The sequence below is a fragment of the Castor canadensis genome, chromosome 12 (assembly GCF_047511655.1).
Source record: "Castor canadensis chromosome 12, mCasCan1.hap1v2, whole genome shotgun sequence".
NCBI classification, from domain to species: domain Eukaryota; kingdom Metazoa; phylum Chordata; class Mammalia; order Rodentia; family Castoridae; genus Castor; species Castor canadensis.
Window position 1 is genome coordinate 14899923 of NC_133397.1, and position 144179 is coordinate 15044101.

General features: G+C 40.0%; 1 protein-coding gene across 12 annotated transcripts; it reads left to right on the forward strand.

Moving 5' to 3' along the window:
- Positions 1-20780: 20780 nt before the first annotated feature.
- Kcns3 (potassium voltage-gated channel modifier subfamily S member 3) lies at positions 20781-62759 on the forward strand. Of its 12 annotated transcripts, XM_074049214.1 has the most exons (7): positions 20781-20950; positions 21048-21250; positions 21729-21827; positions 22629-22665; positions 26846-26940; positions 42048-42234; positions 59804-62759. In XM_074049214.1, exon 7 carries the CDS (start codon positions 59860-59862, stop codon positions 61333-61335), a length of 1476 nt encoding a protein of 491 aa, XP_073905315.1. In that variant the 5' UTR covers positions 20781-20950; positions 21048-21250; positions 21729-21827; positions 22629-22665; positions 26846-26940; positions 42048-42234; positions 59804-59859; the 3' UTR covers positions 61336-62759. The 12 variants fall into 12 exon arrangements, with proteins under 12 accessions (XP_073905315.1, XP_073905320.1, XP_073905324.1 ...); XM_074049219.1 differs by lacking the exon at positions 21729-21827; XM_074049215.1 differs by lacking the exon at positions 20781-20950 and having other exon boundaries at positions 20964-21250.
- Positions 62760-144179: the final 81420 nt, after the last annotated feature.

Here is a 144179-nt window from a genome sequence, read left to right on the forward strand (position 1 = left end):
TTCTCAGGTTTGGTCTTTTGATGGAGTCAGTGAGTTCTTGCATTTTCTTTTTACAGGTCTTGAGTTTTCTGACTAATAGTTCTTCAATTTTTACTTTAATTTCCATTTCATCTTCAAGTTCTGAGATTCTGTCTTCTGCTTGTTCTAGTCTGCTGAAGTGGCCTTCAATTGTGTTTTGTATTTCTGTTTCATTCTTTTTTCTGAGGTTTTCCATATCATGGGTCACTTCCTCTTTCATATTGTCAATTTTTGTCCTTAATTCATTGATCTCTCTATTTATGGTAGTGTTTGTTTCACTTTGGTATTTATTTAGGGCTCCTATGAGTTCATTTATTTGTTTTTGTGTCTTTTCATATTCTTTATTTTTGTTGTCTTGGTATTTCTTGAGTGCCTCCTGTATGTTTTGGTTGACCATGTCTACTAATATCTCCATTAAATTCTCATTGATTACTTGCAAGATTTCTTCTTTCAGCATATTCTTGTGGGCTTCATTGGGTTCCTTGGCATAGTTTATCTTTGTTTTGTTGGAATCTGGAACTGGGTATCCATTTTCTTCATTTCCCTTTGAATCCTGTATTAATGTATTTTTAGGGGGAGAATGGTTTCCATCCCTTTTTCATCTTCCCACCATGCCACTTGGTGCTGCTTCTGTCCATGTTCTGTGTGTAATTTAGTATTAGCTCACTTACAATAGTATAACTAACAATACAAAGAAAGAAAAAATAAGAGAGAACCAAAGAAATCAACAGGGTGAGGTGGTAGACAAACAAATAGGGAATAAAACAAACAAACACATTAAAAAAAATTCCAGGTTCAGGAACAGTAGAATTCCAGTCTTAGTAGATCTGGTGTTACTCTTTCAGCATCCAATCCTGGTGTTGGTATTTAAGCAGAAGTTCTGTCTTAGTCTCTTCGCATGGTTGGGGAGACTTGCCAGTTTTTTTTCCTGTCTTTCAGTGGCAGCTGCTTAGTCAGTTCTTCCCTCAGTGAGGGTGTGACTTGTTCTCAGTTTCCAGAGATCAGCTCTGTGGCCCACTAGCCATCCTACTTTGGAGTTGTGTTTTCACTGTGTTGGTTTATTGGGGACTTGTTTCTTTGCCTTGCACCCTTTTTCTGGAGCAAGGTCAGAGATCTGTCAGCTGGCTCTCTGCTGTCAGTGTGTTATGTTGGTTTGCTGACTGTTTTTCAATTTTGCAACATTGTCTGACTTTGGATGTTGCTCACTGGCTCAGGAGATGAGCTTTGTGGTACGCTATCTGCCTTATTTCAGGCAGTGGATCACCACTGCCCGTCTGCCTTTCCAGTCTTTTTTTACTGAAAGTTCATGAGGAGATCAGCTCCTTGCCTTCCCTTCTTCTCCAGTGTGCTCAGAGCTCCCCACCCCCTCTGCTGCTTGTTCCTTTTTCAGTTCCTTGTTTATTATTCATTTTTTTTGCAGGGTGGGGGTCAGTCTGTTCAGGGGGCTATGCTGGGTTATCCCAGGGGTAGCTGTGGGAATACTGCGTGCCACTTATTTGCTCACCTGTTGGTCTGTGTCTCCCAAGCAGGTTTGGAGCTGGCATCTGGCAGTGTGGGAGCCCTCCTGTTTTTACAATTATGTGGTGATATCTGTTTTCAACCTCACATTTGAGCCATAGAGTAGCTGAGTGAGCTGTCTGGAAGTGATAGGCTCAGTATTCTTGCTTTATAGGGTGCCTTGTACCCTGTGCACTGCAGAGAAAGGGGATAAGTTTCTGAATCCTGCAAAGGTACTTAAGGAGTGCTGTAAGTGGGACAATGGCCAAATGAAGAGGTATGAGTCCTGTAAGGGAACAAAATGCATTTATCCAGGAGCAGCAGGCACAGTGAGCTTGTAGACATCAGTGGTAAGTGAAGATATAGAATGAATATCAAGCAGTGTGAAGCCCATCCTAATAGAGTCCAGGGTGAGCAGAGAGAAGCCCATTGTGGAGACTTCAGTTCACTTATCTCCATTGTTGGGGTGACACATAGCCCTTCTTGGATATTACATAGTTCAGGGGACAGAAGAGAGCAGAAGGAGATCTCTAGCTTATAGAATTTAACTTTAGAAATCACTAGATTTATTTAGAATTTCCAAGATTGTTTTTGCTGCTGAAATCCAATGGCAGAGAAATAAAAGGCAATTAAAAATCTCCACCTCTGCATCTGTGTCCTTGAAATTCACATTCAATAGTTTCAATTCTTTACTTCTTTCATTCTGGAACTAATGATCAGAAATCATTTGTTGACTGGGATAAAAAAAATGAAAGAGTGAAAATGTAGCTCTTCTTGTTAGGTAGGTAGTAGTTAGCTATGAGTGATGGGTGAAACAGGATAGAAAGATGAGGAGACAGGGAAATTATTTTAATAAATATTAAAAGGGCTATATACAGACATTAGAGTGAGGAAGTAAAAGCTAAAATCCAGAGCAGCTATCTCCCTCTTACTTCCTGTTAGGTGCTACTTTATAAGAAGAGGGAGACTTGAAGGGGCTATCTTTGTGCACCTTGATTGGTAGAGGGAAAGGCATGTCTGGGAAGAAGTTATAAAACATACCTGTTGTCCCTGTGTTTTGGGTGGGCCTACATGACATTTCTGTTTTAGCACCCATCTTAGTCACACAGATCCACTTTCTTAAGATTAGACGTTGCTAGATATGACCACTGTGTGTATTCCTCCTGCTTAGAAAGTATGACTACAGATAAGGACCAACATTTTGAGTCTTTCCTCCCATTTCCTGCATGGGGAGCAGGAAATGTTTCTCTCTATTCCCTACCATTTCTCCCCACTTTTATTCTATCATACTAAATTCCTTTCCTCATAAACTTTACTATTGCTTTCACTACATTTTCACGTATTGCCTGAATTCTTCTCTTTCTGGATGCAAGAATCGAGGTATATTCCAATGCTGTCTTTCTGCTAGCATTCTGACTGTGGTGGGGGAGAGCTATTTGGAAGCCACACTGCTAGCCCTCTGGCCTAGGGGATGCTGCTTGTCATCAGATGACGTACTTGCTGACTCTGCCCTGGGATGGTTTATACAATAATGAGAATTTATTTGAACCAGATTACTCACAAGTCAGTATTTCATTATGAGAGTGGAAGGGTATGACTTGAAGTTTATTTAGGATTTATATTGATGATCTTCATTATCCAACTCAAAATTTATTTTGTTTATGAGAAATTCTTTTTTATATACAGAATAGAGGCATAGTTTCAAAGGGCCAGCAAGGAAAGTAGAATATAAGTCACATTTATTACTGCTGAGTATGCTTAGCTGGGCACTGAAACGCCAAGACAAACTTGTAAGTCAGTATTAGCATCATCTCAATTTTGTAACTGTGAAATTTTAACTTTGGTTAGTTATCTTAACATTCAACAGACTCTCATAGATTGATTGAATGAATTAATGAGTGAAAGTTGAATTGCATGCATAAGCCGTACCTGGTAGAGCCTAGAAATGACTCTGAAGCCTATGGCATTCCCCTATGCCTGAAAAAGCATGCTGTAATTGTAAATTCACTTCTGAGAAGTATCTTAGTCTGCTTGACTACTACAATAAAATAAATAGTCAATCTATAAATAACAAACACTTATTTTTCACAGTTCTGGAGGCTGGAAAGTTCTAGATCAAGGCCCTAATAAGTCCAGTGTCTGTTTCCAAGATGGTGTCTTCTATGACATGTTCTAATATGATAGAAGGGCAGAAGAAAGGGAGCCCTTTTATAAAGGCCCACTCATGGGGGCAAATATACAATTCTTAATTAATACATTCTTAATACTGTCTTAATACTTTCAAAATATTCTCATGATGACTATTAACTTTCAATACCTGAATTTTGGAGGACACATTCAAACCATATCATTTATTTTGTGTTTTTATTTTTTAAATGACCAGATTTTATTCTCAAGTACTTTGTATGGAGGTGATAGTAGGCAGTGTTTACCAATGTAGTGTTTATTTACACAAATAAAAGTTGGCATCATTTCATCAAGTCCTTAACTTTATTTGAGTCCTGAAAATTTAAAGCATAGAATTACTGATTTAAACTAGGCTTGTGTTCAGTAAGTGTCTGTTTTACACCTTGTTTTGGAAGATGTTTTTCCTGTGGATTTCATTGTGTCCACTAACGAATTATAGCTAAAGACTTTGGTGCATTAATTGCATCCATAAGGTTTTTCTCTAATGTGATATCTCTGATGTTTCTTCAAGGATAAATCATGCCTATATGTTTTCCTGTTGTGGTTGAATTCATATTCTTCCACTGATGTATGGTTACTGCCTAAAGTCTTTTCCATGCTCTTTACATGTGTAGGATCTCTTTCCAATATTGGTTCTCTGGTGTGTGTTAGATATACTTTCCTGGTTTGAATATAGTATATCCACCATTGCCTCATGTGGCTCAATCCTGAGTTGATGATATTATTGGGGAGGGCCTGAAAACATTAGGAGGTGGGGCCTCACTTAAAGGAAATAGGTCACTGAATGCACCTTCTCAGGGGGCAAAATCTTGTCTCAGGTGTCCTTATCTCTCACTCTGCTCTGTGTCTGCCAAGAGTTGAGTAGCCTCTGCTACATTCTCCCACAGCCATGATGTTCTGCCTCACCATCATCCCAGAGTCAATGAAACCAAGGACTCTGGACTGAAACTTCTGAATCGATGAGCTTAAAATAAATCTTTCCTCCTTAAATTGTTTATGACTGGCATTTTGTCATAGTGTTGCAAAATCTGACTAATACAGAAAACTGATGCTGGGATTGGGGCCATTGCTGTGACAAAACCTGACCATATGATTCTTAAGTCTTAGGAAATAGTTTGTGGGAGGAATTTGGAATAGTTTGGAGAAGCAGGCTAGAAGCTGTAAAAAGCCTAGAATGCTATAAGAGAGTTTACTGGGCAATTCTGATGGGAGCTCAGAAGATCAGAATGTGAATGGAAATGCAGATAGTAAAGCTTGTGCTCATGACTTTTCAGATAGGAACAAAAACCCTATTGGGAATTGGACTAGAGGTCATTTTGCGTTACATTCTGGAAAAGAACTTGTTTACATTTTGTCTGCATCCTAAAACTGCAGGAGGCTGAATTTAAAGGTAACAGACTAGTTAATATGGCAGAGAAAGTTTTGAGGCAGTTCAGTATTCAGGCTGTGGCATGGGTTTAATAGTTGCTTTTAGCCAGGTTTACAGTGAGAACTGGGAGCAAAAACAGAGAAATGAGACATGAAAAACTTGCAGTTCAGTCAGAAAAGCCAATATAAAGTTAAGGCCAAGAAAGTCATGGTTTCTGAAGAGATTAGCACCATTGAAAAGAAGCTGAGTACTTTGCACTTGGACAATTGCTTAAAAAATGACTTGAGAACATTTCAGGAATTGGTCAGACCTCATTCATTATGAGCAAACTCATTTGTAAAACTTTCCTTTGAGAAGAGAGCACCTTTGAGGTGCACTGCTCACACAGAGCCACACAGGAAGTTGTTTCCCCAGGATTCATTTCACTGTGCTCAGTTGTTTAAGCATTCAGAGGCCAAAGAGGAATGACTACTGCTCAGACGAGTGTCAAACCTTGGAATTATCCATGTGATGCTGATTTTACAAGCAAGCAAAATGTAAGAGCTATAGGGATGTGGAAGCTTCCACCCAGATTTCAAAGGAAGTCTTAGAGGTCAGGCAATGTGTGATAGGATTGGAGTCTCTGTGGGAAGTCCCCAAGAGGGTGATGTGTGAAGCTGTTAGGATGAAGCTGAAGATGCAATTACAACTCCAGGGGTTTTGAGATGTCAGGAACATGAAATATCTGCCAAGGAAAGTCAAAGGTAGTAATCAGAGCCAATCCAGGGGAGAGACTAATTGAGCTGCAGCTGGCAAGGCTGTAGAGGCAAGGTTGCTCAAGTCCTAGTGAATGCATATTATATCATTGTATGCCCTGGATTCTGGACATGGAGGTCAGGATTTAGCGTTTTCACTCTTACTTTAGTCTGATCTTTCCTTTCCATGTCCTTATTCCTCCTTTTTGGAATGGAAATGTTTACTAAGTGCCATTGTATATTGGAAATAGATAGCTTGGTTTTTTTATTTATTATTTTTATAACGGTCCACTGTTAAGAGTTTCTCTGTAATATCTAAGGAAACTCTAGACTTGAACTTTTGAAAATGTTGGATCTGTTTAAAAGTTTGGAGATGGGAAGATGGACCAAATACATTTTACATTATGAGATGGCCATGGTCCTTTCAGGGCCAGGAGTGGAATGTTATGTTTGATTATGAAATGTCCTCCATAGGCTTATGGGGCTTAGTGGCACTATTTTGGGCAGTAGTGGAAACTTTAGTAAGTGGGTCCTAGATGGAAGAAGGAGGTCCCTTGGGGGAATATCCTTTAGAGCTATGTCTTGTCTCAGGCTCCCTTTCACTGTCCACCATGAGGTGAGTAGCCTCTGCCATATGCTCCTGCCACTATGACATTCTGGCTCACCATGGGCCCAAAATCAATGGAGCCAAAGACTATGGCTAGAAACCTCTGAAATCATAAGCTTAAAATAAATCATTCCCTTAAATAGTTTATGTTAGGTATTTTGTCATGGAGATAGAAATTCTGACTAATACTTTATGACTCTTTACAATTGAAGGCAGAAGAAGAAAAGGAAGGGCCTGTGAGGTCTCAGGAAGACTTGAAGGCAGACAAGATGGAACTAGAAGGACTATGATTCCTATGGCCTCCATCTTCTCAGTAAGCAGGTAGACAGATTATATCTGCTACTGTTGAGTCCTGGGGATTGAGTTGGGATGGATTAAGAGTGGAAGAGACTTGGATTGGATTTCATGGGAAATGTGGAATAAATTAGAATTGAATAAAAAGTTTGCTGACCTTCCGTTGGGACTCTTAATCATTTGTGAGGGGAATTACCCAACTCACAAGTTCTGCCCAGAGGTTATTATTTCCAAATTGAGGGTGGGAAAACTGAGAATTCCCCAAAGTTCTACAGGCAGTAAGTGGCATTCTAGGTTGACATCAAGTGTTATAATTGTCCTTACATTTTTTGGAGAGTTGGCTCTCGGTATTTATTTCCCAACTGAGTATTTGTTAGAATGCATACTTCTCAAGAGAAGAGACTATGCCTCATTATTTTTCCTTAGCATGGTGTCCTAGCAGGTTCTCAAAGGACTGGATCAGAGCCAGAGGCTGTTCTCAAGGAGGTATCAAAATATATAAGCAAAAACTGAACCCATTAATAAACTCATCTAGATGAGTATCTAGAAGGAGAAGGAGAGAGGCGCTTATTCTTTCTCATGGAAGTATCTACCATGAAGGCGAGGCCTCGTGGTATTCAAATCACCCCAGAATTCTCCTTCTGATCCTGCAGCTCAAGTGTAGGAGGGGATCTTTCTCTTCCTGGTTTCCACCAATGCTTCTCACAAAGATCAACTACCAAGCTTTCTTGTTCTTTCTTATTATGACTTTACCCACTTCTAGCTTTATACACAAAGTTATTGGAAATGATAACTTAGAAAAGTTTAGAGCTCTGATAAAGGGAAAATTTGAGGCCTTCACGGTTGCAGGGAAACCACTAGAGTGTGACAGTGGGTATGGATATGAGGATGTGATGCACATGTATGGCCTCCTTTGAGTACTCTTAACATTCTTACAGGTCCATGTGTGTATGTGGCTTAATGATGGCTTGATTTATGATTTTTTATTTTATGATGATGAAAAAGCATATTCATACAACCATACTGCTTTTAACTTTGAGTACTATAGTCAACAAATTACAAGTGATAGTCCACATTTCTTTATAAAATACGTTTTGTGCTTGATGATTTTTGCCCAACTGAAGGCTAGTAAGTGTTCTGAGCATGTTTAAGTTAGGCTAGGCTAAGCTATGATGTTCAGCTGGTGAGTTTTATTAAATCCTTCTTCAGCTTATGATAGTTTTTAATTATGATATAAGCCCATTGTAAATCAAGGAGTAGCTACACATGCATATTAATGAAGACACATGTGGTCCCAAGTCCTGTACAGCTGATTTATTGTTCTAGAAATTTACCTGCTATTTCAAAAGACAGTAGAATTTTCCAGACTTCTCAATCTAAAATGATCTGAGCCCATTCATTGATTAGATCTCCTAAAGGCAGTTTTGAGAATACTGTCATTGCTTAACACCACATAGTCCTTGGAATTCCAGAACTTAAACATTCTTAAAAATCGTAGCTTTGAAAAAAATCTCGTGAGACCTTTAGGAGCTAAAGAAAATAGTGACTATGTGTAACACTTATTAATGTTAAATATTGGTTGTGTCATTCAAGATTGGGATCAATTGTATTAATGCACACACACACAGACTCTCAAATAGGTTAGATGATTTTCCTCAGGTAAATGACAATGTACAACATTGACATATAGCTTGGTGAAGGAAGAGGGCCCCAGATTCCTTTAGCTTACACTCTGATATCCCTAGGTGTACCCTTTCTTCTCATGACTCAAAATGGCCTTTTTGGAAACATCACAGAACATAGGTGCTTCCATCTGAGTCTATAAGTTGGTATGATCACATTAGTTGTAGGAGAGCCTGGGAAATATAAGGAGTTTAGTCACATGACTATCTTGTAAACATTGGACTTTTGTTATTAAGATATGAAGAGTGGAAATTCAGTGACAAGTGGTAGTCCCTGTCACATTTCACAGTGCTCTTATCTCTCAATTCTATAGTTCTGTGAGGCCATCAGAACACCCTGCCTAGTGAGGAAGTGAGGAATCTTGAGTTCTTTCAAGGAGGAGCTTGTTGGTCTTTTTGATGCAGTTTCTTTAGCTGCCTTCCTTAGCGTGGTATCTGGCATATTAGCAAATCCTCATTTTACAAGTCAGAAAACAGTCAAAGGGAGATTAGGTGACTTATGATGCAAATTAATGTTAGAATTAAGAAGAGAGTCACTCTGCTACCACCATGCCTGGTTACTTATCACTCTGTAGCTGCCATGAATTCCAGAGACTCAGCATCTTCTTCAGGGCACTCTGGGAGGAAAGCAGTCATTATATTGTACCTTCATCTCTTAGATCCTGGGAATGTAGTAATGTAGTCTATCTGAACGGTCATCATTTCAGTTAGGAATGACAACATTTCTCATTGTACCAAAAAAGAGAGAACTTTTTTTCTATGTGTGCTTCCCCTTTGGCAAAGAAAACATAGTCAGCCTGAGGTAGGTTTTTTTTTTCAAAAGCATTTAGGAAAGCTCCTAGTGTATTCCTACTCAGGCTCCAGTGGTGGCTGGCCTTCTGGCTGTTACTAGCATCCTGCCTTAACCAAACTTATTTGCTTTACCCTTGATTGGCATGAGTTTCTATCTGTGTTTAGTGCTTCATGTACTTCGTTGCCTTTAGCTTTACAAGTCTTTGAGATAGGCAACTGTTCTGACCACTTCCTACCCTACTCACCTCATTGGTAAAGTAGGTTTCCCCTTCCCTAAATAGTACTAGATGGCCTAATGCAGGACACTAGACATTGGACAGAAAAATACTGACAGCAGTTTGTTACTCACATACACTCACAAGCCTGGGGAGGAGGATGCTTCATGCTATGCCAGGCTACATGGGGTGGCGCTCAGGAGCAGAATGAATCAACAGGCACTGTGGGAGGCAGGTTTTATGTTAACAAGAAGGTAGGGTGCTCTCTGTCACCCTTGGGAGATCTGATTAGCTTTTTGAGTAGTTTTGTGGGCTGGCAGGCAGGTGAAACCCATTAGGTTGAGGACAAGATGGGATGTAGCTAGTCCAGCAGAGAAGGGAACTAGCTAGGTGGGAAAGCTTTCCTGTTCAGTGGTGGGGGCGGGCAGAGCAGAGGTGGAGAGCGCAGAGTAGCTCACAGACAAGTCTCTGGGTTCCTGTGAGGCTAAATGTATCAGTGCAACACATGAAATGGAATGTAGTGTCATTGTCTCTGTATTACATGGGTAGAACTAAGACAAAGAAATGGCCAAGGTGACAAAGCTAGTGTGATGTAAACAAGCATAAAATATTGCTCTGTAACACATCATCTTATTTGAACCCAATTTCCATCCTGTTGGTGGAGCATTATGCAAATAAGGAGGCTGAGTGTCAGAGAGAGAGAGGTATATGCTCAGAATCACATAGCTAGAGAGGGACAGAACCAAGTGAAAACTCAGAGTGCTCTTCACCTGTTTGGATACCTGTCACTGGTGTTGGCCCAGTCAGGAAAGGGGTCACAGACTGCAGGCTCCCACATCTCTGGGCAAGTTGGAGAAGGACCTGATCTTGGTAATGTTGGTTGAAATACCAGTGGGGCTCTGTAATTCTGGAATTCCTTAAAGGAGGAGATTGGACTGAACTCTTCAGGCAAGATTTTGTTTTGATTGTTCTATGGAGAAATAAGGACCAAGACAATCATTAAGAATGTACATATCTAGCCTGGCACAGTGGTTCATGCCTATAATCCCAGTTACTCAGGAGGTGGAGATTGGGGGGGATCATAGTTTGAGGCTAGCCCAAGCAAAAAGTTAGAGAGACCCCATTTCAATCAATAACAGGGTGTGGTGGCACATGCCTGTCATCCTAGCTACATGGGATGCATTGGCAAGTATAAACAGGAGGATCACGATCCATGCCAGCCCAGGCAAATATGTGAGACCCTATTCCAAAAATTACTAAAGTGAAAGGACTGGGGGCATAGCTCAAATAGTAGCATATATGCCTGGCATGCAAAAAGCCCCGAGTTCAACCCTAAGTACCACACATGCTCTCACACACACACACGATGTGCACATCCATGGGTGACAATTGAGATATTTAACAACTGTTGTCAGTTTTAGCTACTAAGTTGCTGGCTGATGAAAATCTCTGGGGAGTCCTGAGAAAGAATCTGGAGCAATGGGAAGGATACCCAGGAAGGTCAGGAACATGGCTATTTATTGACCAATATGGAAGCATTTCAATATTTCCACAGTAGCCATGCCTTTAACCTATGACTGACAATCCTATGGCGGATTGTATACAACCCTCAAATTCTCCCCAGGCTGGTACGGTGATACATGCAGAGGTGTTTATTCCAGTGCTGCTTGTGGGAGTGGGGATTTGGGGCATTTGGAGCATTTATCACTGGGAAGGGGATGGGCAGCACATGGATGATGAATGCGTAATAAAGAAAGCTGAGCAGAGGCACACAGAGGAATATGGATGGAGGTTAAAACTCCACACCATGTTGAGTGGACTACAAGAGAGGATTGTGATAAAGGACACATTCTCATCTACATAAACTGAAAGTGTATATATTAAAAATAGCCATAGACATTTGACAAGGACACATGGAAAAATAAAGCTATGCATAAGTGCACCAGGATGGTTACCTAAGGAGGGTGGGATGGGCAGGCAAGTGTGCAACGACTTACCAGTTACTGCTTTCAGATAGCAGAGTGCTGGCTGCCCACTTTGCTCCCCCAGAAAGGCCTTGAATCCTTCCTCACTAACCCCCATGTTTTTGATGGTACTGGGAGTGCTCATGCTTGCTAAGCAAGTATGTGACTGCTTGAGTCATACCCCATCTCTTCTGGTATTTTTTGGACAGAGTCTTGTTCTTTTTCCTCAGGCTAGCCTTGAACTGAATCTCCTGATTTCTGCCTCCCCAGTAACTGAGATTACAGATGTATACCACCAAATCCACTCTTTTTTTTTAAATCCTGCAATTTTCAACTTTATTTATATCTTTTTTTGTGGGGGAAGGGGTACTGAATCAAATCTTGGTATGTCAGAATGTCTTCCTCATTATTATGGTAAGAAATGATTGCTTTTGGGGCTAGGGATGAAGTTCAATGGTAAAGCACTTGCTTAGTATGTGTGAGGCTTTGGGTTCCACCCTCAGCACCACAAATACATTTTTTAAAAGATATTTTAACAGGAAATGGAAGAAGAGAAATTATATAAAATAGACTGACATTTAAAGAAATCGACTCTACAGGCCTTTTATCTTAAGAACCTAGCATTTTAGTCACTGAGCTTCTAGCTGTCCCAATGCTGGACCCCTGGCCTTGGACTCTCTTTCTTGCCCCAAACAGGTTTCTGACTCTGACTATATCCCACTCCTCTACCCAAGGAGAGCATTCAGGTGAGGACTGATGGCTACCTCTTGCCTCTTACTGAGGTGGATCCAAAGGGCTTCACTGCCCCTTTTCTTTCTTTCAGAAGATCAGATAAAACCAAACAACATGATGTGCACCTCTCCTCTGTGTGGTATTTACAGTTTTAAATGGGCCTTTTGAAATTAGATAGGAGGACATAAGCATCTGTGTTGGGAGTGATGGGAACAGCAGTTGGGCATTTTGAGAACCCTTCACATCTCAGTGATAGACACTCATTATTTCCTACTCTTCCCCAACCCTTGGATTACACCAGACCTGTTGTTTTATTAATACCTCCATAAAACAAGGAGGCACTGACTGTAGCAACCTAGCATATTTTGGAATCCAAGGGGATGGGGAAGAGGAGGCTTCATAAGCCAACACCTAGGTCTGAGGGGAATATCCATGGAGTTCAGCTGTGAGTGTTAGAAAAGCTCAAATAACAATGGCTTAAATAAGGGACAAGTTTATTTCCCTCATATGAATGGAAGAAGATCAGGAATTTTAAGGTGACCCAGGCCCCTTCTACCTACTTGCTCTACTATCCTTATTATGTGGCTTCTATTTGTGGGTCCAGATCCACCTGTCTTCTCTGTACTCCAGAGAGCAGGAAGACAAAAAGGAGAAGGGCAGGGATAGATACTTCCCCCTTCCTTTGAGGATACTTCCAGAAACTTAATGTACCACTTCCAGTGATATCCCATTGGAAATAACTAGGTCTTACATCCTCTCCTAGTTTATGGGAGGCTAGGACACCTAAATTTTATCCTGACTCACTTCCCTGCTTTGCCCTAGACTGATGGTGTTCCTGGAATGCTGGACTTTCAGTTTCAATACTGGAATAGTTCCAGACAAACGCATAAGACTTGATCACTCTAATACTTAGGTAACAATTAGAGATACTGATTGAAAAAGCAGAAAATCCCATAGTGATATGTTAAGCAGTCTTTGGAATGGAGATACCCTTCACTCTTCTAGTTGGGAGTAAAGGCTAAGTCATAAGTTAGAATCCACAAATGAAGGGCTACTAAATGAGTACAGAACTTCCCTAAGGGAAAAACCATGAGTGTGCTATCTCTGGTGTTTGCTGTCTCTCAGTTTGCTTTTCGGCATCCTCCCATGTAGTGTCAGGAACTCCATCCATCCATCATCCATCCATACATCCATCCATTGACCTATTTACTCATACATGTAATCATCCAATCATTTACCTTTCCATTTTAAAACAATCTAATAAGCATCCATAATGGGTTCTGAAGACATCGAGATGAATGACACCACATGGTTCCTGCCCTCAAGGAACTCACAGTTTATTGCAGGAGACTCAATCCAAACAAGTGATGAATATTAGTATAGGAGTATTACTGTAATTGGAGCTTTGTACAGAGTATAACAAAAACCAATAGAGGAAGCAACTAAATTTGGTTCATGAGTGTATTAATTACTTTTCTCACCATTGTGACAAAACACATGACATAAATAATTTAAGGAGGAGATTATTTATTTTAGCTTATGGTTTCAGAGGTTATAGTCCATAGCCTTTGGCTCCACTGATTCTGGGCTCAAAATGAGGCAGAAATTCTTGGGAGTGAGAGTGTGTGGAGGAGGCTTATCACCTCATGGTGGACCAGAAACAGACAGAGAGGAATGGATGGAAGACCCAGATATAACCATCAAAGATGTGCTCACAGTAACCTATTTCCTCCAGCTAGGATCTGTCTCCTAATTTTCACTACCTTCCAAAATAGTTCCACAAGATGAGGACCAAGCAATCAACACAGAAGTCTATGGGGACATTTAATATTCAAACCATAACATTCCACCCCTGGCCTCCAATGGCTCATGGCCATCTCATAAGGCAAAATGCATTTAGTCCATCTCCCAGAGTCCCCAAAGTCTTCACAGTTTCAACATTGTGCAAAAGTTAAAGTTCAAAGTTTCTTCTGAGACTCACGACAAACCCTTAGCTGTGAGCTCCTATAAAATAAAAAAGAAAGTTACACACTTCCAAGATACAATATAGCCCTTCATTTGTGGGCTGGATTTATCATCTAGTTCATTTCTAACTAGAAGAGTGAAGGGTTATCTCCATGGCAGAGGCTTCTCAACACACCCCCATGGGATTTTCTGTTTTCTCAATCAGTATCTCTTACTGTTATCTGAGTACTAGGGTGACCAACTCTTATGAGCTTGTCTGGAACTATTCCAGTATTAAAACTGAAAGTCCAGCATCCCAGGAACACCCTCAGTCTAGGGCAAACCAGGACAGTTGACCATTCTTCTAGCTGCATTGCTGCTGAGAATGGAATCTATGTGTTCCAGCCTCCCATGAGCTATGGAAGGGCATATGACTTAGGTATTTCCAGTGGTTCGTCAGTGGAAGTGGAATATTCAGCTTCTGGGAATGGGAATAGCGTGGAGTAAATATTACCGTTCCAAACTGGAGGGAAAGGAGAATACCAAAGAAGAATCAGATCAAAGAGACCCAGCAGGGCAGCTACTAACTCCTGTGGATCCATGTCCAGCGTCTGCGGTATGTGGTGTCAGTGGGCTTGGGTGGCCTGTCCCATGGCCTTGACAGCTGCAGTCCACATGGTCTCTCTCATGCTGGCTCCACTTGTTACCAGTGGTTTTCTTTGGCAAACGCTCCATGTTCCTGGCATCTCCAACATCCTGGGGTTTCCACTATACATTAAGCATCACATTGACAGCTCCACACATCACACATCTTCTCAGGGTCTACCTGTAGGGACTCTTATCCTGTCAAACATTGCTTGGCTTCCTAAATTTTCCTGCAGAATCTGGCTGGAAGCCTCCATGACCCCATAACTCTTACATTCTGCATGCCTGAAAAACAAGTATCACATGGACAATGCCAAGGTCTGTCACCAGCCTGAGCAGTAAGCTGGGCCACCTTGGACCATGATTGCATTGGCCTCTGAGTGCCTGGGGAGCTAAGCATGGTGAAATAAATTCTGGGGAAATGATTTTCTAGGTGGTCCTCCATGTGCAGGATACCCTTGAAATGCTCTTTTCAAGGGGAATTCTTTCAAATAACTTTTCTCTTTCATATCCTTGAGACTGATGGGCAGAGCCAGCCAATTCCTGAGATGTTCTCAAGGCATCTTTCCTATTGTCCTAGTGTCTTCTTTTTATTTATTTATTTATTTTTGGTTGTACTAGGGTTTGAATTAAGGGCTTTATGCTTGTTAGGCAGGTGGTCTACTGCTTGAGCCATGCCTATAACCCTTTTTTTTCTGTTTACTTTGGAGATAGGGTATCACTTTTTTGCTCAGGCCACCTCAATCCTCCTATTTTAAGTTTTCCATTGTCACTGTCCCTGGGATGACAGGCACTCACCACCAGGCCCGCCAAGTCCCACTGAGATGGGGTCTGGCAAACATTTTTGCCCAGGCTGACCTGGAACCATGATCTTCCTTGATCTTAGCCTTGCACATAACTTGGGATAACAGAAGTGCTCTGTTGCACCCAACTATTGATTGAGATGCAGTCTCATGAACTTTTTGCCCAGGCTGGTCTCGAACCAACCTCAGCCTCCAATGTGACTAGGATTACAGGCATGAGACACTAGCACTTGGCTTTTTTAAATGGTGCTAATCTTTTCAGAAAGCAGGACTTTCTTGTCCTAACCTTACAGGCTTTTCTGACCAAATTGCAAGTTTTCAAGTGCTACTGTTCTACTTTTTACTCCCAGTTTTCATTGTAAACCTGGATAAAAACAGATAGTAAAATGCATGCGATAGCTTGAACACTAGCTTGCCTTGAAATTTCCTGTTAGACCAGTCTGTCACCTTTAAACTCAGCCTATCACAAAGTCTCAGGACACAGACAAAATGTAAACAAGTTCTTTGCCAGAATATAACAGAATGGTCTCTAGTCTTATTCCCAATAGAGTCCTTGTTTCTATCTGAAACCTCACTACCACAGTCTTTACTGTTTGCATTTCTACTGGCATTCTGAGCTCCCACTATAATTGTCCATTAAGAAGTTCTGCTTATGGCATTCTAGGCTTCTCTAGCTCATACTTCCAAATTTCTCCTACAAGTAATTTCAAAATATTTTAAAACCATACAGTCAGATTTAGCAATGACCTCCTCCTCTGGCACCAATTTTTTGTATTACTTTTCTTATTACTGCCACAAAATATTTGACATAAACAACTTAAGAGGGGAAATTTTTATTTTATCTCATTGTTTGAGAGGTTTCAGTTCATAGTCCTTGGCTCCATTGATTCTGAGTTTGTGGTCAGAAAGAAAGAACATTGTGGTGGCAGCCTAGATCTCAATACACTCATGTTGAGGAGGCTCATGGTGAACGTGAAATAAAGAGAAAGGAATGGACTGTGGACCAGGTATCCAAAGACACAGTCCAAGTGACGTACCTTCTCCAGCTAGGATCCATCTCTAAAGTTTCCACCACCCCCAAAATAGTGCCACCAGCTGGTACAAAGCATTTGGCACTTGAGCCTTTAAGTTATATTTCATATTCAAATCATAACAGTGAGTGAGAGAGAGCCTCACAGTATGGGTAACATCAGGCTTGATATTCGAGGTGAAGTAGTAGTTTCTAAGTGGTGAAGTGAAGCCTTAAGGAGCAGGGCACAGGCATGGGTAAGGCTCAGACAGCATGCAGTGATCAGGGTGGAGAGATGGGTCAGTTCTATTAATGTAAGGCAGTTGCTGGCTGTTGGGGGATGGGGTGGAAGTGGGGATGAGTAAGGCAGAGAGAAAAGTGTGAAGAGCTTGAAATGTGGTGAGAAGTCAAGTTGTGGCCAGATTCTGAAGTCTGTAAGGCCATCCCTTGGGGGCATTAGACTAACCTGTGTGGTGAGTATTCACCAAGGAGTGCAGTATGCTTGCCCAAAGCCTTTTCACTAGCTGCAGGTGCTCTGTGGGACTCACTGTGGGTGATTGGTGAGGGTCCTTGGAAGACATCTCCAAGTACTTGAGAGTGCTCCTTTGTGCCTGGATACTTTGGCCATCTCTATCACATGTTCTTTTTAAAATAATTTATAAGCTGTCTCCCTTTATCTACAGAAATATAAAGCTTTTAGCGCTGGCAAGGATCTTAGAGATCATATGTCAAACCCAGATGGACGGCTGGGGAGGAATTACCCCTGAGCTCACCAGGGACAGAGGTAAATTGGAACTGAAGTCTTTGGATTTTAGGACTGTAAATCTTTAAGGTATGTTTAATAAAAAATAATACTAAAGGGCAGTAAAATAAGAAAACCATATTTTAATGAAAGACGCATGATCATTGTTGAAATAATCTAGAATAAGAGCATTCTAATTAAGAAATAAATTTCAGGGGCTGGTAGAGTGGCTCAAGTGGTAGAGTGCCTGCCTAGCAAGCATAAGGCCCTGACTTTAAGCCCCAATACCACAAAAAATGTATACAAATTTAGTTCTGAATTTCTTGGCATCCAAGCAAAGAGAGAAATATAGTGGTTAATATGTTTTCTTTTTCCTGGCATAGAAACAAAGGATTTAAGTCTCTACCAGGAGCTGCTGAAACTGAGTGGATCTTAACCTAAGGACTAGTCACTCAGTACACAAACATACAGATCTTACAGAAGGTCCTGAAAATGTAGTTTTTGAGGAGCTCGTTAACTAGTAGAAGACATGCAGTTAAAATCCCATGTGGTGACTCTATGAAAGGGGGAAGCAGAAGGGCTGAGGCAGTATGGAAAGGAGACACATAACCCACAATGGGAGGGGGGACTTCCCAGAGGGTCCTAATTATCAACTGGGTTAATTATTTGTTGAGGAAAGAATGACTTGGTTGGGAATGGTACTCTGAGCACAGGGAGCTCCAATGTGAATGCAGTAGACTTGAAAAAGTCTGGTGGGCTTGGGGAGTTGCAGGTGTTTTCATGTGCTCAGATTAGCTGAAGAGACATTTGGGGTACAGAGGAGAAGGGGGAGAGTAAGAGGCACCAAACAAATGTTGACCACTATTACTAATGCCTTCTCACTCTCCAACCTCTTGCTGGACATGAGGACATCTTCATTTTACCTGTAGACATGTCCCAATGTAAGAGACAAATCAGTTCCTCCCTTGCCTTCAGGGGTAGTGTCAAGCTAGTTTTATATTATTTGGTCTTTGGGGAGCATTTGGGTGGGAAGAGGGAAGGGAGTGAATATATTTTAGGAGGGAAAGAGAGAGCGATACAAGCTGGAGGTTGCAGTGTCCAGAACAAGGGAGACATGGAGACCTGGAAGATATACTGAACACATCCTGAATGGGCTTAAGATATTTCCATTGACTCTTGAGAGCCTTCTTAAGCCCAGGAAGGACTGAACACTATTGTCATCTGGTGATTTGCCCTTTACAGGATAATGCGTGACTCACCTACTTGCTTTCCTATGGGTGTGATAGGTTCAGAAGGGAGGAGATGTCATATTATGCTGCAGGAAGATATCTTGATGGGGTAAAAGATGGTGTGTATTTGTGTGGGGGAAGAGGCAACTGGGTTAGGGCGTACCCTAGTACAGAGGTAACTGAGGTCAGGGGAGGTAGATATACACATATAAGTGTGTGTGTGTGTGTGTGTGTGTGTGTGTGTGTGTGTGTGTGTGTGTGTGTAGGAGTGAATTCACCACTTTGACTGGTCTAGCTGAGGTCAACATGCAGTATTAAACATTTAGCTAGTAGACATGCATTCCTGTTTATTTCTTTTGCTTCACCTGATCACCCTGTGAGGGAGGAGCGTTCCTTGTAGGTGACAAACCAGAACTGAAAGACTAGGTGGCTCCCCACAGGGTTCACAGGAATGAACATCACAGCTCTTCTGATCTGTGCCCTACACACAACATGCCCACTGTGAGGCTCACTCTCTGTGCCAGGCTCACCCAGATACCCCAGAGACCTTTCCTGATTGCCTGTATGTGTGTGTGCTTTCCCTCCTGTTCACACTGTGCCACCCATACCCTGTGAGAGGGACTCACTGCTGAGGTATCTGCACTGCAGATGCCTTCTGCAGGGCTGAGATTCTCATCATCTATCCTCATGCAAACAGGTGTGGGCTTTTGGGATAAACTTAGTGATTTTGAAATGATTAAGTAGCTAACTGCTGGGAGAGATCTGGGAGCATTCTTCTAAGATGCTGATAAAAAACACTTTTGGAATAAATTTAGATCTTAGGTTAAAGATGATGAGTTCTATATGAAAAGTACATTCTTCAGCTCCTTGCAAAAAGCAGTGCTTTGGATTCTCTTTCATTGGAGAGGGGGCAGGCTTGGGAGGACCAAAGGACCAAGATATTACTGACACAGGGTCCAAAACATATGCTGTATGACCACTCGTAACCTGACCTTGCCTTCCAGGAGCCAAATGAAAATGCTGGAGTTCAGTGGTCCCCAGGCTTCCGAGGGAAGACCGCCTTATGCTTTGGTTGCAGCCCTCTCCCCTGGGTCAAACTTCCCTTTAAGGTACAGGTTTCACCTCATCTTTGAATTCTAGAATACATGTAGGCATTGCCCGTTTCCCCCCGACTTCCAACGTGGGTTTCGATAGAACAAAGAACAATTAGAAATCCCACAGATACTATAGGGTACTTCCACCAGGACAGAAAAGTGCCTTTTATCTTTTCTGTACATCCCTTTGTCCCCACACTTAAATATGTATGGCCTTGCTACACTTGTCTGGTCAGCAGGTGCTGGTTGGGGAGCTGGGTTGGGGGCAGCTGGCACAGTGTGTGATGTTGGTTGGGAACCTAGGGAACGCTGGGCGCCTACAGCTTGGAGCAGCTGGCTCTGAAGAATTATTGCATGTCTGCACAACTTAAAAATCTGCAGTTTGGGGGCGGGAGGGAGAGTGCGGGGGTGGGTCTACAAGCATCCCATTCCTCTTCCGGGCTGTTGGTTGAGTGTTGTTGCTCAGTGCAGAGAGGCCAGCGATGGCTGGCTCGCTGCCCTTGCGGAGGTCCTTGCTTGTTCTGCAACCTGGGCTGCAGGCATCTCCCTGTGACTCCCTCTTCTATTCGTCCTTCGGAAAGGGAGCCCGATTCCTTTCCCTTCCAAATATGAGATGCATATGCTTGGTGCATATGTCCAGTCATCTCTTCTGACTTGGTAAGTCGAGGAATGGAACAAACCATGATGTTCTGCACTGTGCATGAGTCTTCAGGCAGCGGGCGGAGGCAAACATTGGCAGAACTGGGGCTGTTTCCTCCTTCGCACTTTGTTTTAAAACAAGTTGGGGCTTCGTGACTTCCCAAGAAAATCCCGGCAAATTTGCAAAGTGTTCCTTGGGCTGCGACTTTGGAGACGCGTTTGCCGGTGCCACCTGAGCCGCTGGGGTGGTCCTCTTTCTTCCCCTCAGCCGTAGTGCTTTCAGCCCCGGCGGCGTGTAGGAGGGAGGTGTGCTTGCTTCCACCGGGACAGGGCCCGCAGCTCAGGGGTGACGCTGCATTTGGGTTTGAGCGTGGGTGCGCGTCCAGCACCGCTGTGTCTCAGTTCCACCATCCGCAGGTCTCGCGGTCTGACCCCAGCAGTCCGCAGCCGCCCGTGCGGGTGAGCCATGCCCTGGGGTGGGGAGTCCATGCTAAGGGCTGGACGCCAGCAAGCAGGCGGAGCCCAGACCAATGGGGCGGTGACTGAGCGGAGGGCCCCGCCCGGCCCCGCCCGCCTTTCCTAGGCGCAGCGCTCCAGCCCGGCGGGACAGACGGACAAACTGACCGTGAGGGCCACCCGCTCTCCTCGCCGCTAAGGCGGCGGGCGCGGGGCCGCGCCGCGAGGCCTGATCCCTGCAACGCGGGTGGCTGGCGTCGCAGAGCGGAGCGAGCCAGATGCTCCCGGACTCCAGCAGGTACCTGCTTGCATCCGCACCTCCCTGTGCGCTCCGGAGACTTCTCCGTGAGACCCCTCAACTTTATTGCATCTTCCCCCACCTTTTGCTGCTCCAGCCCCGGGTGGTTCAGATCGCGGGTGCACAACCTCACAGGTGTATGCCCGCAAGGGACTTTGCATCCTTTTGGGCGCCTGGCTTCTTTCGCCCTCCACCTCCAGTCCCCGGAGTGCGTCGTCGCTGGAGCCCCAAGACGCCGCCTGTTGCGCGAGCTACGGACAGCCCAAACCGTGTTGGGTCCTTTTGAAAGCCGCGGGGAAGGTATCTGGGATCAGCTTTTTTGGCAAGAGGTGGAGTGGAGGAGCGAGTGGAGGCGGGAGAATGGATGAGGCGCGGGAGAGTGGATGAGCAGGGGAAAGGCGGCACCTCGCGTAGGGGCATCCCCGGGGCGTTTCCTTAGATGGGAAGCCCTTCCTTCCCTTTCGCGAGAGGAGGCGCTTTCCTGACAAATGTAAGTGCTTCCCTGACCGCCTGCTCCGCCTTCTTCTCTGTCATTTCTCTCCTCCCCTTTGCCCTGCAGCGGTGTAAGACGCCCCGCCACAGTTGCTGGGAAGAGCGCATCCAGGGCCCTTGTCCTGGTGCAGCGCTGTGCCCAGGGACAGCAGGCGCGCCCTGGGTGGGGACGGCTGGGGCTTGCAGGGCCGGCGAGGAGCCCTCAGACTCTCCGGGTTTGGGTCTGTGGAAGGGGTGCGAGTGGGTGCCGTGGGATGAGGAACTTCTTTTTCCCGTGTCCCTCTAGGTGACTGTCTGACCTCCGGGGGCTCCTGGACTGGCGAGCAAGCCATACTCGCCGGCAGGGGCCGCGGCGAGCTGTGCTGGAAGCCTTTCGCATTGCAGAGTTTGTCTCTCCCCGCCTCCCCACGTCCCCCCCCCCCACCGCGTCCCCCTGCACCTCTCCCTTCTAGTCTGATTTGGGAAAGGAGCACCTTTTGCATCCTTGTCTCCGCCCCTCCCCGCTCTCCCTGGCCTGGGGAGACCGAGCCCGTAATTCAAGCGGCCCTTGTCAAGGGCAGAGGACTGCAGAGAACTACCTCCACCCGCTAGAATGACCCCAGGGGCCTTGATTTGGAGTCAGGGCGTTAAGAGCCAGGAAGGGGACTTCCTGCCGAGGAGGAGATTTGTGGTTTTATCAAGCTGTTGGTTTTTATCTTTCACTTTACTGTCTAAAGAGAATGAGGCAGGTGAGGAAAAACAGATCAGAAACCTTCCTGTTCGTTTTCATATATTTGCCTAAGCGATTTGCATAACCACTCATTTAGAAGTCTGTATGTTACTCCTATTCGGTCCCCTTCTTAGACTACTTGCAAATATCTGCCTAGGTAAGCAGGAAGCGAGAATTTACCAGAGCATCTGCCCCCTTGCTAAGGTATGGGCCCCATGGCTTTGTTTCACCAGAGCTAAAAGACAGCGGCAGTGGTTCTGTGTTTGAACTCCTTACCAGAGTAGTGAACTCCTTGATGAGGCAGGTTTATTAAGTGTGTATTCAAAACTAGCTCATCGAAGGCCAGCCCAGGGCTGTGCTCTGGGGATGGACAGCGATGACAATTTCTGTCTCCAGTTTAGTCCTACTCTTTTTTCTTTCTCACCAGATTCCTTCCTTCTCCAGTTCAAGGTTCAACTATTCATTTTGTCATTTCAGGACTAGAAATTGTCCTTGCTGGGAAAGGAAGGAGAAGGTAATTCTGAAATGTTTAAGAACTCTGAGTCCAAAGTCTGTTTTGATGTTCTGAGGAGATTGGTGGAATCTGTTTTAACTGAATCTAGTATCTAAGCCACTATTTTCTAACTAAAGTCATTGATGAAAACTGCCAAGCTATGTGTTTGCAGAGGAGAGCAAGTTGGGAGGTCAGAAGCAGTCTTTGCTTTGTTCAGAAATATTAAAATATTAAAAATCCAGTACACTGAAATTTAGGTTTGCCACCTAAGCCCCCACTAAGGTGCCACTTCTTCCTCCTCCTCCTCCTCCTCCCCTTCCTCTTCCTTCTTGCAAGGACAGGATGAGGCCTCCAGCCCCCTCCTGTATGTGATGACTTCTGTCTTTCGCTGTAATCCTTCACAGTCACTCCATCCCTCTGTTTTTCTACAGATCTCAATCTGCCCAAGTTTGGCACTTGGAGTTGGAATGTGTATGAGCTTTGAGAAAGAAGGCTTTTCTTCCTCTACCTCCTTTAAAAATAGATCATTTTTGTTGGTTGTGTACTAGGCAGATACTCTGTTAAGTGCTTTTCCTGGTATTATCTCATTTAATCTTTACAACTCCATGAAGTGAGGCATGAATTCCTCACTGCAGTATTGATGTGGGAGCCTGCAGTAAATTCTGAGTCTGATGGAGATCAATAGGAAAGGTAGACCTATCTCACCTAGGGAGGGACAGCTATTCAGGGTAGGTACAAGCAGAGAGGGCAAAGAGGAAGTTATTTATTTATTTCTTATCCCTGTGGATCAGATGCCAGGATGGTGGATCTTCCAGGGTGTCACTGGTGTAAAATATCCACAGGAAGAAATCAGACCAAGACCTGGAGACCTGAGTTCCAGCACTGATTTGTACCTTTTTTTTTTTTTTTTTCTGTACTGGGGTTTGAATTCAAGGCTTTGTGCTTGCCAGGTGCTCTACCAGTTGAGACCCTCAGCTCTTTTTACTCTGATTAGGTTTTGGAGATAGGGTTTCACTTTTTCCTCAGGCTGACCTGGACTGCCATCCTATTTGCACTTCTCACAATCACTGGGATGACAGAAGGGTACCACCACACCCAGCTTTTTTCTGTTGAGATGGAGGCCTTACACTTTTTCCCAGACTGGCCTGGAACTATGATCCTCCTGATCTCAGCCTCCTACTTAACTTAGACTGACAGGTTCACCCACCTATTGGTTGAGATGGTGTCTCACTAGCTTTTTTTCCTGGGTTTGCCTCAAACTGCAATCTTCCCAATCCCAGTCTCCCAAGTAACTAGGATTACAGGCATGAATTACAGTTCCCAGGGATTTGTACTTCTTTATGGCTCCTTAATATAGGTCACTTTGCTTCTCTGGGCCTTGTCTGTTTGGCTACAAGGATGTAGATTTCTAATGTTTATTGTTACCTTGTACATGGCACTAAAAGCTAAAGGCTTTTATGTCTATTAACTCATTTCATCCTGATGATAATCACAGGAAGTGGATTTTTATTATTATCCTATTTTAGATAAGGAATGAGAGACAAACTGTGTAACTTGTGCAAGGCCAATGAGCTAAAAAATGTGAAGCTGGGACTCTATCCCTTGTCCCCTGGCAATCTGCCCATAGAGCTACCAGAAAACTCTCCTTGCTGAGTCCTATCCATCCCACCTTGTGCTATTTGCTTAGTAGGATCACAGACTAAGTTTATTGAACAGTGACAGGTAAACATGGCCTGCAGTTATCAAGTGACTTTCAGGTTCTGTGTTTCAGCCTTAAAAGGAACCTTGATGACTGTATTAGAAAATTGTTTTCTTTGCCTTTGCCAAAACAGTCTGCTTTCCAATGGAATTCTGACCAGCTGGTTAGAAAGAAAGAAAGAAAGAAAGAAAGAAAGAAAGAAAGAAAGAACCTACAGATTATGGGCTGGGTAAACATTATGATTATTTCTAGAAAACGTGTTTAGCAATATGAGAAATGCAGAAAAACAATGGAACACTTTCCCCCTGAGACAAATCCATAAAAAAAAAAAAGCCAACCAATAACCAATTCACATGAACTTAACTGTGTGAGTGCCATGCTTAGTGCTTTAGGCACTGAGGGCAGCTAGAATCTGAGATGTGGTCTCCAAGCTTGAACTTACAGCAGATCTGGAGACTCAAGATTGATTAGTACAAGACACAACAAGGTATAATTCCCAGTTGCAGTCATTAATGACCACCACATTTCTATAACTTACTATCATTTGCAGGACCTTTCACGGAGGTTAGCTCATTTCACTTCTTGTAGTTACTGAGTGTAATAAGCCATAGACAAGGCAGAGGGTAGGGAAATAAGGCAAAGTGAGCATTCAACTTGGACATAGGCAGGTGTCTTCTGACGACAAGTCCAGCATCTTTCTGCCTCAATTCTGTTTTTTGGTCTAGAGGACAGTGAGCTATGCAGAGTCTTTGAAAGTGGCTGAGTTTAAATTTTATTTAGAAGCTGGCTTTTGCATGCTGGCCTTGACCACTTAAGGTGTTTAGTCAGGGTAGAGAAAGGTAAATAAGTAGGAGAGATGGAAAGAGTGCTTTCTGTTCTTATTTTACTTTTTTAGGGACTGGAGTGAATAGCAGGTGTGATGAACACAGTAACAATGTTTAGAATGTAGGTCAAGTGTTGAAGTTGATTTAGAACTTGTATCTTTTACTACTATATCTCTTGATCATCTCTTGAAACTTTGTAGCACATGCACATTATAAAAGTAAACTCTCTTTAATAACTTAAAATAATTACTGAACGAGGTTATAGTATTTTTCTTTGTTGGCAAATGGTTCTCACTTTCTTTGGAATCCTGCAGAGTCTTAGACCATGATTTGCTTGGAGGAGATACTATATAAATATTGTCTTTAATTCACAGTGTTGAATGATAAAGGCTTAAAATCTTTTTGCTTTTATCCAACAATGTTACAATTAAGCATTCAATGTTTACAGCAGTGGGTTTGCTAATGTTCCAAATGAATGAAATATCCTGCTGTCAACTGAGAACCTACAGGACATTAGTCAAAGTTTTTGGTTAATTTATATGGTTATATATCGATTCTCTTTACATGTTTAAATAGATACTAATATGCATTGAACAAGTGTTTGAATACTTACTGGTGGTCTGTACTATGCTAGGAACTGGGTACTATGGTAAAGGAAACAGATAAAGCAGGGGAAGATATAAGGTGGAGACAAGTGTGAGCAGTGTCAGTATTCTAAGGGAGTTCATTGGAGAGAGTGGCAAGGGCCCACCCTTTAGATGGAAGAATCAGGGAAGAACTTTTGAAGAAGGGATGTTTCATTGAGAGAGATGGATGAAGTTCATTAAGGTAAGGTTGTGCAAGAGAATTCCAGGAAGAAATGAGCATTGAGCGTTGGGGTAAGGCTGACAGAATGAGGGTGGGATGTTTGGGGGGAAGTTGGAGAGTAGGTCGGGGCTAGAACATGCTGGACCCTTTAGGTCAAGTTCAGGGTCTTATGTACATCCAGAGGAACGTGGGGAGAAAGTAATGGATGTGCAATAGGGAAGTGCTGCGAGCCTATTTATGCTTATAGTAGTTGTCTCTTACCTGTGGTTTTGTTCTCCACAGCTAACCCATGGTCAATCACTATTCAAAAAATTAAATGGAAATTCCAGAAACACATAATTTATGAGGTTTAAATTGGATGTCATTCTCAGTAGCATGCTGAAATCTCAAGCTGTCTCACTCCATCCACCCAGGACTTGAATCATCCCTTTGTCCAGTGTGTCCATGCCAAATTCGCTACCTGCCCTTAGTCAATTAGTAGCTCTCTTTTGGTTATTAGATCAACTATACAGGTATTGGAGTGCTTGTGTCCAATTGACTCTTATTTTACCTAAAAATAGCCCCAAAGTACAGTGCAATTCAGATCTGCTGGCATTCAAATCTACTAAAGAGAAGCTGTGAAGTACTTCCTTTCAGTGAAAAGATAAAGGTACAATGAAATATTGAGAGAGAGAGAGAGAGAGAGAGAGAGAGAGAGAACACACTTATGTAACTTTATAACTTTCATTGCTTATATTATTATAATTGTTCTGTTTTGTTATTATTGCTAATATCTTACTATGCCTAATTATAAATTAAAGTTTATTACAGGTATTGTATGTGTAGGAAAAAATATAGTTCACATTGAGTTTGATACTGTCTATACTTTTAGGTACCCACTGGAGCTCTTGGAACATATTCCCCAAGGATAGGGAGGACTACTTTATACAAGACCACCTGTGAAGACTGTGAAGACTAGATTAAGAGGTACAAGCACAGGACTTGGAAACCTAGTTTGGAAGTGTTTTGCAGAGATGGAATCCAGAACCTGCTCAGACTGGGTTGAAATGAATGGGAGGTGAGGAGGTGGAGATCATATGCATGTAACTTGGTTATGAAAGGAGCAGGGAGACATGGTAGGTATGATTTGTGTCTTTTGTCTGTGTAGAGGGTGACTGGTGAGTTTTAGTAAATTGACATCACTACATGTAGAGATATCTGGTACTAGCTCTTTCAGATAATGAAATATTCAAGTCTTCACTCTGGCTCTGTTTCTAATTGTTGGGTAACTTTGGGCTTATCGCTTGTCCTTTCCTGTGTTTTTTCCTACATCCTGGTGATTTTATGACTTTTAAAAATATACAATCTTATTGCAAATATTCCTTTTAAATGGTATCATTTTCGTGTGTTAATTCAGATCACTTACATAAATTGAATTAGTGGAACTCTGAATAGGCATGTAGGAACACTTGTGGTAGGATTTGGGTCAGATGCTCTTTGATATCACTGGTAAGATGCTTTCAAATTGGCTTAAATGGAGAGACATTGGTAGAAGTCAGGAGGTAAGGATCCATCAGCCCCTGCAATGTAAACAGAGGACAGACCCAGTGGGGAGCCCTGGGTAGAGTTGTTGGGCACATTCTCTGACTCCATGGAAAAGTTCCTTATTCATTCTTCCCAGTATGTGGGACATTTGCTGTGTACTCATCATGTCTTCTGAGAACCTATAGATTAATTTCTGTCTGTAAAGAATGAGAATATAGATAGGGCCACAGAACATAAAGATCAGTGAAGTCATTTGGTGCCTCTAGAAAACTTCTTAGGTTCTCTAGAAGAAAAGCACCAACAGGATAGGCATATATGTAGAAAGAGATTTATTATGAGGAATTGGCTCATACAATTATGGAGGCAAATGTGCAGGGTGAGCTGGCAGCCTAGAAGTCCAGGAGAGCCAATTCTTTGGTTCAAGTCTGGAGACAGCCTACTGTACAACTAGAAAGAGCTGATGTTCCAGTAAGATCTGAAGGCAATCCCTTAGAGAATTCTCTTGTTCAGAGGAGACCAATCTTTATACTATTCAGACTTTTAACTGATTGGATAAGACCCACCCATATGATGAATAGCAATGGCTTTATTCAAAGTCTACCAATTTAAATGTTCATCTCATCCAAGATCACATAGAAACAACCAAAACTGCACTTGACTAAACATTTGGCACCCCATGACCCAGCTAAATTTGAACATAAAATGAACTGTTACACCAGGTTTAGCTGAGTATTCTGACCTAAAGGTCAATAATGAATGTCATAGTCAGCCTGATGAAAGACTTAAAGAAAGACTATGGAGCCATCCATTTATAGTTGTGGGGAATGAGAGTAAAATAAGGCCATATAATTGAAGGTTACTCCAAAGATCAGTTAGTCACTTGCTGCCTCAGGAACACTCCTTTTGGTAATTCTGACTAAATCCTGGCAAATCTTTTGCGTGTGGAGATAAAACAATGCCAACAGATTGAATTTCTGGGCTTGAATATGCTTAAGTCTTTTTACTTTCCTTCTGCTATCGATGGGCTTGGCTTTCCCAAGCCCTGATTGATGGGCCAAGGTGAACGTAAAAGCATTTTCTATGATTTACTTGAGGTGAAAAATATAATTGGCCAAAGAGATTGGAGATCTTGGTGGTTAAAGGTTGTGGTTTGTAAATTTGGATTGAGAGGATGCCTGGTTTCTGCATTCTTGTCTTTGAGGTCAGTAAATTATACCTTCTGGGCAGTATTTTTCTTGTGGCTTTTTACGATCCTAGATTTTTAAGTGTGGTGACTTCACGAGGCCACTAACATATGACCCTTTCTTTCCTCTCACTGTTCATTAGATTTAACCTGGCTCAGAATCAGCCCCGAGGCTGAGGCTATGTTTCAGAGTTGAGTTTTCTTGGCAAAGCTTGTCTCCTGTAGACTAAGAGACCAACGGGAGTGCCATGTATGACACTGCCTATCTTTCTATCTATATCTATTTGTCTGACAATCTGTCCATTCATCCAACCATCCATCCATCCATTCTTTACCCATCTATCTATCTATGTCTGTCTTTACTAATGTATAAAGATGCCAGTGTTCCATACCCTCTCATCATCTCAAAACCTACAAAGTAGGCCACCTCGAGATGGGAAAATAGGAGTCTCATAAAAGTTCATTAAAATGCCCAAGAACTTTGCCCTTTAAACAGATTGCACAGATTTCTGGATCTAATTAGAGAGTGATTATCAATATAATACACCTTTTTGGTGATGAGCACCAAGTTTTCTTCTCTCATCTTCTCTACATTTAAATTTTGGCATTGGTTGCCCACTTCCCCTACTCATCTAGCATCTTTTACATGGGGTTTTGAAATGAAGAGTATAGGATATGCAGTTATGGAATATGGCCGTAAACCCTCATGGGTTACTTTCTTTTACCAGTCATGTCTGTCACCCACATAAACAGAATTAAGAACACTCTGTATACACTTCTCCATTTGTCAGTTAGTGGGAGAAGTTTAGAAATAGTTCCCATGCAGACATTGTTAGACACTGGGACTAGGTTTTGGATTGCCCCAAGAAAGAAGATGTACTTACACAAAAAGTGGACAGTGACATGGTTTTCAGTGCAGGAACATGAATACTGAACAGGATTGCATACTTGCTCTGCACACTCATACACACAAATGTACACTTTCAAAGAGGGAGAGTGCTCGTTAGTATAGACTACTTGGTTGATTTGAAACAAATAGACAAATCAGAAGAGTACCATAGTAATTTTTCCAAGTTTATATAACAAACAACAACAATCTCCCAAGTACTGTTTATATCATTCTATTGGAAGCTTCTTCAGAAAGTACCAATTGGGTGAGGAAGTATTTTGAATTTCCTGCTTTACAGTAACTTGAGTAGGAAACTAACAGACATTATCAGGTAAAGAAAGACACGTTTTACTCCAGAGTGTCTGGAGCTTGGTTTTTCAAGCACACGTTCTTATTTACTGTGGGTGAGAACTTTCTGGTAGCATGACGAAGGGAAGTCTGCACCTGCCCAGGGATGGTGTGTCAGACTGTCTTCCAAAGCATGGCCCCAAAATGTCGATGCTTTTGTGGGTCTTGCTGGACTATTTTCAGAGGATTCTGATTCTTCCTTCCATGCCTGTTGTACCTAGTTCCTCCTCATTTGGGGATCTTGGAAACTCAGAGAGAGGTGGGTGTATTTAAGAAAGGGGTTGGAGAAAAAAGAGGTGTGAGAATTAATTTTAGTAAGTCAAATTGAAAACTTCTTAAAAAACTTGTACTGCCTGGGGATCTCATTATTTCATAATTTTTTCATATTCATGAAGTATAGAATTAGTCACAGCAGATAGTTCTGGGCAAAGAATTTAAAAAAATCCCCCCAGGATGGCTTCCAGGAACTGTATGTGGATGTTTTGAAGCATAAACATATTTTTCTACTTTCCAAATAATGGACTAGATGCTATATAAGCCATAATATTTATTTTATTATATCTTTAAAAAAGTTAAGTGAAACTTGTTATTTTTCCTTCATGAAATAAATAGTCAATGTGCCAGCTTGTTACAGCAAAAGACACTTGGGTCTTTGAGAACTTTGTTGTACATATGCTGAGGATTTATGATTTGGCAAAAGCACTGTTTCTTCTAGCAGCCATAAACACTGTTCTGAAATCCTTTGGGAATGCCATAACATGTTGGGTGCTCAGACTGGGAACAGAGAAACAATAGCTTATGTTGTGGTTTGCATGTGCCTCCCCAAAATTCATGGCTTGAAATTTGGTTGTAATTGTAATGATGTAGTGTGGGAAATATGACTCAAATTGCTATTGATGGTATTTGGAGGTAGGGCTTTAGGGAGTTAATCAGGATTAGATGAGGTCATGTGGCTGAGAATCCCATAATGCTATTAGATTTATAAGAAGAGGAAGAGAGACCTGAGCTAGACAATTGCTCTGTCTCACCGTGTGGTAACCTCCACCATGTTGTCCTGCAACAAGAAGGTCCTCACCAGGTACTCTTCAAAGCTCTTGGAGCGCCCTGCCTCCAGAAATGTGAGCTAACCAATCTCTATTCTTTGCATATTACCTGGTCTAAAACAGTTTAGTTAGGCATTCTCATCACAGAGTCCTGCAGTCCCCAGGAAAGGCAATCTGGTATGACAGCATCTCCCAAGTAGCCTTCACCAACCACTCCATGTTGTGCGTTAAAATCCTTGTCTTTTCAAAGTGGAATATTCATTTAGTCATATTTCTGCCAGACATCTCCCATTTGTCTGCTGTGAATCAGACTCTGAAATCACTGTATGTTGAAGATATTGTTAATTAGTGGGATTCTGCAAGCATAAAGGAGAGGTACATATTTGCATTATGTGTGTGGGTGTGTGTGTATTGGGAAGAGAGTGCATTGAAAGTGCCTTGAAGAGGTGACATTTCTTTAATTTCTTAAGGATAGAACTTGAATGAATTGGAAAAGATGAGAAAAGAAGACACTAATCAGAAGGAACAGCCTCACTGGGGTTTGGGAAGGAGAGTGCATGGGATGGGTATGGCTGGGGATGGTAAATAGTTTGATGGGGCCCAGGCAGAGGAGTATGACATATATTGGTAGATGGTGAGGCCAGACATCAGGAAGGGGTATTCTAGCTTGATGCCTAAGAGTTTGGACTTTGTCCTGAAAATGCTGTGGAGCTTTTGAAGGTGACCATAGAGAATTGCCACATTCTGATTTACGGTTTAGAAAAGTCCCTCTGGCCATCTGTGGAGAGGGAACAGACATGAGAAGTGGAGGCAAGTTGATGTCACTGGCTTATCTATTCGTATAATTTGGGGGGCTCTGAAGAGGGGTCTCACTCATAATGACTATAATTTCTTGGACTTCTATTTTCTTTTCTTTTTGGTGGGCAGGAATAGAGAATTCTTTGGGAAGGTTGAGTGAAATTTTTGCCCACACATTTGTTTCCTCTTCTTGAGCTCATCCAGTTTCCTTGGGATAACTATCCTTTCCTATTTGAATATTGTCTTGCTGGGATGATAATTACTGAGGAGTTTCCTTCTGCCGGTTCCTTGTCTCTGCTCCAATACACCCTATCAGATGGGCAGGTGACATTGGCCTAACCAATCATATGCTCTGTCAATTGAGTGACTTCCAGTCATTTCAGAAGGGTGCTGGCACCTGCCTATCCCAGGTGTGGTCTTCTCTTTGATTCTAGAGCTTCACTTAGCCTTCTGAAAACTTGCATTATTACCTCAACCAGTTGCTGTTCCTTGTGTTCAAAGAACCTAATAGATTTAGGAAATGTCTGAGGGCCTGACTTCACACCAGAATCTAATGACTAATCTCATAGCCTTTCCTTCTGGCTTAAAGGGGAACAAGGAGTGAACACAAGAAACTGAGCCAGGGATGTCCTCAAAGGGCAGAGGAAACTAGGCCCCTGCAGACCAGATCTGCTGCCTCACAGTAGGATGGTCCTGCTCCTATCTCTCTCTGGAGCAGGTCAAGTTAAATCCAATAAGTGAGAGAAGTTCTTACATACTTAGGATTCCAGTTCTTATTAGATGACACTTAGGGCTGTTGCATTATTTAGTGATAAAAAGTCTTGCAGGCCAAAGGAGCCGTTAGAAGATTTAAACCTAGTGTGTGTGGGACAAAACATAATCCAAACTGCCTTTAGAGGTAATTGTTGGCTTAATCTTAAGGGGAATATGGGGGTAGACAATGGAAATAAGCAAGGGAGACAGTGGTGAACCAGTGGAACCATATAGAGCAACTGAACTAACTGAAACAGAGGCAGGCAGGCTAGTGAAAGGAAGAGATGTGAGAAACTTGGGGATGTGCTTTGCTAATTCTTGGTGCTCCCTGGGCATCAGCCACTCTGTGTAGTGAGGGAAAAGGAGGAGTCTGGGATGATCATCAGGTGTCTGGCTTGAGAAGCAGGTCAGTAAGAACAGAGGATGAAGGGAAGATCTTGATATGTTTATTTTGCAGTTCTCCATGAGATCTTCATATAGACATGTCCAGTAGGCACTTGTAGGAGTCCAGAATGTAGGAGGGAGGTCTGGGTTGGAGAGACATATCTGGGCTCTGAGGCTGGGTGGGGTTTGATGACATCAGCCAGGGAGAGAGCAGCAGGACAGGAGGAACCATGCCGGGTGAGGAGAGGTGTGGAGGTGACACACTCTGAAGGCATGGAGATTGTATCCAGGCTATGGATTTCTTTAATTTGGTTTACAATACTAAAGCACACAAAACTAATAGTTTCAGACATCTAAAGGAATAGGGAAAGCATCTATAAAAATAAAATTCTTGGGCTTTTTGACAAACTGGGTGATCTGACCACCCAATGCCTACGAGTACCGAGTACAACAGCTGGTGTGTCCTTTCAGCTGACCGATGCTCTCCATCTTGTCACAGCAGCCATGTGTCCTCCTCCTTCTCTCCAGCGTGGCCCTTGAAGATATTTAATTTGTAGCCCCAGATTTAGAGTTTGGTCAGAGGAAGTGTAGTTTCATAGAAAGTAAAAATGTGTAGTCTGACAGGTGGGAGGAGCAAGTGAAAGTGATGTTACTGAATTGTAGGGGTGGGCAAGGTTGATGATGGTGATAAATGTAACAGTCAGTAGGGCCACCCACAGATTGGGAAGCATCTGTAAGGTTTGTCCACCTGGAGGTGTCCTTAGCAAAAACACCTGTGAATGCTAGGGTAAGAATGGTGGGAGAAGAAGGAAGTGCGAGTGTAGAAAATAACCTCAAGTAGCTATATTGCAATGAGACATTTGGGGGAAGTTTTATTTTGTGTTAATTTTTAGTTTGAGGGAAACTTGAGAATATATCAGAATGTATGATGTGTAAATGCTACTCTATTTGTTTTTAACTTGCATTTGATAAGAACTACAATCTAGTTGGCAGATTATCCCAAAAGAAGTTGTTATTAAAACGAAACCCTCCAGGATAAAATGGGAGGAGTGTTTTCTCTATGTGTCTGTGAAGGCAGACCCGCCCACATTGGATCTTCCCAGAGAGAAATGTGCTTTGCAGTTTACTGTGGTGAGCAGAAGTGCCTCTAATTGTGTAATTTTACATTTTATCAGCTGCAGGTTGAGTTGAGCAGTGACCACCTGGTGATTTATCACCTGCATTTACTCATGAGGATGTCTACTGTCCATTTCCTCTCATTACTTGCCAGACAGGGAGCTCCACTCTGGCTGCAAAATGGCCAGTGTGTTTTTATTGGTTTTATGCCATGTCCCATTTTTTTCATTTCATTTTTGTATTTGTTTTATGATATACTTGATCCAAGAATGTGTGTGTGTGTGTGTGTGTGTGTGTGTGTTTTAGAACTGATGTATCTTTCTTTGATAAAAACTCTCTTCATTCAGGAGGAAAAATGTTTTTGTCATCTGCAAAAATGATAAATAAGGTACTTTTCTTCTTGAAATTGTGTCTACAATTTCAAAAGCACATTAGTTGTGATTTTTCTTTTCTCTCAGTTAATTGTAAGACAGACTTTGAAAGGTGGCATAGGATGGCAGCATCCAGTAGCTAAGCAGTGTAACAAATGTCAATCAAAAAATTCATTAATTAATTCATGGAATAATTTGTAAGGACTTACTGTGTGTTAGATGAGATTCTAGACACTTGGAATACAGTGGTGTATAAGACAGAAAAAAATCCTTGCATGCATGAAGTTCATATTGGAGTGAGAAAAAAATTAAATAGGATAAAGGAAATAGAAAATACATATCTCTAACATATTTTAGGCAGTGATACATGCCAAGGCGTAAAAATGACACAAAGAGGGATATAGGAGTTTGAGAAGGTAGTGACATTTTAGATAGGCCATGGAAGGTCTCATTGAGGACACATCATTTAAGTAAAGACCTGAAGGAAGTGAAGAAGAAAGCCATGCAATTACCTGGGGAGAGAGCATTCCAGGCAGAGAGATCCGCCAGTGCAAAGGCCATGAGGAAGGAATGTGACTCCCTCTCATGATTAAGGATAATCAGGGAGAGCACTACGCCACATAGGAGTGACAGCAGGGAGAGCAGGGAGAGCTGAGATCAGACAAGGAAAGTGGGGGAGGGAGCCACTGGAAGGTTGACACAGGAGTGATAAAATGGAACTTACATATTACAGGATTCTGGTGCCATGTCTGGGGAAGCCTATGGACCACTTTTCAGAATAGTACTTTTAAACTAAAAAAAAAAGAAAAAGTAAAAGCCCCATGAGATAAAGGAATCTGAGCAATACAATACAGTTATCAATATATGTGCTTCTTTATTAATTCATTAAGTGAGACCTAGCAGCAGGTCTGTAACGACTGAGTCCACACACTGGAGCGTAAGGGGGGTTGTGAGGCACTGCAGCAACTCTGCACAGCATGGAATTTGACTTCTACTGCGAGGTGCTAATACCACCACCCTGGACTGCCGCCTGCATTTTTCAATGGAATGAGAATTGCTCAGTTTCATTGAAGATTAGTGAAAGTTAAGTCTTTTCCCCCAATCTAAGTCCAAGGATCTTGTGTGCTGGAGCTCCCTGCTGGCTACTTCAGATCCCTGGAATTCCCATTGGATGGTGCACCTAAGTTCAGCTTCCACTCTTGTAGCCATTCTAGGAACAGCAGTAAGATTAAAACCTACAGATTTTAATATTTTTTGGACTGGTTCTACATGGCCTGTGTTTCAGCAGAGGCTCAGTATGGTGACACGCAATCGACTCCTCCTTCCTAATGACACCCCTTATCTTAGCTGAAGAAGGTGTGGATAGTACAGGAGTGTGCTTTATATATTTTCTTACTGATTTATTCAGTTTTGAGGCCCTGGGGATCAGTATGAAGGCCTTGCCACATATTAGGCAAATGCTGTGTCACGTGAGCCCCAGCCCTATTTGTATGTTGTTTTGAGATAGGCTCTCTCTACCTTTGCTCAGCCTGGTCTTGAACTAGGGTTTTTTTCTGCCTATTCTTCTTGAGTAGCTAGGATTACAGGTATGCACCACTGTGCCCAGCTCTTTATATATTATTTCTAAGAGGAAAAGATCTATATAAATATCTCCAGGTCCTACGGTTCCATCCTTAGACACATGCCACTCTTTCCTGCTCTCTGTAGTTACCGCAGGCTTTCTCGTCCCTTTGTGTGTATTTTTTCCTGTCCTGGAAAGCAGCCTTCTTATCCTTGTCTGCCTCTTCTATTTGTTCATTCCTGACCTGACCTTCAAGGCCGGGCTGCAATGCTGTTGTTCATGTAGGGTCCCTACAGCCCTGTTCTGAGGGACTCAGAGTGCAATAAAAACACTCCTTCTAGGAGCATGGAGGGGGTTACATGGGTCCAGACATGGAAGCGCTTAGATCAGGACCCCCTCAGTATCCAGAAGAGGTTACTACGCTTGTCTTTACATGTGTGTGATGGCCACAGAGTGCTCTATTGCGTGTCTGCCTCCATGCTATTTAACCATTTCCCTACTGATGGACATTTAGGTTGCCTTTGACCTTGTACTTTTTATGACCAATGAATGATGCACTGAATAGTCCTGTGCACACCTCTTTGAACTCTTGTCTAGTTTATTTCTTCACAGTTCATTTGGAAATGTGAAAGTAGCATTTCTTGACGCACATTTCCCTTATGTTTCTGGGGAAGTGTTTCTTGAACAGTTTATACTGCTATTATCATGGCACCACACATTTTTTTCCTGCACCCTCCAAGGTGGCTTCCTTTCAGTTCTCTCTTTATCAGAGTGTCAGTGACTGCATCAGCCAGTCATAGCACAGGGAGAAAGGAGGCTGGAGTAGGGTCTGAGGCCCCCAAGTGGAATGACTGATCTGCCCCATTTCCTGGGGCAGCCTGAGCCTCTGTCATAAGCCAGGCACACTGCACAGGGTTGACTACAAGACTCTAGGATGTTTCCTTCCTGGGGGCTCAAGAATGGTGGCAGTCACATGAGGACACCCAGAGTGACCTGAGAGTCCTGTCAGCAATCAGGGATGATCTGGTTTAGGGCTGTGTGGTGCTTCCTGTTAGTGCGACACTCTTCCCCAGAGCAGCTCTGGCCTAGCTGCCTCTCCTTTCTTCTCTGCAGTGTCTTGGGAGGTGACTCAGCAGTGTGCCTGCTGCTCCCCTGGCCCCCAGGGGACGTTGTCTAGAAACACAGAACCCCAGGACAAGAAGGTGGTATTTAGTTACCCATGCTTTAAGCCTTGGGGATTTCTGGAGATGGTATTACATTCACTCATTCCGAACAGTCAAGAGAAAAATAATTTATATTCACCTTTCAAATGTAATTTAGAGACTTAGCTTTAGGAAGCATGTACTAGTTTTCACATTGAAAACCAGAACTTCTATAATTTTATTTTTAATCCTTGAATCTATCAGACTCTTAAGAAATTTTCATTTTCTTCCTGGGATAGATCAGAATGAAAAAAAAATCATGTTAATTCAAGGATTTCTCATATTAACTTAAGGTACTTATTGAAATTCGATAATTTAAAAAAAAGCACACAGTTCACGGATATTCATAGGAACCCACTGTCTGAATCAACTGGAATATGTTGTATTATTCTGATTGCTTTGGATGATACTTAAATATCAGTATAATTTTCCTAGCACAGTAAATCCAATTATGGCAGCCTGATTGTGATATTTTAATATTATTTAAGAGAAACACTGGATGACAATTCTCATTAGTTAAGCAAGGTAGAGGCAGGGTAGAATTTCATCTTCCATTATTATTGCTATAATTTCATTACTCTCGGGTTTTATTGAAAGTTGGTCTGTGATTGATGAATATAGGTGAGACTACATGACTGACATATATTTGCATTTTCCTGGGACATCAGTGAGTTTCCACAAGATTGGAGCTTTGGCCAGGACTGGTATATTCATCAGGATTAGTATTTATTGCAGAAAGCAAGCTGTCTATTTGAAGCTATATTAGTGTATGTTCATAGCATTCTTTCTGTGAGCAAAGATGTTAGGAAATTCCAGAGAGATTCTTCAGAGCAAATCACTTATCTTTACACTCAACCCACATGAAATATGCTTAGAGTTTCAGTGAAAGGTTAAATTTGCTTTTTTCTTTCTTCATTTTTAAGGTTTTGGTTGTCTGGTACCATGACATGGAATGCTACGACAGGATTCTAAAGCAATGAGTGTTGGGGGGGCATCCTGGTCCCATCAGTAGATTGTTCTAGTACTAGAACAATCTGTCATTAGAAGTTTTCTGACCTTTCAGCTTCCAAATGGGTGTCTGAAATTCTCTCATTATTCTTGTATAGCACTGGCTCTCAGCTGGGGATGATTTTCATCCCCCAAGGGACACTTGGCAGTGTCTGGAGACATTTCTGATTGTTATAACCTTGGCATCTGGTAGGTGGAGGCTGGCAATACTGTTAAACATCCTGCAGGCTTACCACAGCCGGCACAAGAAAGTTCTTGACTTGGCCCCACAATGCAAACTGTGCCAAAGCTGAGAAATCCTGATGAAGTTTGCAAGGTCAGGATGTCTCCAGGGAAGTTGGCTAGGCCAGGAAGGTTCATAAAAGTGCCATTTCCCTAGTAACTTCATTGTAGTTCAGGGTCAGAAACTTGCTCTTAGGTATCTCAGAGCAGACCAAATTCTAGGAGGTTGATTTGCATTGAAATTCACAGGAAACTGTAAATAAACCTCTTCCAACCTTATTAAATCCCTCTCAAAGACAGAGTTAGTAGACAGAGTGGATGCTTGTGTTGGTTGTGTAGCTTGCAGCTCCCTGTCAGCAAGCTGCATGGTGGGGATCCAAGTCACCAGGAAGTGTCTTCTGGAGCTTGGAGTTACAACACAAGAATGCTTTGGGGGTACTTAAAGGTACTTGAAACTGAAGTTTTGACACTTCAACTCCACTCTTGAGATGTCCCACCATGCCACCGTTGAGGCGAGACACACCGAATCTTCACGATGAGCCTCTTCTCCTTTACGTAGTGCTGGGATGGGTCTTGGCAACTATCTTGTGTCTTTTTTCACCTTCTTCCTCTGCTTCCACTCTTGACCAACTGCCTTTCGTTATCCATGTTGATTCTTTTAATTAATTTACTCTTTAGTCTTTTTTGGCTTAAGGGAGAGGAATTTCAACAAAATATGTGAAGTAGCATTGTATGACAGGGATAATTAATATGAAGATTGTTATTAGGACATTGTCCTGAACTGGAGTCTTTCTTAGTCTAGTGGGTGGCACTGATTTGACCACATTTCAGAATGCGGCATGATGGGAACATACAGTATTCTGTGCAGATACAGAGGACACAGGACTATCTTGCAATGTCACGTGGAGTATCTACTTTGATCTATCAGGCATGTATATTATAGTTTTTTTTGAGGATGACCTATACCTCTGGGAAAGGGGAAGGGGGTCGTTATCATACCTGTAGACTTCCTGCTGTCCATTTGTGTTTTCTGGCTTCTATTCTGAGACTGGATATCAAGTCTCTGGATAATGAGAGTTCAATATGCCACTTATTCTTCACTTTTCTTTCTCCATAAGAGACAGTCATTTCATGTGTTTTTTTGAATGCTGTTCTCAACCCATCAACAAATTCAGCCAGCTAGAAGGACATGCAAGGATATTGCACAGTTATTGTCAAGAGGGGAATTCTGCAGAGGGTGGCAATCCTTGAGTGAGCTTGATGTGTTTTAACAGTATCCTGCTGAATCACTCAGTAACATCAGAAACCTATTAAGTGCTAAATCACAACCAATATTCTCTTCTTTTGAACAGGTCGCCCCTGATCACGTTGGTAGGGAACTAGAGAAATGGAAATGTTGGTTGGGATTGTTAAACAGGGAGGGGGAATATTTTTGATGTACATATTTTTCTTCCCCAAAGCCTGTTTGTTGGTTGGGTCATGTTCTGGCCAGTTGTCATCCTTTCTTGACCTTCCACAATGACTAAAAGAGATCTTTATTTTCATACTAACTAAAATTGAACAACCTCATCCAATTTTAAGTCCTGGTCCTGGCACATAGATGTGGAACGTTTGACGAATAGTTTATTTAAGCCTCAATGTCCTACTTATACAGTGAGAACGATAGTACTTACTTATCATGTGCAGCGGTTGAAGAGGTAGGTGCAAAACTGATAGCATTGTGCATTGCATGTTGCAGGGACTAAGGAAATGCAAGTCATCCCTTTGTGTTGAAACATCTCCTGAGGATCTGAATGCCCTTACGGGGTATGAATTGATGCAACTTCTCAGTAAGAAGTATCCACTGGTGTTACATCCTTTTTTGAAATTAAGTTTTATTTTGATAAGAACCAGTGATAGACAATAGAATAAAGCATAAGAATTCGGAATTTTGGTGGCAGGGAGAGAGAAAGGGACAGTCTGAGATGTCACTCTCCATGAGACATTGCCTGAAGGCCCATAGGTACCAGTTACTGTAAAAAGGATGCATCCTCTGTCCTGGGAGCTAGCTCCCACCTTTCTGTGGAAAGCCAGTGCAGTGACCTTCTAGCTAGTGGTTGAGGATTCTTGAAGTGGTGAATAGCCTAAGTACCTTGTTATTTTCTTCCTTCAATAATTAACGTAGTGATATCAGTGCTGTTTGCTGTTAATTAATTATCTCCCAGCCAAATTAATCTTACCTTCCCTTGAAGGTGCTACAGTTGGAAAAGCTTCAGCTAGGGGAGATGATATGTGTGTACTGTATATTCTTTTTAAGAAGGCACAGCGGCATCATTGGGATGGAAATATCTAAGGCTGACCCAATCACATGCTACAGGGAGGCTCTGAAGGAGGAGAAAGGGGTGTGGGGGTGGGGAGGGAGTGGAGGAGGGAAGCAGGAGATTTCAACTCCTGAAATGATTTTATTTATTCCTGTTGAGATTTCTCTGCCTCTTCTGCCAAGAGTTCCATCTCAGAAGCTCAGTTTGTGGAGCTGCATTTTGCTTCTGGATCTTTCTTCATTATCATGTCTACCAGAGATAAAAATTTATACCTCTGCAATGCAGGAATGTGCTGAGGGTTTGCCCTGCCCCTGTTGGGATGGACTTAGAAACTGTTTCTCATTGGCTCTCCCTCCATTGCCCTCTCCATAATATCAGGACACCCTTACTTGCTTACATGTTTTATGGTTACTGAACTCTTGGGCTAAGGGCAAGTACCACATATTGTTTGTGATCCCAGTGTCTAGGGGCAGATCTCAAACCAGAATGAGTGTTTGTTTAATGAATGATATAGCCAGAGGCATTCTTTTGCATCTTTAGCTCAGAATTAATATTTGTTCCTTCTTCTGTTTCTTTCCCCACCTTTTGAACCTGGTGTTGATTGGAAAACATGGAAATCAACGGGTGGATGCTTAGATGCTAGTACAAATCTATGGGAATTCATCAACATGAGACATTTACCTGGTTGGGAATCAGAATGTTTTTGTTTTTTAAAATTTATTCAGAGAAACTGAAATTTGTCCTTTTGTTTGTTTTGGCACAACTTTAGTCCCTGTGCTAGCACACACACACACACACACACACACACATACACACACATGCCCACGAATTATTGAGAGGTCTCTGCATTAGTACCTGCAGTCATGTATGATCTGTGAAATATAACAATGGACCAATAAAGAAAAAAATTAAATTTTGTCAGCCTTTGAAATCTATTGATTTCAAATTACAGCAGCAGAATTAATTCTATTATAGCACTAACCCCCAGAAGTTGGTTTTAGAAATGGATTAAAATGTGTTCATTTAGATGCTTACACATATATCCTCAATGAATTGGCTGGACGAATAACACTCCTGTAAGAAACTGTGTGGAGGTAAATAAACTAGTGCTTAGTATATTTAGGACGTTTCATTGGCCTGTGTCAGTGTGGGATGCCCCAAGTGTTCCACTACAGTCAAGTTCTGAGAGTTCTTAAACCTATTCATATGTTGGACTGGAGTGATGGTTCCACAGTGGGAAAGGACCACTGCCTTCCTGAGAGTTCCATGGGGCCATAAAGCTTGGGTGCTCAGAGCACTGAGTCCATGATAAGATGTCTGGGCTATGCTGCTTCCTTGGATTTCCAACTTGACTGATGGTTTCTTCTGCAGGTAAGAGTGATTTTCCAGCCATTGCTCTGGCTTGCATAACCAGAGAACAGGATTATTCTCTTCTTCTGGCCATTACCTATGTACGTGCCACATTCCAGCGAGGGAAGAAGGGTGGAGCTTCTTGGATGACCATGGATGTTCCACCGTGCAGGATGAGGGCAGAGTGTGTAATATCGCCATCACAAGGGTAAGAGTTACCTTTCTATGTCGCTTTTCTCTAAAACCTATTGTAGAGCAGAGGAAGAGGAGAATGAACCTCACAATGTAGTGACAAAAATGAAGGTTAGATACCGAGAGGCTGTTCTCAATGTAAAATCCATTGAGCAATTGATATGGGCAGTGAAAGGAGAAAGAGTTAGGTCTGGAAGGGTAACATTAGAGTGAAAACACAGGCCAACTTTAAAAGATTGTGTGATGGACATTCCCTCCCCCTCTCTTTTTTGACATCTATAGTTCAAACTTGACAAAATAACAGTACTGCTGTTGTGACAATATGTCTGGCTTAAAATTAATGCCATGGATCTGGAGTCTGGTTCAGGTCACACACTGGGTCGCATATTGAAGTACGTATCCAGAAGCAAATTTTGTTGGACCCACATGATGTTTACAACATGGTGGATCAGTTATAATGAAACTTAAGATATCCTGCATAAAAATCAGGATTTCCATATTCTCCTGGAACACTGAATAACACATCTATACTAGGTCTCTGCTCCCAAAAAGGATTATGGTGCTGTGTAGCCTCTACTTCTTAGACAAGCACGGATAGTTCGCCAAATTCCCCAACCAGCACTTTATTTGCTTAACATTTTTATTTGTTCATTGGAGGCATTGAATTTTGCCATGCTGCTCTAGATCTTTCTGCTAGTCCTTTGACAATGGCAGAGATGACTTTTGTTAATTCCTCCAGGTAAAGAGTGAATATCCTTTACCAGACTCTGAGCAGTAATTAGTATAAGGGTCAGGGTGATAGGACAACAGAGGATTGTTTCTGTGGAGCATTTGGAGTGGGCAACCACCTGACTTGTGTGGAGTAAGAAGTGTAGAAGACATTATAATACCTCTTAAGAGATGCTGATATAAAGATATATGCAAAGGGCAGTGGGAGAAGGTGAGTAGGGCAGGGGAGATAGAGAAGGGAGAATGATTAACTTGGCTTCAGTGCATTCAAATTCTCAAAAACTCCCTCCCCTGAGTACCAGAGTTGTACTGTTACAGACATTTGTATGTGCATTTCACCACGTGACATGGCTTAGTTGAAGAAATGTGGGTATCTAGCAGGCTTAGAGGCTTCTCTTGAGGCAAAGTCCATATTTTCTCAAGATGTTTTACTTTTTCGTAATCTACATGTTTAATGCAATTCCCATCAAAATTCCAATGACATTCATTAAAGAGATTGAAAAATCTACTGTTAAATTTATATGGAAACACAAGAGGCCACGAATAGCCAAGGCAATACTCAGTCAAAAGAACAATGCAGGAGGTATCACAATACCTGACTTCAAACTATATTACAAAGCAATAATAATAAAAACAGCATGGTACTGGCACAAAAACAGACATGAAGACCAGTGGAACAGAATAGAGGATCCAGATATGAAGCCACACAACTATAAGCAACTTATCTTTGACAAAGGAGCTAAAAATATACGATGGAGAAATAGCAGCCTCTTCAACAAAAACTGCTGGGAAAACTGGTTAGCAGTCTGCAAAAAACTGAAACTAGATCCATGTATATCACCCTATACCAAGATTAACTCAAAATGGATCAAGGATCTTAATATCAGACCCCAAACTCTTAAGTTGATACAAGAAAGAGTAGGAAATACTCTGGAGTTAGTAGGTATAGGTAAGAACTTTCTCAATGAAACCCCAGCAGCACAGCAACTAAGAGATAGCATAGATAAATGGGACCTCATAAAACTAAAAAGCTTCTGTTCATCAAAAGAAATGGTCTCTAAACTGAAGAGAACACCCACAGAGTGGGAGAAAATATTTGCCAACTATACATCAGACAAAGGACTGATAACCAGAATATACAGGGAACTTAAAAAACTAAATTCTCCCAAAACTAATGAACCAATAAAGAAATGGGCAGGTGAACTAAACAGAACTTTCTCAAAAGAAGAAATTCAAATGGCCAGAAAACACATGAAAAAATGCTCACCATCTCTAGCAATAAAGGAAATGCAAATTAAAACCACACTAAGATTCCACCTCACCCCTGTTAGAATAGCCATCATCAGCAACACCACCAACAACAGGTGTTGGCGAGGATGCGGGGAAAAAGGAACCCTCTTACACTGTTGGTGGGAATGTAGACTAGTACAACCACTCTGGAAAAAAATTTGGAGGCTACTTAAAAAGCTGGACATCGATCTACCATTTGATCCAGCAATACCACTCTTGGGGATATACCCAAAAGACTGTTACTCCAGAGGCACCTGCACATCCATGTTTATTGCGGCACTATTCACAATAGCCAAGTTATGGAAACAGCCAAGATGCCCCACCACTGACGAATGGATTAAGAAAATGTGGTATCTATACACAATGGAATTTTATGCAGCCATGAAGAAGAACGAAATGTTATCATTTGCTGGTAAATGGATGGAATTGGAGAACATCATTCTGAGTGAGGTTAGCCTGGCTCAAAAGACCAAAAATCGTATGTTCTCCCTCATATGTGGACATTAGATCAAGGGCAAACACAACAAGGGGATTGGACTATGAGCACATGATAAAAGCGAGAGCACACAAGGGAGGGGTGAGGATAGGTAAGACACCTAAAAAACTAGCTAGCATTTGTTGCCCTTAATGCAGAGAAACTAAAGCAGATACCTTAAAGCAACTGAGGCCAATAGGAAAAGGGGACCAGGAACTAGAGAAAAGGTTAGATTAAAAAGAATTAACCTAGAAGGTAACACCCACGCACAGGAAATCAATGTGAGTCAATGCCCTGTATAGCTATCCTTATCTCAACCAGCAAAACCCCTTGTTCCTTCCTATTATTGCTTATACTCTCTCTACAACAAAATTAGAGATAAGGGCAAAATAGTTTCTGCTGGGTATTGAGGGGGGGAGCGGGAGGGGGTGGAGGGGGTGGTAAGGGAGGGGGTGGGGGCAGGGGGGAGAAATAAACCAAGCCTTGTATGCACATATGAATAATAAAAAAAAAAAAAAAAAAGATGTTTTACTTTTTCTCAATAGGGCAGCTTTCTGGCTGTGTGGCTCAGTGATTTAACTCAGCTTTCTGCACAGCCCTCTGCTTGGAAATGAGTTATGTGAAGTATAGAGATCCCTGGATTTTCCATAGAGGAGCAATGGCACTAAATAGAGATCCAGTGGGAATGGGCACAACTCTAATATAACCATAGCAGTTGGAAAGAGCAAGAGAGGAGAGGAGAATGGGATAGGAAGGGAGAAGGAAAAAAATGATATAAAGTCTTATATGTATCTTATGATTTATGTTTCCAAAAGACTTTCACATGTGCTATTTTTTTTTCTCAATGTAGGTTTGGCCTTTCCTTTTACAGGTCTTCCTACCCAAAGTCATATAGCTGGGAAGAGGGAGCTCAAGCACAAGTTTTCTGAGCCCTGCCTTTCGCTCTGTTTGCTAGTTGCCTCTCCAGTTCAGTATGAATAAGGGGACATGGTGGATTCATTTTGTTTAGTTCAACATTTAAACATTGGGTTCAGGTTATAAATGCTTTGAAATAAGGTGACCTGGGAATCCAGAGACTATGCTATATGTGTGTGGCCCATGCTGGGAGAGCATACCAGATGCAGAACAGGCCTGGGAGGGAGTTTCCTTGCCTGTCTAACTGGGCAGTTTACAACAAGTCTTCCTCAGTGGGTAGGGCTGACCACTTGGAAAGTTCCTGGAGGCAATGGCTCTGTGTAGTCTAGGAGCCTTGGGATGGTCAGGCAGTGCTGTCCCATAGAAACAAATCTGGAAGGCTCTTTGAGGTTTCCCATGTTCTACTTTCTGGCTGTGGGTACGGCTTTCTAAGATGTCTCACAAATAGTTATTTGTTTCTCAGAATTGAACTACTTAGCTGCTATAAAAACACTGATGAATTTCAGGCCCACTAGCATCTCAATTTCCAAATCCACAGGCAGGGTGCACAGTGTCATTGGCATTGAGGCTTGTCCCCTGCTCTTCTGGAGCCCATCACTGATTTCTGATTTTCTTTTCTTTACATGTTACCCATACCAGGATGCAGGGAGGTTGCTGTGAGAGAAGGTCATCCCAAGGGGAGGCTTCTGTGTGAGGGTGCTGAGGAGGAGACACTGGTGTGGATTCGACTGAGTTTAGATTTTAAATTCTGTTTACGCTTGCTTGATTTTATTTGGAATTTTCTGACATGGTGTTAAATTAATATGTTTTCTATTACTACAACAAAATACTTGAGGCCAAGTAATTGATGAAGAAAAATAGTTGTGTAGCTCACAGTTTGGGAGGTTGAGAGTTTAACAAATGTTCAGTCTGTGATCAGAAGACTTCCAAATTCTTGTCCTGTGGGGAAGAAGCCATGTCAGGACACATGAGTGTAAATGGAATTTATTAAAAGTTAGGGAAGGAAAATACAAAGGGAAGCATGGTGAGGCTCAGGTGGAAGCCAAAAGCTGAGAGAGTGTATTTCTGCTCGTCAGGTGTTTTTAAAACCTACAATAACCTATGGGAAGGTGAAAACAATGACATTCCCATTCAATAATTAATGATTGGGGAGGAGCATGGGCAGTTCCTGGCCAGGTGAGGGTGGTTCCTGAGCCAAAGCATGGTTAATCTAAGATGCAATATTTTTTATGAGTCCCTAATTTAGCCTGCCTTACAAACAGCATGGTGCGAGCTCTGGTAAGTACCCACCTGGAATCATCACATTATGGTGGATGGCATCATAGTGGAGAGAGCATATGGTGAGACAGGAAGCCAGAGAGAACGATTCAGGACTCAGGCTTTGTCTTTTATAACAACTCCCTCTCACCCAGGATTCCTCAAGAGCCACTTTAATCCCTTCTGAGGGCAGTGCCTGCAATGATATAAACAATTCTCATTAGATTCCACCTCTTAAAGGTCCCACCACTTCTTAACATTGCTACATTGGAGAGCAAGCTTCCAACACATAAACCTTTGGGGGTCACAGAACATCTAAAGCATAGCACATAGCATGATCAGAAATTGAATTCATCATGATCTACTCTTTTTAAAAACCTAAATGATTTTTCTTTGCATTTGATAGAATAAAATGAAATGCTTAGAAGAGTGTTCCAAAAAGATGGTAGAATTAAAGCTTGGAATGGCCTATTTTTTCCTTTGAAATTACCAATATATATACATTTTTTGGACAAGTGGAAGGTCAAAGGAATTTAGGTTTTTATTTACTTTTGTGGAATTGATTTTAAAGGCAGTTCTATCCAACAAGAAAAAACTGCTTATACTTTTGTTACTTCTCTGAGCAAATCAAGCATTTTCAAAGATAACTATGCATATGTGTATGTGTGTCAGCTTTGAAATAACAGTTTTAATGTAAGTTTCCTAGCATGAAGTATAGAGAGCAGGAAGAGGACTGAGGAGAATAAGAGGTTAATGAGTTTGGAAAGGTTTTACAGGGTGCCCCTTATAGAGAAATGAATCACTGTAGCTTTTCATTTAAGCTGCAGTGAATATCTTGGATTTGTGACATCTTTTTCTTTCTTTCAATCTTGCAAACACCAAGAGGCACAAGGTGGCCAAATAGCATATATAATGTTATCACTATGAATGATTTAGGCAGGAGTATTGACACAGTGAGTCTTAGCTCTTTTACAGAATGAACATGAAAACAGCAGTTGCCCCTTCTATTTTGTGGCTAAGTGATTTTGAATACACAGAAGTGTCTCACCTGAGGCCCCCTGATCCTCAGTATGTTTATATCAACACCCCTACAGAAGGAGTAGCATTCTTTAGTGAGACCGGCAGACAAAATTTGCAAGTCAGAATATCCGCCAGTCCCAACTTCTACTTTGGCAATATTTGAGCACTCATATTTGATACATGGTGGAAAGAGTCTGGCTCATAAAAGCTTGGTGATGCTGGTTGAGCTCTGGGCCTCAGGTTTCCCCATCTGTAATACAGGATAAGGATCTACCGCTTAGGGCTGCTGGGGAATTATAGGAGATGATTCATCTATTCAGTTATACTTTCTCATTGCCTTGCCTACTAGGGGCCAGCTATAGCACCAATTGCCAGGGATAAATAGCGTAACAGAAAGGACATTACCTCAGTGCATGGCCTGGAAAAGATGTTTAGTAACTGTTTCTTGAGTTGTTTTAATGCAGAATTTTAATACATACGAAGATAGAGAGAATGATATATTAAATGCCTGTGCCCATCTCCTGGCTGCAGCAACAATTGACTCATAGCCACCACCTGTATGGTCAGTGTTCTTGCTTTCCTAAAAAGTTATTAGAACTGAATCTCAAATGTTGTACAATTTTGTGCATAAATATTTTCACATATATTTCCAAAAGATAAGAACTCCTTTTAAAGAACATTACTATAAATACTATAAGGACATTGAAAACTTAATCATTCATTTGTATTATCAAATCTAGTTGGTGTTCTAATGTCGCTGGTAGGTTTATACACACAAGTGCGCGCGCACATACACACACACACACACACACACACACACACACACACGTAGCATTTGGCTTGCAAAGAATCAGGATTCATACGTAGCCTATAGCCTGATTCTGTTTGCTCTATCTCTTCTTTGATTGATGTCATTTATCCTGTATGGTTTCTTATGGTCTGAATTTTGTGATTGCATCCCTGTGGAATCATTAAGCACATTCCTCTGAAATCTCTTATTTGATTTTAACTGGAAGTTAGGTTTAGAGTCTTAGTCAAACCCTGATTTTTTTTGATCACAGCACTACAGAATTATTTATGTGCCTTCATCAGGAGACACATTCTGTTTTGTCTCCTCTTGTTACATTAGGCATGGTCAGGGGGTCAAAATTTGTAACTTTGATCTACCTCCTGGGAAATTCCTCATCACTTGTTATTTGGATTTTAACAACCATGGTTGACCATTGTCTAGATTTATGAGTTGTGAAGTGGTCGGATGTTAATTGTATTATTCCTTCTTCATTCATTAGTGGAAACACTTTTAAATAACAGTTTTATAGAGATATATTTCACAAACAATAAAATCTACCTTTTCAAAATGTATAATCTTGTGGTTTTTAGTACTTTCATAAGTTATATTTTTATCATTCTTCAAAGAAACCCATACCCATTAGCAGTCCCGATTCTCTCCTCCCTCTTCCCCTAGCAGCTGCTAATCTTTTCTTGTCTCTGTGGGTTTTCCCACTGTGGACAATTCACATATCGTCATGTGAACATAATGACATTTCAGTCAATGATGGAATGTCACAGTATTTTATTATTTTATTGCCTTGATTAACGTCTGCATGTTAAATCAACCTTCCATTCCTGAAATAAATCCCAGTAGTCATGGTATATAATCCTTTTTATATGTTGCTGGATTTGGTTTGCTAATGTTTTGTTGAGGATTTTTGCATCTGTATTCATAAGGGATTTTGGTCTGTAGTTTTCTTGTCATATCTTTATCTACCGCTTAGGGCTGCTGGGGAATTATAGGAGATGATTCATCTATTCAGTTATACTTTCTCATTGCCTTGCCTACTAGGGGCCAGCTATAGCACCAATTGCCAGGGATAAATAGCGTAACAGAAAGGACATTACCTCAGTGCATGGCCTGGAAAAGATGTTTAGTAACTGTTTCTTGAGTTGTTTTAATGCAGAATTTTAATACATACGAAGATAGAGAGAATGATATATTAAATGCCTGTGCCCATCTCCTGGCTGCAGCAACAATTGACTCATAGCCACCACCTGTATGGTCAGTGTTCTTGCTTTCCTAAAAAGTTATTAGAACTGAATCTCAAATGTTGTACAATTTTGTGCATAAATATTTTCACATATATTTCCAAAAGATAAGAACTCCTTTTAAAGAACATTACTATAAATACTATAAGGACATTGAAAACTTAACCATTCATTTGTATTATCAAATCTAGTTGGTGTTCTAATGTCGCTGGTAGGTTTATACACACAAGTGCGCGCGCACATACACACACACACACACACACACACACACACACACACACGTAGCATTTGGCTTGCAAAGAATCAGGATTCATACGTAGCCTATAGCCTGATTCTGTTTGCTCTATCTCTTCTTTGATTGATGTCATTTATCCTGTATGGTTTCTTATGGTCTGAATTTTGTGATTGCATCCCTGTGGAATCATTAAGCACATTCCTCTGAAATCTCTTATTTGATTTTAACTGGAAGTTAGGTTTAGAGTCTTAGTCAAACCCTGATTTTTTTTGATCACAGCACTACAGAATTATTTATGTGCCTTCATCAGGAGACACATTCTGTTTTGTCTCCTCTTGTTACATTAGGCATGGTCAGGGGGTCAAAATTTGTAACTTTGATCTACCTCCTGGGAAATTCCTCATCACTTGTTATTTGGATTTTAACAACCATGGTTGACCATTGTCTAGATTTATGAGTTGTGAAGTGGTCGGATGTTAATTGTATTATTCCTTCTTCATTCATTAGTGGAAACACTTTTAAATAACAGTTTTATAGAGATATATTTCACAAACAATAAAATCTACCTTTTCAAAATGTATAATCTTGTGGTTTTTAGTACTTTCATAAGTTATATTTTTATCATTCTTCAAAGAAACCCATACCCATTAGCAGTCCCGATTCTCTCCTCCCTCTTCCCCTAGCAGCTGCTAATCTTTTCTTGTCTCTGTGGGTTTTCCCACTGTGGACAATTCACATATCGTCATGTGAACATAATGACATTTCAGTCAATGATGGAATGTCACAGTATTTTATTATTTTATTGCCTTGATTAACGTCTGCATGTTAAATCAACCTTCCATTCCTGAAATAAATCCCAGTAGTCATGGTATATAATCCTTTTTATATGTTGCTGGATTTGGTTTGCTAATGTTTTGTTGAGGATTTTTGCATCTGTATTCATAAGGGATTTTGGTCTGTAGTTTTCTTGTCATATCTTTATCTAGTTTTGGTATTAGAGTAATGCTGGGTTCTAGAATGAGTTAGGAAGTATGCCTTTTCTTCTAGTTTAGTTTTTATGAGCTCATGAAGGATTAGAGTCAGTTCTTTAAATGTGTTACAGAATTCACTAATGAATATTGTTTATACCTGAGTTTTTCACATGAATTTTTTTAAATTCAAAAATCAGTATCTTTACTCATTGTGAGTTTATTAAGATTTTCTTTGTTTTCTTGAATCAGTTTCTGTAGGCTGGTTATCTAGTCTGTGGGTACACAGTGTTCATAGTATTCCCTTATAACTCTTTCCATTTTTGTACAGTTAATAGAGATATACCCTCTTTCATTAGTGATTTTGGTAATTGGGATCTTCTGTCATTCTTTCTTGGTTAATGTGGCTAAAGATTTTTATCAATTTTGTTAACTTTTTTTAAATGATGAACTTTTGGCTTTGTTGATTTTATTTTGACTCTTATTTTCTATTTCACTTATTTTAGTATTTATTATTCTGCCATTGAATTTAATTTGGGTTTTTGTTTTCTCTCTTTGAGGTAATGGGGATTTGAACTCAAGGCCCATGTTTGCTAGGCAGATGCTCTACTTTTGGAGCTATATCCCTAATCCTTTTTTGCTTTGATTATTTTTCACATTGGGTCTTGTGTTTTTGCCTATGGCTGGTCTTGAACTGGGATCTTCCAACTCTTGCCTCTTGTGTAACTGGGATGACAAGCATGAGAAACACTGTGCCTAGATCATATGTTGAGATGGAATCTCACAAATGTTTTACCCAGGCCTTGAACTGTGATCCTCCCAATTTCTACCTCCTGAGTAGCTGGGATTATAGGCATGAGTCACCAAGCCTAGCCCAGGTTTTTAAGGAAAGTTATCAATTTGAGATCTGTCCTTTTTTTAATAGAGGTATATAAAGCTATTAAATTTTGTCTAAACAGTTTCAGCAGTACCTTGTAAGTTTGTTATGTTGAATTTTTCTCTTAGCTCATCTCAAAATATTTTTAAAAATTTCTCTTTGATTCACTGGCTATTTAGAAGTATTGATAATTTCTACATCTAAAAACTTCCCCATATTGATGTATAAGTTCATTCTGCTGTGGTTAGTGTACTATTTCAATACTTTTAGCTGTAGTTTGGATCTTCAATATCCCTGTAAGGCCCGTGTGTTGCATGAGTTGAAGACTTGGGTCTCCGCCCATGACACTTTAGGAGGTGGGACATGGTGGATGGAAGATAGGTCATGGGGGGGGGTGCCCTTAAAGGAGATATTAGGATCTTTTTGGCTCCTCTTCTTCTTGGCTCATTCCTTCCTGGCTGCCATGATGTGATCAGGGCTCTTCTGCCATGCCATCTCACTGTGCTGTATTGTGCAACCACACACCCAAAACAACAGGGCCTAGTGACAATGGATTGGAACCCCCGAAAGTGTGAACTTGATCATTTTGGGAACATTGTCAAGGTGATGGAAAGCTGACTATCCTACTCTTAAATTATTATGGCTTATTTTATAACCTATCATCATCTGCATGGGACAGTTTTCCATGTATGTTTGAGAAGAACGTGTATCCTGTTGTTGCTGAGTAGAGTGTTCTGGAATTGCCTGTTAGATCTTGTTGGTTTATAATATTCAGTCATCTATTTTCTTGCTAGGCCTTCTGTTACATGCATTTTTGAAAGTGGGATACTGCAGTTTCCAGCTTTTTGTTGAATTCTTTTTCTTCCTTATATTTTGTTAGTTTTTACATCATGCATTTTTCTTGGCTCTTTTGCTAGGTACATACATTTGTTTACAATTCTTATTCCTTCTTAATGGATTGGTCCTTTTATTATTATAAAACATCCTTGGTCTCTGGTAACAATTTTTGTCTTAAAATTTATTTTGTGTGATATTCACTATAATCACTCCAACTCTCAGTTATTGTTTTCATTCTTTACTTTCAACTTACTTGTTTTTGACTCTAATTATTTTCTACTGTACCCTTTTAAATATTTCCATTGGTATGTTTTTTGAATTATTAGGATATTTTTATAAAGAAAATTTTCTCTCATTAACTTACATGGTTTTCCTAAAGTATAATTCATGCATGAAGGCAGAATAAATGCTTGATTTTTCTCTTTATCTGTCACAGAGTAATGAGTTGATACTCTGCCACCCTCTGAAGGTGACTAATATATTCTTTTCTTTTTTTAAAAATTAGTGTTATGATCTCAGGAATTTTAACATATTTGATGTGTTTCAGTCTATTACAGATTTATGTTTTCCTTTTGAGGGACATAATTCCTCTCTTTGGCCAGTGGAAGACTCTTTAAATTAGCTTTCAGTCCTTTTGACTTTCTCTTGTTCACTTTAATAGCTTCTTTAATTTCTGGTATAGCAAGGTGTTTCAGGCTTGTCTTGTGCATTCTTGGCCCAGACCTGGGAAGGGCTATCCACACAAGGATCCCTGGCTCTTATTTATTTATTTGTGTATTTTTTGGCAGTATTGGGGTTCATACTCAGGGCTTTGTGCTTGCTAAGCAGGTATTTCCTCTGATCACAGCCTTTTGCATAGCTTAGGATGACAGGAATCCTCTACCACACCCAGCTTTGGGATGAGATGGGGTCTCACAAACCATTTGCCCTAGTTACGTGGAATTGTGACCCTCCCTATTTCAGCCTCCAAAGTAGCTAGGACTAAAGGTGTGAGTCACCAGTGCCCAGCTTCCCTGGCTCTTTTTTTAGTGAGAAATTATACTTAGTTGTCTCATCTTGGCCAAACTCAGGATGCTCATTGTTCCTGAGTTGGTGTCTTCAGGATGCCCTTAAAATATATGGAGACGAGTTCATGTGCAGGAGGTTTCTTGGTTTCCTTGGGATCAACACCTGAGGAGAAGTAAGACTTGGTGAAAGGAAGGGGTGAGCTGTGATGAGGTTCCAACCTCAGCTGACTCTGTGAGGAGCTGTGGAGCTGGGGTGTTCCTCTTAAAAGCATGCTGGGTCGTTTTATATCTCTTTTGGACAAATCATTGGATATGGGTTGTCCTGGGGAAGGAGTGTGATCTTTGGCTGAGGAGGATTCCCAAAAAAGGATATAACTGAGAGCCCTTAGCTGTCAGCACTCACAGCAGGTGTGAGAGGGAATGCCTCAGCTTTGATTGGAAGATGTATGTGTTGCACCAAGCAGCACTCACTATCCTTGTCATTTGTTGCAGGTCTTTTCAGTGGTCAGGCCTAGAAAATAAGACTGTTTCTCAGCAAAAAGTAGATCATATATTCATAATGTTATTTAGTTTTTTCTTTATTTCTTAATTTTTTTTTTTTGGTCTTACTGAGGTTTGTATTCAGGACCTCACTTTTGCTAGACAGGTGCTCTACCACTTGAGCCATGTCCCATCTCCTTTTTGCTTTAATTATTTCTTAGATAGGGTCTTGTGGTTTTTTTTTTTTTTTTTTTTTGCCTGGGTCCAGTCTGGACTGCAGTCTTCCTACTTATGTCTCCTGTGTGTGCTACTATATCCAGCTTGTTTGTTGAAATGCATTCTCACCAACTTTTTGCTCTGGCTGACCTTGATCCAAGATCCTCCTGATTTCTGCCTCCCATATTGCTGGGATGAAGTGTGTACCACTTTGTCCAGTCAATTTCTTTGACTTATTTGTTTCTTTTATTTTGTACCCAAAGTCTTGGGATACCTAATGACGTTAACATGACAGTCTATTTGCTTTATCCTACGTGTGTGTAAAAGTCTCAGAATAACTATACCATTATGATTATGAAACTTGTGCTAAGATTTCTATAAATTTTTATCTCCTAGGTATATACCAGTAAGGATATAAAGTTAGATTATTTTTTTAAATATCTTGAAATAATTCATCTCTCTGAGTTTAAGGCAACAACTTGATACATAGTAAAGTTTTAATTTTTATGAAATATCTCTTTTACTTTAATTCAATTTTGTTTCATAATTATGTAAAACTTTTATATTTCCCAACTTAAGCGGCCAACACTGTCCCTTATAGCCTTTCCTTTTTCTCTCCATTTGGAAAAACATTTAATTATTTTTTGATTTATGGTACCAATGTTTATTTTTTATATAAGCATATAAATGTATATGCATATATATGTGTATATGCAAATGTATGCTTATATGTACATGTTTATGTATATATATATATATATATAGTCATAATTCCTCCTTCTTAGCTAAATTATAACATGTTATCAACACTTTTCTGTAACTTCCTTTTCTCTTTCTAAATAAAACATTCTAGAAATCATTCCATCACACACATATTTATAGAGCGAGGTAGACCATACTTGTTTTTAGCCAATCATTTCATCAATGGACATTTGGGTTGCTTCCAATTTGCAAGTGTTTCCAGTTTTTGCTTGTCTGTCTTTGGGAAATATTTCCAGAGAAGAGATTGCTGGGTCAAAGGGTAAATGCCTGTGCAGCTTTGCTAAATTTTGCCAAAATCCCTTCCCTGGGAGTTTTCTGCTTTATTTTACATTCCTGTCGTAATGTGGGGAGTGTCTAATTCTCCCAGAGAGAACATTGAATAGAATATGTACCTCTACTTTCAGAGTTTTTCCAATTTGATACACTAGGTGTAATGCTTCATATAATTTTCACGTGCATTTATTTTCTCATGAGCAAGGATGAATTTTTTTCCCTGACTTTGGACCCAATTGCATATTTTTTGTAAGCTGTTCATTCCTGTCTCTTGTTCATTTTTCCATATTGTCATTATTTTTCTTCCTTTTTTCTGAAACTCTTTATGTATTAAGTGTATTAAACCTCTTGTCTATGATATACATGGCAAATATTTTTTCTGTATTCCCTTTTTCTAAAAGTTGGTATGGCACTTTTTTCCACAAAAAATTACTTTTGTGTAATCAAACTTCTTTTATTTTTTCTGTATTTTGAGTCATAATTAGACAAGTTTTTTTCGTCATTTCTGTCTTTAAATGAATTGGCCCATATTTTCATTTAGCAGATGTGTGGCTCACCACATGTCTATTTCTTTACACACAAATTGTATATACACACTCATCCCTTGGTATCCATGAGGCATTGGTTTTAGAACCCCTAAAGAAGATATCAAAGTCTTCAGTTGCTTAAGTCTCTATAATAAAGAGGGGCAGTATTTTCATAAAACCTATGTGTGCACTTCTGCAGTGCTTAATCTCTGGGTTACTTATAATACTTACTACAGTGTCAATACTTGTTTCTCTGTATTGTTTAGTTAATGATTACAATAGAAAACAATTTATACATGTTCAGATGTACAGTTTTGTTTTCTTTTTGTTAATGATACAGTGCTTCGTGTTTGCTAGGCAGGTGCTCTACAGCTTGAGCCAGACCTCCAGCATCCAAATGTTTTTGATTTGTGGTTGGTTGAGTCCTTGGATGTGGAACTCCTGGGCATGGAGGCATGTGTGTGTACCTTTTTTTATATGTGTATATATTTATATGTGTATATATATGCTATATTATATGTAAAGTATATTATATATAGCTGCACCTCTGATGTATTAAATGTTTCCCCAAAGTAGTAAATGAATGTTAAATAAATCCTTGCCTGAATGTAGGACCCTGGGCAGTAATGATGCCCAGTATTTGACCTTGAACATGTGAACTAGAATGCTGTCGATTGAAGAGCACTGAGCTGGGCATGGAGCCCTGGCTTGGGTCTCTGCCTCAAACCCTTACCAGCTGTATGACGCCCACTCATCTCTTCTGATCCTGCTTCCTCATTTGCCAGGTGCAAGGGTGAGGAGAAAATAGTGTTAGGATGGTTTGTAATTGACAAAAAACTGTCTACATGTAGGGATGCCTACTATAGTTTGTAATGGTGGGAGCTCTATCTTCCCTGTCCCCAGATGACTGCTGGGACAGATACAGTCAAGAAAACAAACACTGAGAGATACTTTCCTTCCTCCATCTTCTGAAAGCCCCATAAGAAGAGACCCCAGGTTTTACAATGTGTGTTGTTCTTATGATTATACTTTGTGGAATGGATACATCTCATAATGGGCTTTTCTTCACTGATGCAGAGTAAATAAAAGGAAGACAGAGTGAGAAGACTGATATTACAGGGAGTAGCCATTTTCTTTAGAGCTGTCACTGTGGTGAGATTGGAAAATGGACCACACACTCTCTGGTTAGGAGACCTACATATGCCCAGAGTGTCATGAAGCAGACCCTGACATTCCATCACTGTGAGCTTCCAGGACAACCAAGATGAAAAATAATCCTCCAGAAGATAACTTCCATTAAAGTCTTAGCAACGGCTTAGCTAAACTCGCTCCTTGGAACATTTTACTACTCCATTTGCCATGAGCACATGCTGGCTTTCAGAGACCCGGGGTTACATAAATATTTGGACCAAGAAGATACCTAATTAAAAATAGAAAGCAGAGAGTGGGGGAAATTGAGTTTTTGGAAGAGGCCATCAAATCATTTGGAGGTATATGAAGTCTTGCTTTGTCTCTGATTTTATGGGACACATTCAGTGTGGCGTCTTGGGAACAAAAACCCTTGTATTCTTTATAACTATGGACTTCCTCATGGGGGGATGGCATAGGCTGTATTTTAAGGGTGTGACCTCTGGTGTGCCCTTTTCAGATCAGAAATCTTGTCTCTCACTCAAAGCCTTGGTTTTTCATAGCATAAGGGGACTTCCTGCCTCTTCTAATGGTGTAACTGTTCACTCAGTTGTGCAGATGAGAACACAGCCTCCTTAACCCTCTGCATCTTTGTTCTCTTTCTTTCCAATCAGCTATAAAGTCTCAGCAATTGTGCTTTACAGATTTCTCTTGAACTGGTCACTTTCTCTTTATACAACCCCCACTGCATGAGTTTGGGTCCTTACCTCCTCTCACCTGTCATACTGCATCTCCTACTCTCCTTGGTTCCAGCCTTTCTGCTTGAGATCTTCCACGCTGCTGTCAGTGGAGTCATCATTTTTATTATGTTTTTAGTTTATAAAGGAAGGGGTTTTTATTTATAAAGTTTTGCTCACAGTTCTAGAGGGTGAGAAGTATAAAAGGCATGGGGCAGCCAATGGGTGAGGGCATTGTGCTATGTCATGACACAAAAGGCAGAAGGGCGTACCTCAGTGGGGTCTTAGTAAGTCACAGTCACAAATGCAACAATGCTCACTTATTGATTAAGGCCCTTTAGCTGTCTTTATGAAGATAAAATCCACATTCTTCAGACTGATGTATATGGCAGCCTCTTCACCATTAGTCTTCTGTCTGCCTCTGATGTCCTCTGCTGAGAACACCCTTTGTCTTTCTGTTTGGTCAGCTCTGTCTGTGCCTTTATCATTCAAGCTGCACATGACCTCTGCTTCAAAGTCTTTCCTGCAGGAGTCTCTGCACTTTTCTCAAGAATCTCAAATATGTTCCATTTACCCATGGTATGGCACTTTCCAGACTGGATTATTGGATTAGAATAAGGGAGAAAACATGGGTAGGGAGAGTTTTTGTAGTGGAGAGTACATGAGTTTTGGAGTTAATTCAACCTGGTTTTAAAAGCTTGCCTCCAACATTTACCTATTGTGTGATCTTGTACTCAACCTCTCTGAATAACCATTTTCCCACATACTTCCCTTATCATGTTGGAAAGATTAAAAGACATGCGTGGGTCAGGCACCTAAGAGTATCTGGTAGAAACTTAGAACTTGATAGTCTCCTGTTCTTTTTAGCTGTACCATCTGCTCTGAGGAAGTGTATTGGGCGTTGGTCAGAACCTGACTTCTCCCTGAGAAATGGATCTGGTACCTCCTGGTTAGTGAACTAAAAGCAGGCTGTGTGCTCAGCCAGTGTAGACTATCAATGGAGAAGTAGTCATTGATTAGGGTTGTATGGGAGGTTGTCTAGAGAGAGGAAGATGGGGGAGGAATGTGTTTGGGTTGGGAAACTGATAGTGCAATTAACTTAAAAAGTTTTTCCCGTCAGTTTTTTTTCCATGTGTCATCCCTGAAACACTATCCTGCCAAGTGTAATGGTATCTCCAAGGTATAGGGTACTTAAAAATAGGGAGATAATTATATCCTCTTGATTATCCACATCCAAACATAAGAAACGGAGCTCTCTTAAAGGAATAAGTCATCAGAGTATGAAGAGAAACTCACATCCTTTAAAAGAGCTGAGTGGAGCCTCCCATGGGTAGGTGGGGGTCAAGTGCAGAGAGGAGGAAACTGCTCTTTCTGTAGGTCTGAGCCTGGGTATGGGGAAGAATGGGCTATGAGCCTGGCAGCAGCTGGCCTGTTACATCAGAACTGAGCATTCCCCAACATGGAAAGCCTCATGATTGAGACTGTGCAGATGCTTACTGTGTAAGTGATTAAAGCGAACTGTTGTTTGGGGGACAAGGGCAGAAGGTGAAGTTTGAATGCTTAACAAATAGAGAAATAAGATTTAGGGCTCATAAAAATTATATTGCAGTCTTTCCCTTTTCCTAACAAACCAGATCTTTAAACTCAAGTTTTTGACTTTCTTGTTATTAAAATGTATAATTGTATATTGTTTTATTGCATTTCCTGCTTTGCTTTTAACATAGCCCATCATCCTGGAAAGGGCAGATTAAAAATAAGCTCAGCAAGCCAGGATGACACCCGTGTAACACCATCTTCTGCTCCTTCCAGGCGCAGTGTGATCTTCCTCCCGCTTCCTGGCCAGAACTCTGCCTGCTGTATCCATCATGGTGTTTGGTGAGTTTTTCCATCGCCCTGGACAAGACAAAGAACTTGTCAACTTGAACGTGGGGGGCTTTAAGCAGACTGTTGACCAGAGCACGCTCCTGCGATTCCCTCATACCAGACTGGGGAAACTGCTAACTTGCCACTCTGAAGAGGCCATTCTGGAGCTGTGCGATGATTACAGTGTGGCTGATAAAGAGTACTATTTCGATCGGAACCCCTCCCTCTTCAGATATGTTTTGAATTTTTATTACACGGGGAAGCTGCATGTCATGGAGGAGCTGTGTGTGTTCTCCTTCTGCCAGGAGATCGAGTACTGGGGCATCAATGAGCTCTTCATTGACTCCTGTTGTAGCGGTCGCTACCAGGAGCGCAAGGAGGAAAGCCATGAGAAGGACTGGGACCAGAAGAGCAATGACGTGAGTACTGACTCCTCCTTTGAAGAGTCTTCTCTGTTTGAGAAAGAGCTGGAGAAGTTTGACCAGCTGCGATTTGGTCAGCTCCGGAAAAAAATCTGGATTCGAATGGAAAACCCAGCATACTGCCTGTCAGCCAAGCTGATCGCCATCTCCTCGTTGAGTGTTGTGCTGGCCTCCATTGTCGCCATGTGTGTCCACAGCATGTCAGAGTTCCAGAGTGAGGATGGACAGGTGGATGACCCTGTGTTAGAGGGTGTGGAGATTGCATGTATCGCTTGGTTCACAGGGGAACTTGCCATTCGGCTGGTTGCTGCTCCCTGTCAAAAGAAATTCTGGAAGAACCCTCTGAATATAATTGACTTTGTCTCCATTATTCCCTTCTATGCCACATTGGCGGTAGATACCAAGGAAGATGAGAGTGAGGACATTGAGAACATGGGCAAGGTGGTCCAGATTCTCCGGCTTATGCGGATTTTCCGAATCCTGAAGCTTGCTCGGCACTCAGTAGGACTTCGTTCTCTTGGGGCCACACTGAGACACAGCTACCATGAAGTGGGACTGCTGCTTCTTTTCCTGTCTGTTGGTATTTCCATATTCTCTGTGCTTATCTACTCTGTGGAGAAAGATGACCAGACATCCAGCCTCACCAGCATCCCTGTCTGCTGGTGGTGGGCCACCATCAGCATGACGACGGTGGGCTATGGAGACACTCACCCTGTCACCTTGGCTGGGAAGGTCATTGCCAGCATGTGCATCATCTGTGGCATTTTGGTGGTGGCCCTTCCCATCACCATCATCTTCAACAAGTTTTCCAAGTACTACCAGAAGCAAAAAGACATTGACGTCGACCAGAGCAGTGAGGAGCCACCAGACAAGTGCCATGAGCTACCTTATTTTAACATTAGGGACATTTATGCACAGCGGGTGCATGCCTTCATTACCAGTCTGTCTTCTGTTGGCATTGTGGTGAGCGATCCTGACTCCACAGATGCTTCAAGTATCGAAGACAACGAGGATGTTTATAACATCACATCCTTGGAGAACTGCACAACAAAATGAACAGGGACATTTGTGCCTGTATCTCGTGTTCCTTTCCAACATTAGGTTAACACAGCTTTATAAACCTCAGTGGGTTCATTAAAATCATTTAATTCTCAGGGTGTACCTTTTAGCCATAGTTGGACATTCATTGCTGAATTCTGAAATGATAGAATTATCTTTATTTTTCTCAGTGAGGTCAATTAAATGCCTTGTTCTGAAATTTATTTTTTACAAGAGAGAGTTGTGATACGGTTTTTGGGTAAAAAAAAATATCAATGATATTGGGTGGGATTTATTGCTACGGCTTATGCATCATTCTATATTTGTCATTTACTCACATTGAGCTAACTAGAAATTACTGACAAGTAGACTCATAGGTCCAGCTGACAGAAGACTACATGCATGTAAGATCCACAAACTGAGACAATGCATGTACATCCGTGTTCATGTTCTAGACATGGAAACTGAGAGCCGAATAAACTTCCTAATTCAGTATGGAGAATTTCTTGGTTGTGTGTTCTTATGTCAAATAAGTACATTTCAGTATTAACAATTGGCTTAGAGGGGAAATGACCTTTTTGGAATATCCAGTCTTTTCCTTTTGCATTTTGAATCTACACCAATTATATGCAGTTTAGCAGTCTTGTGGTTGGTAGGTGGAAAAACATATCCCTGATTAAACTGTACTGCCCAGTGTACATTGATTAAGCACGTAGGTGTTGGGAAAATATGAATGAAGTGTGTATCCTTACAGACATATTTCCAGTAGATATTTTGAATTTTGTAATAATTTCTACTGCTAGGATAAAACCTCATCACCTGAAAATTTTACAGAGCCGAGTAAATCTGCCAACTCCCAGGCAGAGACCCATCCAGTGAACGGAAGAAAGGAGAGATGTTGTGCAAACACACAGAAGTGATTCATTAATGGCCAGAGGTGTGAAGCATAAATCACTGAAAAAATGCTGTGCCAAAGCTATAAAATGAGCCAGCATTTCCAAATAGCTGCAGAGACAGTGATGGCAGCACCTTACATAGAAACCCCTTACTAGGAAAGAAGGCACACAGAATGACTGCCAGAGCAGTGACTGAGCATTTCCATCTCATGTGGGGAGAGCTTAGCTCAAGTCTTCGTTTTGGAGATGTATGGCCCTGCTAACTCATGCTGTCAGGACGGCTGCACGGTTCTTTCCCTGTGCTCTTTCAAATGGATGAGCCATATGGATTTACTTCCTAATCTTTTATATTTGGAGATGCATTTCATTGAAAGAAGAACATCGTCTGCAGGTTATTGGTACCTCTTTGACTCCTCATTCCTCTTCACGTGTCTGTAAGTTCTGAGTTGAACAAGATGGAACTGGTCACTCTTTTAAACCTGGAGGTGTATTATGTGCATGTGTGTCAGTCATGCTCAATTAAAAACATCTTTATTTCCTTCCAAATGTCTTTTTGATTTTGGCATAAATGTGGTTTTGAGGCATAGCAGAAGTTGGGATCCTGTTTTATTAATATTTCCTAATTAGTAGTGAAGTTATTGAAGACTGCTTAAATAGTAATAGTAGAGATAATGACCACTACAGCATCAATAATAATAGCTATCTAAGTGAGTGCTTTGCCAATATAACCTCATTTATTCCTTGCAAGGGATTATTACTGTCCTTATTTGAAGATGTAACAACTGAGGTTGACAGGAAAAGAGGTTTCCTTAAGTTCCCACAGTGAGGAATGGAGTGAACTCTGAAGGCAGAGCCCAGGCTCTGACCTGCCCTCTTAGGGAATGGATTTAAGGAAGTATCAGAACAGGCTTCCCCTGAAGACAGAGAGATGAGTGCTGCTCTCCAAATTTGACTTTTCCAGTATGCAAGTGAAAGGAGTAATGCTGGATGTATACTTTTCCTTTCCTGATCCAGAAAACAGACATGTTTATTTAGAGATTCAAAATTTTGTAGAATGTTCTTGAAGCCAGAAGAGCCTCTGAGGATTCCTGCTTTGAGGACACCAAGTGGTAAACATGGTGGAAAACCTGCAGTTCTACAAGAATTCAGGAATGTCTGTCTCTGGTGGGAACAGAAGGGGGCTTTGTCCATTATCACCCTATAGGAATGGTGCTTCTAAGTGTGCTCATGGGGGTTCTTCACTCTCTCCCCCTCACCCCCTCATCTCAATCCTTGCCATATCCTTCTGTTAAAATCTATGCCATATCAAGAGGCTCTGGTGACAAAAATTTGCAGGGCCTTGTGTTGAACTAGGCTTCTCATATACCACATGGGCCTCCTCTTGTTCATTTCCGTGAGAAGAAATGGCAGCCCTTTGCTCAGGAATGGTGGAGTGGCTGGCTAAATGCCCACCTTATAGGGATACTGGCAAGGGCTACGGGAGTGAAGTGGCAGAGGAAGAAGCCAGGCAACACAATCTAAGGCCCAGTGATACCTGTTTCTTCATTGATAGGTCCTGGGAATTGGGGTTCAATTGAGTGAGACCAATTCAGGGAGTTTCATCTTAAAATTTTTTCCTACTCTGTGTCCTCATTCTCTTCCAGTTCTTCAGAATTGTTTTGCTATCATCTTCAGGTGTTCTTTATGGTGGTTTGAAAGGTCATGGAATGACCCAGTGACCTGCCCCAATGGATTGATGTTTGGGGCCTGGGTTTTTGGGAGTCTAGTGAGTTCACTGATACTGGACAGGTGGTCTCTTCTCTTTTGGCCACATACACTGCTTGCTGATCTTTGCCTTTGTGGTGTCTCTTTTCTTTCCCTTTGCTGAACACCCTACTTTATTGAAAGTATCTGCCACTTTTAGGTGTGCTGGTTCTTTTTTATCCTGTGGAGGCTTAGATGGGCAGATACAGGTAGACTTTGTGACTTTACTTATTCTTCCTGTTTTTTTTTTTTTTTGCCAGAGATATTTGGTCTCTCAGTTGCTTTTGTACATGCCCAAGTTCTTCCACATGTGTTAATTTTATACTTAACTCAAGGGTTTGGGGGACACTTGGGGGTCATGGTGGGTCTTTAAGCTTGGAGGTTGATTCATATTACTTGAGAAGCTTTCATTATCATCCAGGAGAGAGTGATTTGTAACACATGGAACTGTCAATATCTATCTTTTTTGATCTAGAATAACAGCAGGTTCCATATGGTTCAATTTAGTGTCAAGAGTGACTTGTGTTAGCCAAAAGGTGCTTCTCAGGGTCCTAGACAAACTTATGATGCCTGTTTAAAGGAAGAAGCAAGTATCACGGATCTGGGATTTTCTGTAAAACTCACAGCTGTGTGATGAGGAGGCCAGGAGGTGCCTCTCTGAGCTGGTTTTCTCAGGCTAGAGGTGAATAGAATAATTGCTGGGTTTCTTTCTGTTCCTTGTGCTTAGATATTGTTTGGAAACAGTAGTTTCCAAATCGACTAGTTCTGCTTGAACTTTGTTTAGATTATACACTTGCATAATAAAAATAAGTTTTAACCTGCCATCTATTTTTTCTTATATTCTCTGCCAATAGAGTACTGGTCAATCCAATTTTTTTCTTGTTATTGCAGACCTAGGGAGTTGGCTACTTTAAAACTTTGGTTATTAGAAATATTTGCAAGGTAGGTGTTTTGGTGCATGTCTATAATCTCAGTACTCAGTAGACAGAGGAAGGAGGATGGAGAGTTTAAAGCCAGCTTGGGCAATGGTAGCATGAGACCCTGTCTTAAAACAAAATGAAAACAAAAGGGCTGGGGGCATAGCTCAAATTGAAGAGCATTCGCCTAACATGCACAAAGCCTTAGGTTCAATCCCCAGTACCACCAAAGCAAGACAAACAAAGAAGACAGACAAACAAAGTGAAAACTATGTAAAGGGTCACTTATTTCCTGTGTCTGTGGCAGGAGTAAAGGCCCCTGGAGGGCTGGCAAGAGGTTAGGGGGAGTAGCAATGAATACATTAGTTTGGTTTGCTTTCAAATCACCCCTGGTTTAACCCTTGGTCATTTTCAGCATCTGTCATTTTGTCCTGCCAGGACGAAGTCCAAAACATTTAGGAATGCAGGAGAGAGGAGGGGTGAGCTGAGAAAGAAAAGGCAGGGAGGTTTTGGATGTATAAGCACTGCTTATAGCCATGGAATGTGACAGCAAGGAGGGACTCTGGAGGTCATTTGCCCTGCCCTCCATTTTGCAGTGAAGAGTGAATTGCTCAAGGCAGCATAGAGACCAAATCCAGACTAGAACACAGCTATAGCTCGGTCTCTTCCTTCCCTCCCTCCCTCCCTCTCTGCTTCGCGTCCTGGTTTCTTTTTATTATGAAAGATTTCAAGTTTATACAAAAGTGGCTGGAATGGTATCATCCACCTACATCTGCCCATCACCCAGCTTCTGCAATTATCTACTCATAAGAAATATTTTATCTTTTTCATGACTCACTTTTTCCCCTTCTCTGTTTATTTTGAAGCAAAGTTCATCCTATCATTAAATCCATAAATATTTCAGTGAGTATCTTTAAGAGAGCAATCCTTCTGAGCATAATTGCCATGCCATTAATAAAATGAAAAGTTAATGATAATTCCTTAATACTACAAAGCACTCAGTCTTAGAAGGCATTGCATACGTATTACTTTCTAAGTATTTGACATTTTTGAACACCTGGTTCAGGTAAGAATTTCTAAATATCGTGTGGTCAGAACTCACATGAATGCAGTGAACCCCAAAGAATAATTGAAGTGATTTCTGCTTAGATTCTCAAGGTATCAAGGATGGATTTTTATTTTCTCAGTTTTTAAAAGACCTTCGGGGGCTGAGATGACATTCCCTGCAGCTTAAATTTAACCTACACATTGTGAAGGGCAGTTTCAGGTGCATTTGTCTTTGTTTCCCTCCACTGCAAGTGGAACCAACCACTAATTTCCTGTTGAATAACGAATATGTTTTTCAACTCATTAGGTTTCCACTTGGAGTGCTCTTTGCCTGCTATAAAGAATCCCAGTTTTAGCTGGGCATAGTGGTCTGTGCCTGTAATCCCAGCTACTCAGGAGGTGGAAGCAGAAGATTTCAAGTCCACGTTCAGCCCAGGCAAAGGCATCACAAAACTCTGTCTCAAAAACAAAATTAAAAGCAATCAAACAAACACACAAATGGGCTGGAGCCATGGCTCAAGTGGTGAACACTTGCCTAGCATGTATGAGTCCCTGGGCTACAATCTCAGTAAACCACCCCTGGGGGGAAAAAAAATCCCATTTTAAAAAGCTTTACTCACTTTAATTTTTTCCAGGCAGGTGGGAGAAGAGAGAGAAAATGTTTGTTTATTAAGTTCATACAATTTGATCAATATTCGGATCAGATAGATTTTCAGTAGAAAGCTTAAACAACGTTCCTGAAGCAGTAACTCCCGATGGCTGCTACGAGAAGTTATTCCACACTTGATGGCCTTATTAAAGCAATGGGAATCTATTCTATTCCAGTTCTGGAGCCCAGATGTTTTGAACCAAGTCCTAGGGGCTAAAATAAGGAAGCTTCAGGGGGAGAATCTGGTTTTCTGTTGCCTGTATTCATGGCTTGTGGCCATTCTCTCCCATCTCTGCCTCCATGGCCAAATTGTCCTCTGTGCCACATCTCTCTCGGCCTTGCTTTATAAAGACACGCACGAGTATATTTGGAACTCACATGGTCAACTCAGGCTACTTTCCCTACATCAAGATCCCCAACTTAATCACATCTGCAAAGTCTTTTTGCGATATAGCGTAGCATTCAGAGGTTCCAGGAGTTAGGACCTGGAAATCTTTGTGAACCATTATTCAGTCTCCTACATCCTTAGGTGAGGATGACTCCAGGATTATTAAATGACTGCTAAGGACCTTTAATTTTAATTGTGGGCTAATATGAATGCACCATACTGGTTGGGAAAAAGGGACAGTGGATAAAAGCATACATTTTTGTGTCAGACAAATTTAAATTGTAATCCTAGCTTTGTCTTGGATCATGGGAAACTTTTTAACCTCTTTGAGCCTCAGTCTTCTGATATGTATGTGGTGATAATATCAACCTCTTCACAGGAACAGTGTGAGAGTTAAGCATGCTGGTCTCTTTACAGTACTTTTTACAGTGTTTGACATATCATATGTTTCTGCAAATGGTTTTCCATATCACAACGCACAACTCCTTTTAGCTTATCTCAGGTGGTTAGGTACTGACTGTCAAAACATTTAGAGGTATCAGTAGAAAGATAATTTATGACATATTATTGTGTGAAAAGACATTGAAGCTGATGTCAAATGACAAAGTGTAAATCTGAAATAGCAGACTAACAAATAATATTGCAGAAATTTTTGAGTAGATTTGTAAGGAATTTTGGAAAGCAGAAAATATCAGAGATGCAATGGATTCAAAGATGGGAAAGAGCACTGAATCTGGAGTCAGAATACCTTTCGTTTGTGCTCTAGATTTATTTATTCCTCTCTGACTGGGCTCAGGGAACCCACTTGACTCTAAGCTTCTGTGTTTTAATGTATGAAAGGGGAAGAATAAGGCTGCAGTTGTGAGTATATAAAAATGCTTCAAGTATGTTCTTAAACACTTTATAGTAAGAAGCCATCAGGACACCCCTTTCTCTGGTAAGAAAGACAAAGAAGACCCACCTACATGTGGGTCCACAATGAACTTTCTTGCATAATTAAACAGATAAAAAAAAATCAACAAACAGAATATCTGGCTCTTGAAGCACTGAGTAGCATTTGAACCCAGTTTTACCTTCCAAACAAATCCTGCCTGCCACCACCATGAGTGAACATTTTATTGAAAAGTTCCATGGTGCTGTAAGGCCAGATGTATGAAGCACACACAGCTCTTTTTCCAGTAGCAATTATCTGATGAAACTGTGCCTTGTCTGTGGCAGGCCAACAGGCTCTATTCCCATTGGAACAGGGAGCACGTGCTATGGTATTTATAAACTGTAAAAGATGTTTGTCTGCGTGCACAGCACATGCATTCATCCCTGAGTGCCAGCAACAAATAGCCTTCCTGTTGCTGACAAGCTAATGATGAATTCATAAATTCTGTCAGCAAAATTACCATTGCAAGGGATTCTCTGCACAGATGAGGACAACTCCTGCATATGCAGTTTTAATTGTGGTTTGAGCAGAGGGCAAAGATCTGGGTCAGAGACTTGATGCATCCTTCTCCATGTCAGCCCTAGCAGGATCTAGAGATAAAGGGAGAATCCTGGTGCACGGCATCATAGAGAAAGTGAACCATGGGCGTCAGTGTGCTCAGAACCCTCACTTCATCCCTCCCACTACCTCGTAAGAGAAGCCTTCAGAGCCAGCACAGACATCATCTCTCTTCATTGCTGGGGGCTGCAGAGGCCAGGACTTCTGAATCCTACCGAGGCTTCCTAGGGTGTTGATTGTGTTGGGAATATTCATGGGAATCGTTTGTGTTTGCTTATACCCTTTGTCTCTGGGCAGACCTAACAGCTGAGCAACTCATAAAAACGAGCCAAAGCCCTCCACGGTGTTCATAGCAGTAGGTACAGGCCCTCTCCATCATTCCCTTCCTGTTTCTACTGCATCTGGGTGTGAGCTGGCTCCTGCTCTCAGCATTGACTTTTGTTCACCATCTGCCCGTGAGTCTTGACAAATTATTTCTGTTCCTTACTCCAGTGTACCTCATTCCCCCAGTCTATGTGTACTCCCATGTTAGATCATTTTCCTTGGTAATGTACTCCAAATAACCTAAATAACCAAATGTACTCCTAAAAACCAAATAACCAACCAGCTGGGTTTCAGCCCCACCCACTGAAAGCCCTGGGGAGAGAGAGACCTGGCATTCCATTCCTTCAACAGGAATATATTGCAGTCTATTCTATGTCATGTTCTCCTCTACTGTGTATGTGCTCTGACACAGTGCTGAAAAGAAGACAGTGCTGGCTTATAAGAATCATGTAATCTAATGGAGTGGTCATCCAGGGCTGTAATGTCTAAGTCAAGTAGGAAAACAGCACAGGCCTTGGAGATCAGATTTTTGTTCAGGGCCTGGCTTCATTACTTTTTTACTTTGTGACTAAGGTCAGGTTAATTAACCTCTCTGAAGCCTCCATGGGCTGTTAAGGTCCATCTCACATGGTTGAGATAATGCACATTAAGGATACATAGTAGGTGCTTGTTATGCTTTGGATCTGAAATGTCCCCCAAACACTGTCCACTAAAGGCTTGGTTGTCAACTGACTTTTTGGAAGTGATTGGATCATGAGAGCTCTGATTTCATCAATGGACTAATCCTCCTATAGGTTCATAATTGAATGGATGGTAGGGAGATGGTAGAAACTGTAGGAGGTTGGGCCTAGCTGGAGGAAGTAAGTCCTAGAGACTTGCCTTGGAAGGGTATGTCTTATTTCTGGCCCCTTGCACTTGTTCTCATTTATTCTTTCTCTGTCTGTCTGTCTGTCTCTCTCTCTCTCCCTTTCCTTCTACCTCTCCCTCGCCCTCTCTCCTGGGTGTCATGAGGTGAGGTAAACAGCTTTGTTCCACCACATGGTCCCTGCCTAAAGCAATGGGGTCAAGTGATCATGGACTGAAGTCTCTGAAACCATGAGTTATGATAACTCTTTCCTCCCTCATTGTAGTTTTTCTCAAGTTTTTTTTTGTCACAGCTATAGAAAGCTGACTAACACAGTATTCAATAAATGTTATTTTCCTTCTGTTTTTATTAACTAGCATTTTGTTCTTGGCTAAGGTTTTATTACATAATCCTAACATAATCCTTGACATCTGTTTAGTGAGTCTGAGTAGTGTAGACAGTAAACTGGAGATTCAGATTTACAATCCCTTGCTCTCCCCCTCATTCTTTGATAAACTTGTGATGCTCATCAGTATGACATTAACTTCCAGTGTGGCTCTGGGCTCTGGTCAAGAGCCACACTGACTGATTGTTTTCTCCTCTTCCCTAAAGATCATGTGCATCATGAGTCAGGAGATTCCTGGGCATTGGGAGCTTTCTTGAGAATCAACAGACTTGCTTACCCTGGTGAATGCAGTATTGTCTTATCGAACAATGAAGCATTCTAAAAGCAACATGGATCCAAGTGCTGACAATCATAACTTTGGTCCATAAACCTTTGGCAAGGTTTCCCTTCCTTTCTGAACACCAGGCTGCAACCAATCACATAGCTATATAGGTTCATCCTGGGACAAACAGTCTTCATCATCCCATGTCAAGAAACTGTCTACAATCAGCGTATCTAATAAACCTGGAGTTCTAAAGGAATTTGGATGCATTGGAATGTGTTGCACTTGTATTGGCAGCTGTACAAAAACAACACTGTGTGTGTGCGCTTGGCATTGCACCGTTTTATCTAAATTAACAGGTCTGAATTTCTCAACAACTCCATGAGGTGAGGTACCATCATTATCCATATTTTACCATTGAGAAAATGGAAGAATAAAGCCCAAAGTCCTGCAGCTAGTAGTGGGGAAGCTAGATTTGAATCCAGGAAGTTTGACCTCAGCATTCATGCCCTCCAAGGACTGAAAACATGGTCACTCAACCACGGAAACACACTGACTTAATACTCATTTAAGTCATATGACTATGGTCATCTAGAATTTTAATTGAAAAGATTTTGTTTATCTCAAGAGGCTGTGTTTTTAACATTTACTACCAGTACGACCTCCAAATTTGATGCTGAGAATTGATTGCTTATACTTTCTTGACGTTGTTCCTATTGCTGAGGCTTGTGAGGTGATGAGGACTTTCTTTGGTATTGGTGAGAACAGTGGAATTTATTGATCCTGATCCTGTCAAGAACTGTGAAGGCTCTGAAAATTTCCCTATTTGCTTGATAATAAATTAGTTGCCACAAACTCATGGATACCAGCAAAGAGCACACAATTCCTGGACCAGAGACAACAGGCAGTTCATTACTCATAGCAATATCAGTAACCAGCGTATTAGTATATATGCTTATTGTCTAAGCCTAAATTTCCATAGGGTGATGAAAAGCAGAATTTCTCTAAGTCGAAAGAAATTAAAGAGTGAACAAACAGTGAACATTTTGTATGGTGTAATAGCTGAGGCTATATGGCTGAATACACAGGCATTGGACTTTGGGCAGATAGAGTTTCCAACCATTCTCAGTTATTTACAAGTTATGTGACTGGACAGTGTCTCCAAACCCTCTGGTTGTTTATTCATTATTTTTTCCTTTTCTGCAGGATGCAAAGAACTTATTTCCTGAAGATATAGGGATCAGAACTTTGCCCTGTGCACTCCCTTAAGTCAGAATGGAAAATTGAAAAAATGCGTTGGATTTTCATCTTGTTGAGATACGTTGGTGATACGGCTATCATGTACACAGATTTTGTTTTGGAAGTACTGGGGCTTTGAACTCACAGCCTCACACTTGCTAAGCAAGCACTCTATCACTTGAGCCATGGCCCTAGCCCTTTTTGCTTTAGTATGTTTTTCAGATACGGTCTGTGTTTTTGCCTACCCAACTTCAGACCATGATCCTCCTAGCTCTACTTCCATAGTAGTTGGGATTGCAGGAATGAGCCACCAAGCTTGGCCATTGCCTAAATCTTTTGAAAAATTATTGATCTATCCCATCTTTATCCACCAAGACACAGGCATGTGATCTCCCTTCCTAACACTAAAATGGGAGTACTAATGATCATGAGGATTACATGAAATAACACAGGTAGCAGGTACTCAGTACATGGTATCTATTGTTTCTAAGAGGCAGCGTAATTTATTTGTTTATTTATTTATACGCTCCATTCCAGAAAAGGTTGGGGTGGTATTATGGTTTGGATATGAAGTATCTCTCTATAAGGTACATGTGTTGAGGCTTAGTCCCCAGCTGGTGGTGCTATTGAGAGGTGATTGGGCTGTTAGGAGGTGGGGCCTTTTTGGAGGAAGTAAGTCATTGGGGCATGCTTTTGAAGGTTATATCTTGTGCCAGTCCTCTTCCTCTGGTTCTCTCTCTCTTTCTGCTTCCTGGCTGCCATGAGGTAAGCAGCTTCACTCTGACGCACGCTCCCTACTATGATGCTCTGCCTCACCATTAGCCCACAGTGATGGAGCCAAGTGATCAGGGACTAAAACTCCTGGATACCAGGAGCCAAAATAATGTCTTCATCTTCTAAGTTGTTTATCTCATGAATTTTGTCACAGTGATAAAAATAATACAGGCAGCTTGCAGAGAGTTAAAAATTAGTTTTCCAAACATGTCTCAATTTCAGCCACCTACTTTCATCAAAATTCTATGGACTAAAGATGAAAGAAACAAAAAAGACAAGGATGAGTTAGATGAGAAAAAAGTGGCAATTGGAAAATAAATATAGTCATACATTTCAAAGCATATTTAATTCCTTAGGTTCTGGCTTATTTTAAGGGACTTTAATTAGTTTATAAAGATGTGTACATCTAATACGACAAAATTAAAATAGCTTGAATACATACACTTACACCATGACTGCTTCTTCAAAAGATTTTAGTTAGCTTATATATTTAAACAAATGCCTGGAAATTAATAGTGAAAAAAAAGGAAAGAAGGAAAATGAGTTTGCAAAAGTAGAATAGAATAGAGTGACGGCTGTGCGCGCATGGCTCCCAGGCACCTGCAGTGGCCCTGGTACCTATCCTGATCTCTGGGTTGCAGGCATAGGAACCAGTGAAGGCAAAAATGAAACAGTTGAATGTGTTTTCTGCCATCATCTGGCTTCATGCTTTACTTCTGTTCAGATTCTCTTTTGTCCTTGTCTTGGTTTTGACTTTGACTTCTCTTTCCAGTTCTTCTCCTGCCTCTGGCTTATGCATTCAACACTGTCCTTCCAGCTCAACCTCAGCAAAGCATTTCTCAGAACTCTGGTTCAGAACTCCTAAAGCATTTTATTCCTGGCTGCCTCAGCTTGGGTTCATGGAACTCGAATCCCTGTTTTCACAGGTGTAGGCTGGGAAGACAAGACACACTGCACCAACTGTTGGCCCCATGCACACGCTAACCGGCTGCTTTGTATAACTGTTCAATGTATGCAAGTGCCTGTTTCGTCAGCTGCCTTTCCATGTGAAACCTGGGCTTGCTGTCTTTCAGGCCTCTTCTGATTGTGTATCAGGCACTGGGCTACTTCTTGCACATTTGGTGGTTTCAATAAGCCAGTGGCTGATTTGTAAATTTGATGATGAGACACTGTGATAGCCACTCATGGGGAAATCATTGTATAAAACATTCCCAGGTTTCTGTTAAATAAAGGTGTTAGACGCAGGAAGGCTTCCTTGGTTATAAAACAACTACAACTTCCACAACATAATATCTTCAATAACAATATTTTCTTCAATTTTTGAATGCTTCTGTGCAAGGCATTGTATTTTTTTTTTATATTTAAAAAAACCCTTGTGAGTAAAGGATCATTTTTAGCATCAATCCACAGAGAACAGACTCAGGTACACAGACTCAGATTAGGTGATGCTTCCAATGGGATTTTTTTAAAAAATGGGATTAAAACTTGAGTCTTCCTGACTCTGAAGGGCAGATTATCTACCCTTTTCAGTTCACTCGAGGGTATTCACAGTGGCCAAGAAGCAGTCACAAAGCAAAACTGTCACATTTCCATGTGACAAGTGCCTCAATCTTCTATGAAAGCTTTTGTTATCATGTTAGTCATAAACCACAGCAATTTTATTTTATACCTGTACCCATTCTGCATTCTTCCCAGGCTGGGAAAGGAAAGTTGTGTTAGTGAGCTTCACATTATTGTACCAAAATTCCTGGAATAAAAAACAGTTTTTAAAAAGGAAATGTTTATTTTAGCTCACTATTTTGGAGGCTTCAATCTGTGGTCAGTTGGCCCCATTGCTTTTGGGCCTGTGAAGAGGCAGCACATCATGGAGGAAGCTGCTCACCTCATGGCAGCTGGGAAGAAAGGAGGGATAGGAAGAGAATGGATTCCCACCATCCTATTCTAAGGCACACCCCCAATGCCCTGGGACTTTTCACTAGGCCCCACTTCTTCAATGTTCTAGTACCTCCTAATAGTGCCACACTGGGACCCAAGCCTTTAACACATGGGCCTTTGAAGGACTCTAGACTTAGATCCCTCCAGACTCAGTTCCTTTAGACGTAGAGCCAAACTATGGCAGTCAGTTATCTAGCATCTTCACCTATGTCTGTCATGTTTAGTTGATCAAAATTCATTTATTCAATATTTATTGTCCATGTCCTGGGTGCCAGATACTCTGTCAGGATCTGAGAAATAATGATGTTGCTTGATGTCAATTCTTCCACCTTCCTTCAGGACTTTCATCCATCCATCCATCCATCTATCTGCCACCCTCTTTCCTGCCCTTAAAGACCCCTCTTTCTATTGCCGATTAATTCCAACTCAGCCTAAAAATATTCCCAAATCATTTCTATCTCTTCCACCCCCTTCCTTTTTATCTCTATTCTCCTTTGCTAAGCCATGCTTAAAGAATGGCTTACAAGTACAGCTTCTTTTGCCTTCCCCTCCTGTCTGCACACAAGCTTTCAATCTTGTGGTGTGGCCCTACCCCTGTCATTCTCCTGGAACTGCTGTTTCTGAAATTACTCCTTTGAGTACTTACGTGACCACACTGTCCTCGGCCTCTATGCCTGGACAGCATGGTCATTCCCCCACCCACTTTGTGATCTTCTGACGATTTTTCTGTTGCTTCTTTAAGGAGCATTCACTCTGTACCTAGTACTTCACTGTGGGTTCTCCACCAGCTTTCCTCCACCTGCTGTTCATTTTCCTGCACATTCTTCCTTGTGCAACTGCATCCATTTGTGTGGCTGTGGCAGACATTGATGTTCCAGTCATTCCTTCCTTCTGTCCTTTCTGTATTTCCCATGTCTTGTGCTAGTTAGTGGGGAAACACAATTAAGCAACAAAATAAAATCCAGACCTCTGCACTCATGAATTATACTCTAGTGGGAAAGACAGAACTGTAAAAATAAATGAGACATTTCATTTGTGGCCAATGTTGCTGTCAGAACATGCAATAAGAATTCTTCCCACAGGAAATGAGATTCAAATTGAGATCGAAGGACAAATATGAGTTAAAAGGTAGTTACAGAATGGAGGACAGTTGGCAGAGGGAATAGCATATGCAAAGGCCCCGGGGCGAGGAAGTCAGTTCCTGAGACTGGTTGGAGTGTCTGCTGCAGGGAAGAGGGGTATGAGTGAGGCTGGGAGGAAGCAGGGAGACTGTGCGTGGTCTGGCAGATCGGGCTAGGATGAGGGCTCTGACCTTTATTCCACGAGTACATGGGAAGTTGTTTAAGGATTTTAAGCAGAGACCTGGTGTTATTAGATTTTAATTTTGTCTTACAGCATGGAGAATGGAAAAAAGAGAACACGTGGGTATGTAGATGCTCAGTCAGAAGCACAAAATGAATGTGGCTTGTTAGTACAGTCACCAAGGATAAAGACAATAGGTCCCTGTACAGAAAGCCCATCTGTGGGGCTTGAAATAACACAATTTGCCTGTTTGAGGGGAGCAACCTGACTATTGAAATTTGAGGTTCAATTTTATGAGCTCTGTTCCTTCTTCAGAACAAGGGACTTACGAAATGATCTAACTCTTAAGGAAGCATCTTTGTTGCCCCACGGCTGCTTCTCTTGCTTTTTCTCTATCAGCACTGAATCAGGGGGCTGACGTTACTTAGTCAGCTTGCCCCAGAGCTCTGTCCACAGGGGACCAGCAGCACCTCCCTCCAGGTGGCCAAGGAAAGTAGCAGACAGGGCCAGCTTCTGGGGCTGTGTCTTCCCTCTTTGACTTCTTCCAGATAAGTACCTGTCCCTTTTGCACTGAAGCTGTGATACCAGTGGTTTAGCTGAGGATCCCATGGAGTCTGGGTTACAAAAGGCCACTTTTAACTGCAACTTTAATGGTATGTTCATGTGTGTATGCATGCATGTATGTATTTTTCCTCATTAAGTTCTCCAATCCAAATGTGGAATGCATCTCCCATTTTCCCTGCGGCACCCCCTGACCCAAGTTACATGGATATGGGAGAAGTTCAATAAATACTGGTTGAGATATTGCCGCAATCTTCTTCCAAAAGCCTTGCCTTACAAGAAAATTAGAGCAGCAAGTAGATGACCAGTGAATTCAGAACATGCAGGGGAAAGCCTTAAATCTATGAAAGGATTTGGAGGGCACTGCTTGAGTGTATCATGCAGAGAAGAAACAGCAATAGGTAAATACTTGCATGGAGAGTGAGAGATTACATAGTTTCCTTGTGTTATCAAATTTGGGGAAAGAAGGATCTGTTCAAAAAAGATTTTAAGGAAATATTTCTGTGTGTCCTATGGGGGTAATTCCTCTTTAAGTTCCTTCAAGAGCCTACTGAAGTTCTACATTGTTCTTCACAGGCTTTGCAGTAAGATTTGTGTCTTTATTACATGGACCTGGAGCCAGAGGCATGTCTCTTGGAAGGCCAGACGTTCTGTTTTTTAAATCCATGAAAGTGTCTGGATTGCCTCTCTGCTTCGGTTCTAGCAAGACCTTGGGGTTGGCACTACAGTCAGGATTGCTGGCTGTGGATGGAGGATAGCAGAGTGACTTTAAACAAACACGTCCATCAGCTCATTCTGAGCTTGAAAAAAAAATTACTGGCTGTCAGAATTGGAAGGCATCTTGCAGATTTGTTTAGCCAGATGAGGAAATTGAGATGCACCCAGGGATATAACATGATATGATACAACTTCTCAAGGAAAAGCAGGAATTTGAACTTGATATTCTTAGGTCCTAGGACAAAGAGCTCTTTCCTTTCTCATTTCTTTTTCCCAGTTCTGCTTATGTCGTTAGGTTTAATAGCCTGAATGAACTCGTAAGAACTTCTCTGTGTCTGTTTAGCATTTTTTGGTTGCACAAACACATACTTCTTCTAGCTACCATATTCAACAAGAGGAATTCACTAGAAAATGCCAGGAGAATCACAAATGTAGAAGAAGTAGAACCCCAGGCTGTGGTTGAGCAGAACCAGGCAGCTGCCCCCTGAGGGGTCTGGCTATGGTGTCTATGAGGATTGCTTTCAGCTGTTGGGTTTTTAGATCCTTTCTGTCATATGGTCTTTGAAATTAGTTTTTTCTTCTTCTTAAAATCTTCAACTAGAAGCAATTTAAAGAATCAAAATGCTACAGTGGGGCTCAAGATGTAGAGTACTTACCTGGCAAGTGTGAGGCCCTGAGCTCAAACTCTAGTACTAAGAAAAACAATGCTACAATGATTCTTATCTGCTCCAAAATATCAGAACTTTTGTGGATGAGAAGTGGTTTTTGTTGTTTTGTGGGTTAAATTTATTGAGTACTTTGTGGACTAAAAGTTTGTGCTTTATCAAAATTCCTATGTTGACACCCTGATTCCAGATGCTGTGGTGTTTGGAGATGAGGCCTTTGAAAGGCAATTAGAGTTACATGAGGTCATCATGGGATTAGCACTACATTTATAAGGAGAAATAGCAGAGAGCTTGCTGTCTCACTGCACGCATGGTAGGACACCGTGAGAAAGCAGCCATCACCAGGAACTGAATCTATTGGCACTTTGCTCTTGGACTTCTAATCTTCATATCTAGAGGAAAAATGTCTGAAATTGGCCATGTGAAAAGGTCCATCCCTGATCATGTGACTAGTTAGACTGCAACCCCAGTTAAGACAAGAAAGCTAAGGACCTTCAGTCCTGAAGAACTTTCCAGCTCTAAGACTTGATTTATCGTCACTCATTGCCTGCTCAGCAGGGTGGCTTGAAGGTAGGGACTGTGGTGATTTTCTTCTGTCACTCTGGTCAGCATTTGTGATCGTGAATGCAGTGAGCCTACACGGGCCTTCTCAGCACTTCAGAGGGTGGGAACTTAGCAGCTGGTCCTGCCGCATTTGCTGGGTAGGGAGGAAGAGCAGTGCAGTGAGGTGGACAGAGTCCATTTGCACCTCATATAAATTGAAGGTACATTATGTATCTTCTTGTCACTGACTTTGTCTATTTATCATAATGTCTTCAAGGTTCATGCATGTTGTTACATGTGTCAGACTGTCCTTTGTGTTTGCTCTTGTATGGTTGGCCATACCACATTTTTCTTCTTCTTTTCTAAAATGTATCCACTTTTTAAAAAAATTGTTGTGCTGGGTGGGGTACCTTCTGGCATTTACAAAAGTTCTTACAATGTATCAAATATATCATACTACATTTTGTTTATCCATTTTTCTGTTGATGGACACTTGAGTTGCTTCCATCTTTTGGTAATTGTGAATAGTTCTGCTAGGAACCCGAGTGTGCAAACTATTCTTTGAATAAAGTTCCATTTCCTGGGCCTGCCCTGACTTTTTTCATATAGAGAGCAACAACATGGCAGAATTACCTGCTCTATGCTAAGCTGCTCTCCACCAGTGTGGCCAAGAGAATATTCATAACAGGGAACTTTTCATATTACTACATCTGGACTACTCATCTATTCTCCTTCAACTCCTTACAATTTTTTAAGGGGATTTAGGGATTTTTTTTTTCTGTTTTGTCCTTCATGTCTCTGTTGTTTGCTACAGTAAGAATTAAGCTAGAGACTGAATGTGTAATGAGGGAGAAATACAGGCTTCTCCAAGTGAAAGAACTACATTGCAAAAGAGGACCCTTAGCTTCCAGGTGGGGAAGAAAAGTAGAGTGGGTTGGTGTGAAACTTCTGGCTCCTTCCACTCCCTTGGAATGGAGAAGCAGGACCAACTGTGGAAAACAGCAGTCCAGAAATTTGTGTGGCCTGGTGCAGGGTGACATGTCACTTATACAGGAAGGAAGAAGGGACCACGAGAGGGGAGCAAAATGGTGGGACACCTTCAGGGATGGAGAAGGAAACAATGTCTGAAGATATTTCTGGGAAACTTTTTGGGTGATGAGAGCTGCAAAGACCCCTGTTACTCATCTCTCTGCTTAAAGGCCTACATTTTTCTTTAATGCTACTATGATTTGATTTATGCTTCATTTAAATTCAACTCCATGCAGAGGCTGGGTCATGTGGGTCCCCCAGACTTTATTAAATGCTCTTCTGAGATAATTTGAGATGTGATTTCACCCAGTTTTTCCTCTGTTAAACTTTATAACACATTAATATTCTGTTATGTCATGTTATGAAACATAACATTTCCTACATTATATCTTTAAGATCGGTTAGTTTAAGGAACAGTTCCTAACTCTTGACCTAGTCTTTGAGTCTATGTATACTAAATGCTATTAAAGAAAAACTGTTCTCATTGATGGAGAAGCCATACAAGACTTCAGAAAAGTTAAGATGTAGCCAGAGGTGAACCCGAGAGTGCTCACACTTGGCTCTGACTTCCCTGTAGCTCTGTGCACCACATCTTGTCTTTGTGCAAGGCTCTCTTCACAACAGTTGCCAAGCATTTCCTCTGCTCTATTGAAAGAGAGGATCAAACTTTAGTATTCACTTGTCTGGATAACACTATGAATTCCAATTAATCTTTCCTTTGAGATACAAGGTATTCCCTCCCCTGGCTTCCTGTCTTCTATCTCTAGTCATCTTTTTGAGCTACTTGTTTGTTTTCAGGGCTGACTGGTCTCCAGAAATGTTGTTTCCATTAAAGCAAGTAATTTCAAGCTTGCAGCATTTAGTAATTATCGAATTCTTCCATTCAGACAAATCTCCCTAGGACATGACTATTAGGTTAGGAGAAATCTGCTTTAGAAAAGTTGACATCTATAGAGCTACGCATTTGTGAAAGTGAGGACATTTTACAGAAGTGTTCAGACAGGCATAAAAGAGTGTTCTTACTCAAAGTTTTAAATCTGACATCAGTCCCTTCCTTCTAGCTGAAATTAATACTTTTACTTTGTTTTCTATGAACACCCAACTCTTTACATAATTCTTTTCCATGTGGATTTCATCCTTATTTCAGGTAGACTGATAAGGGGGGGGTGGTGGTGGTAATTTTTACTTTCATTATTTCCCCTGGGCTGATATAAGTTCTAATTGCTTTATTTAGAAGATTGTGGGTCATCACATCACTGCTTAAAATCCTTCCTTCTGCTCCTTTTGAATCAGTAACAATGAGAATCTCTTCTGTTATTAGAGGTTTGACTGAGCAACAAATTTTGACTAAGCAAAACAGAGAAAAGCAAAACTGAGAGGTGGGTAAAACCAGATGTTCTTATTGACATCACTGAACCCTTTTATCTTGATACATCTAAGCCAGCTTTCTCCCTTACACTTTCAATTACCTGGGGCAACCATGTATAGATGTATGTATACTCTCCTTTAAGTTGTGTTTCTGTCATTTGCAACTGAAAGTGTCCTAAGTGGTATAACTGCCAGGCATTTCATCCACGGAAGCTTCTCTTTATGTGTTTTGATCACCTATGTAACTTACTTCTCTTGTATCCTTGGACATCAGCTAGTACAGTGACCTGCACAGAGTGTGCAATGGATGGGGCATTACCTTACATCTAGGGGAGTAGGCAGGTGATTTTCAGGGTGGTGGGAAGATCTCCTCTTGTGGTTATCAGATAAAACCAGTTAAATATGAACTTCTGATAGCTAAACAATTTTTAGTTATCCAGTATTGTCCCAAATGCAATATGTGGGATATATTTATACCTCAAAATTCATTGTTTATCTTAAATTCAAACTTAAGTTTCCTTTATTTTACTAGTCTTATCAAATATCTGTATTTTAAGAATGTGCTTAAAATAATATTATGAGGTTTCTAAATATGGGAGAGTATCCTTATGGGGGGTATCTTTCATACACAGGATGTGAAGTTAAAATTTAACTGGGTATCCTGTATTTTTAATTGATGAATTTAGCTATCATAGTCCCTATTCACCCTGATTATTTTCCTGATCTAAATGTCAGGGTACCTAAAGTCTTGTTTCCAAGAGCCATCTTGTTTTCCTGCTCCATGGTCAAAGAGGAAATGTCTGAGTTCCTCTCTTCAGTGGGTGTTTGCAGAGGAGGGTGTTACAGTTAATGAAGTGCTGTTCCATGGCATGTGTGAGAAGGGGAAACAGGTCAGAGAATTAGCATTTCCTGAAGGTCTCTTGCGTGTTGGTCATTGGGGAGAAGATTCATTTCTTTTGCCTCATTTAATCACTGTGACTATTGTGTGATGTAGAGAGATTTCATATATGTGCATTTTAAAACAAAGCCTAGACTGCAAAAGATGAAGTGATTCGCCCCAAAACACATGCTGTAGTTGGTAAGTAACTCCAGGTTCATCTGACTCTACCTCACTCTCTTTATATAAGTTCAGTTTCTTGGGGGAGAGGATAGTCCCTGCTATCTGTTAGCAGAATGGGACATTCCAGGACAATGAGACAGAAAGCCAGAAGAGGGAAAATGGCTGCCTAAGTCTGGGACTGGAGAGCCTTGTGATCTTTACTCTCTGTCCTCACCCAGCTGGGGGAAGTGTATACTTTTATCAAATTAGTCTAACATATCTTTCTTTCCTTAGGATGGCAATTAATGCAAAGCATATGGCTCTAAAACATATGAAAAATATTCAAAATCACTCATAATTAGAGAAATGGAATTAAAACATCACAAAATACCATTTCTCAGATTAATGAAGATTAAAAAGTCCAAGGAAATAGTTTGTTAGCAAGCCTGTGCTGAAGCAGGTACATATCCTGCTGGTGGGGAGCACACTGGTACAGCCATTTGGAGGGGGATTTAGCAATACTTCATAGAACTGTCTATGCACTTACCTTTTGATCCAGAAACCTCACTTTTAGAAATCTACCCTGAAGATGGAACTCAAAGTGTGGAAATACACATATACCAGTATTGCAGCATTCTTTACAGTTGTAAAATGTTGGCCTGTGGTTGAGTTAATGGTAGTATACCAATGTTAAATTCCTGGGTTAATAATTTTATAACTTTACTATGGTTATATAAGAGCTGAGTTACTAACGTTACAATTTTTCTGTAAGTTTAAAATTATATCAGAAATAAAAATATTAAAATAATAAAAACAGCAAAGTAGATTTGCCCTCATCTGACCTAGGGCGTGACTTAAGGGCTGGACCAGCAGTGAATGTTCATAGCTACTCAATTCCCAATTCCTCTGGTCCAGTGCATCCCAGAGGGGGTGGGAATGACTAGGCCTTGGCCATGGAAAGAGAGAGGAGCAGACAGTCATCAGACCCATCCTTACTGAAACTTCAAGGAGTAGTAGCTTCCCATAGGAACAAACCTGTCCAGAAAGCTGGTCTCTAATTAAATTAAGTCTGTAACAGATGTCCTTGGAAGCAGTTCCATTACTTTAAAGTCTCATCTCATGTGTGTGAGAGATTTCCTGTCCTTTCTCAAGTCAATGGTTATTTGTATTGTGCATTCAAATATCTTGAACTTTCACAACATGATGCAATCCTTCCAGTCGTGTGGCATTTTCCATCCTTCTAATAAAAAAGCTACGAAATGCTTAAGTTGAAGAATCAGTTCTCTCTCCTGAATGATTTGCTCAAAAATGCAATGCTCCTGTTTTTAGGAGTGTAACGTTGACAAATTAATCGAAGTGTTCTTAGTCAGGGTGACTTAAGTGTGTCCTAACAGTTTTATCACTATGTTAGTTAAGCTGATAGCTCAATTGATCACTCCTATAACCATGCTAAGACTCAGAAAGGTTAAGTGCCTTGCCCAAGGTCACACAGTTAATAGAAAGACAATGGTGTTGGAGTTTGGGTATATCTGGCTCCAAGTCCAGAACTCTTTTACTCAGCACACCACTCAGTGGAGAGAGACCAACCTGGACAATTATGCCACTTTGCCGAGTCCTGGCTTTGCTAGTGTTTGGAGTAAGTAAACAGGGACCATTTTGTCAAAGCTTGCACCCATCTTCACTATTCTAAAATCTGGAGCATCTTCCTGTCATGCCATCTCACCTCCCAAGCTCTCTAATGCTTTCCTTTGCAAATAAGTCATTTTGAAAGAAGCCTCATTTTCTGATTCTTTCAAGGTTGGACTATGCAGGGATCTTCAGGGTAAATCCAGCCTGACCATCTTTGGACTTGAGAAGCTGTGGCCTGGCACAACAGGGTGGGAAGTACCAAGCCTTCCCTCCTTTCTTTCTAAGAGAAGGTTCCATTTGTGTTTTGAAAAGAGCATTGGCTTGGAATCACACGAGAGTATGAGTTCTGTCTTACCACTGCATTTCCTGGCATAAATGAATTCATCCCTTCATGCTTCAGTTTTTTTTTTTAATGGAATGAGAATGGCAATAGCTTTCTCATAGAATTATTGTGAGGATTTAGTGACAGAACTAGAAAAAGCACGAGCACACAGTAGGCATTGAATAAAAAGTGAATAAAAAGTTGTAATTATTTTGACAAGCATGACTAATTCTCAGTGTAGCACTGCCTATCTATTCCCTCCACATGCTCAGTCTATTTCTAATGAAGAAGAACAAAGTTGCAAAACAGGCTGCCTCTTAAAATCACTTCCATTTCTAGAGCACAGAAACTCTGCCAAGGAGGAAAATGGAAGTTATCCCAGGCCTTTGTGCAGCTTTTATTTGTATGCAAAAGCAAGAAAGACTTCTTTGTCCTGAAGATGAATTTCATTCTAATGGTGCCAATGAATCTTTCAAAATTTCATAATTGCCATTCGTAGCATGTTCCACACTGAAAGATAATAAAAGAAATCTGTAGCCAGTTCAGATTGGATTTGGAGATGAATGTGCTTCAATCTGAGTAATCCTGGTTCATAGAGTTATATTGTCAAGTCAGCAACATTAGCCCAGCGCTGCCTAGCGGGATGGTGAGATGTGAACAGAGGTCCAAGGTGGCATGAAGCCTGAGTGTCTGGCCCACCTTCTTAGTCTTGCTTTTTTGATACTTATTATTATGGTTTGAATATGGCTTGAGTGTGTTACCTAAGGGCTCATGCTTGGAAGATTGGTCTACATTATAGCGATGTTAAGAGGTGTTGGGACCTTTGAGAAGAGGTGAGGCCACATGGGTGGGGTAGGTCATTTCAGGGCATTGCCCTTGAGTTCAGTTCACAAAAATGTGTTGAAAAAAAGAGCAAGACTGGCCTCTCTGGCTATCTCTTTCCTATCTCTTTCTCTCTCTTACACTTGCTCCCACCACAGTGTCAATAGCCACGATGTAATTCAGACATGGAGCCCCTGGCCAAAGTCTTTTGGTCTTTCTTCCTACAAACTCTGAGACAAATAACTTTATTTTCTTTATGAAAAATACCCATCCCCAGGTATTTCATTACAGTAACGATGGACTAATACAAATGTGTGCAGCACTTTACAACTGAAAAAGCAGTTTTACATTTATGGTCTCATGTACTTCTCTCAAAAATCCTTGAGGATAGGTATGGCCAAAGTAATTATTCCATCTTGTAGATGACAAAACAGGTGCAGGGAAGTCCTGGCTTGCTGAAACCACACAGCTGGTAGACAGCAGTGCCTGCACATGAGTTCTTCTCGTCTGACTCTTAAACTCTTCCAACTGTATGTGTCTTTCTTTCATAACACAGTCTACTTTTCCAAGTTTGAATTAATGATAGTCTTCTGATTTTGTTTTTTCTAAAGGTAATCATGTGGAAACTATTGAATCATTAAAGTTTGTAACGTAGGGATTTAGTCTGTGAATGATAAATGTCTCATTCTAAGGATTTGGTCTCCATCATCACAGACAGCAGAAGCCTCAAGTCATCTTTACTATTTCTCCTCCTCCTCCTCCTCCTCCTCCTCCTCCTCCTCCTTCTCCTCCTTCTCCTCCTTCTTCTCCTCCTCCTCCTTCTCTTCTTCCTCCTCCTCCTCCTTCTTCTCCTCCTCCTCCTCCTTCTCCTCCTCCTCCTCCTCCTTCTCCTCCTCCTCCTCCTTCCTCCTTCCTCTTTCTCTTCTTTATTTAGCATCTTTTGATAAAGCAAGTTTAAGATATGATAGTCCAGCTTTCACTGGAAACTTTGCAAGATTAACTTAAGGCAATGTCCTGGGAAATAGAACCAAAGGTTGGAAAACTGGAGAGAAAAGGTAAGATTCCAAGAGCACCAATCTAGTGCCACTGACATCAAAAGAGTCTTCCACTAAAAAGAAGAGAAGAGAAAATAGAGAGGAGAAAATTAGTAGAGAAGAAGTACAAGACAATTGATGAGAAATGAAGGACAGAATGTTTTCATAATGAAAGGCCCATATAATGCTCAGTCTGATGACATTAAAAAGATGCACATTGTTACAAAACATTGTCTCAGAACTGTGTGACACACAGACACAGATAGCATAATGAGAGCCACCAACACTGTTTGAAAAGGTCGGGGCGGGGTCGGGGAGAAAAAAGGTGGAGTTAGGAATGTAAGGAGGGGGATGAAGTCATTCAAAACACACTATATAAATCCATGGAATTATCACAACAAAACTCCCTGTATTAAAAAGTAAAATAAAAAAATTAAAGCAAATAAAAAAGTTTTTAGTCCATAATTTTATAACCAACCAAAGTGTTAATTGAATCTGAGCACAAAATAAAGACAATTTAAGCACAAATGACTTTTATTTTTAGTGAACCCTTTATTAGGAAGTTACTTAAAGATTAAAGAGCGAACCACAAGGGAGACAGAAAGAAATTTGATTCAGGAAACAAGATTCTACCAGAAGACAGGGGAAGGAGATTCCCAGAATGCTGATGTGGAGAAACCCCAGAATGCAATTCAGGCAGTAGGCAAGAGAGCATACGGCCAAGAATGGAGCAGGAAGCAGGCATCCAAAAGAAGTGACACCAAAGCTGGTGTGTGCATATGCATGCACAGTGTGCATTAGTGCATGTGTCACTCAGCTCTTCTTTTGCTGCGCTGAAATATTTGAGAAAAACAACTTAAAGGCGGCAAGGTTTATTTTGGCTTATGGTTTTAGAAGTTTTGGTCTATGATCGATTGGTTTCATTGCTCTTAGGCTTGTGGTGAGGTAGAGTATCATGGTGAGAGGGTGTGGCAGAGGAAAGCTTCTTACCTCGTGGTGTCTGGAAAGGAAAGAGGGAGAGAGGGTATGGATCCAAGACATACCCTCCTCTAACTAGCACCCACCTTCTAATATCTCTTTTTTTTTTTTTTGGTTTTGAATCTACCTAAGGAACATTTTTATTGATCTATTGAGGAATTTATGCCTTGATATTTTTTATGTAATTGCAATATATGAGTGCAACATTATAAGAACCATAAACTTCTTACATTAAAATATTTTGAATTACTACAATATTCACTAACAAGTGAAATTCCCATACTACCATTAGTTATTTTCTTTCTTTCTTCCTTCCTTCCTTCTCTCCTTCCTTTCCTTCCTTCCTTCCTTCTTTCCTTCTTTCTTTCTTTCTTTTTTATTCATTTATTCACATGTGCATACATTGTTTGGGTCATTTCTCCACCCTGCTCCCCTCCCCCATCCTCTTCCCCCTGCCCCCCTCAGTTCCAGGCAGGTCCTGTTCTGCTCTTATCACTAGTTTTGTTGAAGAAAAGACACAGGCATAATAAGGAAGAGAAAGTGTTTTTGCTAGTTGAGTTAAGGATAGCTATACAGAGAGATTCCTAACATTGCTTTCGTGTACCCATATGTTACAAGCCATGTTTATTCATCTCTAACTGATCTTTACACTGGGTCCTGGTCCCCTTCTTGCATTGACCTCTGTGGCTTTAAGATTTCTGTATTAGTTCCTCTGGAGTGGGGACATTAAACGTTTTCATGTTTTGGGTTTTTGACCTATTCCTATACCTCCCATATGTGCTCTCCCCTTATCGTGGGATCCAAGCCAACCACATTGCTGCATTTGCCCTAGATCTAAAGTCCACATATGAGGGAAAACACATGATTTTTGGTCTTCTGAGCCTGACTGACCTCGCTCAGAATGATGGTCTCCAGCGCAAATGAAAAGATTTCATTCTTCTTCATGGCTGAGTAAAATTCCATTGTGTACAAGCAGCACATTTTCTTGATCCATTTATCAATAGTGGGGCATCTTGGTTGTTTCCATAACTTGGCTATTGCAAATAGTGTTGCAATAAACATGGGTGTGCAGGTGTGGGATTGCTGGATCATATGGCAGGTCTATGTTTAGATTTCTAAGAAGCCTCCAAATTTTTTTCCAGAGTGGTTGCACCAGCTTGTATTCCCACCAGCAGTGTACCAGACTTCCTTTTTCCCCACATCCTCGCCAACACATGCTATTGGTGATGTTTTTGATGATGGCTATTCTAACTGGGGTGAGGTAGAATCTTAGTGAGGTTTTGATTTGCATTTCCGTTATGGCTAGAGATGGTGAGCATTTTTTCATGTGCTTTTTGGCCATTTGAATTTCTTCTTTTGAGAAAGTTCTGTTTAGTTCAGTTGCCCATTTCTTTATTGGTTTATTGATTTGGGGGGAGTTTAGTTTCTTAAGTTCCCTGTATAGTCTGGTTATCAGTCCCTTGTCTGATGTATTGCTAGCAAAGATATTTTCCCACTCTGTGGGTGGTCTCTTTAGTTTAGAGACCATTTCTTTTGTGGTGCAGAAGCTTTTTAATTTAATTTTATTTATTTATTTATTTTTCATTTTTCTTTTATTATTCATATGTGCATACAAGGCTTGGTTCATTTCTCCCCCCTGCCCCCACTCCCTTCCTTACCACCCACTCCGCCCCCTCCCTCTCTCCCCCCCAATACCCAGCAGAAACTATTTTGCCCTTATTTCTAATTTTGTTGTAGAGAGAGTATAAGCAATAATAGGAAGGAACAAGGGTTTTTGCTGGTTGAGATAAGGATAGCTATACAGGGCATTGATTCACATTAATTTCCTGTGCATGTGTGTTACCTTCTAAGTTAATTCTTTTTGATCTAACCTTTTCTCTAGTACCTGTTCCCCTTTTCCTATTGGCCTCAGTTGCTTTAAGGTATCTGCTTTAGTTTCTCTGCGTTAAGGGCAACAAATGCTAGCTAGTTTTTTAGGTGTCTTACCTATCCTCACCCCTCCCTTGTGTGCTCTCGCTTTTATCATGTGCTCATAGTTCAATCCCCTTGTTGTGTTTGCCCTTGATCTAATGTCCACATATGAGGGAGAACATACGATTTTTGGTGTTTTGAGCCAGGCTAACCTCACTCAGAATGATGTTCTCCAATTCCATCCATTTACCAGCGAATGATAACATTTCGTTCTTCTTCATGGCTGCATAAAATTCCATTGTGTATAGATACCACATTTTCTTAATCCATTCGTCACTGGTGGGGCATCTTGGCTGTTTCCATAACTTGGCTATTGTGAATAGTGCTGCAATAAACATGGATGTGCAGGTGCCTCTGGAGTAACAGTCTTTTGGGTATATCCCCAAGAGTGGTATTGCTGGATCAAATGGTAGATCGATGTCCAGCTTTTTAAGTAGCCTCCAAATTTTTTTCCAGAGTGGTTGTACTAGTCTACATTCCCACCAACAGTGTAAGAGGGTTCCTTTTTCCCCGCATCCTCGCCAACACCTGTTGTTGGTGGTGTTGCTGGTGATAGCTTTTTAATTTTATGAAGTCCCATTTGTCCATTCTTTCTCTTAGTTGCTGGGCTGCTAGGGTTCTATTGAGGAAGTCCTTGCTTATACCTATTAGTTCCAGAGTCTTTCCTGCTCCTTCCTGCAGTAACTTCAGAATTTTGGGTCCGACATTAAGGTCTTTGATCCATTTTGAGTTGATACTAGTACAGTGTGATAAACATGGATCTAGTTTCAGTTTCTTACAGATGGATAACCACTTTTCCCTGCAGCATTTGTTGAAGAGGCTGTTTTTTCTCCATTCCATATTCTTGGCTCCTTTGTCTAAAAAAATGTGGTTATAGTTGTTTGGATTCATGTCCGGGTCCTCTATTTTTTTCTACTGGTCTTCATGTCTGTTTTTGTGCCAGTACCATGCTGTTTTTATTGCTATTGCTTTGTAATATAGCTTGAAGTTTGGTATTGTGATACCTCTAGCATTGCTCTTTTTGCTGAGTATTGCTTTGGCTATTCATGGTCTCTTGTGTTTCCAAATGAACTTTAGGGTAGATTTTTCAATCTCTGTGATGAAAGTCATTGGGATTTTAATGACAATTGCATTAAACATGTAGATTGCTTTTGGTAGTATAGCCATTTTTACTATGTTGATTCTACCAATCCATGAGCACGGTAGATCTTTCCATCTTCTGTAGTCTTCCTCAATCTCTTTCTTCAGGGTTTTGTAATTCTCCTTGTAGAAGTCATTCACATCCTTTGTTTACTCCTAGGTATTTGATTTTTTTTGAGGCTGTTGTAAGTGGAATTGTTTCCACATATTCCTTCTCAGTTTGTTCATTGTTGGTGTATAGAAAAGCTACTGATTTTTGTAAGTTGATTTTGTATCCTGCCACCTTGCTATATCTGTTTCCGGTGTCTAGCAGTTTTTGAGTAGAGTTTTTTGGGTCTTTAAGGTATTGGATCATATCGTCTGCAAATAGGAATATTTTGACAGTTCCTTTACCTATTTGTATTTCTTTTTTTTCTTCTTCTTGCCTAATTGCTGTAGCTGGGAATTCCAGCACTATGTTGAATAGGAGTGGGGATAGTGGGCACCCTTGTCTCATTCTTCATTTTAGGGGAAATGGTTTCAGTTTTCCACTGTTAAGTGTGATGTTGGCTGTAGGTTTGACACATATCGCCTTTACAATGTTGAGGTACATTCCTTCTATTCCTAGTTTTCTTAGAGCTTTTATCATGAAGTGGTGTTGGATCTTGTTGAAGGTCTTTTTTTCTGCATCTATTGGGATGACCAAGTGGTTTTTGTCTTTGCTTCCATTAATGTGCTGTATTACATTTATAGATTTGCCTATGTTGAACCACCCCTGCATCCCTGGGATGAAGCCAACTTTCTCATGGTAGATGATCTTTCTGATGTGTTGTTGGATTTGGTTTGCTATTATTTTATTGAGGATTTTTGTGTCAATGTTCATTAAGGAGTTTGGCTTATAGTTCCCCTATTTGGAGGTGTCTTTTTCTGGTTTGGGGATGAGAGTAACAATGGCTTCATAAAATGCATGAGGTAGCATTCCTTCCCTTTTTATTTCATGGAACAGTTTAAGGAGGGTTGGTATTAGTTCTTCTTTAAACATTTGATAGAATTCAGCAGAGAATCCCTCAGGTCTTAGGCTTTTTTTTTGGGGAGACTCTTTATTGCTGCTTCAATTTCATTTTGTGTTATAGATATATTCAGGTGATTACTATTCTCTTGGTTCAGTTTTGGATGCTCATAAGTAGCTAGAAAACTGTCCATTTCTTCAAGATTTTCAAATTTATTAGAATATATGTTCTCAAAGTAGTGTCTGATGATTTCCTGGATTTCTGTGGTTTTTGTTGTTATCTCCCCTTTTGCATTTCTGATTTTACTGATTTGGGTTTTTCTCTTCTCATTTTAGTCAGGTTTGCCAAGGTCTGTCAATCTTACTTTTTTTCCAAGGAACCAGCTTTTTGTTTCATTGATTCTTTGTATTTTTTTTGTTTCTATTTCATTGATTTCTCCTCTTATTTTTATTATTTCTCTCCTTCTACTTGTTCTTGTTTTTCTAGGAGTTTAAGATGTAGCATTAGGTCATTGATTTGAGATCTTTTTGTCCTTTTAATGTATGCCCTCATGGCTATAAACTTTCCTCCTAGAACTGTCTTTGATGTCTCCCATAGCTTCTGGTAGGTTGTATTTTCATTTTCATTAATTTCCAGGAACCTTTTAATTTCCTCTTTTATTTCATCAATGACCCATTGATCATTGAGCAATGTGTTGTTCAGCTTCCAATTGTTTGCATGCTTTTTACTGTTGTTTTTGTTCTTGATTTCTAGTTTTAATGCATTATGATCAGATAGAATGCATGGAATTATTTCTATTTTCTTATATTCACTGAGGCTTGCTTTGTGCCCTAAGATATGATCAATTTTGAAGAAGGTTCCATGGGCTGCTGAGAAGAATGTATATTGTGCAGAAGTTGGATGAAATATTCTGTAGACATCAGCTAGGTCTATTTGATCTATGGTGTTACTTAGATCTAGGATTTCTTTATTGATTTTTTGTTTGGATGACCTATCTATTGGTGATGGGGGATATTAAAGTCTCCTACTACCATTGTGTTGGAGTCTATATATGTTTTTAGGTCCTTCAGAGCATGATTGATGAAATTGGGTGCATTGATGTTGGGTGCATATAGATTGATAATTGTTATTTCCTTTTGGTGTATTTCCCTTTTTATTAGCATGGAGTGTCCTTCTTTATCTCATTTGATCAATGTAGGTTTGAAGTCTACTTTGTCTGAGATAAGTATTGCTACCTCTGGCTGTTTTCAGGGACCATTGGCTTGGTATATCTCCTTCCAGCCTCAGCCAGTGCTTATTTCTGTCGATGAGATGGGTCTCCTTTAGGCAGCAGATTGTTGGATCTTCCTTTTTAATCCAGTTTGCCAATCAGTGTCTTTTGATGGGGGAGTTTAGTCCATTAACATTCAGTATTAGTATTGATAAGTACTAATCAATATTTAGTGGTAACTTGTCATGTAGCTGTCTTTGTTGATTAAGGGTTTGATTTGTGTAGCTGAGTCAGTGTTACTCTTTACTTTCTTGCCTTTTCTTCTCCTGTGGTTTGTTATTACCTGCCCTTTCATGTTTTTGTTTGCTTTCATTTTCTGTGTGCAGAATTCCTTGGAGAATATTTTGTAATGGTGGCTTGGTGGTCATATATTGTTTTAGTTTCTGCTTATCATGGAGGACTTTTATTGTTACATCTATTTTGAATGATAGTTTTTTTGGGTAGAGTATCCTAGGATTGAAGTTATTTTCATTCATTGCCTGGAAGACCTCACTCTACGCTCTTCTTGCTGTTACTGTTTCTGTTGAGAAGTCTGCTGTGATTTGGATGGGTTTACCTTTGTATGCTACTTGCTTTTTCTCTCTTACAGCCTTCAATATTCTTTCTCTAGTCTCTGTATGTATTGTTTTAATGATAATATGTTGTGGGGTCATTCTATTTTGGTTAGATCTGTTCTGTGTTTCGGAGGCCTCTTGTACTTGAATGGGCATGGTCTTCTCTAGATTTGGAAATTTTTGTTATTATTTTGTTGAATATATTATGCATTCCTTTTGCTTGCACCTCTTCTCCTTATTCAATGCCCATGATTCTCAGGTTTGGTCTTTTGATGGAGTCAGTGGATTCTTGCATTTTCTTTTCACAGGTCTTGAGTTGTTTAACTCAAGTTTTTTCTTTTAATTGCCATTTTATGTTCAAGTTCTAAGATTCATCTTCTGTTCATTCTATCCTGCTGGAATGGCTTCCCATTTTGTTTTGTATTTCTGTTTCATTCTCTTTTCTGAGGTTTTCCATATCATGGGTTACTTCCACTTTAATATTGTCAATTTTTGTCCTTAAGTCATTTATCTCTCTGTTTATGGTGATCTCTGTTTCACTTTGGTATTTATTTAGGGTTCCTATGATTTCTTTTATTTGTTTCTGTGTTTTCTCATATTTTTTAATTTTGTTGTCTTGGAATTTCTTGAGTGTCTCCTGTACATTTTGGTTGACCATGTCTAGTAACATCTCTATGAAATTCTCATTAATTACTTGTAGGATTTCTTCTTTTAGAGTGTTCTTGTGGGCTTCATTGGGTTTATCTTTGTTTAGTTGGAGTCTGGATCTGGGTATCCATTTTTTTCATTTCACTCTAAATCCTGTACTATTTTATTTTTTGGGAGGAGAATTGTTTCCATCCCTTTTTTTCTTCCCATATTTCTGTTTCTATCCCTGGACTGTGTATAATTTAGTATTAGCTGGGTTACAATATTAATACTAACAAAACCAAGAGAGAAGGATAAAAAAGAGAAAGGACAGAAAGATAAAAGGAAGAGAGAAGAGAGGAAAAGAAAAATGAGAGAGATGGTGGGTGATCAAACAGCAAACCTGGCAGGAAAATCCTTAAAGAAGGGAAAACAATAATAACAAAAAATTCTAGTTCTGGAACAATAGGATTGCAGTCTTAGTTGTTCTGATGTTACTCCTTTAGCATCCAGACCTGTTTGTATGTGTCTCTTTGGCAGGTTTGGAGCCCTTCTGTGGTGGGTGACAGGTGGGTGGGGTCCCATGGGTCTTTGGGCAAAGGCTTTCCCTGTTGAGGCAAACTAGTGGGCCTTTGGAGCATGGGCCTTGCATGCCTAAAGGGTGCAGGCCTGGCAGAGTGGAGCTCCTGGGTGTCTGTGGATTGCCGGCTTGGCAGATTTTAGGGGCACAGTCCCAGTGGAGATCATGCAGGCCTGTGCAGGTGTGAGGGGTGCAGCCTGGTGGCCTGGCAGAGATTGTGCAGTCAGTCCTGTGTAGGCCTGAGGTGCACGGCTGGTGGAGATCATGAATGTGTGTGGATTGCTGGCTTGGCAGGCTTGGGGGGCACAGGCTGGCTGAGCAGATTGTGCAGGCCTGAGAGCGTGGCCTGGCGGAGATTGTGCATGTGTGGTTTGCTAGCTTGGCAGGCCTTAGGGGCATGGCCCAGCAGAGCAGAAATTTGCAGGGCTGTGCAGGCCCAAGGGGGTGTGGCCCAGCAGAGATTGTGAATGTCTGTGGATCACTGGCTTGGCAGACCTTAGGGGCTTGGTCTGGCAGAGATCGTGTGTGTCTGAGGGGTGGGAGTTTGGGGTAGCATGGTCCTAGAGGGACTGAGGAGCAGTCCACGGATTGGAGATCCCATGGCCTATGTGGTGGGGCTTGGAGTGCAGCACCAGCTACTCTTTTAATATATTGTGGTATGGAGAAGCCTTCCACTAGCTAGGGGTTCAGAGTGCTGATGTTTCAGCTCTCCCTTGTGCTTCACCTCAGCTGAGGGTGTCTCCAATCTCTCAGCAAAGTCCCTGGTTCACGGAGCTCAGGAGGTCTGCATCTGTGTCCCAGTTGCCATCTTGGATCTCTCTCCTAATATCTCATTTAGCTATGAACTTATAATAATGTGAATATTGAACATTAATTTAGCTTAAAATGTGTTACAGAAGGGGGAGTATGTGTTCATATACACACCTTTGATGCTGGTTTACTATAAACTCTTCATTCTCTGCATTGATAAGTCAACACAAAATGTCTAGGTATGACAAGTAATCAGGTTATAGCATGTAAGCATGTTGGTCAGAAGTGTGGCATGAAATAGATGGCTGAGAATGGAAAGTGGTAGCCTCTGTGCCATGAGATGCAGAGTATGAAGACACAGGAAGGGGACTGAATTGCCTCATTCTGTTTTATTTTTCTCTGTTGCACTTTCAACAATTATTCTAAACTGACCAGACAAAAAGCAAGATTTTACTTTGATATCCTGGCATGAAAATACTAAAGCTAACATTGTAATACTGCCATATAAAAATTAGCAATTTTCCCCTAATTATTTTTACAGGTTCTAAGACAATGGCATCTTTTAGAGTGATAAATCTCTTCCTGAAGCAGAAATGAAAGATGAGATGTGAATGGAAGAAGATGAAAGAAATCACTGACTAGTTCTGACCGTGAAGCAGTGACTGGGCTGCTTGTACAGCATGGGCTATTTGTACAGGATCCCAAGCCATGTTCATCATGGAGTTGTTCATTGTGGTATGACAACCTTATAAGGAAGTTATGTGTATATATGCCTGTATGTATGTGTATGTACAAATATATAAATTTATGCATGTATATATCTCTCTACCTTTCTTTTTTATTGTTGTTGTTTTGAGGTGGAGATCTTGCAATATAGCCCAATTGACTTCAGAACAGGTATATAGGCCAGGCTGGCTTTGAACTCAAGATCCTCCTGCCTTAGTCTCTCAGTTGTTGGAGTCACACCATGCTCAGCTCTCTCTCTCTCTCTCTCTCTCTCATCTGTTTTTTAAAGGTGATTTGCTTGGACATACTATTAAGAAATCAGTGAACAGAGGTGTGTTTTGGAAAGTTTTACTCTGCTATGGGAATTGAGTTCTGGGAAGAGTTCAGAGGCAGTGTGGTGTTGACATTCAATGTATTTGGAGCTGACTTTCTGTGTAACTTTGGTGCCTCTATTAATCCATTATTGAGTGTTACTTGGGGAATGAGGCTTCTTCCAATCAATATATTTGTTCTCTTGCCAACTATGTTTGACCCCTTCCTTACCCCCTCCCTTCTTTACTCCTGCATCCTCTCTTGTTGGTAAGCTCCTGAAGCCACTGCTCTCCAGATTCATGGGTCCAGAATATCACCAGCCTAGGAAGGGTAGAGGCACTTTTGCCACAAGAATGTGGTTCCATCAATATACAGTTACTTTGGTTCCAAACAGGCTCTAAAAACATCTTGTCCATTAAGGGAAATGGTATTTATTTTTGAGTGATTATTGCTAAGAGGGCTTATGCATATTTTGTGTGACCGGTTAATTGAAAATTACTTCCTGTTCTCAGTTGGCTGCTTCTTGCCACAGACAAATGAAGATGCATCTGACAAACTTCTTGTTGTGGGTTTTGTGTCCTAGCTCAGCTCTAAATATTTAAAGCAGACTGTTCATTCAGGGGCCTGAAGTGAGCTTTTAAATGCAGTGTGTTTTGTTCCCTATTTAAATTACTCAAGTTTTCTAAGTGCTGAATAAAAGAATAGACATTTGTAGGTCTGGCCTGCATCTGGCTGTTGGAGCCAGTAGGAGTATTGTAAGTCCTCTGAGGAGTAGCCAGCATAAGTATTGTTCATTTTTCTGTTTCTCTTCAGAATTATAAAGTTTTTCAAAGTCCCCTTTCTTGTTTTTCATAGAAAAACTTATATTTGCAAAGGCCTTTGGTGCCATTGAGACATAGGCCCAAAGGACGCTTATGAGGATAACAATGGATAAATGAGTAAGCCATTTCCTGGTCAGGTATCCAGTCCCTTTGTGAAAAGAGGGTCTCCTGAAATCCTCTGCTTTTGCAATGTCATGTAGTGTGAATGTGGTTTTTTGTGTGTGTGAATCAAGAGTAAATGAGTGGCAAATAGGAACCACATCTTTAAATCTCTTTGAGTCCACAGAGTTGAAAATTTGGCTTCAGAAGACATATGTTGCTGTTTCTGTCCTGTCACTTTCCTGGTCCTGTGACCATAACCTAGCTTCTCAAGATCTCTGTTCCTTTTTCTGTAGATAAGGGTGAGTTCACCTACTTTTTGTGAGTAGTAGATAGAAAAATCTATGATATGACAAAGTTATATAAATGTATTTAATCTTAATCATATAAGCTATAAATAAAAATGATCTATGTTTTTGTCCCTTATTATGACAGTTTGGTATTTTTATGTTTATAACCCAGTACAAGAATTATTTGATATTTGAGCTTTCAGACCAGCAGAAATAAAATGATTACATTCTTTTTGTGTGTCATACAAACACAAAGTGTTTTCTAGCTGAGAAAATTTGATTGAATAGAAATAAGTATGTCACTAAACATTTTAGGTTTCATTGATATTTCTTCTTGGGATTCTCATAGCACTTACATTTTTTAATATTCACTTAGGACTTAACTAAGGTTGTGATTGGATAGAAATTATTAACTTGGGAGTTAATAATTCCCACAAGTGAGAATCTCTAATAGCTGGTTGAATATACCACCCACCTCCCACTCTGCTGGAAATCTGTGGCAGAGAATGAAGAGAGGTGGCATGAAGAGAGGCAGTTGCATGGGTGGAGAAAGCGATTTCTCTCAGGGCCATCTGTAAATGAATAGCTCTAACAAGAGAAGACTATGAAACATTTGTGGAGAAGACAAAAATGTTTGGAATTTATGGCCCAAATAAAGACAGGAATTATTCTAAATGTTTTTTGGGGATTGGTCTCCGCATACTTCCTCATAGACTGAGCTGCATGGGTCACAGTTTTAACAGGGTCACAGATGAAACACACTGTAGGATATTTGACTTATTTCCTCTATCCAACTAAATAGTCTCACCTTCTTTTGCGTCATTCCCCATAGATTCTTACCAAGTTGATCCTCCATTACCAACTGTCAGGATAACTTCCATGAAACACAATGTGATCAGGGCAAAATGTTATTTAAAATTCTCCCTAATGATATAAGCCACTCAGCCCTTTTATTCAAGTTTGGCACGCATGCAAAAACCACTGACCCATGGGATTTCTCAGGGTGATCCTTTTACCCTCCCCCTAGTAAGCAGTATTCTGGAATACCATAATTCACTTTGGGAGTTAAGAGGAAGACTTTTCAGGAGACTATGGACAATAGAGATATTTTTCTGGATGTCCTGATAATCTGTCTATGGCCTAAAGTGATGCTACCCAAAGTGGTAAAGGCAACAACGAAATCCAGTCTTTAGATGGAGGCCCCACGGACATAATATGGATCAGAGAGATGTGTGAGTAGTCTGGTGAGATAGGGAACAGTGTTTTGTTATTGTTATTATTTAAAAATTCCAGCATAGGAAAATACTTGCTTTCATTGTTGTTCTTAAATTCTCTATAGCAAAACACCTCCTTACTGCCAATACCAGGGGCAGGTTCCTCTCCTATGGTAAACTGTCCTCCTCTTTTCACCCCTTTTGTCGCAGAGGAGAACATGGTGGTCACTCATTATTCTATTGTTGGAGATTAAAGAGCAATTGTGTTACAAGCTTGATGTGAGTGATATGAAATGGTAGATTCCCAGTGGCAGATTTGTAGAGATCTCAATGCAAAGGCAACAAAAAGATGGGCTGAAGTCTGCAATGTCAGGCCCTATAGATCCACAACCAGCAAGGCCAGTAGAGCCATTCTATATCTTGGGTTCTCGAAAGGGAGTACCAGGCCCAGAAAGACATGATCCACATGGCAGAAAAAGGGCTGTATGGTATGTACCAGTTGCTTATGAAATACCCACATTCACAACTTGGATCACCTTTCTCAGTATTTGTGGCTATTAAATATTGTTCTTTTTTTTTTTTAAATAAATGCAATTGTGTTCAAGAGGCTCCTTTAAATAGTTTAAGATTTAACTTTATTTTACTTTAAAGATGATTTTTTAAAATGATGTTTTTTTCCATTATTCTAAGTCCTGATGAATTTAATTATGAGGAAAGACTCTCAATTTGATGAAAAAGGAGCAGATATTTGAGATTGTGACTATTTCCAGAAGACTGTTAAAGAATGATTGACATGGTACAGACAGGCCATTGATTAAATAAAGCAAAAGTCATTAGCAGCTAGGAATGAGAAAGGGAAGGCAAGAAATTGGAGGAAGGCCAGTGTTTGCCAGAACAGTGTTTCCACTGTTTTCCATTCTCAGACTACTTAATGGGCATCGCTTCCCATCACCTGTAAGCTAAAGTCCATTCTTCTTAGTGTGGTAGATAAAGATGTGGAACTCTGCCTGCTTATTCTTCCACTTAACTATTCTACATCTTCCCTTGCATGCACGCTATCTCTGTGCTCCATGCACTCCTAACTAGTTACTCCATTCTTTTATGCCTCTGTGCCTGTGCACATACTCTTCCCCCTCCCCAGAAAGCCTGGTCTTCTTCCTCTGTCTTCTCATATTCATCATCAAGAATTAGCAGACTGTTATCTCCTCTATGGCAGCTTCCCTGGGTTCATTTCCAATCATATTCCAAACATCCATAAGGCATTTCTAGAATTAGAAGGCTAACTTTGGATCCTGTCTGTATCAATTAATGCTGTGGACCCTGGGCAAGGTAGCCAATCTCTCTGTTTCTTAGTTTTCCTCAATTGTATAATGAGGATATTAATACTATTACTTATAAAATTATTGTGGAGATAAAGCAATTAGAAAGTTGCTGTAAGCATACAGCTGCTCAATAAGTGTTCTTAAATTTTTGTTACCATTATTACTATCATTACCATTACCATCATCATATTTATCTCCCAACACTTTTATTTGAACATTGTATTTGCATGGTTATTATTTGTGTTAATCTGACCTTGTATTGTGTACCTTTTATCTTCAGGCTAAGCACAATATTTGATTTCATCAACAAGTTGCCATTAAATATTTTTGAAATTTAATTAGTGGTGTCTATCAACTTGTTAGCTCCTTGCAGCATGTTTACTGCTGTAAAGTAGTCACTGGGATGCAAGCCAGTGCCCTTGCCCTATGCATAATCAGTAATCCAATTTCTCCTACAGAAGCCAATGCATTAATGACGGCTGTGTGGAAATGACCATTTAAATGTTGCCTGACAGAAAGCAGGGGCAGCCCACAGTTGCAGCCAGAGCTCTGCTCCCAGAATGTCATGTGGGGCTAGCTGAGGTCTGAAGGCACACACTTTGGCCTGATTGTTTCCTAAGCCTCTGATAAAATTGAAAGGTAGATAGCGGTAGTGTGAAAGATGAGAATCTGTCTTCTGAGCCCGACAGCGGTGTGTGGAAAGGGTAAGGGAAAGATTAGGGATTTCCAGGATCTTTGTGCCCTAGGATTAACAGTCTGTATTCCACAAAGTTTCTGGTCTTATAATTAAAAATTCTCTTCTTCTACAAATTATCTAATGCACATTATTTGATTGGATGCCTCATTACGTTACATTAATTTGGTAACAAATAAATTAAATTCTTAATTTTCTCTTCAACTAGGGACCATACTGAAAGGAACACTTTAATCCAACTTCTGAATGTGGAACATGAGTATTTCCAAGCACATATTTAAAATGAATCATTTCATACTCCAAGAGTATGATATGTTTTTGGTGCATCTCATACAATCTTCATAATAGCATTCTGAACTTTGGAACAATTTTATTTTTTGTCAGTGTTGGAGTTTGAACTCAGAGCTTCACTCTTGTGAGGCAAATGTTTTACCACTCGAACCACACCTCCAATCCCCCCTACCCTTTTGAACTTTGGATTGGTTTTTTAATAGCTTGTACTATTAAATTCTATTTTTTAAAGAAACACTTGTTAAGCTGTTTAAGCTTGGAACTTGTGTTTTGTTTAAAGACTGCCATATAAAGTTCAGCTCAGGAGATTTTGTGGGAATGACAAAGGTTAAAAAATGAGAAAGTTACTTGAGTTCAAATGGAAACTTTAAAGATTTTCCTAGAGAACTAAGACATACAAAAACAAATGTTAGGTCATTAGAAATGGAATGTTTGAACTGATTCTTCATCTTTAAGCTTCTAGAAGTGAAAAATGTAAATACAAAAAATGAGCAAGGGAGGGGATTTTGAAGTTTTTCATTAAACAGTCAACTTGTTACCTCAAATAGCAAAGGAAGTAGAGCTGATGCCTCTTGAAGGAACCCAAGTCAGACCCATCTACCCAAGGAAATAGAGCCTGACTTCCTAACTCCCCTCCCCATGACAATTCACCTGCCCTTCTCTGCTTCTGTGCCAGTCACTGCCTCTAGTAGCTCTCATTGTCCCAAGTTCGGTGGCATTCCTTCATCTCTTCACACAATCAATACCATCTCCTGTTCTAGATATGGCATACTGTGGAGAGATGATGAATAATGTGAAGAGACAGTCATTTATTCACTAAGGCAGTATTTATTGAGAACCCACAGTGGTGTGCCTAGCACTGATAAGTGCTAGCCATTGAGGGATGATATGGTTTGGGCTTTTAGGTGTTCACACAGGGGTCCCATTTCCCCCCATCCCTCCCTTCTCCCACTCCTGATGTAGCTAAGCTATGTTTCTTAGCTTATTGTGATTGTGGTCAGGATAGATTATGTGACTGATTTCTGGCTAATGGATTTGAGCAGAAGTAACATAAACCACCTCCAACCCCAAATAGCTTCATGATCTTACTTTCTCTTCCCTTGTCATCATTGCCAAGTGAAAGTAGAAGATCCAGAAAAGGAGTTCCAGGCCCCAGGATTTAGCATTATCACTAGACAAAGAGTCTGGTCACCAAATTACCACATGCAGAAACTTGTGCATGGGATTTTGTATGAACATGAATTGAACTTTAATGTTGCCAAGGTGGTGAGATTTCGGGGTTTATTTATTACTGCAGCAGTCACCTTACACATCCTGACTAACAGAGATAATAACACACAGATTCTCTCTTCAACAGTTTGGTTGGAAGATGGGTATTAAATTATTATAAGAATATGATTAGAGAGCAAATGAGACATATGCAATGGAAGTAGAGCGAGGAGTGAGATTATGATGCTGGTCATGGGAAGACTGTCTAGAGGAAATGCATTGTTGTATGTTTCTTGCAAGTGTGGGCTTGGTTGGGTAACATGGTTGTAGGCAGAAAGGAGGAGAGGACTAAAAGCAGGTCAGTTTTTCCAGATCAGGGGAAAGAAGTAGTTAGTGGTAGGGACAGACAGGGCAGGAGAGGGAAGTAGGCATCAGATCATAGAGTATCTTACATGGTATGCTGGGGTCCTGGACATTTGGAGATCAATCATATTTAAGTGCTGATCCATGATGCTGCAAGAAGTCTATGCCAGAAGGTGAATCAACACTCTGCTTCTCTCATCAAATAAATCTTGCTATTAAAAAGTAAAAGTCAGCTGAACTAAATAGTAAGCATAGTGATATAGTTGATTCACAGTATGGCCTGAGCTCCTTATCTTGTCATGCCCGGAAAATTGCTCATTAATCTGAAAGCCACACTTGGAGTATCCCAGTTTTGACAATCTATTCTGCTCAAAGTGGGCAATAGGTATGAGGGGTTGGATATTCAGAGGCTGGGAGACCACTTAAGGTGAAAGGGTGATCCTCCTCTAAAGGAGGGTGATGAAGACCTAAACTAGAGTTTGGAATTATTGATGCACAAAACTGAATGGATTCTAGAAATACTATGTTTAGGAGCAGGGCTCAGAGAGAGGGAGAATTCACAAATGAGTCCTGCTTATTGACAGGGAGTCTGGGTAGATGGTAGTACTGTTAATCAAAGAAGAGGCCATAGGAGTGGTATTAGGTGGTCTTAGTGGGGAGTTTAGGGAATTAAGTTTCAGTGCTATTGAATGTGAGGTTTCTGGGGGACCCTCAGGTAGGTAGGTTGAACATTCAGTTGGAGCTGACTGTCTACAATTGGAGGTCCAAATTTTGGAATGATATTAATATGAAATATAACAGGAGTGCAGTTATCCAGAGTGAGTAGGACTGTGGTCTAGGACAAAACACCAAGGCACCAAAATTAAGGAGGTAAACAAGGTCTCATCAATCAGACCTGGCATTCTCAGGGAATGGGGGAGTTTGTTCTAAGAGCACAGAGGGCAGGAAAGTTTTAGAAACATTGAGCCTACAAAATCTGTAAGAGGTCCAGCAAAATATCAATTTAAACGCCTCCACTGGAATTATTAATTAAGATGTCTTTGATGAAATCTGGGGCAGCGGAATGGTGGGGGCCAAGACAACAGGGGAGTGGAATTCGAAAGGATCCTAAAACCAACCACTAAGCCAGACAAGTTCCTTTTCCTTTAGTGTCCTAATTCTGCCTCTGCAAGATGAGAAGTCAGGTTAGGTATGCTCTACAATGCTTTTGGCTCTAACAGTTGATAACAATAGATATATCTATAGATGCACTAAGGTGTGGTGGGCACGTGATCTTCCTAAAAATTATACAAGTTATTGATACCCCACTTTTCCTTAAGTGTCAAGATGAGGTTCACCTAGCCAATTTCTGAACAGAGAATTTAAAACTCAGTTTGTCTGACAACAAAACCTCTGTTCTTTCCCTTCTTTTGTGCTGTATAATGATTTGAAGAAGAGATAAGTGCAAGGCAGAATGTGAATTGAATTTTGGTAGTAGATTATTTATAAGAGCCATCCTTGCTATATTTTCAAAGGCAATCTCCTTTAATAAAAAGCAGAATGTTCCTTTTGAGGAACATAAACAAAATTCAATGTGAGGCCTTTGAACTACTCTGATATTAGGTATATAAAAAAGAACAGGTAGATCAGCAAATGACAGGGAAATAGGGAAGTTCTATATAGATGGAAAAAAATCAATACTAGCATAATAGTTTATGGAGGTAATGTATTTTTCCACTAAACATCTCTGAAGATGAGCTCAGTAGTCGATAGGTACAGAAACTCCTGGGGACATAATTCTCATTCAGTACAGATAAGCTGATATCTGAAGCCAATTATCTAATATAATAAAAAAGCCTGTGCTTTCTCAAGGTGCCTTCCTTGGAGTATGTGGTAGGAATGATTGTTTTCAAAGTTGCCAACTTATCAGGAGAATGTTTTACATCTCACCCAGAGGGAAAACAGTGGAAAATATTTTGAGTATCTAACATTTTAAAAGGAACAAGTAATATTCTTGGGTTTTGGAGAACTGTGTAAATCGGTACAGCCAAGGTTTGCAGAATCTTTCTGACATGGGTATTCAAGTCTTTGTACATACTCTTTCTGGCACACACTCCAAATTACTAAGTCCAAATATTCCATTTTATAGTTAAATAAATGAGACACAGTAGAGGAGAGCTAACAGTTATTCTAGCCTCCAATGCAGTGCAATATCTGCCACAGTGGGTCTGGAATGTAACAGCAATGCAAAATGGTGGCATTTAGTGATTCATATCCCGCAGAGGGCCTAGAACAGGGTGTGGCACCCAGCATGGTTGGCTGTATATCTCTGGCAATGGATAAAGCGATTATGTTTTAGGGTTACTAGCATCACATGCAACACAGAAAATACTAGTTCAAAACTTGGTGTAATGCTAGTTTTCCCTTCTATTCCAATTCTACCAGATTGACAGTTTTGTAGGCTACTCAGTCCCATCCCCAGTTCACATCTGTCATATCTGAGCAGCCCAGTTACAAGGTGGAAGTCAGGCAAGTTGCTGAGAGGTTCTGCAGTCAGGCGAGCTGGTTTTAGTGCAGCTCTGTTCTGGCTCTAATTCTTTATCTGTATTGTTGTACCTTGACTCAATGATTGAGGTTATTTTGTGACAACACAGACCCAATTCCCTGATTTGATTGGTGCTTCTTATCTCTGCTAGTCAAGCTCACTTAGGCTTTGGTACAGTAACAAGCAGACCCCCAAATCTCAATAGCTTAATACAAAAATGTCTGTTTCTCAATCATGTGTCTGGCAGATGGCTAGGACAATTCCCTTTGAAGCAGTGATTTGAAGATCTCTGTCTCTTGTATCCTGTAGCTACACCATGTGGAAAATAAGACTTTCAGATCTTCTGGTAAAGGAAAAGTGAGCTGGAAGATCAAGCACTGTCTCTTAAATACTTCAGCTTGAAAATGGCAAATATCACTTCTACTCAATACCCATTGGCCAGAACTCATAGGCAAAGTTTCCACTAACTTCAAGGGGATTGAGAAACTTAGGGAAGTATGGACTGCATGTCTGTGTGTCCCCCACTCATATGTTGAAACTCTAACTCTCAGTGTGAGGTAAGACCATGAGGAGGTGGAGTCTTTGAAGGTCATTAGATCATGAAGGTTGAACCGTTACAATGGGATTTGTGACCTTAAAAGATGAGACAGGAGAAACTTTGCTTCCTCTCTCTCCCTGTTCTCTGCCATGAGAACACAACAAAAAGACAGCCATCTACAAATGTGGAAGAAGGCTTTCATCATGTTGGCACCCTGATCTTGGATTTCTTAGCCTATGGACGTGTGAGCAATAAAGGCCTATTATTTAAACCACCCATTCTATGGGATTTTTGTTATAGCAGCCCAAGCTAAGACAACAGCATAGAGCTTTGTGATTGGTTATTGCTTTGATTTGATCCAGTGATTGAAGCTTTCATTATTTATCAAGCCCTTGCTGAATATGGACTTGATTTTCTATCTTGTAAAACACACAGAGTTTGCAATTAGGCCTTACTCCTTTCAGTGATGGGTATGGGGCCTCAGCCTGTATGTGGACTTCTCTACCCACTTCCCTTGTCAATGTATGCTGTTCAGAGCCTCCCCTTCACCCCTTCATACCACAGATATAAAAAAGTTATGCTAGCTAACATGTATCAGTGGTTTAGGAAAGTAGAGACACTACAAAAAGGGTGAGGGGAGTTGCTAGATCCTTTAACTGGGGTTGCGGAATGGTTTGAACAAACCTTCAGGATGATTGTGCTGGAGTACCTGTCCCCATAGTCTCGACTGGGAACAGGGAACTGGTACCAACTCTGTCTGTGGGTAAATAAGTGTTTCAAAATTACTATCTGGGGCTGAGGGTGTGGCTCAAGTAGTAGAGTGCCTGCCTGGGAAGCATGAGGCCCTGAGTTCAAACCCCAGTACTACCAAAATAAAAACAAAAATACTATCTGTGTTTTGATCCTGAAAATATGCATTGTGGTAGTAACAAGGAACAAAAAGTGAGGAGGTAGTGATCTGGGGGCAGAAATGACCACAGCTGATTATTTCGTTTGCAGAATCCGCCTATGGTGCCATCCAGTCACAAAGAGAGATGACAGGCACTTCTCTGGAGCAGTCAGGATCCAGTTTTTCAGGGACCACTTGGGCCAGCACATGCATTCCTTCCTCTATCTGCATAAGAAGAGAGTCAGACTGGTGAGTTCACTGTGGCTTTCCTTTCCTAAAAGAAAAATCTTGTAATAAGCTGACTTTGTGGAATGTTTTTTGTGGCTTAACAAGACATAAACGGTAGTCTTGGTGGGTCTTAGGAATATATATGATGGGGCTTTAGGCTCTTAAGAACCGTGCCAGTGCCGGTGACCACACAAGATGAGGTCACATGGTTGTCTCACTGAGTAATAAAAGGTGGGGTGGCCATGGCTGGGCTCACCCCAGTTGGCTGTTTTCTCATTTCAGACAGAGCTAAAGAAAAACAGTTGCCCACTGGCCTTTCAACTCTGCTTCTTTCCTGTTATTTCTTCAGCCATTTATAGTCTCGTGTCTGGAGAGCACTGGGCCAACATTTGGCAGAACTTGAAGCTGATAAATCATTTGCAGACCAGCAAGAGCCTCACAGCTTTGCTAGGAAAGGGAAAATGGGCCAATGTCTCATTTAGTGGCTGAGATTGTTTTCATTTTAACGCCCCCCCCACAACCTTGACACCAAAGCACAATGCCGGAATCACATTCTGCATCTGCCATGAGTAAATGCTTTGTTAGGCAATTGGTGGACAGAACATAAGGACTGCCAGCAGGCCAATGAGTGGTAGTGGACATGATAAGAGACATCACAGAGGCACAGGTGGGCCATGACATCCCTACCCAGCGTAAACTGACAGCCTCTGCTTTTGGTGTCATCAGAGACTTCAGATGACACCAGGCAGCAAACCGACGTGAGAAAAGCACCTGTAAGACATTCCCTCTTTCTTCTCCACCCTACGTTTAATCACTTGTCAAATCTCCTCATTACAGTTTTTGAGTATCTCTCTCAACTGTTACGGACTCACTTACTGATTGTTTTGCCTTTGGGCTAAGGTTCCGCTACACCCACCAATACTGTTTCGACAGTGTCCTGACTGGCCTTGTTACCTTCAGTCTTAGTTTATCAGATTCACTTTTTATCTTTCTAGTGGAGTGATATTTTAAAACACAAGTGTGACCATGTCAAAGCCCTGTGTAAACTTTTTCAACGGCTTTGATCACCTGTGGGATAAGTTCCCACCACATTTTGGTAAGAAAGACATGTCATGATATGGGCTCTGGTTTTCCTCTATGAAATGTCTCTTTACACTTTCCATGTGCACCATGATTCAGCTCTGTGTGGAGTGTCCTATAGTTACCAGACTGTCTTATCCAAATCTGTGCCTCTCCTTCTGCCCATATGTTGTTCCAAATTAAATTCCAAATTCTAATCAATCTTTCAGGGCTCAGCCCAGACATTACCTCCCCTGGGAAACATCCTAAAGGGTTAGAGACCCTTTATCTATGGTCTGGTAGCATTTGTTTCACTAAATTATAATTTCTAACATGATCAGAATCTCCCTGTAGATAGATTCCGAACCTCTTGAAAGCAGAAGCCATATCTTATGTAACTTTGTCTCTGTCATGTGTAACTCTGTTTTCTGACCCTCTATTATGTTCTGTTGGTATGTATGGCTATATTTATGCCAATATCACATCATCGTAATACCAGAAGCATTATAGTAAGTCTTAGATCAGGAAGGTTAAGTAGCACAACTTTTATTTTGAAGTTTTACAGCTATATATAACGTTTATGTTACCCTATGTATTTAGAATCAGCTTCCTAATTTTGATAAATAAAATCTCCTTGGCATTTTAATTATATCTAATCTATAGATTAATTGGTGGAGATATCACATCTTAAGAATGAGTCTTCTGATCCAAGAACATGGTATATGTCTCCATTTATTTAGGTCATCTTTTGTTCTTTCAGACATAAGTGTACAGGTCTCACCTGTGTTTTGCCTTTTGCCAATTAGAAAAAACTGACATGCAAGAACTCAAACTTAGGAAACAAATCGTGAGAAGATTGTTTGCTTTCCAGATGGATTCAACAAAAGGCTCCTTAAATACTCCCACATCCTTCATGGGAAAGAATGCATTGCAGCAAAAAACTGCGGACAAATGAATGTCTGCTGTAATTTGGAGAATTTTCCTTCATAAACAACTTCTCCCAACTCAAGGACTACAGGAAGTAAAGGATGACCGCATTTCACTTACCTTACTCCTCAATGAGCTGTTAGGGGATTTGTTTGAGTTTGCTGCAGGCAAAAATGTGAATTCTTTGAACCTAGTATTTAGCATCAGGCAGTCAGCATCTGGGGAGGAGTAAGGTCGGATTTGGTCACTATGACTAGGTCCTGGCTTTGCTAGGTCCTGGACTATTACCAGTCTCATGGTTCTCAGATATGACTTTCTTTCTCCCAAATAGAGCCAGGTTGAGTGTGTGTGCATGAGGGCTGGCTCCACCAGTTAAGCCTGATTTATGTGCAACTGTAGGAAACAGAAAGTGTTAAGATTACACCAAAACTGTAGGGGACTAAGAGTCCTTCTTTAGGCTCTGACAGGACCTACCAGGTTGTGAGAATTTCAGTCATGTTCCTGTTCATCTTGAATCTGCTTAGAGTTGAACCTTCCAAAAACTCAGGTGCAATTATGCCCAACCTAGGCATAATTCTAGGTTGGGCGCCTCTAATAGCTCCCTTTGCCCACTGAATTGCCCAAACTTCTTTTGATGGCATTTAAATTCTTTTGTAATCAGTCTCCAAATACCTAGCAGGACTGATATCCTATATGCTCTGTATTTACTCTGCCCAATAGCCATCTAGGAGTATATGTCATATCCCCCATGTGGCAGAGTTTTATCTCATCTTTGTTACTGCGGTTCTCTCTACATAGTATTACTTCACTCTTCTACTTGACTTCATTAAAAACATGTTTGTAACAGTGGAACTACTCTATGGAACTTGGGAAGGCAAGTAAGGAAAACAGAGTGACAGAGAGTCAGCAATACTGAAATACATAACATCTGTGCAGGTAGAAAATATATTGTATTGAAAGCTGTTAATTAATGGTGTGGGGGACAAAAGCAGTAAGGGAGAGTAACGGAAGGGGTTGAACTGACCAAAGTAAAGTATATTCACATGGAGAAACCCCTTTGAACATCGACTTTAGAATTAATAACGAAAGACAGGACTGTAAAACAGGTACCTTGTGTGTGGGGGGTACTAGTAGAGGGAGGAGAGTGAATGGAGGGGTTGAAGGTGAAGGAATATGGTTGATGAACCTCATAAACATACACAAAATAGAACAATGAAACCTCTTGCAATTGCTTTAAGTGGGACAGGGTGGGGGGGTCAAGGGTGAGAGATGGTGGGAGCGATGTAACTAATGTACAAAGTAAGCCTATTTGGAATTGTCACAGTGAATGCCCCCTGTGCAATGAATATATCCTAATAAAAATGAAAAAAATTTAAAAACTGTATTCTGAAAAGTTCTGCAATTTATCTCTCAATCCTTCTTTAGAAATGTTCATTTGTATTATTGAGCCAATGGATCCAGCTCAGGTTGCTGGAATAATATGTCTAGATGATAGTCATGATCATGAGTCTGCTCAGAAACTTCTAGTGACTTTCTCAGACCAAAGGATATATCAGCATTGCTTAGCATGGCATCAAGACTCCAATCTCACTCTCTCATGCTCTGACCTACCTGATATTCTGGGTTTACTGTTCCAACCTCCTACAACCCCGGGGTTGTTACGCATCACCTACCTGTTGATATTACCTGTATATCATATTTTGTTGCTCCTTTTGTGTGCACGTGCGTGTGTGTATCCCTACTAGACTGAACTCTCTGTGGCTAGCATGTATTTTATTCATTCTGTAGCTACTTTACTACCTAGCACCACTCCTTCTCATAGTAAATGCCCAATAAATATTTGTTGCTGGTGAATAGCAATGAAGGGAAATAGAGCAGAGGGTGCCCTGGGTTGATGCTGTATCAGAAAATACACTTCTAGAGGCAGACTTTCCATCTAGATGATTAAGACATTTGAACGCCATTTACAAAGTTCCTCACTTTTATACACTGCCTTACAGTTTTCTTTAAATGAATTTGTTTTTATCATTATAGATTTATATTAAAATGTTAATAAAAAGAAATTATTGGAGACATATCTATAATCCTACACACAAAAATTATTAAAGTCGTGCTAAATTTTCATCACTTTATTTATACCTATATAATTTCCAGTAGTTGAGAACATGACATATGTTCTCTTCTTTTACTTGTCTTAATAGCATAAGAATTTCCCCATATTAATATGGTCACCTCACAGTTCTCATTCTGCTTTTTAATTAAGGTATAATTTACATACAATAAAATTCATTCTTTTTTTAGTGTACAGTCCTGTGAACTTGACAAATGTGGACAGTCATGTAACCACCACCATAATCAAGATATAGAGCAAATAAAAACAAAACTGCCGGCTTGAAATGTCAAAGGGGCATAGGACACCAACCAAAGACCTCCCAATGGCCAAAGCTGGAACAATCTAAGTAACAAAGTAATGAAAATAGTGTTGGATTATAACCCAACATGTAAAAGAGGTGTCCATGTATCCAAATTGATATGAGTAGGTAATTAAATAAATCATTAAGACTGAATAAGAAAGAAGAGATGAAACTCCTACACAGAAGAATTTCAAATAAATTATGTAGATACTCCACCCTCAAGGAAGAGGAATGCAATTTCCCACTCCTTAATTGTGGGCTCACATACTGTTTTCCTTCCAAAGTGTATACAGTATAGAAAGGAATATAGTGAAACATAGTAGCATTGAAGTTGAGAAACCTGCCAAACACTCTCATAGCCAGGTTGTTAAGGTCAAGATCAACAATCAAAAATCATATTGGTTATCTATACCCGTGATATGATATGATAAAAATGACATTTTACCTCTTCTTCTCAAAACTCATATCCAAGTCCAATCACAGCAAAAAAAAAAAATCTCCAATAGAGAAGTAAACACCAACAAAGAGGCATCCTACAAAATAGCTAATTAGAATTCCACAAAACTGTCAAGGTCATCAAAAAAATAAAAGAAAAGTAAGCCATGGCTAAGAGGAGCCAAGGAAACATATGACTTATATTATGTGACATCCAAGGTGGGATCCTGGACTAAAAAAAAAAAAAATTAGGTAAACTAAGGAGCTCCAGCCAGTCTCCAGTGGCTCATGAATGCAATCCTAGCTAATTGAGAGGCTGAGACTGGTAGGATCCTGGTTTGAAGGATAAATAACTCCTGTGACCCCCATCTCCAAAACAATCAAAACAAAATGGACTGGAGGTGTGGTTCAAGCGTTAGAGAGCCTGTTTTGCAAGTACAATGCCTTGAGTTCAAACCCCAGTCCCACCAAAAAAAAAAAGATGAAGTCTGAATAGATTATAGACTTTAGTTGATAATAACCTATCAATATAAAATATGTGCCATGGTAATGTATGATGTTAACAATGGGAAAAATTATCTGCAGGGGTAGATGGAGCTCTATGCTCAACTTCTCTTTAAACCTCAAAGTATTTTTAAAAATAAAATCTCATTTGAAAAAATCCTGCCTAGCTGTTTTCCAAAATGGTTCTATCATTTTGCATCCTTGCCATCAATGTATGAATATTTCATTTGTTCCATATCATCACCAGCAAGTCAGCTTATTGATATGATTAGTTGACTTTATTTTAGTCATATTAATAGGAATATTATATCTGATCTAAAAAGTTTTCATTTAAGTCTTTTGCACATTTATTGTTTTTATATTATATTGCATTTTTCCTATTTTTGAAGTCTGACAGGTTTAAAAAATATATTGTGAATATGAGCCTTTTATCAGATAGGTAACTTGAAACTTGTCTTGCGATCTGCAGTTTATCTTTTCATTTTCTGTCTTTAAAAAAGCACACATTCTTAGTTTGTGTGAAGGCCAGTTTCCCAATTTTTCTTTTATGGATTGTGCTCTTGATGGTGTATCACTGAACTCTTTATCTAATTCAAGGTCACAAAAGTTTGGTCCTCAAAGTTTTATAATTTTAGATGTTCCATTTATGATCCATTTTGAATTAACTTTTGATTAGGTTATAAGATAGGAATAGAAGGTATTTATTTATTTTTTATGGGGATATGACATTTGGTGAAGACAGCTCTCCATTAACTAGCCTAATAGGCTATGGCTATTCAAAATCAATTGATCGTGTTTGTGTGGGTTTATTGCTAGAATGACTATTTTGTCCCATTTACCTGTATGTCCACCTTTATGTCAATGCTTCACTGTCCTGATTGCTGTAGCTTTATAGTAATTCTTGAAATCAGATATTACAAGAACTCCAACTTTGCTTTTTTTTAAGTTTTTTTTTCTATTTGTTTCACTTGCCTTTCTTATGTATTTTATAGTCAGTATGTCAATTAAATCCTGTTGTATTTTAATTGGAATTGCATTGAATTTATAGATCAATTTTGGGGAAAAATTGGTATCTTTTTTTTTTTTTGTGTATGTGGGGATTGAATCTCTTGAGACAAATGCCAGCCCGATCTTTTTGGGGATTTTTTTGTATTTTGTTTCTGAGATAGGGGGTCTCACTAACTTTACCTGGGCTAGCCTTGAACTCCTGATCTCCCTGACTCTGCTTTTTGAGTAGCTGGGATTACAGGCATTTACCACGATGCCTGGCCCAAAATATCTTATTATTTTGGAGTAGGGAGATTAAATTCAGGGACTTGTACCTACAAGACAAATGTTTTACCACTTGAGCTATGACCCCAGCCCTGAGACTGACATCTTAATAACATTGGCTCTTCTGATTTGTGTGCATGGTCTATCACTCTGTTTAATTTGATCTTCTTATTTTCATCTGTGCTTTATAATCTTCAGGGTATAGGTCTTGCAATCTCCTATGAGATTTATAACTAAACATTTTATGCTTTTCTAGATAATGTAAATGGAACCTTTGAAAACACTTGAGTTTCTAATTGTTCATTGTTAGTATCTAGAACTACTATTGATTTTATACTTTGACTTTATATCCCATAACCTTACCTGAACTAGTCATCTTTTTTGTGGATTTATTAGAGTTTCTTTAAGGTCTGTGATTAGAAAAAGTTTTATTTTTTCACTTCCAAACTTTTCCTCCATTTTCTTAACACTGTTAACGCTTTGAGGGTGGTGATGAACAGGATTAATGAGAGTATATATCTTTGTTTTAGGCCCATTCTCAGGGCAAGGGATTCAGTTTTTCAACACTGTGATGTTAGTTTTAGAATTTTAGTGGATGCTTTTTATCAGATTGAGGAAGTTCCCTTCTCTTCCTAGTTTCCTGAGGATTTTTATTGTGAATGGGTATGAAATGTAGTCAGAGATTTTTATCTGTATCTATTGAGATGAACATACACTTTTCCTTCTCTAGTCTATTCTTATGGTCAATTACACTGATTCGGTTTTCAAAGTTGAACTAGTCTGAATACCTGCTATAAATCCCACTTGATTATAATGCATCATCCTTTGTATATTGTTAGTTTCATCGTGTGAGCTATTTGTTGAGGATCTTTGTGTCTATGCTCATGAAGGATATTTATTTTCTTGTAATTTTTTTGTCTGGTTTAGTTATTAGGTTAATGCTTGCCTCATAAAATATGTTAGTATTATCTCCTTTTGTAATTCTAAAAGAGTTTGTATCAAATTAATATTATTTCTTCATTAATATTGAGTCAAATTCATAAAAGAGAAGCCCCTGGGCCAGGAGGTTTTTTACTTGTCAATTTTGTTTTGTTGTATAAATTCTCCCTTGCTCCCTCTCTTGATGAGGATACAATTTTTGCTTTTAAGATAATTTGTCCATATCATCAAAAGAGTTGAGATTATGGATCCAGATTTATGGGTAGTATTTTCTCATTATATGTTAAATGTTTCTATAGTCTGTAATGATACTTCCCTTTTCTTTCCTAGATTTTGTGGACCTTGATTTCTTTCCTCTTTTCTTTGGGCAGAATGAATAGAGGTCTATCAATTTTACAGATTTTGTCAGACTGCCAGCTGTTGGTTTCATTCTCTTTGCTTATTGTTTATCTATTCTTAAGGTTGTTCATTCCTTCATTTCTGCTTTTCATTGTTTTCTTTCTTCTTGCTTTGGATTTATTTTGTTTCCTTTTATAATTTCTCAAAGAAAAATCTTAGATCACTGATTTTAAACGTTTTTTCCTATAATACCATGAATTTCCCTTAAAATATTGCTTTTAGAAAGTTCCACAAATTTTGATATGTTGCATCTCTATTTTTACCTTAAATCTAGTAATCAGAATGTCTCTAGACAAACATTAGAATCACTTGAGAGGCTTTAAAAAATGCCAGTGACCACCTCTTTCCAAGACATGTGAGTTGTCAGAAAATCTGGGAGTAGAGCCTGAGCACTGTTTTTTTTTTGTTGTTGTTTTTTATTTTATATAAAGTCCCCCCTCACAATATTGTAATATTCACCCAAGGCTTAGAATTCCTGTTTAAACCTCACTAAAGTGACTCCCCAACTCTTATGCTTGTTGAAAAACATATTGTTTTACTCACCCCAGATTTTTGAGTCATCAGCTGCATAGATGTCTGTGGGAACAGACTTTTTTTTAAAAGTAAAATAATCTATGTGATTCTGATGCATGTGGTTCCACGCTGCTCAGAAAATCTGCTTTGGAAATTTATAAAATAAGCAGTGAACCTTTGCCGTGGTCCCAGATGTATGTGTTTCAAGAAGCAAGACATAGCCTGATTACTGTTGTTAGCCTTTAGAGACAGCTCCTCCTCCTCCTCTGCCATGAAGCGAGCAAGTCTATGATGTAGTGGTCTCCTCACTGGGAGAATCTGGGATGACACCATTACCGCACCTGTTGCCTTTGACATTACATTTTAAGGCAAAGTAGAGTTACTTTTCTAGACTTGAGGCATTTATCCAAATGCCTCTCTCTTCCATTTGCATCTACCTAACTCACTCATCCATGCCAGTCTATCTGAAAACCTTCTCTGACCTCTTGTACCAGACTGTGTCTCCTGGCTTTCAGTCTAGATTAGGCACCTCTCCTCTGGAGCTCATAGCCTTTCTGTCTATTACTTGAAGGGCTGATAGTCTATCTAGTCTTTAGGATCCCCAATGAACTCTTTGAAGACAAATCTAATCTTCACCTTTAGCATATAGTTGAGGACTGAAATATATAAAAGTCTCAGTAAAAATGGGCTGGGGTGATCAACTGAGTGTTCTTCAAATAGGGGCTCCCACTGCTTTTCCTTCCTCCTGGTGATGTTGATTTAGGGTTTGTCAGAGTAGTGACTTCCCATGTGCTCTAGGTTGACAGTCTGAATATCTGGAACCCTATCCATGTCTAGACATGGGAGGTGGAGGACACTGAAGCTGCTCTCCAAGTCTCTAGCCTAGGGTCTTGCAGATACCAGTGGCTCAGGTATATTGCTTGAGTGACCAGAAGAAAACAAAGAAACCAAAAGAAGAAAAGAGCCAAGAGATACTCAGAATGAGGATTCTAAGTCTCCACAAAGTGCCTAATCATTGAAGAAAAACTCAATGTATTGTTTCTTGGATTCTAACCATACTGAAAAAATCCAAACCTACTTCCAGTCTTCTTAAGTAGAAAAGTCTTTTGTTTCCTCAGAAAATAGGATAAATGAGATTTTTTTTTTCTGGACATTTCAGCTAATGGGTTAATGTAACAAATGCAGGCCAAACAATGTAGCTGTGTAAACAAGTTTTTAATCTCTCTGAAGGGAATTTAGTGTTGAGGCCCTTTGGAAACATCCATTTACAAGTAATCAAATTGATAAACACAAGGTTTCTCAATGTGCATCCCAGGGCACTTGTTTATCATAGCACATTGTGTTTTGCTGTAGGCACTTGTAAATAAGAAAATTGCTTTTCTTTAAAAATAATAGAAATCCTTGCTCATTTTCCATAGTTACTCAGATATCACTTTTTTACATAGAAATAAATGCATGAGTTATTTTTTTTAATTTAAGGAGTGAAATTATGTTTTTTTGGGTGTAACATCAGTTAAAGAGCAGGTAATATAATTGTGTCCTTGTGAGCTACATGGAAGAGGGACCAGTCAAGTTCTGAAGGCTAGGGAAAGAGAAAAGCTGAGGATGGAACAGATATTTGGCTAGAGGGAACTGATCAGAATTCATTGATTAAGACTTTATTCATTTGATTGGAAATATTTACTGATGTGTCAGCCACTGTTTTAAAAGCTGTGCTGAATAATGATTCAAAAAGATATTAAAAAACAAATTATGGCCAGGTGCAGTGGCTTACACCTGTAATTCTAGCTACTTGGGAGACAGAGATTGGGAAGATCTTGGTTCAAGATTGACTCAGGTAAAATGTTGGTGAAACCCCATTTCAATCAATAGCTAGGCATGATGGCATGTGCCCGTCACCCTACCTATGTGGGGAAGCCCAAACAGAAGGATCATGGTCCAGGCTGGCCCACACATTCAGTACAGCCTTGTTGCAAAAATAACTAAAGGCAAAATTGGCTCAAGTGGAAAAGCCCCTGAGTACAACTCCCAGTACAATAACAACAAACAAAGACAAAAACAAAAGCATCACAAGTCCCCCCAAAACCCAACAGATTAAACCCAAAAGATCTCTGAGACAGGAAATTTGATTTTTGTTCTATCAACGCCTTGGCTAACTTTTGACCCTCTCAAGTCTCTAATTTGCATGTATGGAAAATGGAGGTAATGGGAGTGGACCATGTGTTTGCCAAGGTCTCTTACATCTCTGTCACCAGGGTCTACCAGGTGATTGAAAAATGACACTTTGCCTAGGTGATTTCAATGTGAGAGGAGTTTGATAAGTTCAATATAGGAGGAGGCTGGAGAAGCTGTTTATGGGGCACACATAATGAATAGGGCAGGTTTACAATTATTTTTAAGGGGGTACAGTAAACTATGTGGATGGTGAAGGGAAAAGCTCTGAAAAACTACAGGTAAGAACTGGGTCTTCCCAGCGGAACAGAATAGAGGACCCAGATATGAAGCCATACAACTATAACCAACTTGTCTTTGACAAAGGCGCTAAAAATATACTATGGAGAAAAGACAGCCTCTTCAACAAAAACTGCTGGGAAAACTGGTTAGCAGTCTGCAAAAAACTGAAACTAGATCCATGTATATCACCCTATACCAGTATTAACTCAAAATGGATCAAGGATCTTAATATCAAACCTCAAACTCTAAAGTTGATACAGGAAAGAGTAGGAAATACTCTGGAATTAATAGGTATAGGTAAGAACTTTCTCAATGGAACCCCAGCAGCACAGCAACTAAGAGATAGCATAGATAAATGGGACTTCATAAACTAAAAAGCTTCTGCTCAACAAAAGAAATGTTGTCTCTGAACTGAAGAGAACACCCACAGAGTGGGAGAAAATATTTGCCAGCTGCACATCAGACAGAGGCCTGATAACCAGAATATATAGGGAATTTAAAAAACTAAATTCTCCTAAAAATTAATGAACCAATAAAGAAATGGGCAAGTGAACTAAACAGAATTTTCTCAAAAGAAGAAATTCAAATGGCCAAAAAACACATGAAAAAATGCTCACCACCTCTAGCAATAAAGGAAATGCAAATTAAAACCACACTAAAATTCTAACTCATCCTTGTTAGAATAGCCATCATTAGCAACACCACGAACAACAGGTGTTGGAGAGGATGTGGGGAAAAAGGAGCCCTCTTACACTGTTGGTGGGAATGTAAACTAGTACAACCACTCTGGAAAAAAATTTGGAGCCATCTTAAAAATCTGAACATAGATCTGCCATATGATCCAGCAATACCACTCTTGGGGATATACCCAAAGGAATGTGACATAGGTTACTCCAGAGGCACCTGCACACCCATGTTTATTGCTGCACTATTCACAATAGCCAAGTTATGGAAACAGCCAAGATGCCCACTACTGACGAATGGATCAAGAAAATGTGGTATTTATACACAATGGAATTTTATGCAGCCATGAAGAACGAAATGTTATCATTCACTGGTAAATGGATGGAATTGGAGAACATCATTCTGAGTGAGGTTAGCCTGGCCCAAAAGACCAAAAATCGTATGTTCTCCCTCATATGTGGACATTAGATCAAGGGCAAATACAACAAGGGGACTGGACTTTGAGCACATGATAAAAGCGAGAGCACACAGGGAGGGGTGAGGATAGGTTAGACACCTAAAAAACTAGCTAGCATTTGTTGCCCTTAACGCAGAGAAACTAAAGCAGATACCTTAAAAGCAACTGAGGCCAATAGGAGAAGGGGACCAGGAACTAGAGAAAAGGTGAGATCAAAAAGAATTAACCTAGAAGTTAACACCCACGCACAGGAAATCAATGTGAGTCAATGCCCTGTATAGCTATCCTTATCTCAACCAGCAAAAACTCTTGTTCCTTCCTATTATTGCTTATACTTTCTCTACAACAAAATTAGAAATAAGGGCAAAATAGTTTCTGCTGGGTATTGAGGGGGTGGGGGGGAGAGGGAGGGGGTGGAGTGGGTGGTAAGGGAGGGGGTGGGGGCAGGGGGGAGAAATGACCCAAGCCTTGTATGCACATATGAATAATAAAAGGAAAAAAAAAGACAAAAAAAAAAGACAAGAAGAATTAACCTAGAAGTTAACACACATGCATAGGAAATCAATGTGAGTCAACTCCCTGTATAGCTATCCTTATCTCAACTAACAAAAACCCTTGGTCCTTCCTATTATTGCTTATACTTTCTCTTCAACAAAATTAGAGATAAGGGCAAAATAGTTTCTGTCGGGTATCAAGGGGGTGGGCAGGGAGAGAGAGGGGGCTGGAGCGGGGCGGGGGTGGGGAGTAAAGGAGGAGGGAAGGAGGGAGAAATGACTCAAACATTGTATGCACATATGAATAAAAAAAAGAATCCATAAAAAAAAAGAACTAGGTCTTCTGCATATTTGTACTGTCATAGGGATGGGCTGCAGTCAAAACAAGCACCAAAGAGGAAGTTGAGTTGAATGGCAGTTGTAGGGTGCACCGGACGAAGCTTTGTCACAATCCTGGGTTTTGTATTTTTCTTCCCACTCAATTTTTAGCTTCCTGAGGTCTTCCTCTCTATGATGTTGGGAAGTGTCTAACAGCTTCAGATAACAGTTCATGCATGCTAGAATGAAAGAATGGCACAGAATGGGTAGACATGAGATGGCCAGCACAGGGTTTATTGTGGAGAAGTGGCCCTGCAGAGGGGAACCCCAGCAAGAGAGCTGGAACCCACAGCCATTTACAGACTGGAGGTAGATAAAGGAGGTGGGTGGAAAAGTCCCAAGAAAGTCACCAGACACGATAATCCTCAATGACCCTTTGACCTTCCTGAGATAATGACTTACAGGTGGGTCATGGCTTATGGCAGATGTCTTATTTTCCTTAGGGTGGAGAGTTTTCAGTAAGTCACCTTCATGGGGAGGTGGGTTCAGTTCCAACATGGCTTCCTTTTGTTCACCCAAACAAAGCACAGTTAATAAGAGACAATATATGTATAAGGCAGTTAAAGTAATGCATGACACCAAGTAAGTTCTAGAATATCACTCTCTTTCCTTGCTAGTATAAAAGTACCATGATTTGGGATCTGCATCTGAGAGTTTCTCCTGTAGGGCCAAACTGTGAATGCTGGTTACTTTAAAGTTATTCTCTCATAAAGATAATGAGGACTTTTATGTTCACTTCCTTCAAGTGAAGTATGCGTTCTCTTTCAGAGATTTCCAAGTATAGGCTTCTAAGTGTTTTCTGCCTGAGACCAATTACTCCTTTGCTAATGCATCATGCACATACCATTGGAGTTTCCTTTTTAATATGGCTCTGATCATGTTTCTCCCTTGCTCAGAATTCTACAATGGTTCTCTATTGCTTACGCAATAAAATCCCAACCTTGAGCCTACATTCTTAGCTTGCCACTATTCAAACTCACCACATTTTTCATATCACGTCACTCCAGGCGCAGTGCCTTCCACTCAGTGGTTCTCAAACCTCAGTGTACATCAGGGTCACCTGGAGGGTATGTGAAAGCCCACTTTCCTAGTCCAGTGCTCAGCATCTCTGAATTCTAGATAGAATCTGGAATTTTGCATTTCTAATAAGGGTACCAGTGACACTGATGCTGTTTGGACACCACAGTTTAAAAAATATATATATTGCTTAAGCCCACAGTGCTCTGGTTCTATATCTGGGTGTATATCTGGTGTGTATTTTGACATTCTATCATTTTCTCATGCTCTTTCTTCAGGATCCTTCTATTGGTAAGTTCCACTTATTTTTCAAGTTAATTTTACTTTCTTACTGGTCCCTTAGAATTAAGGAGGAAGCTATGGTTCCTTTTTACATCCACAGATGGCTGCTTGTTCTCTGCTTTAGTATTTGTACCATTTTGCATTGTGCAGCTGCTAATTGCGCTTTGTCCTACCTCTCATTCAAGTGTGAGACCCCTTTGGATCCTCAAAAGTATTGAATTTCATTGTGGAGCTAGGAGGCAGCTCCATTTGTCTGATTATTACAGCCCTCAGGGGAGACAGTAATCTTGTTGTTATCTGCCATCCCTCCTTTGGTGATAGAAGGATTTGTACCACTTAAGTACCTGAACTAATGGAGTCCATAAAGCAGCTTACAGGGAAATTCACCAAGGTTAGAGAGGAACAGTCTATATTCTGGGATGGTAGGTTTCAAAGCTGCCTGTGTCATAAAGATGCTGAACCCCATTGCAGTAAGTCAAGCTGTTGCAGGGAACACTCCAAAGTCAACTCCAATGTAATGAGGTGTTTGAATTATTTTTAAAAGGAATAGTGCCAGAAGCTATTTCTTCTCTATGGATAGTCCTTTCTTATACTGAATGTGCAGGAAAGAACCAAGGGAATTAGTAATGAAGCCAGAGTGAGTGCACAGTCTGAAGAAAGTTTTGTTCAAAGTAAATTTCAGGGAATGTAATATAATCAATCTCTTTAAAAACCCTGTCAGTTTCCAAAGAGCACAGAGTGAACCCAATTCTCCCACATGACTCCCTGCTCCCTGTCAGTAAAGAAGGTCTGCTTAGCTTCTCTCTGTCCCTGCCTTCCTCTGGAATATGTGGTTCTGTTCTGGTCCTAGTCACCCTTATGCCTCTGACCATCCTTGGGGGAATCTCACCTGATCCTGTAACTCCCTCTGTCATCTTGCTACTAATCAATGCATTCACCCTAGATCTTCCTCCTAAGCTCAGATCCCTGGGGTCAACCATTTCCTCTTAATTTTTTCTCTGCATGCCTTCAGATTAACTCATCATTTTCTTGTTCATTTAGCCATTTGCAGGGCATTTACTATGAACATGGACTTTGGAAAACTGTTCTATTATTTCTATGAAAGCCAATCAACCCCCCAAGTTCTCCTTCTAGGTAGATAGCTGGTAAAAGTGTTGACATACATTCATTTAAAAAGATAAAAATGCTTACACACTATTTGTAATGCTCCCCAAATTTAAATTAGCTATGGGGTCTATTGAGAATGAATATATACATGTAGTGTACTTGCATGATACAATACACTACAGCACTAATTAATAACTAAGTGGAGCACCAGGAATGAATCACACAAATATAAGGTTGAAAAAAAGGTCATAAGTCAGGTACAGAAGATTATACACTAAATGGTTCTGTTGATATAAAGATTAAAGGTGCTTAGACACACTGAACCCACACTGTGACAAGTCAGGGGAGAGCCCCCTTGGAGGAGTGTGATGGGAAGGAAATCTGAGGATCTTAGTTGTGGGGGATGAGATCAGACAGATGGAAAAACAGATACACTTTTCCTTGATCTGCAGACTGAGTCACATGGTGATGTTCAGTTTGTGACAACTCCTTGAGCTGTACACCTAAGGGGTTGTACATTTTTCTCCATGTATGATATACTTCATTAAAGGTTACCAAAGAAAGAAGAAAAAAGAAAAATGAACATGAGCAATGGTTCTCAATCTTTCTTCAGATACTGTTGATGCTTTTCAATGATCCCCTATTACCTGCCAAATTAAATGAAAAAAAAAAACCCTGTTATAGAGTCCCCAAACGGCCTTTTCACACTCATCTGGAAATTATAAACAAAAAGTACAAACCCTGTATTCCAGATCAATTGAACTGCTTTTCATTCTCTGTACAATTCTCAAGGCCATTTGAAGGCTTCCAAATCATGCCTTTTTACAAGTTGGGAGCTCCTAATCATTAATAATACCTGATTCAAATGTCATCTCTTTCAGTAGTCTTCAGGTCTCCTCCAGGGAGCGTTAATACCCATGGTACCCATCTATGCTATATTCTTATCACATTGCATTCTTTTCTTGTCATCTACCTCCTGCTAGACTGTCCTGAGAGGTGGGGTAGTATAGTGGACAAGGCAAACATTTAGGGTCATATTTGATTTTTACTTGTCTGCATTACTACCTGTGTAGCCTTAAATTAGCTAAACTCTCTTAGTTGCAGAGAGGAAAATAATATTAACTATATGAAGTTATTGTGCTAGGATGAGAAATGTGTATAATATCTACTACAGAACAGGTACCACATGGCTAAATTATTAATGCCTCTCTTATATTTTGCTTCATATAAAAAGACATTGCTCAGTAAAGGTATTCAGTAAAAGTTTGGTTAATGAATGAACTAAAAATCTCAGTAGCCTGGGACAATTCAGTGCATACCTTTATCACAGTTCTCCCTTGTGCCTACTCCTTTCAAGTGGGCAAATACCTTAACGAGCACATTTAGAAAATGTTGGCTTATACTTTCTGTTCTCTTTTTACAATGACAGAGAAAAGTTTTCATCAACGGTGGTTAAAATCAGATGACCTATTTTTTGATCATTTTAGTTTTATAGTAGGCCATAAAATCAGGTATTATAAGTTTTATGACTTCGTTCTTTGCATTTCAAGGTTATACTGGTTATTCCACCAGTATACAAAGTATTTAATCAGCTTATTGCTTTCTACAAAAATAAGTCTGCAGCAATATTGGTAGAAATTGCACTGAACATGTTGAGCAATTTATGGAGCATATATATTTTAATGGTATTTAGGCTTTTTAAACATGTCAACACTATCCAATTTTTTTTGTCATATAACATTTCCCTTAGCAACATTTTTAAATTTTCACTATAAAGGTCTTGTGTATTTTTCATTGGATTTAGTCCAGTTGTTTGAAGTTCTTTTTTAATGTGGTAAATTATATTTTAGTTTTAGTTTCTAGTTATTTATTAATAATGCTTAGACATTTTTTTGCCACAACTTTGCTAAGTTAACTTATTAGTTTTAGTATATGTATGAGATTCCTTAAGGTTTTTTACTAAGAAAACCATGTTAAAATGTGAATATAGTTTTATGTCCTCCTTTCTAAACTGTTTATCTTTGTACTTTTTCTTGCCTTATTTAACTATCTAGGACTTCTAGGACAATGTTGATTAGAAATTATGTGTGCCTTCTGTGATCTTAGACAAAAAATGCTTAATGTTTTGCCATTAAGGGAGATGTGATTTATAGGACAGAATAGATGCATCTGTTAGACTGAGGGAGTTCCCTTTATAATATATATATTTATATATTTTTATAAATATATCATCATATATATATATATACATATATATATATATGAAATCAGAAATATATTGAGCCAAACATCAGTGGCTCATGTCTGTAATTCTATTTGGGAGCTGAGATCAGAAAGATCATGGTATGAGGCCAACCTAGGAAAATAGTTTGTGAGACCCTTTCTCCAAAATAACCAGACCAAAATATGATCTGGAGGTGTGGCTTAAGTGATAGAGTACCTGCTTTACAAGTACAAAGCCCTGAGTTCAAACCCCAGTTCCACAAAAAGAAGCAAATGAAAAACATTGAATTCTGTTGTTTCTTTTATTTATTAAAATAATTATATATTTATTTTTCTTTCTTCTGTCAAAACGAAAAGCAACATTGATTGGTTGTCTAATGTTAAACTATCCTTGCATTCCTGGAATAAGCCACCTTTATTTATATTCCTAAACTTGATTTTATATATTACATTAAGAATTTTTTGCATTTGTGATCACAAGAAACACTCATTTTTAATTTTATTTTCTTGTAATATCCTTGATTTTGTTATTGATTGTGCTGTCTCACTAAAACAAATTTGGAAAGCCTTCATTTCCTCAAAAAATACATAGGGTCAATATTGTTTCTTCATTAAATACTTAATAGAATTCAGCAATGGAGTCATATTTTGTGGGAAAGTTTTGATAATAAATTTAATTTTGTACATAGATATTAGTGATTTATGTTGTCTTTTTCTTCATATTTGATTAAAATATGTTGACAAGACTTTTTCCTCTTTTACCTAAGTTGTTGAACTTATTTGCTTAATATTATTCACATTTCTTTATTACATTTTTTTAAAAACCCTTTGCTTATGAATTAATTTTATTTATAGAGGACTTGCAAAGGTAGGAGAGAGTTCCAGTATATTCATCACCCAACTTCTCCTAGTGTCAACATTATATAACTATGGTATATTTATCAAAATTTAGAAAATGGCACTGTGTAATATTATCAATAAGGATAATTCAATTCATATGTTACCAGTGTTTATATTAATGTGTTTTTCCCCTGTTCCAGGATACAATGGAGAATATTACCCGCATTTAACTATTTTTGTTTTTTAATTTCCTCTAAACTGTGATATTTTCTCAGTTTTCCTAGTTTTTTATGACTTTGACAATTGCATTAAATATAGGTGACAAAGGCATTATCCTATTTTTCATGAGGCTTAATGGTTTTGGCCTTTAACTTTATGTAAATACACATACACATATATATTATATATTATATGTATATTATAGTACAGGAGTTTAACTTTGTCTAAAATCCATACACATATTATACATACATGTATATATATTTTGGCAGTACCAGGATTTGAGATCAGTGCCTCCCACTAGGCAAATGCTCTATGCCTTGAGCCATACCCCTAGTCCTCTTTTGCTTTGGTTTATTTTTCAGGTTGGGTGGGGTATTTTTGGCGGAGGCCAGTCTTGGAAAATCATCCTTCTATCTTCCCTCCAAAGTAACCAACTACAGGCATCATGTCCTACCAGGCCTGGCTGTTAGGATCTTCCTAACGTCTCACCCAGGCCAGCCTCAAATCATAATACTCCATTTTCTGTCTCCCAGGTGGCAAGGATTACAGACGTGCTATCGCCATGCCAGGTCTTGAAATCCATATTGGATGTAATTTTTGCATATAATAGGAGAGACAGCTCAAATCTTTTTTATATATAGAAAGACAATTTTTATCACTGTTGAAAATTCTATGCTTTTTACATTCAAATGCTTTTGTGTCCTTGTCAAAAGTCAGTTTTCTGACTTTGTGGAGGTTGAGGTACTCCAAATTTCATCCTCCCAAGTAGTTAGGAGTATAGGTATGAGCCAAGAGGCCCCCAGGCTTTGTATTCAATATTTTTTGGTCATCTTAGGTCTTTAATTTCCATATGAGTTTAAAAATTGATTTATTGCTTTCTAAAGAAAAGCCTTCTTAAATTCTGATTAGGATGGAATCAAATCTGTAGATTAGTTGGGGGAGAATTGACATCATATGTATATATTATATATATAATCACTTTTTAGCTTTTTTAAAATTAGTATTTTTCTGTTATAATTTTTTTCAACATTTCACTTTTAACATATTCATGTCTTTATTTTTTGAATGTGTTTCTGATAAACAGCATACACCTAACTCTTACCTTTGTATCCAATCTACTAAATAATTGAAGGCATTTAGAATATACAAATTAAATGTAATTATTGACATTTAGGTTTACCATGTAGTTATTTATTGGCTGTTTCCTCTATTACTTGTTCACTTTTTCTACCATCTTTTGGAATCACCGAGAGTATTTTATGATTCTACTTTTATTTCCTTTCTTTCTCTATTTGCAGTAGTTCCTCCCTCCTTTTTTCTCCCTCCCCGTTCCATGCCTCCCTCCCTCCCTTTCTCCTTCTTTCCTCTCCTCTTTTCTTTTTCCTTTGATTTCTTTAGAATTCACATGTCTTTTACTTGTCAATCTTCCTTTAAGTACTGATACCCTTCTTCAGGCATAGTGCAAGTGATTTATAAAGGTGCATTTGTATCTCTCTCTCCTGCCCTTGGTGCTACTGTTACTGATTTCAATTTTTGATCTACATTGTCACTTTTACTTTAAAAACCTAATATCTTTAAGGGAATTTCAAAAAATAAGTATATAGTTATATATATTTACTATTTCTAGCACTCTTAGTTCATCTGTTTTGGTTGAAATTTTCATGCTGTATCATTTTTTTCTTATTTCTTGTATTGCAGATTTGCTAGTGACAGATTCTTACCTATTTTGAATTTTGAACAAATATCTATTTTGCCTTCATGTTTGAAAGTTGTTTTTACTTGATATAGAATTAAATGCTGATATTTTTCTTCAATATCATAAAAGCATTTCACCATCTTCTGGGTTGCATTTTTATTGATGAGAAATATGCTGTCAATTTTATTTTCCATCCTCTATACCTAATATGTCTTTTGTCTTTGGGAGCTTTTAAGATTTTTGCCTTTATCAATGGCTTTAAATAATTAGATTTGTGTATGCCTTGTTGAAATTTTTCTTTCTTTCATCCTTTTGCTTGCTTTTCTTTTAGCTTTCTGGATCTATGACTTTAAAGTTGTCATGAAATTTGGAAAAATTTTGGTCATTATGTCTTCAAATATTTTGTCTGCCTCTCCCATTGTAGGGACCCTACTTACAAGTATATTCGAGGGCCAGATACAGTGGATCACACCTGTAGTCTCAGCAATTTAGGAAGTGGAAATAAGGAATATTGCACTTTGAGGCCAGCACGGGCAAAATGTGATCAAGACATCTCAACCAATAAAAGCTGGTGTGGTGGTTCATACCTGTGATCCCAGCTCCACAGGAGGCCATAGATAAGGGGATTGAAGTATGAGGCTGACCCAGGCAAAAGTGTGAGAACTTAACCAAAAAACAACAAAGCACAAAGGGCGGGCCAAGCATGGCATCTCTTACCTGTCATCTTAGCTACTCGAGGGTTAGAGATCAGGAGGATCACAGTTTGAGGCCAGCCATGGTAAAAAAATTCATGAGATCCCATATCAACCCGTAAAATCTGGGCCTGATGTCACATGTTTGTTATCACACATATATAGGAAGCATGAATATAAGGAATAAGGTCCAGGCTACCTGGGCATAAATGAAAGACTCCATTCCAAAAATACCTCAAGTAAAAAGGGCTGGAGGTATTGTTCAGGTGATAGAGCTCCTGCCTAGCAAGCATGAGATCCAAATCTGGTACTGCCAAAAACAGAAACAAAAATAAAAACATTTGCCACCATACAGTCGTCTCACAGGTCATGGGTGCTCTATTTTTTGTTTTGAATTGTGTTGTCTATTTCATTTTGGATAGTTTCTATCACTGTGTCTTCCATTTCAACCATCCTTTCTTCTACAGGCCCTCTTCTGCTGCTAGTGCTGCCAGGTGTACTTTTTAAAATTTCAGGTATTCTATTTTTCATCTTTAGAACTTTGCATCTTTTTAAAAAAATCTCATTTCTCTACTTGCTTAGCTTTTCTCTACATGATAATCCTTTCCCTCTATTTCCTCAAGAATATGGAATATATTCACAATAATTTTTAAAGTTTACCCAACAAATATTATTTATTAATGGTCTACTATGATCTTCTTAACTTAAGGAAGAAAAGTGGCCCTCTGGGTCAGAAGTTCTACTTCCCTTATTTTGAGTCCTCAACTTCTCTATCTTCTTTCCACATTCTCCAACTCTGCCCTGCCCTCCACCAGCTCCTATCCAGGGATGTGAATGATAGACCACACATTTTATAGTGACTGGGTTACCATTCTCAGATTCTACAATTTCCACAGTTGTGTAAGAAATTGAATTCATGTTTAAAACCCATTTATTTGTCTAAATGTCCAGGATCACAGCATGTAAACAGCCACATCACAAATGTGGAATTTGTCTTCAGTCTATATGATTGAATCTTGTTCATCTTGATGAATCCCTGAAACTGATGATTTAAGTGATGCTGGATGGACACAGTGGTGGTGAAGTTTTATGTCAAGCTATTTGTTAGAATCAGCTTTCCAAAGTAATTGTAGAAGGAAGGCTATTCATATTGAGTATTTTTTAAATTGAGATAAAATTCATATACTTCAAGTATATAATTCAGTGGTTTTTAGTATACTTACAAGGTTGTACACCTGGCATCACTGCCTAATTCCAGAGCATTTTCATCCCATCCCCAAAGAAACTTTGTTCCCATTAATAGTCACTGCACATGAGCCCTAGTACCACTAACCTATTTTCTGTTTGTATAGATTTGCCAATTCTGGGTATTTCACAAATGAAATCCTTTAATGTATGGTCTTTTGTATTTTGCTACTTTCACCTAGCATGATATTTTCATAATTCATCCATGTTGTAGTACATATCATCACTTCATATCTTTGTATGGTCATACCTGAATTTTGACTGCATCTCTCCCTTCTCTTCCTGAGAGATTCAGACTCTTTCAGTATAGACTGATCTCATTACTCTTTAGTACCTCTGAAAATGTGGATAAAAAGCTACTCAAAATGATAATACTATGATGGAAATCAATTTAATAGAATTTAAATGTTTGAAAGAAAATGCACCTATCAGGAGACTTGAATTTAAAACTCCCACCATGTAATTAAAAAATTTTTACAAATATTGTGATAGTTGAAAAATGCATTTGTTTGGAGACAATGAGGGATTAAATGGTCATTGAAAACTTTATTAAATTTAACTGATTTCAATAAATTCATTTTTCTACAAATAACCCAATGATCATCTTTTAACATCACTTTAATTGCAAACATAGCATGATTTACCTATGCAAGAGTTATACTCAAACCACCAAGTTTGAGAATTGCTGGTTTAAATTCCTTATAGTGTAAAGGATACTTCTTGGTTGGCTTAGTAAAACCAGAAGCTTCTATTAAAGATAGAAGAACTGCATGTGGGTGTGTACACTTTTTGGAACAACTGAAGCATTTAAAAAGTACCTGTATTAGAATGTAATATTTTGATTAACTCAAGTGCATTAATGTTTTTACAAAGGCAGAATGTAATATTGAACAAAAGTCTATTATTATCCTGAATGCTAACCAGATAAAGTGAGTTCAAATTTGTACATGTGTCTTTTTTATTCCCTGATGTAGACATTTGAACTTTGGCTATAATTGAGAAGGGATGTCTCAGTTACCTGAGGGGAAGGATTTATAGACTCTGTGTTCCTTAGTTTTCTCAGATAGAGAGATCTCTATTTTTTGAGAGACAGGTTGGTAGAACCAAAAAATGTCAAGAACCAAGTCAGCTTGGACTTTAGTGGAACAGAGCTCTTATTGACAGACTTGACATTTTAGTTTCCTACTCTTCAGAATGTGATAGTGCACAGCAAGACTATGTGAAAGATTAAGAGAAATAATGTGTGTGAATTGTGTGGAATAATTTTCAACACAATGTAGACATTTAATAAATGTGAATCTTTCCCCTTTCTATCTGTGTTCAGGAGTGGTTTAGTGATCAAGTCCTCATTGAGTAACTGTTTATCGAATGATTTCTCTCTGCCATATATTGTTCAAGGATTTGAGGATGTAGTAGTAAATTCAACTAAATTCCTATGGAAATATCACACGAATGTAATGAAGAGAATTTCTAGAGCAATTAATGCTGCATGACTCTATCTGTCCAACAGATAGTTAAAATTCAGGATCTAGAAAAACTCCAAAGTGGAATTGGGGAATGCACTTTTGGAAGTGAAATTTTGTTCTGTTTAATCACATAAAACCTATCAAGAAGAAACTCACCTTTAGAATTTCTCTACAGTATTGTAACTACTGAAATGGCCAGGCATGCTAAGTAAATCAGGAAATTAATAAAAATAATATGTAAGTCTTCAGTTTCTTTATAGATAGAAACTCACAAGAAGGTGGTTCTTATACCTTAACAAACAAAACAAGACATGGAAACCACAATATTATATACATATATATATATGTATATTATATATATGATATGATATAAGTTATAGATCAGTCAAAACAAAAAGAAACCTAAATAAATTAAATTAAAGAACAAATCACTCATAAGAAAGCAGACCCCCAGCTGTACACATCCCTGGAAGAGTTCTCGGAAGATTAAAAATTCATCATATTGTATTCAATTGGGATGTGGATCATATTCCGTTGGGATAACCTTAACTGAATTTTTAACAAAATTTCAGCTATGGGTGGTACAGGTGATTAATATTTTGAGGAAGCTGAGGCAAAGAGAGATTGAATCAACCTGCAAAATGTTTCAGGTAGGTCTTTACTGAGTGCTCAGGGATAATGAGCATGGCTTGGGAAGGTCAGGAGCATTGAGAGATGTATCGTGTCTCCCTTGGGCACAAAGGAGTGCCCTCTAGTGGGAAGGAGTATAAGAAAGCAAAAGAAATTTATCAGAGGCAGTTCTCAGGCACTAAAAGCTGGAGGAAATAGAGACTTGAAAGAAACACAGGCATTTTCAGGCTTCACAGAGTGGAATAAAGCTGTTCTCAGGAAGATTGGGCAAGGCCAACAGGCAAAATTAGACCCTTAAACCACAAAAAAGGGCAAAGAGAACCTACTAACATCCCATGAAACTGGCAGATAGGCTATAAAGCCAAATGTTTGCACACAGTTTGGAAACTTTTATCTCTGCAGTAAATAAAAAGATCTCTAGAATTGTGGATGTTCTAAAACACAGATACTGCTAAAGAGTCTTCAGCCACTCTCAGAATAACTAAAGCCTTCAGTGAGTGAACCATATCACACTAAAGAGAAAACAAAGCCTAAACCCATCTGAATAATAGGTCAGAGTGATGGAGGCCTTCATTCTGAAAGACTGAGAGAAGGAAAGGTGCTTTCTTTTCTGGTGGTAAATATTGTTTGATTTGGTCTTTACTATCACACAAAATATCTGCCATAAGACCAAAAATTGCATGATACATGACAAAGCAAGAAAAATTTGATGCATTGAAAAGAGAAGAAACAGCCAATGAAAGTAGAATCACCAACAACCCAGATGAGTTAATGTTAGATTGGGTCTCAAAGACATTTGTGATAAAAGTGCTAAAGATTCCAGTGGAAAGAGAATGCAGTGTCCTTGAAGAGCTAAGTGTCTACAGCAAAAATGAATAAATGAATTGGTGAATGAATAAAGAAATAAATACATACACAAACATAAAAACTATGTTTTAAGTCAAATGGAACTCCTAAGAACAAGAAATACAGTATCAGAAGAAAAGGACTCAATAGAAGGTATTAAGAGTAAAAAGACCCAAGAGAGGAAAGGACCAATGAACATGAAGATAGATCAATATAAAGTAAACAAAATTAGACTGAAAGACAAAAATTTAAAAATGAACAAGCCATTTGATATCTGTGGGGCAATATGAAAAGTTTGAATGCACATGTTGTTGGAATTCCAGGAGCAGAGGATAAAGAATAGTGCAGGAGAAATATTGAAAAACAAAAATGGTCAAGAATTTTCAAAATTGATAAAGGATCTAGATCTGTGGATTATAGGTTAAAAAAAACCAACCTCAGGCCAGATAAATTTAAGGAAAACTATGCCAGACTCAGCGTAGAAACATGGGAAAAATCCTAAATGAAGCCAAAATGACAAAACAACAATGATACGAATAATATCTGTCTTCTCTACTGTTTCTTCAGTTTTTCTGTTACACAAAACAGTAGAGACCAAAACCAATGGAACAATAATTTTGAACAAGAGAAAAAACTGTCAACATAGAATTCTATATCCAATGAAAATACCCTTCAAAATGAAGATAAAACAGGTTTTTTAAAAATTCAAACAAGGTCTAAAAATTAATATCAAATAAAAAGTTAATTATCTGGAAAATTAGACCAGATAAAACCTCAAGATGTAAAAGGAAAGAATAAAGAACCCTAAAAAAGTAAGCATTTAAACAAATGTAAATACCCTTTTTCAGTTAGTGTCTTGAAAGGCTTTAATAGTTATCATCAGTTTAAATATTCATCTTAATATATTATGGTGTAGCAGATGCAGAGAAAATATATCAAATAATAAGAACACAAACAGTGGAAGAATGAATGGAAATATATAGTTGTAAGTTTCTTTAATGTTCATTTAAAAGTATAATTTTACTTGAAGGTTAAGTGCGATAACTTAAAGATCTATGTTGTAATATCTAAAGCAACCAGTAAAATAAATCAAAAAGACATATACCTAAAAAAAAAAAATCAATACAGGTTTGTGCTTCTGGCCAAAGTAGAATAGTGAGATTGGATTTCCCTTCTCATTTTAAGCTGGAAAAAACAAAAGCAGAGAAACTGTAACAACAGTTATCAGGCAGAGGGCATCTGACAAGCAGTAGAGCGATCTCTGAGATAGTGTGGACAAATAATGAACCCCACCATTGTTCAGCCTGAGATCTGGATTGAATTTTCATGCTGCTGTGTTGAGGATAGCTCTGGAGGGGCTTGTCTCTTTGAGACTTGTGTAGCTGGAATTTGCAGGCAGACCTGCAAAGAATAAAGACCTGCATGTACAAAGTGCTCTGGAGAACAGCAGGGGTGGGGGCTGATTAGCACGTGGGTGTGAGGAGACTAGAAATGGTGTAGAAGAGGAGAGACAGAAGAAGAATGATCTAAAGAGGGCAAAGGAAAGAATCCTCAGAGATCACAGAGGCCTGGAAAGAGTTTAACCTCAGTGTTTCCAGAGTTTAGGTCAAGTGCTTCGATGTGTATATCTTAGTATAACCCTAGACTCAACACTGCTCTGGCCCTGAGGCATAAGCTTAAAAAAAAAGACTCGAAGGATCAAATTGTTGCCAAATAATTACATCTTAAAATGAAGTGCAAGAGTGTTTTTTAAAAAGTAATGAATAGTCAGTACTCAATAAGGTCAGATTCACAGTGTTTCATACCAAATTAAAAATTGCCAGACATTCAGAGAAGTTAGAAACTACAATTCATAATGGTGGGAAATATCAATAGCAAAAGACCTTGAAATAACATATATAATTGAATTTGTAGACAAGAACATTTTAAAGTTTGTGTTAAAGCAAAAGCCCATTTTAGAAATGGGTTAACATTTTGAACACACATTTCTCCAAAAATCTGTATATATGTACAAGTGTATGCATGAAAGAGTGTGCTTCATCTAATCACAGCAACTTATCACCAGCCTATTTGTTTCAGTCATGGTATCTCTATTCTATATTAATATTATTGGACATCTTTGTTTCATTATGTGGCAAGATGTCTTCAACTTTTCCAGAAAGTAAGTAGAATGTAAATAAATATAAAACACTGTACAAAATGTATATCAAGTAGTGAATTTAAAATGCTTGAAAAGCGTTTAATAGAAGAAAATTAAATCTATTTATAGGATTAGGTGATGGAGGAGATGATAGAGGAGAGGCTAATGGCTCAGAAAAGAGGAGGCCGGCTTACAGGTGAAAATGTGTAGTTCTACTAACGGCTGTATAAGGAGTGACAAACAATTTAACTTTTCTGAGCTTCATTTTTATTCTTCCATCAAATGAAGCTAATAACAGGCTTGTCAGAATCAAATGAAATAACATACAGAAACTTCTTCACCATCTGCCCAATCTTGCTCTCATGTTAACTTGCTAGTGTATTGGGTAGTGTAGGAAGGGGCCCAGTGGGAAGAACAGCAGCTCCTTTGGTTGTCCTGTTTCTACCCTGTTGGCTGTGATTTTAGGATTTCAGCCAGGCCCTTGGCCTGGGTGTCAAGGTCACAATGGTTGGAAGATGGTCTTGGTGGGAGGCAGCAAGCCTCCAGTCTCCACACTGCAAAGTCCAGTAATGGGCTCCCAGAAACTAAGTATGTTTTTTTTTTTTTCTTTTTGCAGTACTGGGGCTTAAACTGAGGGCCTTCACCTTGAGCCACTCCATCAGCCCTAGTTTTGTGAAGGGTTTTTCGAGATAGACTTGTTGGGTCTGGATACCTAAGGCAGATGAGTAAGTAGCCCATCCCCCCATGGAGAGCCCCATGAGCCCTGAACCCTGAGAAGGAGTTATAAATCTGCATTCCTGCACCCTGAGAAGGAGTTATAAACCTGCATTCCTGTACCCTGAGGAAGAGACACAGGGTCTCACAAATCTGCCAGAAAGAGATACAGGGTCTTACAAATCTGCCACAGGAGTGATAAACAAACTGCTCTCAAGGTTGCTTTCCCCCTCAATAAGGGGCAAACAGACCAGCTCATTTAAGAGGGCCCCCATCCAAATACATGGCCAACAGAAAAAAACCCACCTGATACCCTAACCCAGAATTAAAGCGTCCTTAATAAGTCCCAGCCTTCACCTGATCAGGGAGTTACCAGCTTCTGGGCTCCACGGCACTGCTCTAGCTGTAGCCTTTCCTTTCTCTCTAATAAATCCTACTTTATATACCGGCTTTGGCTCATCGTTCAGCTGCCTCACGAGCCAGTTCTCTGGCCTGTAAAGGCAAGGACCCTTGACACCGGCCTGCAGCACTTCTATACCAGCATGTAACAGGGTCTTGTGAAATATTTGCCCAGGCTGACTTTGAACTGCGATCCTCCTGATGTCTGCCTCCTGAGTAGCTAGGGTTACAGGTGTGAGCCGCTGGCACCCAGCCTAAGTTTGTTTCTTTCTGTCTCTTTAAGAGGGGCCCTGCCATCATTTCTTTGCCAGCTTGTTCTGCACCTAGGTAAAATTTTTGTTCAGCCAAAGATTTCATGGCCCAGAATCCCTATGTGAACTCAGGTGCAGGAGTTCTCCTTGTAGAGTCACTGAATTGCTGGTCATCTGTCCTCCATTCTGAATCCCATCTCAATAGTCTACCCTTGTGAAGGTAGAGAATGAGGAATTCTGGGTGACAAGACAACTTAAAATAAACCTGAATTATAGCCTATTTTTAGAAGAAACTCAGTATTATTTCCTTCAAATATGCAAACTACCTAGAATAAAATGAATAGCATTGTCCTTAAGGACCTTGCTTTGGTGACTAGCCAACTAAGATCCTTAATTAGCACACTAATTGTGATTAAAAACAATTAAGTAGCTTTAAATGCCTTCTTCCCCTCCCTCATCTTGTTTACATTATTAATTTAGCTGATTAGTACTTCAAAGAATGCAAGGTGAACAACAAACCTCTAACTTAAATTATATTCAGTGGTCACAAGTTAAACTTGAAGATATTTCCTTATTAGAATAGCATCGTGTGCTTGTGCAAAGTGCTTTATTGAATAATGATCTCATTTTTTCTTCCTGATAACTTTATGGGGTGAACTAAGAAAGTTTCATCTCTGTTTTTCAGATAAGGAAATGGAAATTCTGAAGCAGTAAGTTACCTATTGAAGCCCACGTAGCTGAGGAGTAATCTGTTCTTCAGTGATTTGTTCCATTTTATGATACGGTAATAGTACAACCAAACCATAATCAACACTAGGCATGCAAGGTGAGTAAGTTCATTCATTCATTCATTCACTTTTATTCCCAGAGACTCCTTGCATGCCTGGAACATAACAAATACTTGGTAGTGTGCTTTCCAGGTGAATGGGAAGGGAGAAGGATGGAATAATATGCTATAGGTAGGGAGTAGTGATGTCTTGTCTCTTTTACATCATCATCCATCCCACACTGTTACACATGAAATTCTCTCAAATGGCAAGTCAAGGGAATCAGCCTCACCTTACCAGTCCTTCCTTCTGAGGCTAAGTTGGTAGCAGGGAGGTGCTGGATGATTGCTTGGACAACTGGCAATTGCTAAGCATTCAGAGATGCCACCCCATAAATCCTCTGATGACTTGCCTTCTTGTATTCATAGCCTCCTCCTCTATGTCTGCCAGTCTTTCTCTTTCCTCTTCATTTCTGCTCTTCCTTTTCCTCCTCTCTTTCCATTCCACCCTTCCTTCCTTCCTTCATTTGTTTTGTACAATTGGAAAACAAAGACTGAGTACTGTATGACTGAGGTTCAGAATTTCCACAGGACAATGACCCAGGTTGGCTCCATTGAAGATAGACTCACCATGTATACTTCAGGTTAAAATTCATTCTCCTGGCAAATTAAACCTACTATTCTTTTTGTTTTCATTTTTCTTTTGTTGATAACTTGGATTTGATCACAGGGTTCTATCACTTGGGTCACACCTAGGACTAGCTTCCAACCAAAATTCTTCTCTTCTGCCACCCTATAGCTGGGAATGCAAGTATGTGCCACCATGCCTGGTTTGATTTTTTTTGGGATAGGGTCTAGCTAATTTTACCTGTGTTGACCTTGAACTGTGATCCTCATATGTCCACCTCCAGAATTACACAAGTGTACCACAATGCCTGGTCCAAAGACCAACTATTCTTAAATACATTTTGTGGGCTAAGCTTTCCACTTGATTGACTTAACACTCTACTTCATGGTTTGTTCTTTTCTTCTATGTTAAGGACCTAGTAAAAGAGTATCAGGTATAACCCAACAAACAACATGTTAGCTTTTGCTTTCACTGATCGAAAGACATTTCTGAAAAAGACCCTCACTGAAGTTATAGAAGGCAGCTTTGGACTTAGTATAAGAATTCTTTAACAGTCTCCCTGCTGAACTTGGCTCCTTGGCTCTTGGCTCCTTCTACAAGCTGACTGGCCTCTGTGCTTTTAATTCTTTAACCCCCACTTGCTCCCATCCCCAGCCCCAAGTGTGATTTTTCTTTTAAAAAATCTGATTTTGTGAATCTTCTACTTAGAATGTCAATTGGTCCTTTGTCAGGAATGTGGTATGCCTCCAACTGCTTTCCTTGACACATGAGGTCCTTCATGACTTTACCCTAGTTGGTAACCTTAGGCCCGCCTGCAACTCATTCCCTTGCTTGACACTACATCTTCCTTGGAAGATGCACTTTTCCCAGTGCACCCCCTACCCTGTTTTCCTTCCTGTTTCTCACCACATGGTGGAGATGGAATTAAAGGAATATATTTGAGGGATAATTCCCAGATCGCAAATCCATCTCTTCATGAGTCATTGATACATTTCACCAGTCCAAATGAATTTCCCTTTTTCCATGGTAAGTCCCTGCATTATGGCTTGCCATATTCTGTCCTGTATTATAGTTGTTATTGTTTGTGTGCTTCTCCCTCCTTGCTTATGACTTTTTATCTTAGTCACTATCTTTTCAGGGTGCTGCACTCTATGCTTGGCATAGACTTGCTGTTCAGTCACAGTCAGCCACTAAGTTGTCCCTTGAGTTGGAATTTCCTGTGGATAATTAGATCTCTTCAGTTGTAGGAAGCAGCTCTTGGTAGGAATGCAGCAAGAACCCAAAAATTTAAAACTGACTTTCCAATATAAACTAAAAGTTCTGACTAAGACTTTATTTTGGAAACATATCACAGATATGCTGAGAATCAAAGCATTTCTTTTTCATTTTCAGGAGACAATGGCTAGTTATTGTACTGCCTTTTGTTCTGGGGCCCCAGGCTCTCACAGAATGAGGTGGCAGCCTCAGATGGAGTCCTAGGGATGGTTTTGGGAAGTTTTTGTCCTCAGTCTGGAAAACGAGTCATTTTGAACCACTTTCCCAGAATAGGGAGAATTCATCACCTCCCTCGTTATATAGGATATTCAGATTGAGTTTAATTTTTTTCTTCTATGATAAGTCACATTTCTGTATTTTTTGATAATGGTTTATTTCATGTTGTACCCAAGACTAATGACTTCAATGGCATGATACAGCATATGATTTGGGGCAAGTCACTAGTCTTTTGCAAGATTCACTTTCATTTGTAAAATTGAGAAGGTATGTGCTCATCTTACAGAGTTGCTGGATGAATTAAGGGTAGTAGGTGTGATGGGCTTCCTTATCTGCCCAGTAGGCTGTGAAGGAATTCCTGCTCTGAAGATGAAGAGGTTGGGAGGCAGAGTGGACAATTAAAAAGATCCTTCCCAGCACTAAGGACATGTTTTCTCTTTGTTTGTACCAAGATTAAATTTTATATGTTTGGTACTTTCTTGGACTCTTAACCTTTTTTTTTTTTGCACAATGAAATTTCTTTGGTACTCTGATGAAAGTGATAAATCTTTTCATAAAATAATGTTTTTAAATGCATAAAATAAAACATTAGGCTGACTAACTATATTTTGAAATATAGTTCTACCTATAGATCCCTCGGGGACTCATTACTGCAGTTAAAAATTCTGAGAGTGTCTTCAAAACTTAAAATCTAAAATGAAACTTTAGACTCACAGATCCCTGTGATCTCACTTTACAGATGGGGAACATGTGATCCCAAAGACAGTTTCCCCAACTGTTCCAGAATCACTAGAGAAGGGGTTTTCCCTCAGTGGGTATTCACAAGCACACAGTACTTCTGTTTACTATCCTTCCAGCTACAACAAAACCTTTGGAATTATTTGTGCTTTGCTTCATGGGTTTATCTAAGAATACTCTAGACTTGCTGGGTTGGATGCTATTTAGGAAGATTTACTGAGTGATCACTTCAATCCAAAATGGAGATTTTCTAAATATTCAGTATACCCACCCCCAAAGTACATTTGCTGTATCAAGGTTATCCTAGTATTAATTATTCATAAGGAGAACACTGACAAATCTAATTGCAAATAAGTGTAATTGCTGTCGATTGCATAATTTATGATTCCATTTGTTAAACTAAGACAATGGGAGTTGATGAAAGGCATTAAGTGGCCCCAAATTAAAGGTAATTTGGGTTCAAAGGCTTGTCTCCATGTGAGAGTAACGTGAAGGTGACAACTTTCCCCAAGAGCCTCTTCTACACTTGGGATGAATTTGTCAGGTAAGCTGTGTTTCATTGGACTTTATGTCTGGCTGGAGACATTTCTCTGGGCTTCCTGCAAACAGGCCACTCAACCCATAATAAGATGGCCTCTTGCCCACGTGACAATCAGCACCTGCTATCTCTGTGGCTCAGAGTCTGGCTTCTGGAACTTGGCTTCAAGACAGCTTGGTTGATCATTGTCTGCTTTGTGCTCTCGTGTTTTGGTGAGGGAGTTTGGACAAGATGGCAAGGCTGGCATGGGGGAGGTTCATTGGAAATGATTTCCTTGAATATAAAGAAAATGCTTTTCAGACACAACCACAGGTTAGCACCTCCCAGAGGTTAAGTGCAATCTTTGAAATTGCTCACTGCTCTCTCTCTTCTTACAGTGCAATGTGAAACGAAGACTGTACTGAAGATGGAATCTTTTGCATAATGAATTTCAAACTAAGTCTGCTAAAGAAACTGCATTTGTAGAGAGGTCATTTGTGGTGTGTGCAATAATCCAAGATAGTCACTGTGAGAATTCACTGCAGTCTCTTCTTTGAAGAGAGTGGTTGTTAAGAAATGTTTGTGTTTTGAATCTTGTACATTCGTTCTCCAAAGCATATTTGTTCTCATCGAAACATAAGGGAAGAATTCAGAAATAATGGACTTTGCTACAACTGCATTCCTACCATGTTCTGTGATTAATTAATGAGCAATGTTGATGGGTTCATTGGCTTCTGACTATATGTCGTGTATTGCAGTGGGACAAACAACTGACCTGAACTAGTCACTGTCTTGCCAGGCATCACAGGACTGGCAGCTGCACATGTTGTCTGTTTCCTGGTGGGTCAGGGGCTGCATACTCAACAATCTTCTGACACTTGGGCCAGGGCAGGTAATGTGGTCCACCAGGAAGTTGGGAAGACATCAGTAGGACCAGCATAGCTAGAATGGTCTACATCAGAGGAAAACCCAATAAAGGGCAGACACTTGTAAAAGGAAAGCAGTTTGCAAAGGGAGAGCCCAAATCCTGGCCTGACTGCTCTCTGTGCAATTGCAGGAAAATATTACTTGCTCTCTGCCATCTACTGAGTGAGAATGGATTTATGAGGAGGGGATTCTTCTGAGAAAGAATTCTCAGGAATGAGAATATATTCATTAAGTGAAGAAGAACCTTCGTCCTTTGGCCTGGACTAACCAGGTTTTTCTCTGGCCATAGGGTCTCCTTGGGTAGTCTGAGCCTCAAGTCCATTCCTGGGCCCTCCAAGGTCTTTTTCAATCTTGTTACTTATTGCTAATCACTGGGGATGTTGACTTGAGCTAGTCAGGGTCTAGTGTTTGGGAAATTGACAGTCTTCTGAGCCATAGTTTCTATCTGCTAAATTCCTAGTATGCTAGGTCCTTTCAACTATTATCTCACTTGTGTTGTCAACCACCCTCTGGGTAGACATAACTGTTCCTTAAATGAGGACCAGAGAGCCTCCACTCAGCCTTGGTTAAGTTTAGTCTCAGACTTTGTCTTCTGACTATGAAACTTAGAGCTTTGAAATGTGAAGGTGGGGGAGGATGGGGGAGGGTAGAGACCAAGAGGCCTGTGAGTGCGGGCATTACAAAGGAGGGGCCTTGACTGAGTGCCCCTCAGTGTGAGAAGTTAGTGGGGTATGCTTGAGAGCATGGGGGTGAGGCAGTGTGCTGGTTGCACCACTGTTAGCTAGAGAGATTACAATGAGCTGCCTGCCCTGTCTGAGCTTCTGCTTATCATTTGGGCAGGGAACTTTAAGGAGTGCATGGTTAATAGATCTTCTGTGACAATCTGGTAATATATATTTATATATATATATATATATTTATATATTATATATATATATTTGTATAATGCTCTTAATGTTTATTCTGTTTTTTCTTTCTTTTATTTTATCATTTTTATATTTACTTACATGTGTATACATTGTTTGGCCACCTCCCCCCTCTTCCTTCCCCCCTTCCCCCTTGCTGTTCTGGTCAGGGATCAGAATTGACACTTGGCATTGACACTTGTCTTGTCTATAAGGAGATCTTATTCCAGAACTTTCAGTAGCACATGGCATTTGGAAAGCAAGTGAGAGTGATGCTAGTGATTGCAATGTGATTTGTTTGTAAGAGCTCAGGACTAAGAGCCAGGATGTGGATATGTGATGTTGTTTAGTTTCCCTCACATCTCTTGTGACTTTATTTGTGTGGCAGTGATTTCTGAGTGTACACATTGTGATGGCTCCTGTCTCTGCACTGTTAGCTTAGACTGGTTTGTTTATCTGTCCTACCTACTCCAACTCTGTTCTCTTTTCTTTCATTGTCTCATTCATCTCTAAGGAAGGTCACCATTAATAAATAACATTATTCATTAATAAATGAGGTTAATCTAAGATTAATAGGATATTACATAAAACAGATTTAAATAAATAAGACTTAAAATGAGATTTCATGTTAAGTTCATTAACATTAAAGTCTGAGTTGGCACTAGGCATATTTCAGAGACTTAGGAGAGGCTTATGATGCTGGGTGCAGGGCTCAGAGGACAATAGGAAAATGCACTGTGTGGTAGGTGGGGCAAAAGGGGAGCACTGGAACTGTTCTGGGGCCCTTAACAATAGTGAGATGGCCTTTATGATTAGACTTCTGGAACCAATGGTTACAGAAAGAGAGTAGTTGACTGTGTTTTGTACAATGTATATCAGTTCATTTGAGCCAAAGGAATCAATAGATAAATCCTCCTGCTTCTTAGTGCATGGCGAATGTTAAAGATGGACAGATCCGAAGGTACAGTAAGTATAACATAGAAGGGGAGGCTGCAGAATTAGAGGCTGGAGATGGTTGTGGATGTCATGCCTAAAAGTTATCACATGGTACTTGCAAGTAGGAAATTTATAAAATTATACTGTGTTCTATAAATATCCCTCTGGATGCTTATGTGCAAAATGGATTCAAGGGAGTAAGCCTGGAGGCTGGAAAGCCAATTAGGAGGCTACAGACTGTGGAACTGACAGTGGGTTTGGGGGTGGAGAAGAAGGGACAGGTGAGGAGACATTTCTGATATCAAAATGGCAGTGTTGGTTACTTGGTATGCCATTAGTATGGTCTCTAAAGAGTTTGGATACCATTTGTGGGCAAAATAAACCAGACTTGGCCCTTGAAAAAAGACCAGGACCAGAATGCCAGAGGAGCTAGAACATAGCCTGAAGGGCAGCTGTCAATGGAAATACTTTCTTCCATTTGTAGAAAATATTAGAGTACTTTCTACTCTAACCCCATAAGCCTAGAAATGGGGAATGACTTGATTAAGGTCATTTGGTAAGTTAATTAAAATAATTAAAAAATAGCAAATTTAGTTTTTAAAAGCTACAGTCTTTTAGAAGTTAAAAATAAACATTTCACATACTCCTGACTAAGCCTTCTGAGCAGAATGGAACACATTTTCAGGAAGTGTGGATTCTCAGTGGACCAGTGGCTGCTTCTTTTGGTTCCTGGTTAGGACTTTCACAAAAGTCCTTTTCACCCACCTTGGGCTCACTGCTCTGTCTTTGAAATGCCCTGCTTTTTACCTGTAGCTGTGTAGTAGCCAAGGAAGTTGAGTGGAGCAAAGGAGGCAATTTTATCTGGAAGTAAGTGACACTTCCTAGCTATTCTACTTTAGACTCGAGAAATCGAGTCAGAATAAACACACAGAGAACCTTCATACTTTTTCCTCTGCTTTCCTCTCCCTTCTCCTCCCCTCTGCTCTCCTCTCCCCTCCCCTCCCTTCTTCCTTCTGCTCTCCTCTCTTCTCCTCTGCTCTCCCTTCCCCTCCCCTCTCCTCCCTTTCTCACTGCTCTCCCCTCCCCTCCCCTCCCTTCCCCTCCCTTTCCCTCTGCACTCCTCGCCCCTTCTCTCCCTTCCCTCCCTCCTTCTTTCTTTCTCTCCCCTTTCTTCCTTTCTCTCTCTCTTTCTTTCTTGCTTTCACTTAAACGATTTCAAAATGCTTCACAAACAGTTTCAGAGAAGAAAGAAGATAAAAAGCACCCGATTTTACCCGTCAGGCACAAAGGGCTACATTTAGTCATATTGTGTGAGGCTAATAAACTGGTTGCCTTCGTGGCTGTGCCTGACACAGCTCTACTCTTTCAAGCTATTTGAATACTCTCAGTCCAGGGTGTAGCATTTGCAGGGATTTTTACCTCATTTGAATGTCTCTGAAACCTCCTGTGACATGTGAGATTGTGACTATTTTACAAAGGTAGAAACTAAGGTTCTGGAGTAAGTAATGTATCTCAGGGTACATCCAGCCCTTCTGCTGCCTTCCAGACTGCTGGGCCTCTCTCAGGCTATTAAGTACTCCTTTGACCTTATGTCAGTTTCTCTTCTGGAGCAGAACACTTCATGTTGCTAACATTCCCTCCTAGAACATTTGACCCTCCACTGCTGGCTTTCATGACACTGTACCAGCCTGTGCACAATGTAAGGTGCTGATGGGCAAGATGGTCTCCAAGACTTCATAAAGTTCCCACCTTCTCTGGCACAGACTGTTACTATTGCCCTCTTCATCCACTGTTTCTGGAAACTGGACTTCTTGTACCTCCAAAGTCCTTCTGTGTCCAGGCTAACAGAGGTTTTGCGCCTGGGTTCTCAGTACCAAACATTATTGTGGGATGCATATTTTGAATAGTCAGTATACAGATATATACACAATATATTTATTTCTCAAATTAAAAGGTCTTGAGTTCCCTTACATAGGACTACGTTTTGTATTGACATTTTTTGGAAGAAACATTGTATAGTTGGCTTGGGCTAGTATAACATAGACTCAATGGCTTATAAAAACTAAAATTTATTTCCTCACAGTTCTGGAGGTTGGAAGTCCAGCATTAGTTTCTTCCAAGGCTTCTCTCTTTGGCTTTAGATGGCATCCTTTTCTCTATGTCTTTTTTAAATTTGGCTGTTTTTGTTTTTTGCAATACTGGGATTTGAACTCAGGGCCTACACTTTGAGCCACTCCACCAGACCTTTTTTATATGATGCATTTTTTTCAAGATGGGGTCTTGCAAACTGGCTTTGAACTGTGATCCTCCTGATCTCTGCCTCCTCAGTAACTAGGATTACAGGTGTGTCTTTACATGGTCTTCCCTCTGTACTCTTATAAATGCAGGAGTCATATTGGGTTAGGGCCCACCCTATTGAGTTCATTTTAACTAAAAGATCTCCTTAAAGACATCTCTAAATGTCACCTTCTGAAGTGCTGAGGGTCAGGAGTTCAACTTATGAATTTTAAGGGGCACAATTCAGCCCATAACAATGTACTAGCTACTGTCTCTTGGAGCAAGCTTTTTCTTGCTCCGTTGTTCTCCTGACCTAACTGGGCTAACTAGGGAGCAATGGGAGATGCAGAAAGGACAAAGGATAGACAGACAGACATGCAGAAAGTTGGGACCAGGTGTGCTGGGTGCTCAGATGGAGATGCACAACAGCTTCGTTGCTTCTTTTCTCTAATAACTCTTCTTTTACTGTTCTTCTTTTCTCTATCTTTATTCTTTAAGGACTTACTCCTTTACAATTCTTTAAAACCTTGCTTCTAAAGTCTTCTGTTCTTTAAAGTCTCTTTCTTTAGATTCATACTGTCCCATGTTTTCTTTAGCTTTTCTTTAGCATAATCTCTCTTAGAGTCTTTGCCCTCAGACTTGCACTGTCCCA

Excerpts from the sequence above, each read along its gene's own strand:
- Kcns3 (XM_074049223.1), top strand. The coding sequence starts at position 59,860 with ATGGTGTTTGGTGAGTTTTTCCATCGCCCTGGACAAGACAAAGAACTT.